At 38.4% G+C, this 107,771-nt stretch overlaps 3 protein-coding genes across 7 annotated transcripts in view; 1 reads left to right on the forward strand and 2 right to left on the reverse strand.

The window, feature by feature from the left end:
• The window catches only part of creb5b (cAMP responsive element binding protein 5b), a 98,342-nt gene extending 89,718 nt beyond the window's left edge, over window positions 1–8,624 (reverse strand). The window contains exon 1 of one of the 3 annotated variants that reach the window (XM_067449072.1): window positions 8,526–8,624. The gene's annotated coding sequence lies outside the window, so the exon portion shown is untranslated. Of the gene's footprint in view, window positions 1–387; window positions 415–1,352; window positions 1,373–8,525 lie in introns of those variants that run through there. The other 2 variants (XM_067449073.1, XM_067449074.1) reach the window with 2 other exon arrangements.
• Window positions 8,625–18,824: 10,200 nt separating this feature from the next.
• On the forward strand, window positions 18,825–59,949 carry jazf1b (JAZF zinc finger 1b). The gene is made up of 5 exons (XM_067449748.1): window positions 18,825–19,159; window positions 42,902–42,974; window positions 51,215–51,411; window positions 52,231–52,400; window positions 57,950–59,949. The coding sequence occupies exons 1-5, from the start codon at window positions 18,838–18,840 to the stop codon at window positions 58,124–58,126; spliced, it is 939 nt and encodes a 312-aa protein (XP_067305849.1). The 5' UTR covers window positions 18,825–18,837; the 3' UTR covers window positions 58,127–59,949.
• A 2,299-nt stretch (window positions 59,950–62,248) lies between these two features.
• On the reverse strand, window positions 62,249–107,522 carry tax1bp1b (Tax1 (human T-cell leukemia virus type I) binding protein 1b). Of its 3 annotated transcripts, none has more exons than XM_067449078.1 (18): window positions 107,369–107,522; window positions 94,259–94,455; window positions 80,495–80,597; window positions 79,824–80,014; window positions 79,561–79,719; window positions 78,689–78,837; window positions 76,412–76,502; window positions 73,344–73,529; window positions 72,120–72,371; window positions 71,496–71,651; window positions 71,324–71,393; window positions 71,111–71,226; window positions 70,902–71,027; window positions 69,170–69,256; window positions 68,321–68,504; window positions 65,928–66,079; window positions 63,423–63,502; window positions 62,249–63,150 (listed from the first exon to the last, which is right to left on the reverse strand). In XM_067449078.1, the coding sequence occupies exons 2-18, from the start codon at window positions 94,433–94,435 to the stop codon at window positions 62,955–62,957; spliced, it is 2,475 nt and encodes an 824-aa protein (XP_067305179.1). In that variant the 5' UTR covers window positions 94,436–94,455; window positions 107,369–107,522; the 3' UTR covers window positions 62,249–62,954. The 3 variants fall into 3 exon arrangements, with proteins under 3 accessions (XP_067305179.1, XP_067305178.1, XP_067305180.1); XM_067449077.1 differs by having other exon boundaries at window positions 71,496–71,654; XM_067449079.1 differs by lacking the exons at window positions 94,259–94,455; window positions 107,369–107,522 and adding an exon at window positions 90,936–90,939 and having other exon boundaries at window positions 71,496–71,654; window positions 80,495–80,599.
• Between the last annotated feature and the right edge of the window lie 249 nt (window positions 107,523–107,771).

Raw genomic sequence — 107,771 nt, forward strand, 5'->3', positions numbered from 1 at the left:
TTTTTTACAGTCTATGGTCAAAAAAATTAATAAATAAATAAATAAAACAGTCTATGGTCGCAAGGCTTGGTTGATTCTACCCAGCGCTTGGTTGTTTCACGTGCTCCCCGCCTTGATTCGTTTAAATTCGCTCCCAAACTGTCATTTTGAAAGGACAATGCAAAAGGCAAAGCCACCAAGGGGGTAATCTAGCGCTCGGAAAGCGTTCCACCCCTAGGGGCTGCCATTGCTAACCAAGCCATCACCTGCTGTTAGCATCCCATTGACTCCCATTCATATTTAAGTCACTTTGACAGTGAATAACTTTACATCTGAGGCGTTTAAAGACTCCATTTGTCCATTGTTTATTTCTAAAGAAACACGACAATGTATAAAAGGCTCCATTACCTTGTATCTTACAGTATCGCCCCGCAGAAGCTGTTTTTGTAAAAATAGGCTAACGATTGCGTCATAACCAACGCGACCCTGTCGCACAGTTGAGAAATTGCCGTATAGACCTGAAGAGACGCTCGCAGGCAATCTTTTACTGTCTATGAGACAGTCGGGGGGACGTGGAGACATGTCCTGAAGACTAGTCTGATAAAGTCAAGGGGGAAGAATGGGGAGAAGCCCATAGTGAGCCAAAAGCAACGGGAGAAAATATTTAAACAACGTGATTCAGCTTTCACTTTCCACAACTACTAGAAGACTCACAGCTGTCAGACAGGAGGCTTACGTCACATCTATGTCGTCAAGCTCAGTCTGAGCCTGCGCAGTTCGCTCAGCCATCAGGAAGTGAGTGCCCCTAGGTTGACTTCATTCTTTCGCCGTTGACGTCAATGGGGTCGCTGTGTCCATTTCTTTTACTGTCTATGAAAGCCACTGGTTGCAGATGTTTTAAGATAAGTTCATATCTTTTCATTAATAATCATTTTAATTAGCATAATTATAGTTTTTTTTTCTTCTTCGCGGCAACAATTATTAAGCTTACATGAAGTTTTGACGACAAAAGTTTTACCTCAGAATTCATGCACGTTACTGACTCGTGTTAGTTTAGGTAGGCATTTGAGACGATAGATTAATAGTTTGTGATTACACGGAACCATGATCCCCTAACGAAAACTAACCATGGTTTTATGTAGGGATGTCACAAGTACCGGTAGGCTACTTAGGGGTAACAAGTTACAAAGTAACGTTACATACTGACATTTTAAAAATGTGACGATAGCCTAACGTTATCTGTGTAGCATCGACTCACAAGTAGACTATATTCGGTCCCGCAGCTGCGTTCAGTCGCGCCACGCAGGGCTCCAGACTGTAGCCGAATATATACCATTGCCTGTGTATATTAAATACTATTTTAATACTCTTACATATTTTGCGTCTCTGTGTGAATGACGGGGGCGCGTGCGTACACACACGCGCGCCAAACGCTCGCTGTCTTTTTAGCCTCTGCCGTGTCACTGAGGACATGAGAATTTACCGTTTCATTTGACACCGACACTCAAGGGTCACGGTAACCCGTCAAAATAAAAGTTTCGATTTAAACGTGAATAAATTGACAGAATATATTAGGTTTGTAGTTGTCATTGTTGCCAATTTTAACACATTTGTGTGTTGTACCATTTGTCAAGCAATAGAAATGATTGTTTTAACAGTCTAAACATGCATTCTTCATTTGTTATTTCATGATTGTTTAGTTCTACAGTAGGCTAATCTAATGCACAGGATACATTTTTTAGAACAACCCAGCAAGAATAACCCAGAATAGCAAATCCATTAATTGGTAAAAATTGACTACATTTTGGGTTTTCTCAACAGCCCAGCCTGCTGGGTTAAAATGCCACTGGGTTAATTTAACCCAGCATGTGTTCTGTCCAATATTTACCCAGCGCTGAGTTGCCAATTGGGTTGTTTTTAACCCAGCCATTTTTAGAGTGTACATATTCAGAAAACATAATTTTTCACATATATTTTACATTATACAAAGCTTCTGCTTCCGAAAAGTGAAAATGCTCTGATTAGTCAAGTGGAGCCGTATGTTGTGATTGGTCAACCACTTCAACCGTATTTTGGAAATGTCACGCCCCTTGCCAGGCCTCAGAAGGTCAGTGGATGCAGATTCTGTGTGGGCCTGATTATAAGATGGCAACAAAAGCTCATGAACATTTTATAATGTGAAATGTTAAAGACTGTGTTGTGAAATTTGGCTGTGTCGTGCATCACAGGTGATCATAAACTTGACCAATGTTTCTAACACCTGTTTTGGGCATTTTACAGCACCCTTATGTAAGTTCTGTGCGAAAGAGTAACAGTATTATGGTCTACAACAGCCTAATGAGACACAGCTGTAATAGTCCATGACAGCCAGAGTCGAGTCCCCTTCATATACAGCAGCAAAACAGACTAGCGACTGTGGCTGCGTATTGACACGCTGCTTAGACAGCTAGACAACAAACACTTTCCAAATGTGTGGAAAATAAACACATTCGGAACTTTGAAAGATGAAAACATGAAGAGAAAAACATGAATTCAAATGCTTCAGGCTTGGATATGCATGAGCCCCGGTGTGTGAACGCTTTCATACACGATTTGCATGTGCATTTTTTTCCCTGTCCGATTGGTCTAGTCCAGCCTTTCTCAAAGTGGGTGCCGCGGCACACTGGGGTGCCCCATGACTGTGTCAGGGGTGCCGCCAAAAAATTACGTTGGCTAAAAATAAATAATAATAATAATCTGAAATTTCATATATAGAATATATTTGAATTTACATAAATACATTCTTCTTCTTTTTAACCCTTTCGCACGTATGATCACACATTCACGCATGTGATTAGAACGGTCAGTGCATCACGTTCATTCAAATGTGCTTTCGCGTTGGCTTGCACTGAGCCAGAGACAGGCGCGCTCAGAGCTGTCATATATCACAACTTTTCAGTGTTTTCAGCCACATAATGTTTATTTTAGGTTTCAAACATATACGTACGTAAAAAACAATACATTTACAGTTTGTAAAATACACAATGATGAAAAATGAAGAGGCAATAATAATCCTTCCCACTATAATTAGTTTTATTCATATCAGATACACATTGTGTAAGTAACTTTAAAGTTTACTCTATTCTTCTACCAGTTCACCTGCCACTTACTTTTATGTATTTTGGGAGAATTCACGTCTTGTAACTTAAATCTAACAGATCCGATTTTCTGAACTGCGCCTGCGGCGGCGCCCATCGTGCATACAGCTCAACTAACGCGATCATTATAAAGTTGTTTAAACGACAAAACACTGCCACTTGCATATATTTGACAATCGGAATATCAGATATTTCAGGCCATATCTAAAAAAATTGTGAATATTTTGAATAAAAAAGGAAAAATGACATAAAAGCAGATCATCATTCATTCTCTGTTGTTGCTGCGGTCACGTGACAAGCAATGACGTTTCACCATGGAAACCATAAAGTGACACATTAATAACGGTCGCTTTGAAAAACAGAATGTTTTAAATTTACGTGTGAAAGGGTTAAACATATTAGCGGATTACACTCTGTTCATTACTGTCTAAATAAACAGTAATGACATTTGCATTTAAATTTGGGTTATGCAGTGTTTTTAAATTATATTTTAAACTGGGGTGCCTTGAAATTGTATGCACTTTTGAAAGGTGCCCTGACTGAAAAAAGTTTGAGAAAGGCTGGTCTAGTCAACTGTTTCCTCCCATGCAGTCAAAACATGCAAATTTGCCGTTATGTTAACCAGACATCTTTTTCCTTACAGTCCGGCCTTGGGACAGAGCACCTCCAGGCGGCTTCTGACACGAGGTCCTCTGGGACACATGGTCTGGACAGGGTGTTTCTGTAAGCGAACTGACATCAAGAACACGTCTGCTAAATGACAAGTCACTAACACACAGCTCTCAGAAAGTTGCGTCTCCAAGTCTATATCGCATTTGTCTTATTCCACTCTCTCTTTTTTCTAAGTCTTGCTTAATTCTTCTCATTGTTAATAGCTATTTGAAAATGGTCATTTTGGCTGTTCAGTGTTCAAACTTGCATGCGCCTCTGTCACAAGATGAGATTGAACAATTTTTCCAGAAGTATTTTTGTTCAAATAAAGGGACAGTTCATCTAAAAATTGGCATCATTTACTCACCCACATGTTGCTGCAAACCTGTTTTAATACTTTCCTTTACAGAACACAAAAGAAGATAAATTTGAAGAATCTTGATAAACAAATTATCTTACCATTGATTGACTTTCATTGTATGGATAAGAAAACACAAGACATTTCCCAAAACATCTTCTTAAAGAGATAGTCCCCCCCCCCCCCCAAAAAAAAAAAAAAAACAATTATGCCATCACTTACTAAACGGGGACAAGCAACTTTCCCAACATTCTTCAAAATATCTTATTTTGTGTTCAACAGAACAAAGAAACTAAAACAGGTTTAGAACAATTTGATGGTGAGTAAATGATGACAGAATTTTCATTTTTGGGTGAACTGTCCCTTTAAGTGTTTGGAACAACATGAGAGTGAGTAAATGATGACAGAATATTCATTTACAGAGAGTACATTTATTTAACATTTCATTTTCCGTAATGCAATATATTTCTGAGTGAAATAGGATATTCAACGAGATATAAATGTTGGATGGGACTTGATTTTATCCATCAGAAATTTATTGAATTATCGCTATTTTATTCTACGCTCAGCTGAAAGGGAAAGAAATTAGATTCAAGGTTTTTAGACCTTTCAAAGTCATGCAAGTTCTAAATAACATGAGATTGAGCAAAATTTTAGCTTAATTTATGTAAACATTAAAGATTTCTTATAATGATCTGTGAAATGCATCATACTGTCACCTGTGAAACAAGATATAACTGATTAAAAAAAACGGAGAAAAAAACATGACTGGCTAATTAAGCAAATGTCACTGACTTCCCACTTAGAACAGATATATTTTCTATAAACTAAAACTAGTTTTATCAGCTTCTGCTTACACTGGAAATTGAACACGTGACCTTTGGGTTGCCAGTGCAATGCTTTAATTTTTGACCTTTTTTTTCTTTGGAATAAGGTGCACAGATGAATCATAATAAATACGGTTATTTTTGATTTCAAGTTGACTTTAACAATTCACCTTCACAGTGAAGAACATGTTGCAGTGTCCTTATCCAGCCTTAAACTTTACAAACTCCTTTCCGTATCAGTTCGAGATTTGAGGATGTATTGTAATTATTGCAAATATGCTGTGCATGTTCTCAAGTGTTACAAGACCTGAGATATGCTGTCTTGTGATATCCTCTGGCCTAATTCCAAAAGCAAAACCAACAGTGCAACACAATCAGACGCCTGCAGCAATATTCCACATTTCCACTGTGTATGTTCTCCAACATGCGAAATCCGCACTACAAAGACTGTCATCAAATCTGTTCATTTAAACATAGGATTATGCACTCCATTCATTATTATGAAAAATATTACCGTATCATTTCCACCCTCCAGCAAGTCTTTTAGCCACCTAAACTGCTCCATATCCCCATGTGACACAAGACCAGGTGTGAGATGTTTGCTCACCGGTGGTCATACACTGCTTGGCTTTTATTTCACCGGTGTTTTCATTTAACACAGGAAATTTCGTTACACTTCAAATTTAGAATGGCCCGATGTGGCAGCCGAGGAGGATTAGGGGGACCGGAGTACGGTTTCACAGGGAAACGGTGAGGAACTCCGCTATACATTAGAATTCAAACAGTATGGTGCACAGGTCGAGGGGAGCAGGAGGGCGGTGAAGGTTACAACAAGCACAAACTTGCACCGCAATTCAAATCCAACCTCCCCCCCGTCCTCCGCAGGCCTTCGGCAGCAAAGGTTCAAGGTAGGATCAGCACAGGGCCCGGGGCAAGGAATAAGAAACATACAGACAATGCAAAGGATGCCATAAACCTCTCATAATGAACAGACGAAGAGGCCTCACAAAGGCAACCTTCAATCACCGTCAGTCATCACATCTTCTCGAACATAAACTCAGATAACTTCAGGCTCACTTTGATTCCAGAGGTACAAATATTTGAAATATGAAAGTTGTATCGGAACGTTGCTGTTGTTTAGTGAACAAAAGTGATGCCATTTGTGATTAAAATGCTGTTATCATATACCACAAAACATATTATCTGCGAAATACAACATACTGTCAGCTGTGAAATGAGACATTTCTAATATTGAAAAAAAGGCTATAACTTATAAACTTTCCTTCCCTCTCCAGTTTACTCAATCTGGCTGATTGAGTGAATTTGAAAAACATTGTTTCATACTATAGCTGACAATATGTTATATTTCGCAGATGTCTTAAATATTTCTTATCAGGCTCTCATAAATTAAGCTATAAATTGAATGTCCAGTAATTAGCTCACTCTGTTATTCTGAACTTTTATGACTTTCTTTCTTCCGTGGAACATAAAAGGAGAAGTGTAGACAGAATGCAAAGACTGACAGTCTCAGCTGTTATTCTATTTTATTTATTTTTAAAATTCTTTCACGCAATAAAAATCCCATTCTCTTTTTGTAGCCTAATCCACGGAAACGATTACAGGTTTGTATCAACATGAAAGTGAGTAAATGATGCAGACTTTACATTTTCAGGTGAACTCCTTTAATCTCCCACCTAGATAATATGATAGAATTAACTTCATATTTAATTGTCCTCCCTGTACGAAGTTGACCTGTAAATAATATACTTTTTACGACAATTGTTTGCTGTACTTTCGTACAAACAAATATGTATTTGTGTTGTAAAGAAAAGAACTCAGACAAGCGTGCCAGTGGATTGAAATCTTTTAAGCATTTTGGCTTTTAGAAGAGAGTTTGCCCCGTCAGCACAAACCGCTGAAGCCCTTCATATCTGGACGGTTAATCAAAGTCTGACTGGCCTGCATTATGACGTCATGCTTTCTTATTACAGTGTTAGAAAATAAAAACGTGTGATTCAGTGCAAAGATTCCTATCGTTCATGTTTAACTCAGCCTTTATGAAAGAACGGACTGGGACACCTCTGACACTCGCGGTAGCTCTTGCCGAAACGGGAAAATACAGAGGTGCAGTAGTTTATAGACGAACGAAGTTCCTCAGTTTCTGCGTGTTGATGAATGAATCAAAACAGGTTCACCGCTACAAACTAATTATCGTGGACGGAGCGCTTCAAAGGAACAATGCAGAACACTTGTGTCAGTGCGAAAGGGACCCAACATATGCGCTGTGGCAAGCCAATTTAACACTTATTGATTTGAACCAACGAACTGATATAATATATAGCCTATACTTACAAGTAATCCAATGGCGACTAGCCTACTTTATAGTCCACTAGTGAATCTTTTTCAGTTATTCACAAGTACATTCATTGATCATTTGAATAACTATTCCATTGTTACTGGGAACAAACTGCATTGTTTTGCCACTGTGTTCTTCTGGATCTGTTTCAAGTATCAACTATTCACTTTAGACTATTATATATTCCAATTGTTGCTGGTTGGCCTATTCTAATTTTACTGTAGACTAAGTACTGTTTCCAGTAACTATAACCTATATTTTTGAATATGGGTAAGTTATTAAGAATCTAACAAATTACTAATAAAGCTACTAAAAAACTAACAAGAGCTACTATTCTTATTCTATTTTATTAGTAGGCTATACTTTATTAGTAGCCTACCAAGTACATATTTATGAAACACTAGGCTACTGATTTTAATAGTTACTAGTAACATTTCTTAATTTACTGTTTATGTTTATTTTACTCATATTTTGCTAATGTATAGTTTGAATGTCCACTAGCCTATATTAAAAAAAACACAAGTCAATAATGAATGTAGCCTATCTGTTAATTACAATGAAAACGGGAACAGATAACTCGAAGTAGCAGTGGATAGTTAGCCTACTGGTGAAATTGAAAAATTATACTAAGCCCGAATATATTCGGCTACTTAGTAAATAGAAACAAGTAGCCTACAGATAACATGAAAACGAGTTAGTAAGAGGAATAAGTGTTAACACGGCTTGCCACACACATGCACATACAAACACATGCACGCACAAGTAAAAACTGTAGAAACGCATCGTGTTTGACAGCTTCATGCGCGCAAACTAACAACTACCGACTCCGCGTAAAGTTTTGCACAATACAACGGCTCAAGTTTGAGAACAGAATCAAAAATAAGCTAGCTGTTTAATGCGACACGATCCCTTAACGCGCAATTTGGCTATTCAAAGCGAAGACAGTGCGCAAAGCTGTTACATGCAAACAATCCCTGGAGATCCGAAAATAATCAAACATGTTCAGTGTGTTTACTTTTCTGCATGAGACGTGAACGACTTCACGCGTCCAGACAGAGTCTGTAAAAGTACTTGAAAGCTGTTAAATGTGAATCCTTAACAACTTGTCACTTCTTCAGGCTCAAGAGAATGACTATTTCAATGGCACCGACTCGGCAAGTGCATGTGAATGCGAAGGAATGGATGTATCGGCATGAAAAACAACTCAAACAACTCACCGCAGAAGTCTGGAGAAGATGCAGCACACTTTCTGAAGGAACCACGTTGGACTGAGGAAAGATTACAATACGATCTATTTAGAGAAGCATTACATCACCCTTTGGTGACGTCACGTGGGATTCCTGAACTTCTAAATCATTGCGGTCCCTCGTAGAGGCGGGGCGAGAGGGACAGGAGGGGCAGGCGGGGCGGGGTCAGGACCAGTGGGTGTGGCGGCCGGACGGCAACACCAAAATCTGTCTGACTTCAAGTTGTTATTGTTGTTCGCAGCAGTGTGAGTTGGAGTCATAAACTGCAGTAAATTAAAAAAGCTTATAATTTGACATTTTGAACACACTTATATTATTACATGTTTAAAAAGATCATTATTTAATAACTTTAATTCTTAATTTTACATAATTGTGCTCATATAAGCATTATAATGCTGAGCTGATGACTTCTCATGCCGCTAATAAATGATTTGATTTACATGCTTTATGGATAGGAGAGAGAGATGACGCGCGCAGTCTGAACATCTTAGCTCAGTTATCCAGGTCTGTTAATTGTGCGCATCTTGCCGGTGACTCCGCTTACTAAATAATGAAAGTGTCATGGGTAAATAAATTATTGGCTGGATTATGTCTGCCTGCAAGTGTTGAATTTAGAAGATGGTGTTACAGAATCAAAGCTCTGACTCCTTTGTCTGCAGATAATTGCCAGGCAGACGAAACGCGATGCAGGTGGCATCAAAGGACAAACAAACTAATACCTTTGTTTATTTCTTTGACAATACTTTCTATTAATTCAATCTATGAGCAGGTGCTAGTACTACAAGACATAGGCCTATGTTTGCTATTAAATAATTCACAAGCTGTGCAGTCAAATGTTGCAAAATAGAATAACATATGTACACTGTAAAAAAATATGATTTATAAAACAAATATGATCTATAAGTTATAACAACATATGTTTTGACATTGCTTTTAAGCAATTTTCAAAATGTTTAGTTATACAAGATTCAACTCTTTTATTTTAACCCAGTTTAATGTGTGATCAGATAGTTTAACTTAAAAATGTGATAAAAATTAATAAACTTCATGTAATTAAAAAAAAAAAGTCATGCGGAATTGTCAAGTTCACAACTAATTTTTTTCAACTGCGCATTCAATTTATTTACTTAATTTTAAGGTAATGGTTTTACTCACTTTTTTAAGTTAAGTCTACTGATCATTTTTTACAAGTTCAAATGACTTAAGCATCCAAGTTGATTGTACTTAAATATTTAATGCTGCAACTTTTTTATAGTGAATAAAAAAAAATAGAATTAAAAGATTTTCAAAGGAAAAAATGTGGAACAAATCAAAGTGGTGCTCCAGTTTCAATATTAATGAAGTGTAAAAAATAAAATAAAATAAAAAATGTGTCTCCAATATTGAACATTTTCTAGTGACTGATCACATCTAAATTTTTCAGTTGGTCGAATTGAAATTATGTGAATTGATGCAAATTTTATTCACAGAAATTCAATTCGGCCACCTGAAAAATTTAGATGTGATCAGTCACTAGAAAATGTTCAATTGGAGACCTGATTTTTTTTTTTTTTTTAACAGTGTGGCTATTCATAACTATTTTAGGTTTTGGCCGAATGGCAAATTTAATGATCTCATTCACATGTTTTCATACAATCTGCTTACTGCAATCTGCTATCGGTTCGGGGTGGGGTTAGAGGAGTTACTTTTTTTTTGATCTGATACAAAATTACCACCTTATAAAATAGGTTAATTCCCATGGCATGACTTTCAGAACTAATGAACCTTGTACAACATCCAAAAAACAGTAATAGAGCTGTTAAAACTGTTCAAGAACTATTAATCCAATATAATGTCATTTTATGAGTATATTTTTACCTGCAAAAGCAAAGAAAATGGTCATGAGGTTCATCCTAGCTGTTAAACTGACACATCAGCCATAATAGGGTAAAAATAAAAAGAGTCGCATGCAGCTGAGAGTAGACAGAGTCACAACCTTTCAAGCTTTAGTGAATGTGCTGGTGGCGGCAGTGTGATTTCTGATACAGAGGGTACACTGGAGGAGTCTGGGATTGCTTGGGCGATTAATGACTGTCTGCTCTTCGGAAAGGAGCTGTTTACAATGAGCCACCCGTGCTAAGAGCTCCGTCACGGGAACAATAACGCTAGCCTCAACTGCCGTCATAACTCAGCCGTTTCCCTTGCCTGTGTCTTTTAACCTGGGCCTTAATCAAAGCTTTATGACAGCTTTTGTTCCTTTATGGTCTATATATTTCTCGCAGCGATCCAGACATCATCCCGTGGGAGATCTGTGCAGTAAGTGGCATAAGTGCACAGTCAGTGATGGGTCACTGACCCCACACTTTAAAGGATTTTATCTCTAATGCATGGCAGGTTAGACTGTCCCCAAACGTCTTGCAGGGCTGAATTCAGGAAGAGGTGAAACAGTGTCATTTATAATGTCAGGTCTAATTGGGTTTGATTTCTTTCTTCTCAAATTAAACACTTGATTTACACTACCGTTCAAAAGTTTGGAATCAGGTTTTTTTTATGTTTTTGAAGGAATATGCTCACTACAGCTGGATGATCAAAAGTAATATTGTCAAATATTATTACAATTTAAATGAACTGTTTTCAGTGCTAAAGACACAGGATCACAGGATTATATTTTTAAATGTATTCATATTGAAATAGTATAATAATATTTTACAATATTAATGTACTTACTGTATTTTTCTTGCACTTTTTTAATACATTTATTCATTTTCCCAAAAGACATTTTAAAAGCGTATAAAGATATCTATCTAAATAAATATATTTTTAGAAAATACTATTTTTTTTTATTATTTCATAGTTTTATTTGAATAGTGATTGTTTATTATATATTGCATTTATTATAGGCCTATGTATTTTTTATTTTACCTTTTTATTTTATTTTGTGAAATCAACCAATAAAAACAGTTTTACACGAGTCTTATCCTTCATGTGTCATATAATCGTATAATGTGCCATAAAAGATTCACATTACCGCAGATTATACTCAATTTACCTGAATGATAACAAATTTGCACGTAAGATGTCCGATCCCAGGAACTGCAATCGGAGAACAAGACAGCTGAAACCTGAATGCAATTTGACATCAGAGCGTTGATTCACATTAGACAGAAGACTTCAGGTTCATTGTCAGCAAACGCATGTGAGAGGTGTGTTTACTAATCAGCTCTTTGACTTAAATTGACCTTGGACTAAACTTCACCTTCGATTCTGAACGCGACCCACAACAGTTGAATTGCATTCATAAGACTGGAATGGTTACAGGGAGAACCTCAATACAGGGCATTCACAGACACGTTACAGGCCTACATACTGTAAAAGCTTCTGTCTATCTTTTATCATTCATATTTATTCATTGCATTCTTTTAAGTGGATCCACATATTTATACAAAGGGTTTTACCTACTCATTAATTATTTGTTTGTTTGTTTATTATTGTATTTTAAATGTAGCCACATATTCATATCAGTCCAATAGAATACAATAATCAACAAAAGTTACATCTCTGGAGAGACGTAAAACAAACAAAACCATTGATCACAGTATGAATGGTCACTGGGATAATGGAAGCCTTGTTGGCCAAGAAATAAAATTGAAAAATAAATGATTTTGTGTATATTTAAGGAGTTTGTTCAGGAATTAGTGAGTCAAAACAAACCTATTCAGATGCAGCTGAGCAGTGTGTGTGTGTGTGTGTGTGTGTGTGTGTGTGTGTGTGTGTGTGTGTGTGTGTGTGTGTGTGTGTGTGTGTGTGTGTGTGTGTGTGTGTGTGTGTGTGTGTGTGTGTGTGTGTGTGTGTGTGTGTGTGTGTGTGTGTGAAATATGAGGACACAAATGTGTATAATGACATGGGTCATGGGTATGACATAAGTATTACAAGGAGAGGGTGAAATATGAGGACATTGGCCATGTCCCCACTTTTCAAAATGCTTATAAATCATACAGGAGGAGGTTTTTATGAAGTAAAAATGCAGAATGTTTCCTGTGATGGGTAGGTTTAGGGCCAGTGGCAGTGTAAGGGGATAGAAAATACGGTTTGTACGGAATGTCACCATATGTCACAAAAACAAACGTGTGTGTGTCTCTGTGTGTGTGTGTGTGTGTGTGTGTGTGTGTGTGTGTGTGTGTGTGTGTGTGTGTGTGTGTGTGTGTGTGTGTGTGTGTGTGTGTGTGTGTGTGTGTGTGTGTGTGTGTGTGTGTGTGTGTGTGTACGAAAGGAAAACACTTTTAGAAAGAAACTGTCATGATGAAATTGTACTACTCATTATAATAAGTCATCTAGATTCTGAATCTTCACAGGGTTTAAAAAATATATTTAAGAATAAGAATTAAGAATTATTATATTATTCTAAATTCTATTCAGATATTGAGACTAATGTTCTCATCTGAATATTGACATAAGTATTGGGATGCATGCCATGAATTTTAATGACATCCCATTGTTAATCCATAGGGTTTAATATGGAATTGGCCCAACCTTTGCAGCTATAACAACTTCAACTCTTCTGGGAAGGCTTTCCACAAGTTAGATTATAGATGATCAAGTTAGAGAATAGATTATTCTGGCCATAACTGTAAAATTAAAACAGCCTCTTTCACTCCAATTTAGGCAAATTTTCAAATGCTGAAACAAACATGTGGATGTTTCTGTAATTGTGTAAAGCACATGCATATTTAATGTGCTTTTGTTAACAACTGGCATTTACATTCTAAAAAAAAAGGAAATAAAGCTGTGCTAAACAAGTGTGAAATGTTTTAATATGTTTAAAGCAGGTTTAAGAGAAGTGTAGAATGCCTATTAGACATGTATAATAAGCCATCAGGTAAAATAAAACCAAAAATCTAAGGACTTGCTTGTGATCTCAAAACCTGGCAACCATTAGACAAATACTGTCCATAGGCCCACTGTACCACACTCAAGCGTTTATAAACCACGCGGTGCATTATATTACCAACAAAAAGTGCACTGGGACCGTTTGAAGTGGAACAATGTAGCCATTACATAATGAACGACAGCATTTCTGAGTAGTTTATACAGTATGACTGCAGTGGTGAGGGCATGATGCCATGTGCGTCTGAGTTTTGCATTTTCCGTTGCCAACGAGGGAAGGCAGTGTTTGTAATAGTTATGTGTCTGAACATTATGTCATTTGCTTCCTTAATGGTCTGGGGTTTACATTTGGTAACAGTAGGAGACCAAATTACACTTAGTGGACCTATGAAATACCAAACTGATTGAACCATATTCAAGGACAGTCTTTACCATATCAGTCATGACAGAATAGCTTCTGTGTGGTCTTGAAACCGATTTAAGACAATATGGTAGAGAGAACCGCTGTAAATCAGAGTGAACAGTCGATCGTAACTCAAACATTTTATGTGTTTTCACTTTCTTTTTTTATTAAATGGTTATTGAACCATTAGGAAAAAATACAGTTTTTAAAAAAGTGAGAATATGAAGCTCACACTCAAGGAAGAAAAAATACAACTTAATTTTAATCAGAGGCCTAAACTGAGTAAAAAAATATGCAATTTGGTGCATTTGCTGATATTTATATGGCCCAAAAGACAAACTTCTGCTTGTAATTAACATTATAGCAGGCTATTTATATAAAATACATACAAATATCAGTCTGCAATTGATATCTCCCAATAATATGCCTTAGTAACATAATATTTAAAAGTTTTATGGTTTTGTTGTCAAAATATATAAAATATATATAATGCAGTGCAATCATTATTGAGAGATAAATAAAGGTTCTGCAAAAGCCTGATGTATCACATTTTACACTCACATTTTTTATATATATATATTATATAAAAAATTTATATATATATATATATATATATATATATATATATATATAATACTAAGATTTATACAATATTATATATATATATATATATATATATATATATATATATATATATATATAATATTGTATAAATCTTAGTAAGAACATACATTTAAATATTATCTTACTAAGCCAGGTTTTTAATTAGGACATAATGTTAGGTCATAATGTTATGCCTGATCAGTGTGTGAGTAATATATATATATTACTCACACACTGATCAGGCATAACATTATGACCTAACATTATGTCCTAATATTGTGTTGGTCCCCCTTTTGCTGTCAAAACAGCCCTGACCCGTGGACTCCACTAGACACCTGAGGGTGTGGTGTGGTATCTGGCACTAAAATGTTAGCAGCAGATCCTTTAAGTCCTGTAAATTGTGAGGTAGGGCCTCCATGGATTGGACTTGTTTGTTCAGCACATCGCACAGATGCTTGATTGAATTTAGATCTGGGGAATTTGGAGGTTAAATCAACACCTCAAACTCGTGTTCCTCAAACCAGCCCTGAACCATTTTTGCCTTGTAGCAGGGCGTATTATCCTGCTGAAAGAGCCGGTTCACCACTGTTCCTTCCTTGGACCACTTTTGATAGATACTGACCACTACAGACCGGGAACACCCCACAAGCTGCAGTTTTGGAGATACTCTGAATCAATCGTCGAGCCATCACAGTATGACCCGTATCAACCTCAAATCCTTACGCTTGCCCATTTTCCCTGCTTTTAACTCATCCACTTTGAGGGCAACATGTTCACTTGCTGCCTAATATGTGAACCAGCGACAGGGTCATGGCCAAGGCTCATTGGTGCACGTGCAGATTATCAAATCAATAAAATGTTACCGCAAAAAGAACCGTGTACTACAACAAGCTCTTTTACTTGCATACTTGCAGATGACAGAGGCCATGTTGTGTACAACAGGTTTTACAGCAATGTTTTTGATCATTTAGAGGGTTTTGAAATGAATGTATGAAATATGATACAGCAGACTTTATAGGGTTAAACTAAAAAAACAACATTATTATTATTAGGCCAATTCTTGTTTAATATTTGCACCATTAGCAATGTTAGGACATCTATTCCGGTGGCACAAAAGATTAAAAAATGGTTTCTGAGATTCAACTTTCACCCAAAAAATGTGTTCTTGAGCAATAGAATCTGAATCTCATCAACAACTGCAAAGTCTGAGGTTGACAACTGGCCATCCAATCAAATTTGACTATTTGCAGAATTGAAAGCAAAATTAAAGGCCGTGAGCTCTGGAAAGCCTCAAAACAGAGCGAGTCAATGATGTAATGCTTTCACAGACATGTCCCGTAGCGAGCTCCAGCGCTGCTGGAAAAAGCAGGCCGATCAGGGTGCACAGCTGCCCGTGCTGCTCTCTGCTGTGGTGAGTAAATGGGGCCCAACCCAACACGGTCCCCATTACACAGTACCGGGCACAACACCAGCACCAACAACTTCTGCCAACAAACGTGAACAGGAAATCATGGAAAAACAGAGGCGGCGAGAGAGCGGGAGAGAGGGATGAAGCACATGGATGTGAACGCGAGTAAGAGGAAAGAAAACAGCCTTAATGTAGTCCACACCAGTGGCTCTCTACTGACGGACAAACGCAGTGATCGAGTCCTCTGTGTGACCACACGGCCTTTCTGCCTCTAGATCAAGAAGTCCATTTATATGTGGCTAAATCTGAGCATGCTGTATGCAAACATCATGCAAACATGCCAAATGTTTGATTATACAAACAACAGCGATGAAACCTTAGGAGCATTATGATAATATGGAGAAGCTCAAAATCATGCAAATATTTATTAAAGAAATATATTATTTATAATATGAAATATATGACCACTTTTTACATTAAATATAAATTACAAAAAAAGTAGTTTTAGAAGCAGTAGCCTATACAACTAGGGCCTACAACCTTTACATAATGTTTTAAGTTTATTTATTTAATTTTACAACAATAACAAAAATGCTATGCTACTAGAATGTTTTGGACATGGTACAGTGTTGCTACAATGTTTATTTTATCTGTAGAAAGGAACATTCCGTTTGTAATTTTACACTGCCATCATGTGGATTTCTACTGTACTGCATTTTGACTTCATATGAACCGTTATTTACAGTTAGCCTACTAATTTATAATGTTGATAAGATAAACATGCAAATTATTGCAAGAGTATGTTAAAATACCTCGATCATCCACAGAGGATAAAGTTTTTATTTTTTAGCAAATTAAAATAGTTTTAAATTAGCCTACATATAGCTAGACCTATTTTTTCTTCAAATACTTTTCAAATATTCTTTCTTCAAAGTGTTGAATACTTTTATTAGAAAAAAATAGAATGTTTATTATAGAAATATATAGGCTTTGAGTGTTTGTGTGTGTGTGGGGGGGGGGGCATGTTTTTAAAATATGAGGACACAAATGTGTATTATGACATGAGTATGACACAGGTTTTACAAGGATAAGGTGAAATATGAGGACATTGGCCATGTCCCCACTTTTCAAAATGCTTATAAATCATACAGGATGAGGTTTTTTTTAGAATGTAAAAATGCAGAATGTTTCCTGTAATGGGTATGTTTAGGGGCAGGGGCAGTTATTGCTGCTGCTGGTTATTTCTGCTGCTGTTATTGCTGCTGCTGCTGCTGTTATTGCTGCTGCTGATTATTGCTGCTGCTGGTTATTGTTGCTGCTGTTATTGCTGCTGCTGGTTATTATTGCTGCTGCTGGTTATTGCTGCTGCTGCTGCTGCTGGTTATTGCTGCTGCTGTTATTGCTGGTGCTGGTTATTGTTGCTGCTGTTATTGCTGCTGCTGGTTATTTCTGCTGCTGTTATTGCTGCTGCTGCTGCTGCTGTTATTGCTGCTGCTGATTATTGCTGCTGCTGGTTATTGCTGCTGTTATTGCTGCTGCTGTTATTGCTGCTGCTGGTTATTGCTGCTGCTGTTATCACTGCTGCTATTGCTGCTGCTGCTGCTGCTGTTATTGCTGCTGCTGATTATTGCTGCTGCTGGTTATTGCTGCTGTTATTGCTGCTGCTGTTATTGCTGCTGCTGGTTATTGCTGCTGCTGTTATCACTGCTGCTATTGCTGCTGCTGCTGCTGCTGTTATTGCTGCTGCTGGTTATTGTTGCTGCTGTTATTGCTGCTGCTATTGCTGCTGCTGCTGCTGTTATTGCTGCTGCTGATTATTGCTGCTGCTGGTTATTGCTGATGCTGTTATTGCTGCTACTGGTTATTGCTGCTGCTGTTATTGCTGCTGCTGGTTATTGTTGCTGCTGTTATTGCTGCTGCTGGTTATTGTTGCTGCTTGCTGCTGCTGGTTATTGCTGCTGCTGTTATTGCTGCTGCTGGTTATTGCTGCTGCTGTTATTGCTGGTGCTGGTTATTGTTGCTGCTTGCTGCTGTTGGTTATTGCTGCTGCTGTTATTGCTGCTGCTGTTATTGCTGGTGCTGGTTATTGTTGCTGCTGTTATTGCTGCTGCTGGTTATTGCTGCTGCTGTTATTGCTGCTGCTGGTTATTGCTGCTGCTGTTATTGCTGGTGCTGGTTATTGTTGCTGCTTGCTGCTGTTGGTTATTGCTGCTGCTGTTATTGCTGCTGCTGTTATTGCTGGTGCTGGTTATTGTTGCTGCTGTTATTGCTGCTGCTGGTTATTGCTGCTGCTGTTATTGCTGCTGCTGCTGTTATTGCTGCTGCTGCTATTGATGCTGCTGCTGTTATTGCTGCTGCTGGTTATTGTTGCTGCTGTTATTGCTGCTGCTGCTTTTATTGCTGCTGCTGGTGGTTATTGTTGCTGCTGGTTATTGTTGCTGCTGTTATTGCCGCTGCTGCTGGTTATTGCTGCTGCTGCTACTGCTGGTTATTTCTGCTGCTGTTATTGCTGCTGCTACTGTTATTGTTGCTGGGGGATATAAAATACGGTTTGTACAGTATAAAAACCATTACGCCTATGGAATGTCCCCACATTAAAAACTGTGTGTATGTGTGTGTGTGTAAAAATGCAGAATGTTTACTGTGATGGGTGGGGTTAGTGTAAGAGGATAGAATATAAAGTTTGTATATGTAGTTTCATGAGGAAAATAGCTTATGATTCATACAGATTGATTTTTTTTTTGTATGAATGCAGAAAGCTTTCTGTGGGTAGGTTTAGGGGATATAAGTTTTGTACAGTATAAAAATCCACATAAGAAAGTCCACATAAAACATGGAAGTGAGTGTATTTATTTATGATGTATTTAGCTGCATCTAGGCCAAATGTGACGGGAGCACATTTCACACAAAAGTTTGACAGCTTAGAAGTCTTTTTATTTTTAAGATTTGAAATAGTGCCCCTAAGAAGAGTCACCAATAAAAACACGCACAGAGTCTTATGGAGCATGACTAGTGTGCAGTATTTCATATCAACAGGTATGACGTGTGTCGGTCGGTCGGCCCTCCTCTCTCTCCTGCTGCGTCGCGCGCTCTCGTCCTGCGCTCGCAGTTACCGCTGCTGCTGCCTGCCTGACGGTGCGTGCGTGCGTGCGAGTGCGTGCGATCCTCTTTCCGCTCGCCCCGTGCTGCTGCTCTTCAATGTAGCAAAGACCATGACAGGCATCGCCGCCGCCTCCTTCTTCTCCAACATTTGCCAGTTCGGGGGCTGCGGACTGCACTTCGAGTCGCTGGCCGAGCTCATCGTGCACATCGAGGATAATCACATCGGTAAGTGCGCTCGCGGAAACAGAATCTGTGCCGCTGCAGCGCGCGCAGCAATGGCCGGCTCGCGCGCACCACAGTCACACTCACTTCCTGCGTCGCAGCGGCGCTGTTGCTAGGTGTGGTGAAGCGATGGGACTTCACTGTTGTTTGCTCGGCTTCGTGACGCTTTTAGGTATCGATAGCGCTAGTTCTGAACTCACTCGGGGCTCGTTAAGCCCCTTCAAAGTGGTACATGAGCTGAACATGTAAACACAAGCGGTAGTATTGCAGTGTGAATGTTATTTTCTGCGCGAGGCCACCATACACGGAGCTGCTGCTGAGATGTATCCATCTCATCCGCTCAGAGCAGCTCATAAACACCAAATGCAAGGATAATGCGGATTAAAGTCACATAGAAGGGATTAAATAGCCTACATGTTAGCTAATACACCATAAGAGCTTCCTTAATATGGCTAAAGGTAACGGGTACGTGTGGATGGTCATGGCCCTTATGCCTTAATGATGTGCAGTGATCTTGATATATCTATTGCATTAATAGTATAAACGACCATATGCACAAACTGCAAAGCAGTTGCATATCATCATCAGATGAATAGTAACTCTTTTAATCATACACAAATGAGTATTTATTATAGTTTTTGTATGGTTTATAACAATGTCCTGTATGAAATATAACACTTTGATGGATTAAATTTTAGTTCTATAAGATCAAGCTCAAATGTCTCGTCAAACCTTCCAGTATCACATATTTCTTAAAAAATAATTAAGTAAAAAATAAAAGTAACTGGTTTTAAGGTTAAAACAAGTCACACTGAAATAATAATAATTAGGAGAAATAAAGTCTGACAAAATGTTTATTGCTGTAGTCTATTTAAAAATGTTTAATTTCTTAGAATTAATTATTTAAAAAAATAGACGATTTAAAAAAGACGATTCAGTGACTCACTGATAAAGATTTTCATTACTGGATAAATGAGCATTTTTGAAGGAATCTCTTGAATGAATGATTTTCACATTTTTTTAACAGTCACGTGTCGCCACCTACTGGTGTAACAATGTAATAGATACAATCTATAGTAGTAATAGTAGTAATCCATAGATACAATCTACTCTTTTGATAGCTACGGTAGACATCAGTGTTTATATCCGAACTAAACTTTTATTCCAGTACTTCTGTGATATGAATATGAATATTTGTAAGACAGAAATAACAATACTTTGTGGTTGAAAAGACTTTTCAACCACACGTTTCAACATTCACGTTTGTGAATCTTTTTCATATATGACAAAGATGCAGCGCCAACGCAGATTTGAATGTTCTGGTGTGATTTTATCAAAAGATTTAATAGACAGGCGAATTGTTGTCCTTTAGGAGTAAGATTGTGTGGCTGTTTGCATTGAGATTAATCGTGCAGCAAGTGCAGCTCTTGGTCATAAGGTTGCCTTGGTGCCTATCAGGGTCTGATTTGTTGTCATTCAGGGGTCGGACTGGAGTCAGGAATCCCTTTGAATCCCAGCCTGCATAACTCTTATCCAGTAGAACAGATGTGTAGCCCTTTTATGGCCTGTATTGCATTGATGAATCACTATAGTGTTATGGTTATCTTAATGCAGAAATAACTGTATAGAGCTATGCTTCTAAATGTGTGATAAAAATAGGTTCTTAAGGTTTTGCACAAAATCGATAGTGCTCGCTGGTTTTCTGGGCTGTTAGATACACAGAAATAGAGTAAAAGTAAACATGAAATGACTGAGGGCCTCTAAGTCAAGTCCGAAAATGTAAACATAGCATGAGATGGAATGCTGGTTTGCTTTGAGCACAGCTGAAAAAGGATATTGCATACCTGTCTGTCATTATCATAATACATGATCTCATGATATCTCTCTCATTTTTTCCGATCTAGTCTATAGTGCTGATGAAGGTCTCAGCCGAGGGGGCTGAATCTGCATTCTGCTAATGTAATTTAACACTGTTGAACTACCTGTCCAGTAGACTCTGGCAAGAGCCTGTATGGAGTGGATTTGTAAGGAGAAACCTGATTTCTAGAGACAAAGCGCCCCCCTCCCCTCCATTTCCCTGCTGACTGACGTTCCCTGTTAGCTCAGCTGGTCTGTGAGAGGGAGATCAGACTGGAGAACTGGTGGAAATCATCAGTCCAGTCAACCGTTATAGCCTGAGGTGCTTTCTGCCATCCATACCCATTCTGCAGCTCAAAGACTCTGCAGTTTGAATGAATTGCGCCATGTGTGCATCACTCTTTGAAGTTTAGTGTGGTGGCTCAAAGAGTTTGTCAAATCAAAATTGACGAAATGATCTAAGATTAATCCATCTGTGCCCTTTAATCAAAATAACTTTCCCTCCATCTCGTAACAACATTTCTTCTCTGATAATGTGTTTACTGACATGAGGGCGGGACAACCGTCAACCCTAATAAGCTAGTGTGTAATAAGACACACACTGTCAACCCTAATAAGTTAGTGTGTAATAAGACACACACTGTCAACCCTAATAAGTTGTCAGAAGTGTGTCGCGTGCACTGTACGCTGACTGTCCCGTACGCTTAAAAAGTGAAGTATATTTTGGCATTAAAGGAGATCTGCTCATTTGATCGCTACCATAGACATCAGTGTTTATATCCAAAAATGACTTCCCCTCCCTCTTGTAACAATATTCTCTGATGATGTGCTTACCATAGACTGTAAAAAAATACTGACATGAGGGGGGTACAACTTGTCACTCATATGACAACACACACTGTAAACCCTAATAAGTTGTCAGAACTCTTAAAAAGTTGAATGAGAATTTTAAGAAGTAAAGAAACTCTAAATGTAAGATTTTAATTTGTTATTTTTAATTTTTCTTATTTGATTACACTTCATTTATACATTTAACTTAAAATGATCAGTTAATCTTGCAAAAAAAATCATTATATAATGTTTAATTTTAGCATTTACTCTCCCTTTCGAGTGCCATGGCCAAAGGATGCTGGGAAATAAAATAAAAAATCCCTGCCCAGTTTCAGTTAAACTTAAGTTTAACAGTTCAGTTTACTTGAAATATGTCAGTGTTGTGAACTCGAAAGAAAAAGAAAGTTCTAAATTCTTAAAACAGTTCATTTAACTGAACTAATTTGTTTGATTAAAGTTTGTCCTACTTAATCCAATGAAGTATTTGAAGCATTAGGGTTTACAGTGCAGGAGTAACAAACCACAACCATACAATCAATTCCCGAACGGACAAAATCAAGTCCCGCCCCGTATTTGTTCTTGTTCGAGAAGCCATTTGCGAATCCATGTACATCACAGCAGAGAAGAAAAGACTTGCAACTTCTGTTCCATGCCAATTTTAAAGTTAGGGAGAAGTATTTGCAGAATTAAGTGATCTAATGGTGCAAAATATATCAGTATTAGCTATAGATAATATATATTAATTGAATGTATAAATATCAGTCCATATTTGTATCTAATTTTCCTTATTTCATATATATTATTATTTATTAATGTTTATTATTTGATACATTTTTATGACTAATTTAATGCATTTTAATTTATTTAGATAAACCTGTGTAGAATTAAAGTAGTATATAATGTTAATGATGGTGCATCCCTAATGTGGTTAATGTTATAAATGATTGTTACATGTGATTTTTGTTCTGATCTAAACTAGGCTTTCCTGTAGTTTGAAGTGTCAGGTGCTAAAGGCTTGTTTTTAAATGAGATATTTTACATGCAAGTAGGTCATAAAGATTGTACAGAAGATATGGTCAGGGAACATTTTGCATACTAAATCCTGCATATTTAATCTTCAAAATCATCTGCAGTTGACCCAGTTCATGGGACGCAGTGAAGTTCACAATTTATATTAGCCTTTTCCTGTACTACGACGAACCTATGTTAAGGTCCACGCAACCTATGTTCAGCCATGCAACATTAATCTGAAGTGGAATAAAAAAGTGCCTGAAGGTTTTATTTAGTGATCAGGGCCATTACTTGGCATAATAGCGGAGTGTCAATGAGCGGCCCAATAACAGTGGTTATAAAATATTCAACCAAAAAATGAAAATGTTATCATCACTTACTCAAATTTTTCCAAACCTGTATGAGTTTCTTTCTTTGTAATCAAACAGTTTACGGTAGCCATTAACTTCCAAAGTAGGGAAAAAATACAATACAACAGGGAAATTTGTTTTACATTATGTAAAGTACATTTAAGCCAATTAATATTTATATACAACATTTTTAAAAATGTTATAAAAAATACTTTGATTAGATATAATTTTCTGTCGAATTTTTAAAATGAATGCACCTGCAAAATAATTGGTGTTGGGTGAAGAAAAGAAAAAAACAGCTGGGTGATGATTGCCAAAGCTTTGCTGTATGATAAAGTGTTCTGTTCACATTTCTAAAATAAAATAGTAAGGCTGATATTTGGAAAATATATGTTTACTTTGTTTTTAAGTCAACTTTCATTCCTAAAACAAATCACAGATGTGCCGAACCTCCACACATAGTTATCATGATAACAACCAACGTGGATGTGCACATGGAGAGATTAATGTATCAGTAAGTATACTGGTATAACACGGTATACACTGGTATAAGGTATAATGTAATAAGTAAGTATTATAGTACTTATTAGTTATAATAGTATCAGCAGTTTTAGACTTTATACTGACACCTATTGGACTGGATGCATTAAATTAGTTTATTAACTGTGCTTTAGCACTGTCTTTTTGGTTATGTTTTGTTTAAGTTCCTTTTCGTCCATGGACATTCTTAGATTCAGTCTCAAAAAATGTCTGGTGGTTTGTTTTGTAATGAGGATGTTCTGTTGAATCGCAAATGCGTACTGTGGCTCCACTTCAGTGTTTTTAAAGGCACAACACAGTGCACCCGGAAGGTATTCACAGCTTCAGAGCTGAAAACTTCCTTGATAATCAAATAAATGCTTTTATTTTCGCCAGGCCCAAATGAGAGATCTCAGAATATGCCATACCTTGACGTCATCGTGTGGTGAAACACCTCCTCAACAGAATAAGATCAATGCCTGATTCTGTAGCCCCTTTCACCGACATGACCATAGTGTTTCTCATAGTCCTACATAGAGCTAAACCGGATCGAACTTCTAAGAAATAAACATGCTGCGCTTCATTTGGATTCCAATATTATGAATGCTCAGATGAACTTTATTTTTAATGAATATCCAGCTCACGTGGGGAAGACTTTGCACGTTTGTTCCTTCATTTCACCACGGATTCGTTTGTAAGCAAGAGACTGGATTTGCAGATAAAACGAGATTAAATGAATGAATGAAGCAAAAATGTTATATGTGATAGTATTCCATTGTTACATATTGTTTGACATCTATTGATTATGTGTATGTGTCTAACTGAACATACCTTAGCATGCTGTCAAAGGCTGGAGAATCCTTTTTTTGTGGTGTTGTTGGTTCAGTGCGATCAGCAGGATCAGACTTGGACATGTATGGGTCAGGGCGCGCAAAGCCCAACATGTTTGTTTGTATGTGTCAGGGTCTAGAAAGAGACTGAAAGATCCAAATGCGATAACTCATTTATTGACAGAACTGCACGAAGTACATAAAGTCCGAAGACCACTGAAACTCAGAACGGGCAGGCAGGATACAGGACAGTCAGGCAGGTCCAGGAAACGGTGAAGGCGGTGAGCTGGTCAGGGGCTCGTGACGCAGGGGAAGCAGTGGGCAGATGTAAAGGGATAAAATGAACCATTTTCGAGAACCGGTCCACGACGGTTAAAACAACCGTCTTGCCCTGTGAGGGCGGGAGGGCGGTGATGAAATCTGGTGCGATGTGGGACCAGGGTCTCGAAGGAACCGACAGCGGTTGGAGTAACCCATCGGGAGGGCGATTAGAGGTCTTACCAATGGCGCAGACTGAACAGGCCAAAACAAATTCCCGGATGGCCACCAGAATCGTTGCTTGACCAAAAATTTAGTTCTATTTACCCCTGGATGGCAAGCTACATTGGAACAATGACCCCATCGTATAACGTCGGACCGAACTCCCTCTGGCACAAATAACCGACTCGGTGGCCCGCCGGGCGGAGGCGTTACCCCTTCTAGGGCCGACTTGACCCTCGACTCGACCTCCCATACGAGTGTGGAGACAACCAGTCTCTCAGGTAAAATACACTCGGGAGTAGACGGGCGTTTGGAGCGGTCAAAAACGCGCGACAAAGCATCGGGTTTGATGTTTTTGGAACCCGGGCGGTACGATAGGGAAAAATTGAAGCGTCCGAAAAAAAGGGCCCACCGAGCCTGCCTAGAGTTGAGTCTTTTAGCAGATCTGATGTACTCAAGATTCTTATGATCGGTCCATACGATAAAAGGTACCCCTGACCCCTCTAACCAGTGATGCCATTCTTCCAATGCAAGTTTGACTGCCAACAATTCTCTGTTACCAATGTCGTAATTGCGTTCGGCTGGGGATAAACGATGAGAAAAAAACGCGCACGGGTGCATCTTGTCATCCGAGGAAGAGCGCTGGGAAAGAACTGCACCTACCCCCGTCTCTGACACGTCAACCTCCACCACGAACTGTCTAGATGGATCAGGGGTCACCAGAATGGGAGCCGAAACAAAGCGGCTCTTAAGTTTGGAAAATGCAGCCTCGGCTGCACCAGACCACCTGAAGACAGTTCTGGAGGAGGTTAACACTGTCAGAGGCGCGGCTAGTTGGCTGAAGTTGCGAATAAAACGCCGATAGAAATTGGCGAATCCCAGAAACCTCTGTAGGGCCTTACGAGAATCTGGACTTGGCCAATCTATCACAGCCCTAACTTTGTCAGGATCCATGCGCATTCCCTCGGATGAGACGATATAACCCAGAAAGGGAACAGACTGTGCATGGAACGCGCATTTCTCCGCCTTGACAAAAAGCCCATTCTCTAGCAACCTCTGAAGCACTAGTCTGACGTGTCAGACATGCTCCTGGAGAGACGAAGAAAAAATCAATATGTCATCCAGGTAGACATACAGAAACTGATCGACGATGTCTCCCAACACGTCATTGACTAGTGCCTGGAAGACTGCGGGGGAGTTGGAAAGCCCGAAGGGCATAACCAAATATTCAAAATGGCCCCTAGGGGTATTAAATGCCGTCTTCCACTCATCCCCCTCTCTTATGCGCACCAAATGATAAGCATTACGTAAGGCCAATTTCGTGAATACGGATGCTCCCTGTAACCTCTCGAAGGCTGAAGACATCAACGGCAAAGGATAAGTATTCTTTACCATGATGTTGTTCAACCCCCGGTAATCAATACAAGGTCGCAGAGAACCATCCTTCTTACTCACGAAAAAGAACCCCGCCCCTGCTGGAGAAGAAGAGGGGCGGATGAACTCGGAAGCTAGAGAATCAGAAATGTATTTCTCGATGGCCTCCCTCTCAGGTAAAGAAAGAGAGTATAACTTGCCTTTGGGCGGAGACTTGCCTGGCAGTAAGTCTATAGCACAGTCATAGGGACGGTGGGGAGGGAGAGAAGCAGCCCGGGACTTACTGAACACCTCCTTCAGGTCGAGGTACTCCGCAGGCACGTTAGATAAATCCGTCGTCTCCTCCTGAAACACAGAACAAGACACAGACGAACGAGCAGAAACAAGACAAGAGGCATGGCACTGATTACTCCAACCAATAACTGAATTGTGTCCCCAGTCAACCCTGGGATTGTGCTTCAGCAACCAGGGATGACCGAGGACAATGGGGATGAGGGGGGAGTCCGTGATGAAAAATCTAATAGTCTCAGTGTGATTGCCCGATATGACCAGAGTGAGGGTGTCAGTGGTGTGTGTGATGGTGGGGAGAGTCTGTCCGTTGAGGGCGTGCACAGCAATGGGGTTGGGGAGGGGGGTGAGGGGGATCTGAAGCTGTGAAGCAAGGTGGCGGTCCAAAAAACTACCCTCTGCCCCGGAGTCCACCAACGCCTGGCAGTGATGAGATCCGTTGGCCCACTGCAACCTACCCGGAAGGAGAGTCGCGGACGAGGATTTCCCCAACGCAGCTCCACCCGACAGTAACCCCCGTTCTACTGTCGGGCTCGCTCTTTTAACGGACACTGGTTGAGGAAATGCCCCGCCGCGCCACAATAAAGACACAAGCCTCCCGTCTTCCGGCGTTCTCTCTCCTCCCGGGAAAGCCGAGCTCTCCCCACCTGCATGGGCTCGTGATCGATGGGTGGGCTGACCGTGTCATTGGCCAGAAACTCCCGGTACTCTGGTAATCTCCTTGTCTGAAAACGTTGGTCACGGTACTCTAGGCGCGAGTCCACTCGCACAGCCAACTCCATGAGTCCGTTAAGATTAGTGGGTAGTTCCAGTGTGAAAATCTCCCGTTGGACACGGTCAGCCAGCCCATGCAGGAAATGATCCCACTGCGCCTCCTCGTTCCATTTGCACTCTGCTGTTAAAGTCTGGAACTCGATGATGTAATCGGAGACGGGTCGATTGCCTTGGCGAAGCTCCGCCAGTCTTTGGGCCGCTTCACGGCCCACTACGGCACGGTCGAAGACCCGTCTCATCTCCTCCGAGAGTGCTTGGAACGAGGAGCAGCACGGATGCTGGTTCTCCCAAACCGCCGTTCCCCACAGCGCAGCACGGCCCGCCAGCAGATTGAGAACCAATGCCACTCTGGAATTCTCCGTGGCGAATGTCATGGGCTGTAATGAGAAAAACAGTGAGCATCTGGTTAAAAAGGATCTACACAGATTAGGCTCGCCTGCGTAGCGTTCCGGCGTGGGGATGCGGGGCTCGTGCTGGCCGCTGATGTTAACTGGGTTCTGGGGAACCGGCGGTGGGGCTGGCGCAGCGGGTTGTCTGAGTTGTTGTAGCTGGGTGGAGAGCCCGGACACCTGCGCCACGAGAGCCTGTACCGCCTGGGTGGTCGCTGTCACCTGTTCATCCTGGCGATCCATCCTCTGGTTACTGTTAGCGAGATACTCCTGCAGTCCTGCAACTCTCGCTGGATCCATATTGTGGTCAGATCGTTCTGTCAGGGTCTAGAAAGAGACTGAAAGATCCAAATGTGATAACTCATTTATTGACAGAACTGCACGAAGTACATAAAGTCCGAAGACCACTGAAACTCAGAACGGGCAGGCAGGATACAGGACAGTCAGGCAGGTCCAGGAAACGGTGAAGGCGGTGAGCTGGTCAGGGGCTCGTGACGCAGGGGAAGCAGTGGGCAGATGTACCGCGGGAATCCTGGAATCCGGAACAGAGGCGATCTCCCGGGAGAAGAACAGCACACACCAGGGACCACAGAAGCCTGCAAACGATCTGACAATGTGTGCAGTCAGTGCCACGTATATAAAGGCAGCGGTGATGAGTGCAGCAGGTGAGAGTGCTCAGGCAATAATCAGAAACCACGCCCCCAACACCACCACACAACACACAGTGAGTGAGACGACGGATTGATGAACCGTGACAGTATGGGTGTGTGTACGGTTTGCGGTTATTGCGGTTGACCTTTAGCCTAGAATTCTAGCCGCACCCTAGCGGCAGCAAATCTAATCTGCCGCGAGTATCGTCTAGCAACTCTCAAAACACGTCTGAGCTGTAAAAACCAAACTCTGGTCAGGCCAATCACATTGTGTATAGAGTCGGTGGGCGGGGCTTAACATAATGACGGCAGAGTTGCGCTTGTGTGCTTCTAGTAAACACAGAAACTGGCGAACGGCAGTCTTTCGTATCAGCTTTGACCGCGACTCTGGAAGACTTGGAGTTAAGCTTTTCTCTGAGAAAAGAACAAAGAACGGCACTGAAGTCATTCTTAAGAAGGGAAGATGTGCACAGAGATTTGCCGACCGTATACGGTGAATGTTTAATCTGTCAACGAGCTCCGCTTCACCTTCGTTGCTGTGGTTGGTGTAGCGCTATCCTATCGCGTGCAGAGGGAGTTTGAAAGACAATCGTTTATCCCGCCCCTCGGATTGAGGCCTGTCAATGGTCAGTTTCCAGACCAAACATCTTGATGTGGGTCTGGCTTGTCAGGCTAGTTGACCTCAGACAACAGTATACATTTTTTTTAAATGTCAGTTTATGACACCTTTAATAAATTTGCATTTAATTTTTTGCTTTTTTTAACACCTTTTATTAAGATTTCAAGCAAACCTCTTTCACATTGTCAATTTGTCATTATGGGGTATTGTTTGTAAAAATTGTTTTAATTGAATCCATTTTGGAACAAGGCTGTAACATAACAAAATGTGCAAAATGTAAAGCGCTGTGAATACTTACTGGATGCACTGTATTTTAAAATGAATTGCATGTCATTTGACAACAGTCATTTAGTCAACCTGTTTTTATGAATTTCCTATTCTAATATCGATCTAGTCACTTATACCAGCCACCAAGCGAACACAGTGCAATATTATAACATAACTTTCAACAAACTCAAAAAAGACATTTTCAAAGTTGGGGGACCAAACTGTAAGCAAAAGCAAGATTGTTAGACTGGGTAAACCCAGCCCGATCTGCCGGTGATTTGATTGTGCCCTGAAGCTCAGGCTGGAAACCTGTACATACATTTATCCTGCTTTTGTTACAGAAATGCGGGGGCCAATCACAAACCGGATTAACCATCTGGCACGCAATTGGTGGGTTTAACACAATGACGGATAGAGAAGTGATGGATCGTTGGTCTGATTGGTTAAAAGACTATCCATTTGTGTACAGAGTCATTTGAATAATGCTCGTTGACCATGCCTCTTGTGCAGTTGGATATACAGAGCAGACTCCCAGACCAATGTTCAATCTTAAGAGATTGAGCTTGGTCGATGATAGCCAGACAATCAAGATTATAAGATCAGATTTCTAGACATCGGACCAGGCACGGTGGCAGGATTCCAGTTTTGGATGGGCCAGACCAATTGTGGGTGGGCCTTAATTTAAAAACGTTATCAAGTCACTGTTTAACCTAATAAAAATGACTGACTGATATACTGTTATATATGGAAGCTATATATGGAAGCTCTATTTTCCACTTTTTATCTCACAATTGCGAGTTAAAAAAGTCACAATTCTGACTTTATGTCACGCAATTGCGAGTTTATATCTCATAATTGTGTCTGTAAAATAAACTGTCTACTTTTATTTGTGGACTCAGGGAACTAATTATTTTGCATGCACTCACTCCAAACGCTGTCTTCATTTAAAAAAAACATTTTTTGTTTTTTAAATGCCATTTTTTTCTTTTCCAAAGCATTTCTAAATTCAGTTATTATGCCAAACAAACGAAATGTCTAGCCAAAATAACGAAAGTGGTATAAAAAACATACAAAAAACATGAGTTACCATGCAAATTCAAATATGTCGCTCTTCTCTATATGCGTCAACCTGGCGCGCGTAAAAGTCGATCATTCTTTACAGATGACGTTTGTTTGGAGAGAAGACGAGACGGAGTTCTTTATTAAGCTCATAAAAGACAATAGAATTACAGTAATACTGGATTCTAAACACAGAAATGCTACATTATCATGAAGACCTTGAAGCAGATCTGACACACACACACACACACACACACACACACACACACACACACACACACACACACACACACACACACACACACACACACACACACACCTCATATCCGTGCTGGTTAAGTAACCTAAGGGGCTTTCCTTGCCATTAATGCTTGGGCATTGGACACGTCTCCTTCCAATAAAAATAATGGCTAGTGCGGTGGATGGGATATACCTGTACAAACCTACCAAGTGCCATCATTTTGGAATGACCTATCGTGAGAGGAAAATAATACGTTTTAGTCGCATAACTGCAGCTATGGAAACACTGTCATTTCGCAATAGTTTTTTATCGACATTTAAGAAATATCGCAAACGTTTTTTGCAAATCTGTAATGGAAACGCAGCTACTGAGGGACATAAGGCGAGACGTAGGCTAAGCATGGTGCTCCTATTTGGTGTTTTAATTCAGTTGACACTGGTAAAGACACGTTCAACTATGAAGTGATTGGCAATGTTATCAGAGTTATCAGGCAGTGTTGTGTCCTGCTGCCCTCCTTTATCTCTTGTTTGCAGCGATGACTTCGATAGGCCTACTGTTCGCGCACGTTTAAGGTACTTAAACAACGACTGCTGCAACATCCTTTACTGGAAATTATTTTCACGTTCACAAATATCCGATCTCGAACCTCACTGTCTGCTGAACTTGCGCAGAAACATCAAAATAGACTCAAACAACTTTTTAAAATTTGTTAAAAACAAAACATTTAGACTACACTGTAAAAAATTATTTAGAAAAAAAGTTACCTGGTTGCCTTAAAATTTTGAGTTCATTGAAATTGAAATTTTGAGTTAATACAAGTTTTGAGTTAATACAAGTTGAGTTAAGATTTTGTAAGCATGTTGGGTAATTGTGTGTGTTTTATTTCTGATGATGCAGTGAAACATGCCAAATAGTGCTATTTTCATGATTTATCAAATTTTTTATGTGGTTCAGATACAAAAATATTTTGAGTTTCTATTTATTAAACAAATTTCCTTCATTGTATCAACTCAAATTTTTAATTTCAATAAACTCAAAATTTTAAGGCAACCAGGTTATTTACTTTTTTAAGTTAAATCAACAAAAAACAACCAAATTTTTTTACAGTGTAGCCTATTACCACAAATTATGAGCTTATTTGCCTTTCTCAACCATTTTTTGACTAAATTAAAATATATTAAAAGTTTGCATTTTTTTTAAAGAAAAGTTTTGGGTGGGCCTGTTGAAAAGTGGGTGGGCATAGGCCCGTCAGGCCCACCCATAATGCCGTGCCTGCATCTGACCACCACTTCAGACTCAATGTCGGACCATCATCACACATTAAACTTGCTTGATCATTAATAGAATAATATTGATTATTATTACAAAGTAAGTGAAATAAGAAGTACCTAATGATCAAAATTTAGGGTTGAGCAAAATGCCTGCAGAATGCCAAATATGACCCCTGTAGACCAGCCTTTAATGTGGGATGTCTCAACTTTCAACCTTGCACAATTCTACTTTGAAACATTTGATTAGGGGTGTGCGATATATTGACAAAAATGATCTCAATATTTTCTAGGATTTTATCAATAACGATTATAAAACTATATTTTGCTGAGTGATTGTGCTGGTACCTTGGCAGGTTCATAGACAGTAAAATAAATGGACATAGACTTCAACGGAGAAAAGTGGATTCAATTAGAAGCACTCACTTACTGATGGCTGAGCGTACTGCGCAGCCTCAGAATGAGCTTGACGACGTAGATGTGACGTGAGCAACCTGTCTGGACAGTTATAAGTCTTCTAGTAGTTCTAGTAGCAAAGTGAAATCTGAATCAATGACTCTTGCAGAGATGAGTCCCGTTGCTTTTGACTCTTTATGGGCTTCTCCCTTGAATTTATCGGACTTTATGCGTGGTTATGGTTATGACGCAATCGTTAGCCCATTTTTACAAAAACGGCTTCTACGAGGAGATAATGTAAGATACAAGGTAATAGAGCCTTTTATACATTGCCGTGTTTCCTTAGAAATACACAATGGACAAATTGAGTCTTTTTATGCCTCAGATATAAAATTATTCTCTGTCAAAATGACACCAAAATGAATGGGAGTCAATGGAATGCTAACAGCAGGTGATGGCTTGGCTACCTCAATGGAAGGTACGCTCTCCGGGTGCTGGATTACACACTTGGGCAGGTTTAGGACTGCTGAGGTCAACTGACTCCCAAAGTATTTGATATTCTTCATAATCTGTGTGGTGGTCATTTCACAGCAGTGACAGAAATTATTGTTTCCAATACGTTTCAATTCATTTTTACCTTTTTATAATGTTATTTTTTAAACCTGTTTGCATGCATCATCTTTTGTGTCCATTTCATGATTTAATCAAATTTTATTATAATAATAAGACACAACAGGGCTTTTACCAATCAAATTAAATAACAAAATTCATCTTTGCAATGGAGAGGAAACATAGCCGCTGCCATCTGAAGTGGCATTGAGATGCATTTAGACTGTTCAATGCAGCTCAGATGTGATAAATGTATAACCTGCAGTTACAAATGCATGAAAAATGTTTTGATGTTTTAAACATAATATGTTTATCTTTAAATGTGAAATTAAAACAGCCAGTTAGTCGGACAGCTGTTTGTAAATCGGCTGTACACTCGTTATTGCGGTGCAACGTGAAACTGAATGACTGCACTCGAACATGTCCACTATGATGTCGGACAACACTACAAATGGCCGTCCCTTCAAACAATGCCCTATTTCAGGGTATAGGGGTCGATTTCGGATTCAGCCCCTGTCGTGGAGACTGAGCAGCCCAACATCTCGATTGAGACAGCGCAGTCTCTCAGGTGTGTGTGCCCGGCCGCCGATCTGTTTGTGACTTGTGTAGGTGAGTTTGTGTGCACATGTATGTTTGAGTGTGTTTTAAGTACAATTACAAAGCAATTCATTGGTTTTGTTTAACTCTGAAACAATTTTCGAGTTGCGTTGTGGTAAAAATAGCTACCGGTAACGCCAGCTGATTGAGGAGTTCAACCATTCTACGTCATCAACCTAGAACGCAAACAAAATGGCGCTGCCCATGGTCCAAATATAAAATCGATTTTTTAAATAACGTAGATCTTTCATGGGTTTTCTACTACATAATTCAGTAAGAGACATCATTTATGTTATATTAAGCCATACAAGTCTCAACACCAGGGGATCCCTTTAAAACAACGTTAGTTACCGAATCGCGCAGGCTACTTCCCCTTATCATTGCTGGTCGATTGCTGTCTTTTCAAAACTGTGGGGGTCATGACTCATCATATTGTGGTGTTCAGGTAGGGTAATGTGGGCAGCCATGCCACCATTTTCAAAAGTGTCCGGTTTGATCCGCTTACACTGAAACCCCGGAGTTTTCAAACTAAAGTGGCGTCTACAGTGCTTTCAAAAGTATCCGTTTCTGTGGAGTAGTGAGGACGACAGGCATAACCATAGCAAAAGTTAAGCTTTTTAAAACGAAAACACAGTAAACAACGCCCATGATTTAACAATCATTCACAGCATCATCAAACTACGCCTTTGTTTTGAATACGCGACCTCTAGCGGCAAACTTACACACTGTGCCTTTAAAAAGTATATTGTTTTTGTTGTTATATCATTTGGTTTGCTTATGTCTGAAAGCAAAATTAAAAGTATATTTACTTTATATAGTGCTATTATTATTAGTAGTAGAAAGTTGTGTTATGTTATCAACGTGGCGGCTTCCATGTTGGGCGACCAGCCTCATGTAGGAAAAATGGATTTTATAGAAAACCAATGTTTTTATGTAAACAAACAAAAATTGTATGATATTTCTCAAAGGTGTTGTTCATTCCTTTATATGTAAAGCTTTTTTTAAGTAGCAAAAATTGCTGTGGGCACCTTTAATTCCCACTGTGGCTGATTTGCATTTTTGTGTTTTCTGTGGTATTGCTGTGGCTGAATGTTTGAGCACAGGCTTGTTTTACAGAGACACACAAAATGGAGGCCTAGTTGCCACAATGGCAACACAAAAGAGCAGCGCTCTAACAAAATAAAGTGACCTAGGAAAACATTGCCGCTCCACTCAACACTCTTAAACCTGTCGTTCTGAAAACTGATAGCCTTAGCCTGCTGGCCTTTGTTTAGCTTATTTTCACTGAAGGATTTATGTGCTAAGTTAAATTACCCTCAGGACCATCATGTTTACATCTAAACTAAATGTGTCAACACACCGTGGTGCCCCATTCTCTGATCGGATGAAATGGAGGTTGATCAACTCCAGGCAGCTGACCTGAGCTGAGCTTGTTTTAATACCTCTTCGGCTCTCTGATCGCACGTCTCGCATGTGTCCGGGGTGTTAGTTGAAGGAGAGTGTGGCTAAAGTGACTTATTGCGCAGTAATGAGGCAATTAGTGTCCCATGAAACCCCTCCCTCACCCACAGTCCTGTTCCTGGCGAGGTGTGAAATCTGGCATGGCACCACGTAGGCCTGGAGCAAGCCTAATTACAAAGTGGGATGGTGGATTTTGGCCTCTCTTCCTTTTCATCTGGGGACCTGCTGCTAAAAACATTCTCTGCTTTAATTAACGCCCGGCTAAACAAAGCTCACATTCTAGCGGGTGAGGTGGGTTCATTGACAGGCGCTCTTGCGTCCATTAGGGGGCGACGGCACGCTATCAGAGGAACTGCATGGAGATTTGCGAGGTCGGGTGGAGAAATGTTGCCGTTAGGCCTCATTGCTTACAGCAAATGAGCTTGTGAAGTTTTAAGGTTGTAATATTTTATCACCTTCGAATTTTCCTCTGTCTTCAAGCGAATTCTAGCTTGTGGTTACCACACTCTCTAGGGTTTGATTGTTATATGTTACGAAGGCAACGATGTAAATACTGGGGCGAAGAGAAGAAGGGGTGTGCCTAAACCTTTTACTGTTCGTACTTGTGCGTGTGTGTGGGTTCTGTAAGCAACGTCTCCTTCAAAAGTTCCCTCCGAGACTCTCGCTGGATGTGACAATTTTTTCGACTTCCAGCTCTTAAAATCGTGAATTTAAAACTGGCAGGCCACGGCCTCTGAGGGTTTCACATTAAAAGTGTTAATATGACGTTGAGATGATTTAGGAAGTTGAAAGGGTAACAGTGCTTAGAATTATTTTGGTTGCGACTGCAGTGTTTAGCTAGCTTAAATCCTCCAGTTGATCGGAGACTATCGTAAAAAAAACAGTTTACACCACATGCTGAAGCTCTTTTTTTAACATACGCTGACCATGACAACGTCTGGCTTTTAAAACTTTATCTTCATCTTGTTGGACAGAGGAACAGTGTTTTTTAGTAGCCCACTATCAGTGAGATACTCTTATTCTCATATATATATATATTTAAGTTTTCAGTTTTGGTTAACTAGTAACCCTGCGGAGGCCTTCTGCTTTCAAGATGTCAGCTCTACAGGAGTGATCTGTAGGCCTCTGAACAATGAGCGTCTCTGAGCTTCACTACACTGAGGGCTCCTGGAATGGCCTACGGAAAAAAAATCTCAACGGAAATAATAAATTTGAGCTGCGGTGACTGGTGTCCCCAGAGCTGCACCTGGTGAACCTAATTACCTCAAACCAACACCCCCCTGTTCCTTCCCAGCCCTCCATCCAAACCCAGCGCAGGCCAGCTAATGACAGGAAGAGCTGATATTACCTGGATTAACCGAGGCAGGGGGCTGCCGCTGATTTAGAACGTGTGTGTCTGTATGTTTTGGATGTGTGTGTGTTGCGATCTTCACACGTACAAGACCACCCATGCACAGGGGAGCAGCTACATTGTATCTTCTGATTGACATCAGGTTACACTGCGGCAACTACTCGTGCGGTTTGGTTCTTGGAGTTTTTCTACTGATGTAATCCACCATGATTTATCCTTCCACAGTTTTTTATAGTAATAATCACCCTCTCTAAGTTACATAGGATGCAACCACTCCGCCTGTTATAAATATTTCACAAAATTGACAACATCATGGTTTCCTATAATACTTTGAGAGAGAAACAAAAAGTAGGTGGAGTTTGTTTCTCCTAATGTGTCTGGTAGAGTAAAAAGAGGATTGTGGGTGGGACAAAAAGTGAGAGTGTAGAGAATACACTAATACCCTCATGCACTATTTCCTAGATTACTCCACTAATGTAATTCACTTGTGAATTACACTTTCACTGCACATATTTTTAAAAATATCACAGGAATCCAGATGCATGATAACAAATGTGATTTGATTTTATACAAGTTTACTAAACGAGAATTTAATATTAAAGGGTTAGTTCACCCAAAAATGAAACTGATGTCATTAATGACTCACCCTAATGTCGTTCCACACCCGTAAGACCTTCGTTCATCATCGGAACACAGTTTAAGATATTTTAGATTTAGTCCGAGAGCATCATGAATCATGAATCGATTCACTTATTCATAACCGTTTGAATCTTTATTTGAGGATTGAAAACAAACAGGGAAGAGAAGACAATGCTGAATAAAGTTGTAGTTTTTATTATTTTTGGACCAAAATGTATTTCCGATGCTTTAAGAGATTCTAATGAACTAACTGATGTCACATATGGACTACTTTGATGATGTTTTTATTCCCTTTCTGGACATGGACAGTATAGTGTGCATACACTTGGATATGCTCTCGGGCTAAATTAAAAATATATCTTAAACTGTGTTCTGTTCTGTGTTTGTTTGAATGAATCGGTTGAATCTCAATGACTCACTCATTAACAGTGACTTGCTGCTGCAATACTGGTTATAATTTTACATTTAAACTTTCTTGTTTTAAATAATTTCAAATATCAGTATACAAAGTTATGTGTTTAAAACATCAAAACATTATTTATGCATAACTGCAGGTCATTTGTCACCTCTAAGCTCATGAAACAGTCTGTGTAACATGCTACTTAATATGCAGCTTCTGTTTCCATTGCGAAGATTAATTTTGTTGATACTTATTTAATTTGATTGGTAACAGCCCTATTTTCTTATTATTATAATTCAATTTGATTCAATTAATGAAATTAACACAAAAGATGGTGCATGCGTGTTAATAGTTTTTAATATATATATATATATATATATATATATATATATATATATATATATATTATAGTTATTATATATATATATATATATATATATATATATATATATATATATATATTATAGTTATTATATATATATATATATATATTAAAAACTATTAACATGCATGCACCATCTTTTATGTTAATTTCATTAATTGAATCAAATTGAATTATAATTATAATACCTTATATATATATATAAAAGGTAAAGATGCTCATAAAAGGAAAAAATACTTTTAAACTTTTTGGAAAATATGATTTCTATCACTTCTGTGAACTGACCACCACACAGAATATGAAGAATATCAAAAACTTTAGGAGTCAGCTGATCACCAGCACCAAGGTACCAGAACAATAATACACTCAGCAAAATATAGTCTAATTTTCATTATCGAGAAAATCCCAGAACATATTGAGATATTATTTTTTTTGTCTATATCGCACACCCTTATTTCAGACAATTTTTTATAGTTGACAAATATTTTTTTTAATGGCCAGTAATTCTATCTAATATTTTTTTATCTTTTATCTAGAGAGCAGGGTGCACAATGGCAGAATTAATACTGATATATAATATATAATGCAGATCAATATATTAAAACTTCATGATGACAAATGAGATGTGTAAAATAAGTATTAAGCAATTGTATATACATGTACTAAAATATATAATTAAAGAGATAGTTCAGAGATAGTATTATTTTCTTTCCTGTTGTTCCAAACGTGTTTGATGTTTTTTAATGCCCAACAATATACTTCAATGGTAGCTAAAATGGTTTAGTTACAATCATTCTTTAAAATATCTTTTTGTTCCATAGTTCCACAGAAGAAAGTAAATCATACATATTTGAACAATATGATGGTGACTAAATGATAAAAGGATTAAAATGTTTGGGTGATCTATTCCTTTAAATTCACTATTGTGAACAGCTGCTTATCTGTGATCAATGTTGACAGTTGATTTTATAATTCATACAATTTGGAACTAAGACTATTTGAGATTATCAGATGATGCAGATAATTGTTAGCCTAATTGGCCAAACCAATTGCCTGTCTGTTGATCTATTCAACCTCTGAAAGTGTTCCTGGTCTTGAGCAGTAGTGAAATAATGTGTATGTGTGTGTGTTTGAGGGAGAGAGAGACCACCATGGTAGACCACCTGTTTGTGGACCACCTCTCCCTGTAATGGGGTCCTGGTAGGCAGCAGCTCTGGGGCCCCTTAGTGACTTCAGGTCCTAAGGAACCTTGGCAATCCTATGCGTGATTTACGGAGTGTGTGTGCGGATTGATCCATGTGTGTGTGACTGTATGCAGCTCTTCTTGTTTCTTCTCTTCTGGGACTTTTTTCCTGCACGGGTCATAGGCACACACACAAAACTTCTTTTTCTTGGCATACGAACAGCGCCGTGCCTAATGATTTGTGTGTGTGTGTGTGTGTGTGTGCATGGCAGAAAGTTGTGGGGTCTTTCTCACAGTAGTTAAATCAATGCTAATGAAACACTTTAGCTGAGGTGCAGGCTGAGCTGAAAGCTTTAAACAATGAACCGACACAGGGCGACACACCTACATCCTACCTGCTCTTCAAGAACTCCGGTGCTCAGATGGCGACCGAAACAACCCCATGCTGGCCCATATAAGGCCATGATCGGTGCTGTACTGTGAAGCATGTGTGTGTCACCAACACAATCTCATGGCAATGCCTAACTATATTAAGCTTTTGTGAATTGGTGGCTAATTTGTATGAATTTGTACATTTTTGTATGATCTACTTACCAGTGATGGTGGAGTTAGGCATGAGCCTTCATGCTTCATTTTTTCCCTAAAAAGAAATCATGTTTTTGTATGTTTTACATTGTATGAATTATTGTTATGAAATGACGACCACCTGATGTGTTTCAGAAATCACATTAGATGGTGACTTTTCCTGATCAGAAAGTCTCCCAATTCTCAATCTCATGAAAAAACAACTATTTTACAAGCTGATGATTTAGTTTAAATTACATTTTTAGAAAAAAACTGCGGCCATAAACAGAGTACAAAAAAATATAAATGGATTTTTATGAATTTGAAAATAAAAAGGCTTCTGAAACAAGAAAAAAATATAGGGTGGAATTTGTTGTTTAATTGGAAATTGATTGGTTCATAGTTGAACCAATCAATGATAGCTGTGGTTTAGCTGTGGTTTGCTATAGAATTCAACTGTTGGTTGGTACTGACAACTCTATTAATTTTCTCCATAAGGAAATTGATTTTGAACAATAACCTGTAAACCTTTAAAGCCCTACTGTTTCTGGAGATTCTTCAATCTTGATGCTTTTCGATCTCACAGCAGCCTTTGATACGGTTGACCACAGTGTTCTTATCTCGCATCTCGAGCACAACGTGGGGATTAAAGGCACTGTATTAAAGTGGTTTAGATCATATTTCTCAGCGAGAGTGTTTAAAGTTGGGTATGGGGGCCAGAGTCGTACCCAGGATTTTCTAAATACCGAGGTCCAAAAATGAATTTTGGAGGGTTTGAAAAAAAAAACATTTCCCTCCTTTACATATGCATTTTAAGACATAAGAAAATCAAAGAATCAGCTAACTGTAGCTTTAAAACTGTCAGTGTGCAGTATACATTATTTTAAGAAGACAACAGATTTTTATAAATGAGAATCTGGTCAAATGGTGCAACAAAATTAGACTCCAAATTAGAAAATAAGAAAATCTGTTTTGTTGTTAAATTGAGCCAAAGACGACATATGTGTGACTCCATATTTGAAAACCTAGCTAAAGTTAATTTTTTAACCAAGGAACCTGGACGTCTGAGGGAGTCGCCTGTGAATTGCATCATTTGTGCGTTACCCTTGGTTTCCGGTTTTATTTGGCAGAAACACTTTACTCTTAGCAGTGTGCAACATGTGTCACAGCAGCCAGTGAGCGAACGCAGAGTAACTTCATAACATAAATTTAAACACTTAAATGTATCTAATATGATAAACGGCGCTGCGTTACCTCATACTCATGACTGAAAAAGTGTGCTTTTATTCGAAAAACTGTGTGCTTGCATAACAATCGCTCCAGTGGCCTTGCTCAGATCCTTCAACATTCGGTCCTGCTCTTCTTCACAGTACAGTAACATTAATTATCACATTCATGAACATGATTTCTGCCTGAGTCCTATCCCGATTCTTTTCCACTGGCTTTGAGGTGAAAACCACACGTCTCAAGTTTCTGAGCTAAAACTTGGTCATCGAACTACGCCTTTGTTTTGAATAGGCGACCTCTAGCAGACAGAAAAATTACATAGTGTAACTTTAAACCAGCCTATTAGCAATGTTTATTTTATTTTATTATTACCAGGGAGATGACAAGGGCAAGTTTTTTGAACATGTGTAGCTGAGCAGCTCAGTTCTGAGCTGAGACTAATTAATGGCACAGAAAATAAACATGTTTGATATATTAATTTATTAATTTTGTTGTTGTTTTTTAGTACATTGGAATCGAAAATGGGAATCGATAAGAATCAGAATCAGTAAGTGAAATCGGAATCCATAAAATTAAACTGATGGACGTCTGACTCCCTCAGACGTCCAGGTTCCAGGCACTGTTGTGCTCTATTGCTGCTGTGATGTCATGTTCATGACATGTTACCCCGCCCTCGCGCCATTTAATACGTCACCAGAGAAGAGATGTCGATGCAAGAGGGAGGCGAAGTTATTTTGAATAAAGATTGCATGTTCGCATAACTGAACTGAAAAGATAAATTGAAGGCGAAAATCTGATCGAAATAACCTTTACCCGCCAATTCTCCAAAACAAAATAGTTTCGAATTGCCATGGTAACAACCAGGTGGCACTGCAGTGTCTGCTTCCCTGCGTAGTGATGAGGTGGCAGAGCCGAGTGTGTGATGCCACGCTGGCCGGAATCGCAGGTCTCGCACGCGGGGGTGCCTCGTGGTTTCGGAGAGCTGAAACAAATATGGTTTGGGTTAAACGGGCCAGAAAGAAATGTGTTTACTCACAGCAGAAGCATAAAAAGAGGCATTGAGACGCATCACGGGGGGTGCCCAGGGGAGGCTCATTAGATGAAACCGTGTTTTCTGCAGTGCTTGTGTTAATGGTGTTGGAGTGCCCTGAGAGACAAGGCATCTGAAAAACATTACCCTGGCAGAGCCGCTGGTATGCGGGCACTGCCGACCACAGAAGGGACAAGTTGCTTGGACGCTAAGCGGATTTTTTCGAGTTTAGAGAAGTTTTAGCTGGCTAATTGTTCTATCTTAAAATAGCATGAGCGAGTGAGCTAACACCTAAAATGTTTAAGAAAGAATTTTAAAATATACGCATTCGCCACAAGGTGGCAGCGTAGTCCAGAGTGATGCAGCAGGGACGCTGCGTGACAGCATTGACCGCATATCATCATTTTTGAAGTCGACTCTTTTATATGCACAACTAAAAACAAGACACAATCTATCTTTGCCATGGCGTGCGGGCATTTGGATCCAGTTGGAGACTGATCTGGGTGGCCCTGGAGTGCAGAAAATGAGCACATCTGGGAGGAATGGCAGGCAGAGAGCTCGTTGAGTGTGGTGTGACACTAACCAAATGGCTGTCTTAAGTTTTACCAAACAGCTATTGGATACGCTCTCCATAGCACAGTCCAGTCTGTCTCTCATGCAGACGCTCTGAGACGTGCTGATTTATTCTGCCGCTAAGTATAGTTTAATGAAAAAAACTTGATTAATGGAGTTAATTGCCATCTGCAAGTGATTGTGGACATGTTGTGTGGCAGAATCTAGTATTGAGTTTGAAAGTCAATGACTTTAACAATAAAGTGAGTAATAGCTTCATTCTGGCAATGAGACGTAAGCTTCCACAAACTCACTGACTCTGATGCCGCAAAATGACTCTGGGGTGACACAGATTCACATTCAAACAGGTAAACAACGCTGCTGTCACCCAAAGAGTTTTATATGCCAGTGTTGTTCAAAATATATTGTCATAGAACTGAAAACCAAAAAGCCTCAAAGTGCTCTTGGTTGTTCTTTTGTGGCGTGTTTGTTTTTATTCATGTCAGTCTAGTGAATTATTCATCTCTTCATCTCTCGTTTCGTTTAGATACAGATCCTCGCGTGTTGGAGAAACAGGAACTGCAGCAGCCCACATACGTCGCCCTCAGCTACATTAACAGGTACAATATATCTATTATTATTATTGACACACACACAAACACACATACACACACACACACACACACACACATATATATATATATATATATATATATATATATATATATATATTAGTGCTGGGCAATGATTAAAATGTTTGATTGTGATTAATCGCATGATTTTTCTGTGATTAATCGCGATTAATCACAGTATGCACAAAATTGTATAATGAATGCAAAAGTGCTGCTAAATGAACAAAAGTGCAATAACATTTGGTTTGCAAACACTTTAAACAAATAAGGTGCTTTTTACAGCAGTTAAAAGTTAGTAACAATTACAATATTTCTTGTAAATATCTACTCAAACATTAATTTAATCAAATTAAATTAAATTGGTTGTATACATATATTGATTCTGTAGTAATATTCTCATCAGTGTTCTATCAGCTTTTACATAGGCCGACTTAAATCTGCATATTTGTGATATTCACTAGCCTGACGTGGTCATACTCAATTCTAGTCAGAATATGAGTCTGAAACTGCTCCATTGGGCTGTAATTATGGGGCGTGTTACAACCGAACCAGGAAAGAAATCAATTGGATAGACCTTCAACTAATCAGAGCAACGAAGCAACGCATTGTCAAATGTCAACAGACAGAGCTCAACTTCACTGTGTTGCCAAGTTCACATTTTTTTTTTTCGCGGTTGTTTTCTATGTCCAAGGGTTGAAGCGACTATTATGTGATATATAGACCCATGAATCCGATTTTTAGCAGGCCACCTTGCCAAAATAACACACATTTTACCCCCCAAATACCATTTTTCCCCCCGGAGAACCCCCCGAGAAGCTATTGTTTAGGGCTAGTAGTTGGCGGATTTTGTTGTAAAAACTTGGCAACCCTGTCTGCACACGCGCTGGAATAAACGATCTTTGCCGGTGTTGTAAAAAAAGAAAAGAATTTATTGATACACAGAGTACTTACCCAACATGATCATCATTTCTGAGAGAAATTGTGAAGGTGAATGCATATACAAACAAGCTCTCCGTTTAGGATTCGAAAAAAATATAATCCAAGCTCTTTGATGACGTGCATGATTACGTTACTGTTGATCATCTGTCCGTCTAAAGCCCGCCCTGATGATTTCATTGGTCCGAACAGTTTCTGTTCGGGGATAATCACTCCTCTATGGAGCAATGCCAGACCGAACTGCCGACCTAAAAATGTTGTGGGCGGGGCTAAGTTCGGCTGGCATCCAGGCTAGATATTCACCCCATTAATTTAATAAAGGCCATTTTTTAAAATCTTATTAAATGTATGCATCATCTTTCATGTTCAATTATTACATTTGATTAATAAATTCAGTTATAATAAAGACAGTATATTCTGTTACCAATCAAATTAAATAATTTAAACTGTAAAAAATACAGATGCAATAAATAATGTTATAAGATTAATGTTCTAAATAAAACATGCAATCATACTTTTAAACATAACCGCCAATAGGGGGCAGCAAGTGATCGTCTTCATAAGTGAGTCATTGAGTCGTTCATTCAAATGATTCATTCAAAACGCTGAATCAATTAGTAACAAAACACCGCGCTGAGTGTTGCTTTCTTTTGGAACTGTTTTCGTCTGTGAAATCATGGGTGAAATGGAACAAAAAAGGTTGTTTGGATCTAAAAATGAAAGTAACTTAATATTAATTAGTAGGGGTGTGCATTGGCACTGCCTTCACGATTCGATTCGATTACGATTCACCAGGTAACGATTCGATTCAATTCGATTCTACGATGCATTGTGATGCATCAAAATTCTACTGCACACAAAGCAAATTTTTCATCAGTCATGAGGCAATACAAGCAGATATTAAACAACAGATTGTATTGACTGCTATGTGTCTCCTGTATCTTTGACATAAAAGTTATTAAATAAAATAAAATTTAATTAAATAAAATGCAATTAACCCTTAAATGCATGACTGTTTCACCAAACATTCTTACATATTCAGGTCGTTAGCGACCCAGATCTATATTTAACATGGATAGACCTCTACCTGTCGTGATAATATATAAAACTCCTGATTTTAGAGTAACAGCTACAGAAGAATAAAATAAAACCTATTTCGCTACCTTTTGGAGCTTGGAAGGATTCAGTTTGAGCAGATGTTTAATACCATCATCATATGACCTCATCATATAACCAGATGACCGTTTACCAGCATCTGCCTCATATTCGCGGTCTCCAGTTGAAACTCATTTTCAACGTCTTCAAAATCAATATTTTGATCACTGACAGCTTCTTGACCACATCCATCATCAAGAGACAGTGACACTAACATATGATTGTGTTTAGTACTTGCTCTCTGAAGTAAATCACTGAGCCATTTCAAGTTTTGCAGATTATAATTATTGTTTCGTTTTCTGTCAGAGGTAACTATGAGTGAAACGTCACTTCATCATTGCGTATCAGACATTGCCACCTTGTGGAATAAAGGTGAATTGCGGCGTTTTTTTGTCATTATAGATTCATTGATTATTGTGCAAAAAAAATATACGTACAATCCTACACACCTCGGGTCGTTAGCGCGTTTTTAATAACCCGTGTATCGCGGTCATCTCCCTCCGCCTCAGCCATCTTCCTTGTCGTTGTTGTTATTCTCTCGGAACCGGAAGTATTTGAAACTTCACAACTTTATCGTCCGCCAGAAAATAAACAGTGACATAATCGATTATGGCACTTTGCCGCATCGATGCTGAATCGTTCATGCCCCGCATCGCGATGCATCGCCGAATCGATTATTGTTGACACCCCTATTAATTAGGCTACTGTTTATTGAACTAGGCTACACCATTCATGCTACACAATTCACGATTGCAGTCGACTTGTGTTATTAACAAAATCATAAATCATAAATATCAACAACTACAAAAAACTCAGTTTTACCCCAGTATGTTTATTCTGTGAGTTTATATGGCTGTTCACTTTTTGATCTCCACGAATGTCTCTCACAAAGAGACAGTGCGCAACTTTGTTACCAGAGGCAGAGATACACTCCATTATCAATCGCTGTTTACATTGAATATAATAATAACAAAAACAAAAATCTGATTAATTCTCGCGTTTCTGGTTATTTTGTCCCAGACAAAGAATGTCAAGCCCTTGACGTACAGACAGCACTGTATTCTCCTGTGACCAATGTTTTGTCTGTATGTGTATTCAGAGGCAGTGAGCAACGGGTTTTCAATATAATAATAAATACGTTAATGCGCGATAAAATAATTGTTGAGCAGTAAAATAATTGTTAAATAATTAATGAATTAACGTGATAATAACGCATTAACTTGCCCAGCCCTAATATATATATATATATATAAAAGTATTTGAAAACCCTGCTATTTTACAAATTCTCCCACTTGGATATCATGGAGGGGTCTGAAATTGTTATTGTAGGTGCATGTTGACTGTGAGAGACATTATTTAAATAAATGTGTAATAATAATTAAAATCACACAAATCACTAAATATGATTTTTTAAAACTATTTATTTGTATGATAAAATAAATCATAAATCTGCAAATAATTATTTGAACACCTGTCTATCAGCTAGAAATATGACCCTCAAAGACCTGTTAATCTGCCTTTAAAATGTCCACCTCCATCCAATTTTTATCCTAAATTAGATGCACCTGTTTGAGGTTGTTAGCTGCATAAAGACACCTGTCCACCCCATACAATCAGTAAATATCCAACTACGGGGAAATTGCCAAGCAGCTTGGTGAAAAAAGGTCCACTGTTGGAGCAATAATTAGAAAATGGAAGAAGCTAAACATGACTGTCAATCTCCCTCGGACTGGGGCTCAATGCAAGATCTCACCTCGTGGGGTCTCACTGATCCTAAGAAAGGTGGGAAATCAGCCCAGAAATACACGGGAGGAGCTGGTCAATGACCTGAAAAGAGCTGGGACCACCATTTCCAAGGTTACTGTTGGTAATACACTAAGATGTCATGGTTTGAAATCATGCATGGCACGGAAGGTTCCCCTGCTTAAACCAGCACATGTCCAGGCCCGCCTTAAGTTTGCCAATGATCATTTGGATGATCCAGAGGAGCCATGGGAGAAAGTCATGTGGTCAGATGAGACCAAATAGAACTTTTTGGTCATAATTCCACTGAATGTGTTTGGAGGAAGAAGAATGATGAGTACCATCCCAAGAGCACCATCCCTACTGTCAATCATGGGGGTGGTAGCATCATGCTTTGGGGGTGTTTTTCTGCACATGGGACAGGGCGACTGCACTGTATTAAGGAGAGGATGACCGGGGCCATGTATTGGGAGATTTTGGGGAACAACCTCCTTCCCTCAGTTAGAGCATTGAAGATGGGTCGAGGCTGGGTCTTCCAACATGACAATGACCCGAAGCACACAGCCAGGATAACCAAGGAGTGGCTCAGTAAGAAGCATATCAAGGTATTGGTGTGGCCTAGCCAGTCTCCAGACCTAAACCCAATAGAGAATCTTTGGAGAGAGCTCAAACTCTGTGTTTCTCAGCGACAGGCCAGAGATCTGACTGATCTAGAGAAGATCTGTGTGGAGGAGTGGGCCAGAATCCCTCCTGCAGTGTGTGCAAACCTGGTGAAAAACTACAAGAGACGTTTGACTTCTGTAACTGCAAACAAAGGCTACTGTACCAAATATTAACATTGATTTTCTCAGGTGTTCAAATACTTATTTGAAGCCGTATCATGCAAATGAATAGTAAAAAAAAAAGTAGATGCACCTACAATGACAATTTCAGACCCCTCCATGATTTCTAAGTGGGAGAACTTGCAAAATATCAGGGTGTTCAAATACTTATTTTTTAAAAATATTACAGTAAAACAAAACAAAAAAAAATAAAATGAAAAAAGACATAGCCCTGAGTGGTTGGTTATACATTATAAATATATATTTTTTATATTATTAATCTGGTAATTTAATAGACTTGGTCAGTAATTTAGGTTGCATTAAGTTTGATACTTGTTTCAAAAGCTTGTTTCAAGTTTCAGCCTTGAAACTGTCAAGCAACACAATAAAAAAGATGATTCTCTTCATGATATATGAGAGCAGTCTAGGATTTTCCTTTTTGGAAATGGGATTCTGTATTTTCTGGAAAATGGCCGTGTGTGGTCAAGTCTCCTCTACTTCCTCTAAGGGATCTGGTCAGTTTATGAAGCTATAATGAACTTCAAACCAGCACCAAAGTTCTCTTCATATACACTCACTTCCACTCGACTCTGTTGAATGTGGTTTGTGTAGGAATACTCAGAGCTCCAGTGTTAAAAACAGCTTTAATAGGCTATATGGTGGTGGAAATTCTTGCGTAACGAAGAGGAGACACTTTTGTCCTTGTATTACTGCTTTATGTGGCTTCTGCTGGTAATCTGTTAATTCCACAACAGCCTTAATAATGTCTGTGAACATTTATGCTTTATTGCAAACATGTACTGACAGTTTTTTTAATGCAACGAAATAACTTGGAGCAAACGTGGGGTTTGGATTTTAGACACCACTGGATCAGCTGAATCACAATATCTAGACTTATATTACAGATGGTTCATCTGCATTGAAGGAAGCTGTAGCAGGTTGGCCCAGTACTGAGAACTAAGAGAAATGTATGTTTATGAAAGACGTTTACAACTGCAAAACACTTCATTTTTATTTGGAAACACATTTTACATGTTACATGTGCTTCTCAGCAGCTTGGTTAACAAACTCCATCTCTGCTTATGCTGAGAGTTCTCCTCTGGTCTACAAACTAACAGTGCATGATTATGATTCAGGTAGCATCACCGGTCAAAAGTCAGATTGGGATTGGAGTGGACATGCACCTACGATGACAATTTCAGACCTATTTATATCAGATATATATATATATATATATATATATATATATATATATATATATATATATATATATATATATATATATATATATATATATTAGGGCCGGGAGTCGATAAAAAAAAAAAAATCTAATTAATTAGAGGCTTTGTAATTAATGAATCGAAATTAATCGCATTTTAATTGCATATAAATATTTGACCTGAGAACAGTGAGAAGTAATTTTTCATATGGATTTTTAGTATACCATTGAATAATAACTGAATACATAAGCTTAATCAACAAAATATTGTTTATTTATTTCAGTTTAGCAGACCAGTGCAATGTTTGCCATTAAGTGTAACAAAAGCATATTTGTGATATTTGAGGCTCGATGTGCTGCGGTGATACGCAAATTCCTTGTTGTATAGCTTGCACACAACCATGCTCTTGTCGACGCTTCCATCCTTTCGTTTTTTAAAACAAAATTTCCCATCCACGGGGTCAAGCAAAGCGGTCTCATCAGCTTCTTCGTTCATGTTCACTATGGTTTGTTGTTGGTAGTTGGTGTTTCAGTATAATCGGTCCATCGAAACTCATTCATTGAAAAACGTTCCGCGGTGCAAAAATAAGTGTGGTTAAAACTTTTTACAGTCTATGGGTTAAAATTATGTTATTTATTTTTTTGCGTTAATTAACGTGTTAAAGTCCCGGCCCTAATATATATATATATATATATATATATATATATATATATATATATATATATATGTATATATGTATATAAGGTAGGGCTGTAACGATATGCGATATGAAATCGAAATCGCAATACGCAGGTCCACGAACCTGTATCGCGATCTGAGAAGGCAGAATCGCGACACACCCCTTCCAACTCCCAGAATTATCCTTCCTGTCCAGGTCCAACTTTTAAGTCAGCAGTATGGCAACATTTCAGCTACCCGGTGGAGAACAAGGATGGCAATCGTGTAGTTGACAAGACCCACACAATTTGCCGTAAATGTTTCAAGAAGCTTCCCCAACCGGCTGGCAACGTGGTGTGAGTGTGGCGTTTCTGTTGCGTGTCATCTGCGGGGCGGCTGCGTGGCGTTATCTCTTTCTTTGCACACCAGAAGCGTGTCTGACGCGGCGCTTCTGTTGGTATTGATGTACAGGAGGCCCTATACTTCATGTTAAATATATATTGCCTATTGGTACCGCAAAGAAAACGTCGGCAGTAGCCTATTGACCATACAGATATATGGTATTGACGGCAAAATAGGCGACAGAATACTGTACAGAATAAAACTGTTTTGTCCCCCCCATATCGAGGTTTGTATCGTACCGTGGGTCAAAAATCGTGATACGAACCGAATCGTGGGTTTGGTGTATCGTTACAGCCCTAATATAAGGGATGCCACAATTCTCAATATAATATTGAACCATTTGGTACGGCATTCACAGTTGAATACGCGCGTGAGTATTGCGTTAATTTTATCATTTGCCTCCATCCCAATATACTGAACAATGCGACATACATTCACATCACACGTTAGTGGTAGAGTTATATTTAATGAACACTATAGTTATTCACAATCACGAAAGTTCATTATATGCATGCGTTTTAAAGTCTTGCTGGTTAAACATTTCATTCACATGCTTATGCGCGGTTTTACCATGTGCTTTTCCGAGCGTGCACTAAACTCCTGTCAAACACATTATTACTGGACTAAGTATTCCTCTTACTGTGTTCATACTGTCAAATACACACAAGGTTAACATGTATAAACACAGTCGGTTATGTCTAAAGTGAAAGTAAAATCGGCATAATGTCTCTATATTAGATGCACGCAGGTCTTAAATTGACAGCATCGCAGCCTAGCGAACACGATGTCCTTAAAGGTACAGTTCACCTCTAAAATTATGTCACTATTTACTCACTCTAATATTGTTCCAAACCTGTATTCTCGATGACAGTTTTTTTTTTTTTTTTTTTTAAAGTAAATTTTAAGTTTAAGTAAGGTTTTTCAATTCTTTTAAGTAAAATAAAGAAAGTATTTGCAAAAGAATAAAATAGCAAAAACTGATGTGATAAGCCATCAGAACCTATATATATATATATATATATATATATATATATATATATATATATATATATATATATATTCTTTTTTATTATCATTATTTTATAGATGTAAGTGGCTTTATAATTATTTGTGTACAGTTTTTATAATATTTTAAAATCTTTATTCAGTAATCACACAGAAAAGTCATGGAAATGAATTGGTTTAAAATGGCAAATGTGCTACAGTTTGTATGGCCGGATTGATTTGTGACTTTTATGTTACACATTTGGGTTAAGTACTTTATTCATCTAATAAAGTTGACTTTTCTCTCTAGGTTTATGACAGATGCAGCACGGCGGGAGCATGAATCTCTGAAGAAGAAAGTTCAGCCAAAGCTATCCCTCTCATTGACGGGCAGCCTTTCGCGCAACAGCATTGCCACGCCCCCCCGCCACAATAGCGGCAACCTCACCCCACCCGTGACCCCGCCCATCACACCCTCGTCCTCATTCAGGAGCAGTACCCCCACAGGTAGTCCCAACAAACAAACGCTCCTGCTTTTTATTCTGGCTATGTGTCCGTACAGGTACTTAGCCACGTTCATCATCTGTAACGGTTTTTATGTGCACTGTTTGTTTTTATGCTTATTATATTTCCTAGAAAGTTGAATTTTGCCTAATAACTGCATTAAACCTCCTGTGCTTTTTTGATGGTCTGTTGTAATAGATAATAAAATAATCACAATCTGAGTCACACGCTGTTTTTTTCATAGCTGCTGTTTCCCATGGCCTTCTCTAGAGCAACATGTGCTCTCTATCCCACAATTAGATGTTTTAGGCATTTTATTTGTGTGGGTTTGGAACACAAACTAAATAGTCTCCAAATTGCTGGTATCATACTATTACTGTGCATTAACCTTCTTAGACCTTCTTATGCCTTCCAGATTCTTTCTCATAAAATGTAAATGCTTTGCTGGCTGGGCACAGTAATCCGATGAGGACTGTGAGAAAGATTACTGAACCAGTTTGCCATCAAAGTCACCATCAAAAAAATTAAATCACGTTTACTGGCACGATGGGGGGACAATCGTGATGAATAAAATCAAGTCCCGTCCTACATTTGTCCTTGTAGAAACCGCCTCACTCAGATATACGTCACAACAGAAAAGAGAAGACAACTTCTGTCTTATGGCAAATTTAAAGCTTTTGTATCTCTGTTGTTGTGGTGGCTGATGGGAAATGCTGTTTTCTTGTGGTGAAGTGGTTAAATATGTGGCCCAATAAGTTTTGAAAGATTGACTGTTCCACAACATGCTCAGTTACTAAATGATTCCTTGCTATGTCCTCTCAGGCAGTGAGTATGATGAGGAGGAAGCAGATTACGAAGAGTCCGACAGTGACGAGTCATGGACCACCGAAAGTGCCATTAGTTCCGAATCCATCCTCAGTTCCATGTGCATGAATGGCGGTGATGAGAAACCTTTCGCATGTCCCGTGCCTGGATGCAAAAAGAGATACAAGGTAAAAGGACTTAAGTTTCACGTGTCTGTAACCCTCTACAATACGAGTAAATCACCTGCGTATGCGACCAAATCATCACTCTGGGCAAAGTTTAGCATAGACATATTAGCATAGAGTTTTGCTCTCTGTCAAGCGATCTGTACCATTTCAGTTCATCTCAATGAATGTGCAGCGTGCCTGTATTTGACATACCGCCATGGCTGGTCACCATGTTGCCCCTCCATCTTGAAAGTACATTAGCCAAAGAGGGACAGACCCGTAAATTCAAGCTTCGCCTTTCGCATTTTAACACTGATGGCACTGTGTGGAATATGAAGAGGTGGATTGCTTGAGACTGCTACCAGTAAATGAAAACCTGAAAGCTTTTTTGAAAGTCTGTTGCTGATGGAGCGAAAAAGAGAATTAGAGAATTGCCTGCAATGCAACAGGCAAATCATCAAGACAAAAGTGAATATTGGAGTGGTCTTTCCAAGATTTAAAGAGCTCATGAGGAGTGACGATTTTAAAAAGGACACTGACGTTGCCTGCTTTCTTCTCGACAGGTAATCGGTCACCGTAGGGGTTAAAACGAAATCAGAATTGAGAGGAACAAAAACTTATATTCATTGGATGGTCATATAGATGGAGGAAAATATCACACAGTGTAGCTTTAAGACACTTTCACACCAAAATTTAAATAATCATCAGCCTGAAGGATATGCAAATTCACGTGCGTACAGTAGAGGGCGCAGCTCAAACAAAGCTTTCAGCTGTGCTGCCATTCTGGAATGAAGAAGATTAGGATGCAGGAGAAGATGCATCCTAATGCGTCTTCACTTTTCACTGAAAAAACAATCTAAAAGTTATTGTTTTGCTTATGGTTTAACTGAATCATCAAAGGTCAGCAGCAAGTACATTGGTTAATAAAGTGAAATTAAATGAATACAAATATTTTAGCATTTCACTGATTTTATTAATTTTGAGGAAGATTCATCTTTTTTTAGTGCTAGTGAGATTAGTAAATGCATGCTCACGTTTAAGGCGGGCGTACACTGTGCGAATTCGGACACTCGGGAGGTCATGAGATATTGCACACTCTACGAGTCCGTTAATTTGATCGCATCCAATCAGCTGGTACACGACACAACTGCACTGCACGGCAAGCCGGCGGCGATCACACAAGCTTTCGCGTTAAACACAGAGACTGGAGCTTTCAATGTTGCTGCTAGCTTCAGATACAAAAAATAAAGAAGAAATATGTGTGCAAATCCTTTGTTGAAAAGCAGAAAACAGTAGCCATTCCTTTAAACCGAAACAACCAGAGGGAGAGAGACGGCGCCGTCGGTGCGCGTGAGAGAGAGTGTGTGTGTGTGTGTGTGTGTGTGTGTGTGTGTGTGTGTGTGTGTGTGTGTGTGTGTGTGTGTGTGTGTGTGTGTGTGTGTGTGTGTGTGTATACGCTGTTTGGTTGCAGCCACTGAGCTATAATCATAGATCAAGCCTATGTGATGTGGTTGTGCATGATTTGGCAATGAAAAAAATAGATCTATTTTTTAAAAACAATAAATAAAACATGGAAAATAGTAATTTTTTACTAATTCTGGCATATTTACATGGTGTATTTTTATACAACAATGTTCATGAATATGCTTGGTCCCTATCAAATAAACTAATAAAATAAAAAATAAATAGGGGACAGCCATATGCTGGTGAAAATCAGGCAGACTCCCCGAATTTTTTAAACATGCTTAAAAATTATCGTAATTTTTACCATAAAAATTACAACCATACGAGCATCCACGATGTCCACGTGATTTCTTCCGAGAGAAAAAAAAATCATCTGCAAGTTCGTACAACAGCAAAAATCGCACCGTGTACGCCCGCCTTTGTTCTAGAACTACAATATCCATCATGTTTACACACAGCGCCCCTGCACTTACAGGAAAAAGTAATTCAGATATTTGGATGTAAATTTAAAAGTAATGCGTTACTTTACCAATTACTTGAAAAAAGTAATCTGATTATGTAGATCAAGTTACTTAATGCGTAACTTCCAACACTGCTGGCGAGTAAACAACTAAAAATGATCCTAGCCAATGGCGATTCTATTGCCAAGGTGTGCGTAGAGTTGGTCTGTTCACTGTATAATTGTGTATGGTCCTCAAGAATAGAGAAATCCTAATAACTTTGAAAACATGCAGGATAAAAATCATTTAAACCAGTGGCTCCCAAACTGGGGGACATGACCCATAAAGTTGACCAATGAACTTATAAAAGGGGGCTCGGCAAGGCTAAGGGATAGTGTACAGTCAAACACCTCAGTGTGATACAAGACCCCACAGCGAAATTATGCGGCTACTTGCAACAAAAACAAGTAATTAAACACAAACTATTACCTCAAGATGACTCGCAGTACCCGCTTGATCGGGCAGTTGTAACGTTTGTCACATAACAGACCACTAGATGGCGCAATAGAAGAATCAGAATTGCGTGTTGCAGGAAGCCATTTAAAAATATAAACTGAATAATGCATGCTTCTGCCCTAAGTCCTTGTGAAAAGACCGCAGGTAAATATAAAACAGACAATGAATCTACTTCAAACATTTCAAAATGTTGCCCCAAAGCGTAAACTGATGGCCCCGTTCTGACATTCTCCAAGCGGTCAAGGAACTTCTTAGCCTAGAAATCTAGACGCACCCTAGCGGCAGCAAATTTAATCTGCAACTCTCAATACCCTTCTGAGCTGGATTCCCCTAACTCTTGCCGGGCCAATCACATAGTGTATAGAGTCGGTGGGCGGGGCCATAATGATGATGGCTGAGTTGCGTTTGCGTGCTTCTAGTAAACACAGAAACTGGCGAACGGCGGTCTTTCGAATCAGCTTTGACCGCGACTCTGGAAGACTTGGAGTTAAGCGTTTCTCTGAGAAAAGAACAAAGAACGGCACTGAAGTCATTCTTAAAAAGGGAAGATGTGTTCTGGGTTTGGCCGACCGGACAAAACGGCGAAAGTTTAATCTGTCAACAAGCTCTGTTTCACCTTTGTTGCTCTGGTTGGTTGTAGCGCTATCCTATCGCGTGCAGAGGGAGTTTGAAAGACAACCGTTTATCCCGCCTCTCGGATTGAGCCCTGTCTATGGTGAGTTTCCAGACCAAACATCTTGATGTGGGTCTGGCTTGTCAGGCTAGGAACTTCTGACACAAAGAAAGGACAAATGGATTTGCAACATTCGTTTTGTCACATCCAGTGTAGACAGCCTCGAGACAAGACAGTGTGACGAGGCATGTGTGTGTGTTTATTTATATATATATATATATATATATATATATATATATATATATATTACCACCATTATTTGGACCTGTTTATTGAGCTTTTCATTCCCTAAAAAGCAAGTTTACAACACACATGTGTATCCATAAACAATACCAATCTAGCACAAATATGATTCGACAGTGGATGCTGGCCACTCATTGTTCAGCCGTCAAAGACTTTATTAACACTCAGCGCTGTAATATGGACAAGACTGGTAGCTTGACGTACATTTTTAAAGACATGCATGCAGTCCACTGCAAGGCCTGTGTGTTTTATGAGGTTTTCCACTGCCATCTGGTTCTGGCTGCTGAGATAAATGATGTGCAGTCTGTGAGAGCTGCATTCAATAAGAGAGAGAGGAAATGGATGATGACAGCCATGAGGGTGTCTCTGCATGTTCAGATGTACTGATAGATGTGGCTTTATTTGGGTTCAGTCTCCACCCCTGATGATTTCACACAACACTGGATGTTTTATTTGTCTGGAATTCTTAAAGAGCATTTTTAGTCATGGCTAATTTTGCTTGATGTTGTATTATTGATCAATTATATGTTATAATGGCAATTATATACATCTATATCAGAATTTAAAATGGGTGATGATCGAATCGGATTGTAACAATCTGTGCTGTAATATTGTAAAATATTTTCTTTCTGTAATAGTTAGATTGTATTGTAATAATTCTGTCTGTCCCTCTCTGGAATTGAGTCTGCCCTGGACCACAAAACTATTCCACTGGCTGAAAAAACTTTTAATGTGTACTCTTTTCCCTTCCTGATTAGAAATCCTACAGAATCATGTCTTTATGTATGACATTTATGACATTTGTATGACATTTAATGTCTGTAAATTGTTACATGTACTAATAATTATAACTGAAGCAATAGATTGTGTGAAACATAGATTTTTATAGCCGACCTAACATGTTGCGAGCTAAACACTCAGCATAATACTGAAGCTTAGCATGATGCTAACCAATTAGCTTGCTAGCTTAGCCTAAACTAAGGTGACCAAACATCCTGTCCTAGCTGTTTATTTTTATTTTTATAAAGTGATGAAAATGTCCTGGTTTTCATTATTTTTTCATTGAGCCATTAAATTGACCAGCACTAGGGCTATCTACAAGTATCTCATTGCCGGGCCGAGTGTCCTGGTTTTCGGTAATCAAAATATGGTCACCCTAGTCTTAACCCTACCCTAATTGTTTATATACATTAAAGTTAAAAATGTGGGGATTTCATTTTTATTTTTTAAGAAGTTCCTTATGCTCACCAATGCTGAATACAGTACAAACAGTAATATTGTGAAATATTGTTAAAATTAGATTTTTATATGAATTAGTGCTGTTAAATCATGAATATTCATATCAAACATAAAAGTTTATTTATGCATATATTTGATGAAGAACACAGAAAAAAATGGATATTGTGAAATTTTTACAATTTAAAATTACTCCAGTCTTCAGTGTCGCCTGATCCTTCAGAAATCATTCTAATATGCTGATCGTTTGTCAATGTTGGTTAAAAAAAACATAATTTGAATTAGAAATATTTTGTAACATTATACATGTCTACTGTCACTTTTGATCAAGAAGTATTAATTTATTTAAACAATCTTACTGACCTAAACTTTTCAATGTTAGTGTACGTATTATAAATATCTGTCTGAACAGTTGTTAATTCATTTAAAGCTACACTGTGTAACTTTTAGTTTATTCTTAGCTAAAAACACTTAGTTCTTTCAAAAATATATGTGCTCATTAATGTATATTTACTTCTTTCAAGTAATAAAGTATTCTCGTAAGTTTATAATATGCCATTGAAAATACATATACGGGTGAGGGGTTTGAATGCTGGTCACCATGTTGCCCCTCCATCTTGAAAGTACGTTAGCCAAAGAGGGACATACCCATAAATTCAAGCTTCACCTTTCGCATTTTAACACTCGATGGCACCGTGCCGAATGTGAAGAGGGGGATTGCCATGTTAATCTTGGACTAAATCGGCCACCGTAGGAGTTAAAACGAAATCGGAATAGAGAGGAACAGAAACTAATATTCACTGGATGGTCATATAGCTTTTCACCGTTAGATGGGGGAAAATATCACACAGTGTAGCTTTAAAATGTTGAATACAGTTTTATGGGTCAATCAAGAATGAATACAAAATGCATGAGTTTCATTTTACTGTAGTCTGTTATCATGAATACCTTGTGTGGACACTAGATGATTCTCTATTATCTGCTTTTCTCTTTTTCAGAATGTGAACGGTATCAAGTACCACGCCAAGAACGGCCACCGCACTCAGATCCGCGTTCGCAAGCCCTTTAAGTGCCGGTGTGGTAAAAGTTACAAAAGCTCTCAGGGGCTTCGACACCACACCATCAACTTCCACCCGCCCGTCTCTGCCGACATCATCCGCAAGATGCAGCAGTAGAGAGTGCCAACATCCCACACACGCCAATACATGCATATACAGAACGGCTCCACATCCATCCGCACCAGCATCCGTGGCTGTCCATTAACTTTGATCCGTCTCGTCCTCAGATTTTTGGAGGACATCCAAAAAATATTTGTCTTGGGGACGTTTCTGTCTGTATTTTACTCTTTTAAGAGTAAGACTCGTTGTCCCTTTTCATTCCACTCCTCATGAGGAGGAAACTTTAACCTTTTTATATTCCTCTTCCTCAAGGAAGACTCCCTGAATCCCTGCGTCATTCCGTACCTCCATGAGGAGGATTTGATTCAACCATCCTTCAAAACACTACACTCTGAATTGCATGCTTTACTTTTGTGCTCATTTTGTATTATTTCTATATCTTATTATTAGACAGTTTTGTATTTTTGCACATTCGCAATTCTTTGTTTTCCTTGTCTTATTTTTTTATGCAAGGTGCTTATTGTAAAAGACTGATGATATGTTTGAAAAGGAGAGGATCGTGACTAGATAACCAGCCTCGCACGAATGGAAGAAGAGGACCCGGCGTGACGTCGGTCACTTCGTGAGAAACCGTAAGATAGGAAAGCCTTGAAAAGTCTGAATGTTTGCAATGTAACAATATCTACCCCCGTATAAGCAACATTCATAGCTACAGATAGTGTAATTATATTCTATAAGCTTTCATAGTCTTCAAGTTTTATTTTGTATATTTTCATCCAAACTTCAGAGATCGAGATCGATTATGGATGTGCAGTTTCTCGGTAGTGCTTTCACCCTTCCTGTTAATCTCAGAAAAGCACCAAATGACTCTCAGGTGACAAACCGCCAGCATTTCACGACCATCCCCCTGCCCGACTCGTCCGTATTTTAGAGTAAGCTGTTACACGCTTCCCGGGTCCGCTGTGGCCGGAGTGTTCTGGAGCGTTCTAGAACTCCACAGTGATCTTCAGGCGATCTGGTGAAGAACATAAAGCACTTTGTAGTGACCAGTTGCCAACCCGTTTAGGGCATTTTGTATCGCCAGCACGTCTGATGTCGCAGAACGTCGTCTGCGAATCAGCGGCGAAGTTCAAAGGACTAATATGGCACTTTGGAGGTTTCTGCTTCTAAGGTTTTTCTTCTTTTTCTTCTAGCTAAGGGAATTCGTTCTTTCGCTATACCTCCGGTGTGCTTGTTAGTTGTGAGATTATTGAAACTGGTTGCCTTGAATTGTGGTACACCACAGCATTCCAGTACAGTATATGTGTAGCCAAGTGATTCAGATCGTCTATTCGCCCTGATTCTGGCTCGACTCTGGAGTCGTCCGTGTGACCTTTCAGTGGGAAGATGTATAGTTACAGCCAACCCAAAGATATTCAAGGGTGGACATACCTTGAAGCAGAAAGGTACTTGATTTGATTAGCTTTTGGACTTGTGGGGGTTATGAATAAAGAGTCGCCTGAGTCTGACCCTCCAGAGACCCTCCAGCCGGATCAGGGCCTGCCAATCCCCCATCATGACATCACTGCATGGACGTTAATGTTGTTGGAATTGCAGTGTCGGTTTAGATGCAACATTGTAACAGTATTACACTGCCAGTATAGAGGGAAGTATTTGATATATTGTGTACTTTTAATGTATTGTCTCAGTGTGAGTGATTTAAATTATATTTTCCTAAGTTTCTGGACAGCAATGTTCCTACATGTAATGAAGTCAGACACCAGTGGTTGTTTTGAAACTGGTGAGATTTTCTGCAACAAAATTTAAAAAGGAAAAAAAAAGCTGCTTCATAAATGTAAACCTGGTTACATTTTAAATATTAAAATGGCCTTTTGATCTGATTCATGAATTTTCTTTATTTATTCCCTTTATGTTTTGTTTAGATATCAGGATTAAAATGTGGATTTAATATTTATTACACACACACACACACACAATTATTAGGCAAGTATTTTGATCATATAATTTTATGCAAATTTTGAAAAAAACTCCAAGCTGTATAAACTTGAATGCTTATTGGATTTAAGGATATCAGGTGATGTGTATTTGTGTAATGAGGGTGTGGCCATATATCAAGGTGTGCATAATCATTAGGCAGCTTCTTTTCCTCACGCAAAATGGGCAAAAAAAGGAAATTTAACAATCAAAAATTGTAAAAAGTATTTCAGAGGGATGCAGCGCTTGCAGCAAATTTATAAGATATTGTGGCGTGATCACAGAACCACCAAATTATTTGTTGCAAATAGTCAACAGGGTCGTAAGAAACGAGAGAAAAAAGAAACGAGAAAAAAAAAAACTAAATGCAAATGACCTGCCATGGATATGAGAAGAATCAAATGTGAAGCTACCAGGAACCCATTATCCTCCAGTGATGTCATATTCAAGATCTGCCATCTACCTGGAGTGCCCAGAAGTACAAGGTGTTCATCGCTCAGAGACATGGACCGGGTAATGAGGGCTGTGTTCGACTCCAGCCAGGTGGAGGTGGGGTACTGGTATTATGAGCTAGTTGGAGCATTTCAGGTAAAAGATACAAATCTAAAGACTAAAAATCAACCCCCAAACTGCCGGTTTTTAGAATAAACTTTCTTCAAGCAATGGTACAGGGGAAAAAAGAAGCAGATCCTTTTTTTTATTTTTTATTTTTTTAAGAAGACTGATTTTTATGCAGGACAATGCTCCATCGCATGCCTCGAAGTGGCTAGCCTGTAAAGGCCTTAAAGATGAAAGAATAATGACATGGCCCCCCTTCCTCACCTGATCTAACCCCTATTGAGAACTTGTGGGCACTTCTTAAACGGGAGATTAACGGTGAAGGAAAACAGTTCACCTCTGAATTGTCTGGAGGCTGTTGCTTCTGAACAAAAAGTTGATTGTCAGCAGATCAAGAAACCAACAGACTCCATGGATGGAAGGCTTATGACTTATTGAAAAGAAAGGTGGCTATATTGGTTACTGATTTTGTCAGAATTGAAAATTTTGAGTTGTTTGTTTTTCAATCTCACTCTAACAGATGCAAATAAACAAGTGCGATGGGAAAAGTTTTGTTTTTCATTTTGTTGCAGCATAATTCTGCAAACTAACAGTTGCCCAATAATTGTTCTCAGACAGATGTTCTGCAAAGAAAGCAAAAACCTCACTTTTACTTCCTTAAATATTAAGGTTTGAGACTTATTAACATTTTGGATTGACCAAAATCACACCCACCTATCTATCTATCTATCTATCTATCTATCTATCTATCTATCTATCTATCTATCTATCTATCTATCTATCTATCTATCTATCTATCTATCTATCTATCTATCTATCTATCTATCTATAGCACAATATATATATATATATATATATATAGATATATCTATATATATATATATATATATCTATATATATATATATATATATATATATATATATATATATATATATATATATATATATTTCAGTGACCTATTTGGGCTCTGTTTGAGATGAGTGCGCACAACGTTAAACACATGCAAAAAGTATACGTTTTCGTGAAGATTCAGCACTGGCCGGATCGGACCAGAGACAGTTCCATCGACTGTCTCGGGTCACTGTCTCGACTGTCTTTCACAAGCTCTGAAAGGTCATTTGAACAATAAAATAAACAATGCACACGGCTATATAGACTGACGTTGTCTGAAAATGTGGGGAGTGTTAAAACAGGTATTGATTTTTAATGCGTTGCATCGATGCATAGACATTAGATTGATGTATCGCTCTATATCAATGTATTGATAAACTCCTAACTTTTAAATGGCTGAATGTATGTAACCCATTTAGTATGAGTATTCAATAATAATAGTTATGCTACTACTGATAATAACATATTTTGGAACAAGTACACATATTGTTCTGGAGGGACAACTTGCAAAAACATAAATTCCCAAAAAGTAGTTGTTTAAATTTTTACCATGTTCCTTTCAAACTTTTATATTTCAATAAGCATTGAAATAATAATAATAATACTGTTTAAAATGTATTATAATTGTATTATTATTAATGCATTTATTATTTAGTACTAATAATACTAATAATACTCAAAATTCAAGTTTTACAATGCAGTTTTGGTAAGCCAAGATAAGTGTTTGAAATATGAACTCACATGGCCAGAAAAAATATTGCTTCAGTAAATCTTTATTAGTATAGATCATGTAAGACACACTCACACAGTAAGAGACCCAATGTATTTAACTAAAGAGAGAAAACAAAAATAAACGAGGTTTGTGATTTCAGTGCACAGGAAATGTGAGCATGCAACTCAATTAAAATAAGTGATTTAAATAGAGAAAAGAAAAGAAACACTAACTCAAATAACTTGATTATCAAGGTTTATCTTTAAAAGCTTATTCTAAAATAATTGTATAATATAGAATCACCCTCTTAGCTGGTCACATATATGCCCTGAAAGAAAAAGCTTTGCTCTGCCTGCACAGAGAATAGTAGGCGATACCTGACTGAAACTATGGAACCTGGGGACGGTTCTCCACAGAATGCTTTAATATGACATTTGCTCAGTTTTCTTAAAGTGTTCTTCATCACCTGCCCTTCTATCTTGATATGAGAAGCGTTAAAGTGAGCTATAATAAACAGTAAGGTCCTATAGACAGAATGAATCGCCAACTAAAATGGACATAAATAAAAAGACCCTAAACCGCCACCCAGTCATTTGGAATTCATTAACAGTATCCGAACCTCACCTCGACTGCGTTTAAATAAAGAATCAGTTCTCTACCGATGAATGCTCGAAGCTAAACATGCTGTTTAAAGTGGCTGTTAACTGCAACACAAATGTGAATGTGGAGGCAAGTATTCCGTTTCTCGACTAGAAGTTGAGCACGTTACTGTCGAAGTGGGTGAGGACGTGCTTCTCGAAGAGCTGCTGGTCGCAGTCGAGAGGGAACTGTTCGCTGCACATGGGGCAGATCTTCCAGTGGCTCTCCACGTGCTCCTCAAACTTCGACTGGTCGTAATGAGGAGGGAAGATCACTTCACACAGCGGACAGCGCTTCTGCTCCCCGCTGCAAGAGAGAGAAATGAAAATCAACTGGGCGAAAGCAGGCTAATAAAATACAAGACAAAAGCTTGAATGACGATAACAAAGAGTGGTGAGATGTGTTTGTTTGTGAATAAGTTGCTGGACCAACAGGAGAGTAAACGGCAGTAAAACAGCATCTGTGTGAAGGCGATGTGGGTGGGCCGTTGAGCTAACACACATATTCACACCACAACTAAAGCTCAACCACATGATAGGTAACAGGCGTGAGGTTTGTGTGTGTGCGCGCGTTCTTACCTTGGTTCAAAGCAGAACGGTATCTGTCCATCATTGAGGAATTCTGCAGGGTCAGTGGCTGTAGGCTGATCATTAGTTTGCTGGGGAGAGAAGAAAAACATTTCCTGTCAGCAAAAGCAGGAACCGTAAAGCAGCTAAAAACCTACCGGTATATTAGACCGTGAATGATCTTGTCGGCCTCTTAACATACACTGCAATTTCCTCCTACGATACTGTATATTAGTTAAACTGGAGTGCGTTTACCAATAGAATCGTTAGCCAAATATGGTCACAAGTTCCAACATTAAAGGCCTTTTGGCATAATGTTGGTAGGATTGTCAAAAGTACTAGTACTTCGATACTGAAATGTAAAGATGTGACGATATCAGGATTTCCCCCTAGCATTTTGAACAGTGTTGAGTGTCTGACTAACTTAAACACCTCTGATTGGCCATTGTGTTCACATGTTCAACAGATAAGTCTGTGATTGACTACAATGATCACCGCTTCAAAACAGCATCAAAGATGCCTATTCAACACGTTTTTGAAGCGTTGATCATTCATAAATAAGTAAGATCACTGAGGAAATGCAAACCGGAAGTAAAAAAACAACAACCCTGCAGCGCTGGAAAAGGGCGGGGCTACATAATGTCTATATGTCGTTGTTGAAAATGAAAGTAAAGGAGTGACCCCCCGTTTGTTCGTTTGAAATGTTATTATGTATTATATATTATACAAGGGATGCCAGGGATTCACGGTTCAATACGCACTTGTGAATTGCGTTTTTTTGGGGGGGGTTTGTATTTAATTAATTAATTTTCTACAAATTCTATCATGTGCCTCCATCCCAATATACTGAACAATGCGACATACATTCACATCACACGTTAGTGGTAGAGTTATATTTAATGAACACTATAGTTATTCACAATCATGAAAGTTCATTATATGCATGCGTTTTAAAGTCTTGCTGGTTAAACATTTCATTTGCATGCTTATGCGCGGTTTTACCATGTGCTTTTCCGAGCGTGCACTAAACTCCTGTCAAAACACATTATTACTGGACTAAGTATTCCTCTTACTGTGTTCATACTGTCAAATACACACAAGGTTAACATGTATAAACACAGTCGGTTATGTCTAAAGTGAAAGTAAAATCGGCATAATGTCTCTATATTAGGTGCACGCAGGTCTTAAATTGACAGCATCGCAGCCTAGCGAACACGCTGTCCTTAAAGGGAAAGTTCACCTCTAAAATTATGTCACTATTTACTCACTCTAATATTGTTCCAAACCTGTATTCATTTCTCGATGACAGTTTTCGTTATTTTGAATGAACTATACCTTTAATGTTAATACAACAACAAAAGACAAAGAGAAAAATCATACACTGCTCTTGACTGAAAAACTAATACAGTAGCTAAGAATCAATGTATATTTTATAGTGAGTCCTTTATAGTGATGTAGTGTTTTATTTTTACATGTAAAAATGCACACAGGAGTATGACGTAAGAGGGATCCTGCAATCAATCAAACAACAAATGAAGTGAAAAGATAAGGATCAAAAACAAGTGAAATGTGCCATAGAAAGACGCTGACTAAATAAACCACTTGCATATGGGAGTAAAGTCTACGCAAATTATATACTGCTTGGGAATTTTTTTTTTTTATTAATGGTCTAGAATTAATTAATTAACACAAGTTATTACTCAACCACCTTCGTGTGACGTCATTAATGACAGTCCTATATTGTTAACACAGTGTGGTTCAGATACCAGAGATGTGACCATGTTACAACAGTTTTGGGAAACAGTCATGACTAGCTCAATTTCTCAAACAATGCATCATTCTATGTGGTTAACCAGTGAGTTGTGTCATTGAGTAGGAAACACCCCTGGGCAGCTCCCAGATAGATGTTGAACATTTTACTCAGGATTTAAGGAATGGAATACATACTGTATACGAGCTTCCATTTATACACACACACACACACAAAACACTTTAGTAGTATGCTACATATGACAATCCCATTTTAATCTGCTTTTGTAAAAAACATTAAAATTGTTCCCTCAGAATTTTTGTATGCAAAGTCAGTTCAGTCAGTCAGTCAGATTTGGGCATTCATCATGTGCACAAAAAAAATCTCCTTTTTCCCCTGTTCTGCAGTAGTAAATATGCATACATTTTGGGGCGAACTATCCATTTAAGTCTAGTTTAGATGAAAAGTGACTTTTACAGCAACTGACTGAAGCTCTTGGTTTGGTATATTCACCATTATCCATGCAAGGCTAATGAGCTTGAGCACTTCCTTAATGGGTCTGCTCTGGGTTACCAGGGCTTTAATAATGCCAGCTTAGCTAAGCCATGCCGGAGGCCAGCGCAGTGGAGAGAGAAGTGCAGATAAAAGAAAGACAGAGATTTGGGAAGAATTTAAACCCATCTGCAGTTCTGACTTGATTAAAACCTTAATCCCACCTCTATATCATTTCTAATGGCTGAAAGTGGAGGCAGCCCTAATGAACTCACAGTGATCTGCGGCTCCTCTGGTTCCTCCAGTCCATCAGGGCGACTGAGGTTTCGGGCGGGCTGTATGCACACCACATTGCTGTCCCAGGATGGAGGCCCAACTGGGGGCAGTCGGGGCATCTGGTCATCAGAGAACTCTCCATCGGCTCCATCTGTCAGGAAAGGAAACGTTTTAATGCCTTAATATCTAGATTTATACCTTGAGAAAACCCCCATAGCTCAAACAAATATGTACAGTGGCCACAAAAGTATTTAAAGCCTTAGGTCAAACATGTTTACTGTCATTACATTAGATACATTTTTTGTGCAAAATAGTACATGGCAATTCTAGTTGTCAGTGTCATAAAAAATGCTAATTATATTAAAAACGGAGTGCAACAGTGCCTTCCTCCATTTCCAGGAATTTCTTCTTCATATATGTGTGTATGTGTGTGTGTGTGTGTGTGTATATTTGTGTGTGTATATATATATGTATGTGTGTGTGTGTGTGTTTCAACAAGGTGCTGAAAGCATTCTTTAGGAATGTTGGCCCATATTGATAGGATAGCATCTTGCAGTTGATGGAGATTTGTGGGATGCACATCCAGGGCACGAAGCTCCCGTTCCACCACATCCCAAAGATGCTCTATTGGGTTGAGATCTGGTGACTGTGGGGGCCATTTTAGTGCAGTGAACTCATTGTCATGTTCAAGAAACCAATTTGAAATGATTCGAGCTTTGTGACATGGTGCATTATCCTGCTGGAAGTAGCCATCAGAGGATAGGTACATGGTGGTCATAAAGGGATGGACATGGTCAGAAACAATGCTCAGGTAGGCTGTGGCATTTAAATGTCCAATTGGCACTAAGGGGCCTAAAGTGTGCCAAGAAAACATCCCCCACACCATTACACCAACACCACCAGCCTGCACAGTGGTAACAAGGCATGATCAATCCATGTTCTCATTCTGTTCATGCCAAATTCTGACTCCATCTGAATGTCTCAACAGGAATTGAGACTGATCAGACCGGGCAATTTTTCCAGTCTTCAACTGTCCAATTTTGGTGACCTCGTGCAAATTGTAGCCTCTTTTTCCTATTTGTAGTGGAGATGAGTGGTACCCGGTGGGGTCTTCTGTTGTAGCCCATCCGCCTGAAGGTTGTGCGTGTTGTGGCTTCACAAATGCTTTGCTGCATACCTCGGTTGTAATGAGTGGTTATTTCAGTCAAAGTTGCTCTTCTATCAGCTTGAATCAGTCGGCCTATTCTCCTCTGACCTCTAACATCAACAAGGCATTTTCGCCCACAGGACTGCCGCATACTGAATTTTTTTCACCTTTTCACACCATTCTTTGTAAACCCTAGAAATGGTTGTGCGTGAAAATCCCTGTAACTGAGCAGATTGAGAAATACTCAGACCGGCCCGTCTGGCACCAACAAGCATGCCACGCTAAAAATCGCTTAAATCACCTTTCTGTCCCATTCTGACATTCAGTTTGGAGTTCAGGAGATTGTCTTGACCAGGACCACAACCCTAGAGGCATTGAAGCAACTGCCATGTGATTGGTTGATTAGATAATTGCATTAATGAGATATTGAACAGGTGTTCCTAATAATCCTTTAGGTGAGTGTATACACACAGACACACGTTTGCAGTTCAGTAATTTGAGAGCTTAGGAAGAGCGACTGTCATTCGCAGTGATTCATGGGAGTGGGCTGAGATTTTTAGGAGTGCTTTTTTCGGCTCACTGATTGGTGTCATATTCTGTACAGAATCATGGATATTGTAGTTTCAGGAAAAGCAAATACCATGGATTAACAACCTCGTAGCTCACAGTAGGTTTGTCTTTAAAGTTATCATTCAAAATCAATTTCCTTATGAAGAAAATTAATAGTTTTTAATTCCAAACCTAAATGTTACACTCTATTAAAAAATTAAGATTAGTGGCAAAACACGTCTTAAGATGCAATCATATTAGTGAAATTTTGTCTACTGACAGTAGTGTAGTGACATAAAGCACAGCAATATTCAAGTCACTTTCAAACTAAGCAGCTTTATATTGCTCAACAATGCTGGTGGTGGTGGTTGAGGAGAGACCCTTGACATGAGTGTAAAGCGCTTTGGGTGTAGAGTAGTACATATGAAAGCACTAAATAAATGCCTCATTCATTCAAATCTGCATGCCAAACTTGAACCCATTGCAAAATCTACGCAGAGAAGTGGTTTGCTCTTTTGCAAAATTCTCAATTGTGTAGGTTCCTATTGACTTTTGCCTGCAAAAAAAAACAAACTGAACAACGGTAAATGCGACCACACCTACATCCTATGGTGCGCTCACTGATGCCTTTTCCTTTGTTTATATATTTTATCCCTTGTTTAACTGAAACACATGATAAGATAATATCATAGATACCTCTGGAATCAGTAGAAGAGTATGGGTTCCCAAACATCAGATCGTTGGGGCGCTGGGGCACCAGCAGGGGAGATGGGTCGTCTTGAGGGTACGGCATTGGGTACTGCAAGAAAACTGACTGCACATCTATATTGCCATCTTTCTTTCCGTGTTCTTCTTCCCTGCTGACACTCCTTTGGAACTCCTGATGGGACACAGGAAACACCATGCTTAAGTTTTGGTTGCTTTAAGAACATTGGCTGAAATCAATAGCTAATTACCTGATCCACACATTCCAACTGAAACTTTAATGCAAATGAAAAGCCAAACTGGGTGAAATTGTCCTGAAAGTGGCAAAACTGAAAGCAAAGTCTAATTTAAGGCCAGGCATGATGTATTGACAATTAAGAGTCAGGTCCCATTTTTCCATCCTCCTCTTCCTTCTTCCCTCTATCTTCGAGTCCAGACAATACATCATTCACCACAGTGAGCAGCAGCAGCAGCGTAGAGCAACTCGCCACCCTCACACAAACAGTTTAATTAGGCCCTTCATTAAAACTCCTCTGCCTGTTCAAAGGAAGGCAGAGCTCTGCCTTTTATTGAAGTCTTCGGCAGGCGCCAATTTCATTTAGTCTGAACCTCAAATTGGGCCATTTTGCTTTTCGAACGTTGAGTTTTGTGCTATACCTCGACTACGTGTCCCACTCTGTGGTCCAGGGTAATTGAATGGAAAATAAGGACTCACTTGCACTGCTGGTCCAATTAGAGAGATATGTTAAACCCAAACCAGATCCTGAGAATAAAACAAGCAAGCAAGCAAACTGCATTTTTAGATTGGCAGAGAGGCCTGCGGAAAATGAAAGCACGCACCCCCTCCAGTTTCTCTTTTTCTTTGGTCAATGCAAAAAGACTGTCCTTCAGCTCCTTGAGTTCTCTGCCCTTCTCTGCCACCTGGCTCTGGAATGAGAAAAAAAGTAATTATTATTAAGATTAATTTGATAAAAACTTAGAATAGACGCGTTTTCGGTTAATATGCAAGAAATAATGTACAGTCAGCCGGTTATTATAAATTCAGACATGGGGGGGGGACTATAAGCATTGAGTGGGTTGCCTCCCCTCCAAGTCCCAATATACAAGTATACAAGTCCCCTCCAATAATCAGATATGGCCAAACTACAGCCAAACTGCTGAAAGATTATGAGGTACGAACCTGGACAATTAATATTTGACAACTGCTACGACAGAAATCTTTTATTATTAAAATCATTAGTAATGCAACTTCTTAAGCTTGTCCTTGCAGAACACTAAAGGGTTTATTTTGCAAAAACAGCCAATAATTTCTGACTGTTCAATAACGGAATTATTTATACATTTTATATTCCTGCCTGACTGGCCAAATAGAATTGTTTGTATTGTACAAGTATTCCAGAGCCATTTAATAACATTTATTCACTAAAAATGTGATAAATAAAAAATTATAATAAAATAAAGGGTCTTGAAAATGCCTTCTGACTGCAACTGATATGCATGTGGAAATTTCACTGATACAAGATGGCTTCTCTACTACTCATTTACATCCGTCTTTGCATGAGTCCATACGAGTCACGCAGAGGAAAATTCAACTTCGCCTGAAATCTACCACTGATCTGCACATGACCTTACTACTTAAACATATCTGAGTCCCTCGCTCCGTCTCCTGCTGCGTAGGGAGGCAGCCAGCAGATGCATTATCCTGTCTTGATCCCAGGACTCCCAACTGTCCTTCCTCCACTGTCTCCATGTCTCATGTAAACAGCAGTAAAAGTCAGTCTCCTCAGTGACACACTCATAAACCAGCACTGTCAGTGTATTTGTGCTAATGCAACGATACCGGGCTTGACTCAGAGCAGCCGTAAACAGTGTGGAGGAGAAACTGTACTAAGGTCGTCCTGGATCTCTTATCAGAACATCTGAAGGTCTGCTTATCTGTGATCACATTTACTCCTGATTTGAGTCATTTGGTTCTAAACTGTACAAAAGGGGGGGAAAAACAGCACAGCTTCCCTTTGTTGAGCTCTTAGATGCTTCATATAGCCGAAAGGAACTACACTGTGAAATTAGGAAAAGTGGAGATAAGGTGGCCTCAACAAGTATGAAAATGCTGGAACCCAACTATTTTCTTAATATTAATTCTTAATTCTGTCATAATCAATGAAAGAATTTTGACTGAAACAGGTGACACATCCTCAGACTATCAACATGAAATAACTATACAGCAGTCAGGTGGTACAAGTCAGAGCTCTATAAATTTAATGTTCATTATTTTCAAGAAAAAAAAAAGTGCTTTGAGATGTGAGGTAGTTTAATGCCATCTCTCGTAGCACTTTGCTGACTTTGCTCTGACTGTGCGTGTTAATGTGTTTTGGAGTAGCCGTGGCTTTGGAGACACTCTTAAGGGAGGGTGGGATCTCATGCTTTAGCCTTCAAAAGCTAGTCTCCAAAACTGTCTACCCTACCTTTAATGTTTTCTATGTTAAAATACAAGTATGTTAATCGCTATGCCCTCTAGTATAATATACAATTCATTTTTAGTTTAAATTCTGGACAAGTAGGTGATGCTGACCTTGTAACGATCCTCCTCAGCAGCCAGCTGCATTCGCAGGCCCTCGTTGGTTTTCATCTGCTCCCTTAACTTCACCTCCATCTTTGTGAGTTCATCGGTTATCATGCTGCACCGCTCTCTCTCCTCCTGTAGGGGAGTACGCTAAGTACTTTAGTATATCAAACAGATCCAGTATGTCAGAGACAGAAGAGAAAAAAAGATGAACTTACACTAAGCATCTGTTTGCATTTCTTGTATCTGTCATTTTTGTCTGGCTCCTTGCTTGCACTTTTCAGCTTGCCCTGAATGATGGCATCTAGCACAGCATCTGAAGTACCTGGGCTTCCTGTTAGAGGTCCAGAGAGCACAACAGCATGTCCATACAATGTCCCCACACCTTAAATCATTGAAGTTGAAGTTTGTATTGCTTAGTATGAATTTACCTGGTGCAGACGCCTCTGGACTGGCAGACAAAGGACCAGCTCCTGCTTCAGACCCTGGACTTCTCTTCACCTGAGCAAAACAAAGGTTGGGCTACTTTAAAACTGCAAAACTCAAAACACAAGACTCTGCAGGTGGTATAGCTATACAACTGCAAAGTGAGGGTTTACTCACTCCTTGCTGTTCAGAAAGCTTGGCCACTTGTTTCTGGAACTTCTGGCATTCCTTATATTTGTCTTTATAGTGTTCAGCAGCCATCTGCAGCCTGAGCCGTAAATCTTCAACTTCTCTCTGCAGTTCGACAACAGCTAACCCTTCTGTCTCCTTAGACTGCTGAGAGATTATTCAGTTACACCATGAAAACCAAAACAGTTCCTAACATTCTTCAGTTAGTTACAAATGGTGAACACAGTATTTAAACTATGGTTAAGAGTAGACTTATTCCCGGGAAAGCTGCAGGCTATCTTGACTAAGGTGTAGTTGACTATAGGTGATTATTTAAAAGGGTCATTGTGGCCTGGTCAATAGGCTTTATGCCGAACATCAATAGGACAAACAGGAAAACAGGTCTCATTGCATCTAGTTGTTGGAGAAAGTGTTAAAAATATAAAACTTTTAGATATCAATCAACGGACAGCAGTTATGCTCATATTAGCTTGTTACTTTGAAGGTATCTTCTCTTTATTCAATAAAGCACATACAAAAGACAGCAATGCGACCTGTTTTACAGAATTCAGAAGTCTGTTCCATTTTACCACAGACATGATAAAACGGTCAAACAGGTGGGCATCTCTTTACCGCCTCCTGCTGGGTTGAGTTTTTCATCTCCTCCAGCTGCTTTTCCAGGCGGCTGCACTCAGCCCGGGCCTCTGTCTGTCCCTTCTTTAATGACTCTGCCTCCAGGCGGATACGGTACAGGTCGGCCATGCTTCGGTCACGGGCATTGGAGGAGTCGCGCAGCTCAGCTTTCAGCATGTTTGCCTGCTGCTGGGTAGCCTGCAACTGCTCCTCTTTCTGCCTGAGCTGCTCCTTAAGAGCCTTACTTTCCCCCTGACAAGAACAAAAATAACACACATGTGAATACAAACACACAAATATGCACACATTTCCGCCCACGTATCCACTGTATCTGCTGCTGATAAAGCTAACAGCAAACAAATACAGCACTAGTCTGTTTTCCGTACCGATGTTTTCTGAATGTTGGCCTTTTTGCCAATTTCATTAATACGTATAAGAAATTATCAAGAGGTGGAAATGGGATCATGGAGCCAAATCTGAACTAAAGTTATTCACATGAGCACAATGGTTCAATGTGTTAACAACTAGCCCACAGGTCCGACCATTTGATGGAGCAATATTCCTACAATATAGAGTGCTTCAGGGATGAGTATTGTTGTAGGCCAACCAGGAAGATTCTTCCACTGGTTTTTGGATTATTGTAGAAAATAAGTCTGTGATTATGAAACGTTTATAATACTTGTCTTGTTCATAAAGATAATCTTCACAAATTTTATGAATTGTAATGTCTAAATACAATTGGTATAAGTAACTAACGTTAGGCTATAAACAAACTACACCATGGAGGCATTCAACGTCACCATCACAGTGTCTGACAGCTCTTTCTATTTTGATTTAAAATCTACAAGTTGGAAAGTTTGTTGAATAGTTGAAGAGTTGAAGAGTTGAATAGAGTGTGTGTATAGTGTGACAAACACAAAGAAGAAAACGGACTAGTGAGTAGATGAGTTTTCCTGTTCACCCATTTGTCCAATTTAGCCACATATTTGCCAGCACTTTGAAAACATATAAAAGCTTAAAAAAATCATGAGTGGAGTACTGATGCATTTTATGTTGTAGAATAAAACATGAAAATTTGCTTGTTTAAAGCACATGTTATTTCAGGCATTTCAGGACAATGGAACCAGAAGGGGAAAAATTGTAACTAATTTCCGGGTTTTAGGATTCATTCCTGTGGCACTCTATATGAAATGTAGGTTAAGCAGAAACTTTTTGTGTGTGTACCGAGGGTGAACTGTTGGCCAGTAACTGGCGGTGCTGTTTTTCTTTCTCTGCCAGGCAGGATTTGACTCTTGTGAGTTCCTCTTTCAGCTGAGCAATGGTGTTCTCCTTATTCACATCCACTGATTTCAGCATCTGCAGCTCAGTGCTTAGCTTAGTGTTCTCAAGCTCCCGGTTCTTCAGGTGAATCTGTGTCAAACACACACAGATACTTCATTCAAGTAGACTGTTTGACTTTCTCTTTGCACATCTGCTGTGCAATAACCTGGGCACATGGCACATAAAACTAGCAGTGTACCAAAGCCAGTCCAGATCCTGGACGAGCCCCCAATTATCCACACAATCTCTACAATGAGGTGTATTTCCGCCTGGTGAGGAAGTATGTGAGCTAGACCTAATTATAATGCAGCAGTCAGAAAGCACCAACTCTGCTCCACCCCCACCCTTCTCTGTGTGTGCCTCAGGCAGCTGCTGTGAAGTGAGGGCCGGCTGTGTTTCCGTGGCTACAGCCCAGCGTTAACGCCCAGTTCCTGTGCCCGCCACAAGAAAGTGGGGATAGAGGGTGAGACAAAGTGAGTGATGGAGAGTGAGAATTACAAAGTGCGAGTCAGAGTAATTAGGGAAAGAATGAGGGCCTGTATTATACTTCTCCATGGATAAAAATGTCAGTTTGTTGGTTTTAGGTAAAATAAATAGATTTTACTTTCACTTGTATTATTTAAAAGTCAAAGTATTTAACCAAAAAATCATGGAGAAGTGGAGATAAACAACTTTCCACATTTATTTGCATTTGAGTATTTAAAAGTTAAACATTTACCACTTTTTTGATTTTATCACGATTTTTCAGATTTTGTGTAAAGCAATTTGCAATTGTGTTTTTCTCTTAAACAATAAATGCAAAAGAATTTGGTTCTGTTTGACATGTTGTTAGCGCTGTAGGACTGACGTGTTATAAGTAAGGAATAATCCATGGCTAGCTTTGTAATAAACAATTTTAATGCACAACAAAGAACCTCCCAAGTGGAGGACGGTAGCCTCTGTGGAGTGCATTTTAAATCGTTAAATGCACAGCTAGCAGTGAATTTTCACTTATGCCATATTCATTTTTTCAGCATTGACAAGTTAAAGCTGTTATTGATGTTTGCAGCACAATATTTGACCGGAAGGGTAAAAATGACCAGTCAGTTACGGCTCGTTAGGTCTAGCAATCTGCCTGCTTTGAATGAGACACAGAGATTAAGTAGTGCATAAGATTACATTTATTTGACTAAATGAATTATAGCATTTATTTGAATTCATTATCGAGAGAGAGAGAGAGAGAGAGAGAGAGAGAGAGAGAGAGAGAGAGAGAGAGAGAGAGAGAGAGAGAGAGAGAGAGAGAGAGAGAGAGAGAGCGTGAGAGAGAGCAAGATGAGAAATGCGTGTGTGAATAAACTGGTCTCAGCCTCTTTTTCAATTAACAATGATGCTGTGAGTTTAATTACTTCAAAACCAGTTCTCTTACCCCCTCGTTACTGAGAAATATAATTTAGCGAATCAGCAGAAAAGCTATTTTGTTAATAGAATGGTGATTGAACTACCTGTGCATTAAATTGCTTTACTGTACACCTTTAGGACAATCAAAAAAACGATATACCATAGGAAATATATACCAATGGAAAATTAAACATTTTATCATTCTTTGATAATTGCCTTAATATTTTAAATAACTAAGAAGATAATGATAAAGCTACATCTTCGTTTCCGAATCTCTTCTTATGGGAGTCAATTATGTATTATTTATTAGGTACGTTATTGTCAGACAGAATGTTGATGCTGCTCAGGCTGCAATTTTCACCCTCTTCTAGGAAAAGGTTGACAGTCAAAACATTCGGTAGAGTGAATTTTCCAGGTAATGCGTATTTTCCATGGACCTCTGCTTCTTGTAAATACTATTGTGTATTGTGCATGTTATTTTTTGACATCTAAGTTGTGATATTCAAATCATGTAGATTTTAAAAAGATGGATCACAAGGTAATTATTTATTTCTTAGCTGGCAAGTATTCAGTGAATTGATTGATGCCCATTTCTAGCCGTAAAATTCCAACGGCTTCAAGATGCTTTTTGCATAGTTATTTTAATTTGTGGCTTAAATTATATGTTACTTAGAGACTGACCTGTTTGACTTGTCAGATAATGTACATTCAGCGGTTGCAAATTTGTTGACTTAAATATCAAGTTAATTTGTTTTTACCAGGAAAGGAGTGGTTTTGATGCACAAAGTTGTTTTTATTGTCTCTTATAACAAAAATATTTGGTTTAAACCCATGAAAATGCATTGATCCTGTTGTAAATAACAGTGAAAAATCACTTTTTAAAACTGTTGTTTTATTGTACCCCTTATCAGATTTTGCCTCCATGAGTACAGTTTCAGTAGTGGTAGTAAACCAACGGTTCAACAATTGCTCATATAACATCAAACCGTGCAAATTATTACTATTGTTATACTTTGTTCTCAAATTGTTCATGTTAACAGTATTAGCATTGCATAAGCAATGTGTTTATTAGTGTTTTATATACCTATTAGATTTCAATTTCTGTACAGTATAATATTTTGCTTTTAACCATGGGTGAATCTCCAGATGTCACTGATGATTGTCTTTTGGATCTTCCTGGATTACAATCTGCCATATATGTTGAATTATTCCAGCTGCTGTAAGGAACATGCGATCCGCTCCTCATGTGCGTTACTACTACTAGCCAAACTCTTTCTTTATGTATACAGAAGTGATGTAATGACGCAAAGACATGCTTGAATTTCCCACGGAAATCCACCAGTACCACTCTAATTATAACACATTATTACAAGCTTACCGTTGTGAATGGGGCTAAGGTAAGCAGATAGTTTTGAATACTGGCTTGTTGTGTACTTGCTCAAATTTATTTTGGATCATTTTTAACCCCCCAAAAAATTACGGACAACTGCAGCTTTAAGTATAGTAATGAAGTGCAATTACTCTTCTTTACACCCCTAGCATTTAAAGCATATACTATTGGGGATGTGAGTGAGGTAGTGAGCAAGTGGCATTACCTTATAGAGCTCCTTCTCATCTTTCTCATTCTTCAGCTGACACTCAAGAGCCTCTTTCTCCTGGGTTAACTTCTTCACTCGATCCCTCAGGCTGTCAAATCAGAGCCATTATCAATCATTCAGCTACACAAGGAGCATATCTAGGATACGTTAAATAAACTCTTTCTTGTTAAAGTTCTCAAAACCAGCAGTAGATCTTCTGTAGATATAAATCGACAGTTGTAAAACAGTTACATGGTTTGTTATAGGGATGTCAAAACTACTGGTACTTCAATACCAAAGTCGATACTAACATTGTAACGATACCGGTTTTTCTACAGTATGGCTAGTAGTTGCTGGTAATGGTTTACTGAGAACTTCACTGAAAAATGTCACATGCCTTTGTTTTGACCAATAGTATATTGTGTTAGCTGTGGTATTAAAATTGGCCACGTACACAGTGCAACTAAATTCGGTTGTCCTGTTCTGTACACACACGGTTCAGTAATTTACAGGAGTGACAACGGCATTCTACAAACAAATTTGAATGTGTTTACAAAAATTCTATGCAGCGTGGACAGAACTGAACTGAACAACTAGTTGTTTATGACGTATTTTAATGTGAATCAGAAATGTTTCTTTCTTCATTATATGCAGTGCAAGAAATCACAGGGAAAGCGGTACGAGCCCGTAATAAAAAAAGCGAACAAGAACATAATAAAAAAACAAAAACAAATGCTTTATACTGAAAATTAGACCAAAATATCACGACCCGCACCTGCTCACTTTTATAACTTTGCTTTATGACCCAAGCTTAAAGGGTTACTTCAGCGATTAGCATATGGCTTTGTATCAGTAGAAACCCTGGAGAATATTCAAATTATTGTGCTTTCCCCCCTCATATCTCCCTGAGACAAGAGATTTATGCATTTTATTTCTGGAAAAATTCCTCCTATGATGCAAAATGACGATTTTTGCATCATAGGAGGAATGTTTGCCCAGAGGCTAAAGACTACAGCCAGCAGAGGGAGCCATTTCCGCATGTTTTGAATCTGCGCATGGGGGATGGGAGATTACACTCAGCTGGCAGGGAGAGCTCAGCTTGCAGACAGGATCATTTAAACGGAGCTATGGTGAGCAATGTAAGTCTTTTAACTTCTCAAATTCATTTCTATGAAAGTTAAGCTTGCAAAGGCATGAACTGAAACGCGTGCCAGACTGAACTCCTGTGTGAATGTATGCCGCGAATGTAGTCGCGATTACCTCAGCTCTCATCACTAGTGCAGTTAGTGCTCAGGGCTGTGACACTCCCGCGGTGACTCACTCATTATATTGAACAGACACGTTCAGTTTTTAATTGTAGTGTCTTCTCTAACTCAGTCACAGTAATGAAGTTGGTGGTGTTGGGAATGGCCTCACAGGGCAGCGAAGCATTCTGGGAATTGTAGTCTTTCATCCCCATGGGACAAAAATACATTTTCTGTCTTTTCTCAGTCTAGAAGACACCAAATTCAAAAATAATTTCACATTTCTACTGCATTGATGACCCAGTTTAAATACCGATTCATCTTCCCAGCGCTGAAGTACCCCTTTAAGCCCCAAATTGCTTTTAATAAGTGGACATGGCAACAATGTGAGCGCACTCTGTGAAGCAGCCTTTGCATTCATAAGCAAAACACAACACCTCAGTCGAATGTGTTTTAGTTACATTCAGCGGCGTAGCACCAACTTTTGGGCCCTGGGTAGAAAGCATCTTGCTGGGCCCCGTACCAAATACCATAGTGATACCAATGGGTGGGGTATTGCATTTTTATCATAAAAAAACTTAAAATGTAAACAAAATAAGAATTTTTTTCATCAATTCTATACAAATGTTGGTGCATGTATTTGTATGTATAGAAAACTGACTTCTAAGGGCCCCCCCTGCCTCAGGTCCTAGGTACACCCTTTACCCCCCTAGTCTGACACCTCTGGTTACAATTGAAGAACGTAAGTCTTTTGTCGCTGAAATATTTATTTGTCAGAATATTAGATACCAAACACACGAGATGCCAGAACGTTGCTATAGTTACCATGGTGTCAATCATTGCAGATTCGTGTACACACAGAGAATGATGATTTAGGGGACTCCTGAAACCTTACAGTGTGTACGTGGCCATTGAGAATCCCACAATTTAACTAGAATTGACGATGGAAATGTTGGTATCATGACAACCCTTTGTTAATATAATCAAAGAGATTATAGTTTTCTCTGATTAGCTGATCATGGCTACTTCAATATAGGTAAAAGAAATGCACCAGTCTAGTTCAGTCTCCTTCATCAGGCCTTTCTGGGTGACTCCGATCAGATCCTCTTCTAACTGCAACAGACGTGCTGTACTCTCCTCCATTCTCCTTTTCACCTCCTCTCTCTCCTCCTGCAAGCTCTGGGCAGACAACTGCAACTCCTGTGAATAGATACAAACACATGAGCCAAATATAGTTATTTTCTTTGTCATATGTATTTTATCTAGCTGCTGCAGAAAGGATGGAAGTTATTGCAGAATAAACTGTTGGCTCATGAGTTATGTTTGTGTGTGGTCTCTGAGAATCTGCAAACATGACTAATGTGAAAGCAGGTCTCCAAATCCCACTTTAGTCTCTTCTGCAGTACCATTTCATGTGCAGAATTTTTAGAATTATTTTAGCAGCACATAAAACAACATATAAAAGTGTGGCCGTAAAATTAACAGCCAGAAATGGGTGTGCATGTTTTCATCTTTAAACCAGCTCTGCCTCAGAGCTGATACATTTATACTTTATGAAAATTGCCACTTAAAAAACAACAAATAGAGCTGATGATTGTCATGTCTGTACAGATGAAACTTATTAATTATATTTTATATATTTTCATGTAAAGAGTCTGAAGATAGGCTTTCACTAGGGGGTGCTGACAGCCTGTGAACTTGAAGAGATGTCAAATGTATATGACGTAATAAAGAAAAATTGCTGACATTTTTTGCACAGTTCATGTCATGTTTGAGAGGGAAACTAAAGAGACTATATAAAAACATACTATTTTTTACCACTTCAATAAAACAGGGGAAAAGTATTTATATTTCCAAAATTAAGCAAGGGCAAAAAACCTTTTCCTCTTTAAATCACAACATTTTGGTTCTCTCTCGTCTCACCTGCACATCTTTCCTGAGCTGAGAGCTGCTCTCTCTCTCCTGCTCATATTCTTTCTGAAGTCTGTTCTTCTCATCAATCAGATCATCTCTCTCTTTCTGAAACAGGTCCAGGTTTTCCAACAGCTCCTTTTTTTCCTGTTGGATTTGTTCCATCTTTTGCTGGAAAAAGAACAAAAAGCGTCAACCCTGGCAAGGGAAACCTGACAAGAAATCTATCATTTTGAATTGAGCAGTTTGAATTAAGAGTAAACAAATCTCCTCACCTCCAGATAACTGGCCTTAGTGGTGACCACGAGAATATCGGATCCTCCTTCATCCTCCACTGTCAGCAGTTCCTCCTCTGTGGGGCTGTTGGCGCGGAACTGAAATGGAGTGCTGGCCCCGCGGATCTCTCCCTTATGTGTCACATAGCAGAACTGGTAGAACTCACCATCGTCATTTGGTACGTAGTAACCTACAAAATACCCCAGAATCAAGCAGAGGTTCAGATAACAACTCTATCGTTAAAGTATGGAAAGCATTTACAACAAACCCGTTTGTCTTTCCCATAGGTATTAAAGCAAATGACTCTAATGAACGATAGCTAAGACTAAGATCATAGCCTGAAGGCCATCATTTACATCATAAATTTATAGTCCCACTGCAGTTTTATGATAGACCATTCCGTTTTTTTTTTTCTTTAGTTGCCGTAAGGAATCCGGACTCATGCCACAAAAACCCTGTAATCCCTCACAAAGATTCCAGTATGTGACCTGAACCACTCCAGTAAAACTGGCCCATCAACACTTCAGCCTTCTAATAGGAGGCCTCAGTGTTTCCTACTTTATTGCATCCGTCACTACCCAGAACGCACCTTTGAGAGGCTGTCTCTCTGGCATGACATTCATAGAAGAAATGGTTGCATAAAACCCCATTTTTGACAATGTTATTTTACCTTGGAAGACCACAGATCTGTTGATTGCGGTTCCCTCGGTGTAGCTGTCTGGAAGAGGTGACCACAGGAAAGTGTAGTAGTCACGAGCGGTGCTCCAGCCAACCTGTCAGAAAGAGCATATTTGTCTTAAAGCTAAATACTTTTTTCTTTCCTAGCGCAGTAAGCTTAACACTGGCTTAACCAATGGCAGGCAGGTGGGACTTTTTTTTTTTATTCTGTTTGGTGATGCCACAGTAATAAGTCAGATACAACTGTGATGCAAATAAATATTTTACGTCTCCACGGTGAACTCATCATTAGGTTACCGTTACCAAAACGTACCGCTAAACTTAACACTTGTGTGTGCGTAACTTTTTTTGCTTGCTTACAAGCAGCCTTAAGCCACCAGGGTGAAAAGTCACCATTTCTGAACGAGTAACTTTTAAATAGCGAAATACTGTTTTACTGATCAAGTAGGGGTAGTGGAGAAAACAAGGTCCAGTGCATGCATGAAAGCTGCTGTGTGTGTGTGTGTTGGAGAGAGAGAAAGAAAGAAAAAGAGCTTTGAAAATTATTTCAGAAATAATGCTGTTTGACATTTTTATCCCATTGTTTGTCTTATTTATATGCTTGGCCAGTGTATTTGATTTTTGTGGCTCTTTTGCTGTGGCAGACTGTAAGCCACTTAGAAATAATTTGGCAAAGTGATGTGGAACTGCCACACTTAGTTGTGTAGTTACTGAAAAGTAGTCATCACCTCTGAACATCTGTCAACCAATTAGAATCAAGCATTCACAGCAATTAGTCTATTATCTATAAATATACAGCTTTGGGAAAAAATTAAGAGACCACTAAACATTGATTTCTCAATGTTAAGTGGTCTCTTAATTTTTTCCAGAGCTGTATATATAAAATATAGAATCTTCATTGTAGGATTCCAGAAATGTTCATGTTAAATCTTAGATAAAAACATTATAAAATGTACAGTAGAAGAAAAAAATGAGAACTGTTTAGTACTTGTACAACTTGGCAAATAAATAAATGAATAGCCACTATCCACAAACACTTAACAGTGAAAACATAATAATAAATAATATTATTATAAAACTAGGGCTGCAACAACTAGTCGATAAAATCGATAATGAAAATCAGACAACAATTCTCATTATGGATTAGTCGGGTCTGATTAGCATGTGCCTCAAACAGACAGAACCCAGTCGAGAGGGAGACAATTAATATTCAGTGCAAAAACAAATATCTGCTGTTAGACGCTAAATTTAGGTTTAAAAGTCAACATTTAATTCAAGTATTTTATGAGAGTAGTAACTGAATAGGGATAACACCGTGTAAGTGAATATAAATGTAAGACATTTCTACAGGATAAAGCAATGACAGTAACAGGTATTGTGTCCATAGTGGATGTGTGTGTATTACGACAGAACATTCCAATAATCTGGTAACACTGAGGTTTTTTTTTTTTTGCGTGTTCTCCCCCCCCCCCCCCCCCATAATTTTAATGTAGGGATTTCCTTTCGCTTAGTAACTTTTTTGCACATAATGTCGCACTAACATACCCTTACGAAAATGAACCATGTTTTTGGTGTATTGATTATCATTCGTATAACCACCAGTTAAAATATGGAATTGAAGCAAAACCATGGTTAATTTGTGGTTACCACTCAATAACTACAATAATACTGTTATTATTACTTTTGTTTATCGTAAAACCATAGTTAATTTATGTAATGGTGGATATATTCAATATGTATGTTTTCATAGCCTTCACCTGGCACATTTTTTTAAAGGACAGCATCGGGCAAAATGTGGAATAGTGCGTTCTGTCAATACATTTAAAAAAATATATATATATAAATCCGATTAATCGAAAAAATAATCAACCAGCTAATTGATTATCAAAATAACCATTAGTTGCAGCCCGGAAAAAAACATTACAATAAATATATATTAAAAAACTATTATCCATATGCCTCTAAAGTCAAAATAAATAAAAGTGCAGAATTTGGCAAATCTGAAGCTATAATGTCATTCATGCGATTTCTCCCACATACATTAATCGGAAGACTATAAATGCTTCATCAGGCTGTCATGGTCTTTGACCATGGCCTGATTCACATCATGATGCAAAATTCTTTGGCACATTGTGCATTTTTCTCATCTCCATGAGGCCTAGTAGAAAGCCTTTGAGATGGGAGCATAAAAACATGGACTCGGCTGCGTTTTACGGGGGCAAGTCAAACTCAGCCTGTCTGCCACGTGTTTCTCGCCAAACCCTCGTGAATATGTTCGGTTGAGGGAGCGCGGCTACAACTCAGCCTTAACAGGAAGAAGAAAATAGGTGAAAATTTTATACATACTTCAGAATGGAAACCAAGATGTAATTATATGAATTTTATGTGTTGTTAACTGATGGTTGATGAGGGGGGAGTACAGAAAATACATCCATAATTTCAGCCCTCTGTCATAAAACTGTCAAACAAAATCAGACTCACATTGGGCTGGCTGTGTTTGTGAGCATGCAAACGCAAAAGCCTAGTACCTGCTATTGGCATCTACGTGGGAACTCTATAGTATCCTGGAAGTAACACACATATTAAAAAAAATGCAAACTCACTACAGCTCAGTCATGTTAAGAAGCTGTGTGGCTTGTTTGCTCAAACCATACAGCTGACCTCTATGTCCACAATAACATTAGTGTTGCAGAAATCCCCTGATTGTACAAGAAAGTTGCCTGAGGTGCTGGAGCTGTAAAGAGCAGGAAGCCATTAAAGGCATGGCCCATACAGAGCGTCATTACTGCCTGGACCATACTCCACTCATTAGAGATGTTTGGAGGGGGAAGGAGTGCGAAAATTAAGCCCCTGTGTGTCTCTCATTTAGGTCTGTGGAATGGTAACCAAATGGAGAAAAGATGGATGAGAATGAGAATGGCATGTGAAACTACACAACAATATTTCCAGAATGAGAGCAGCTCCAGCAGCATGATAATGCAAAAATAATGTACTATGGATAGACGGATACAGTTTACATTGTTACTGCAGTGCAGAGATTCCGAGTTCTACATCAGAACAACGCCTGACCATTGGCTAACTCCTGCGTCAGCATCACATGCATGTGTCGTGGTGCTTACATGAACAGCATCGGCCAATGGCGAGTCGGCGACTGACATAGAACTAGGGAGCGCTTGGCACGTAAACTGTGTAGGAGACCGACACAGGCTATAACAAATTGTTGCATAAAGTCGTTATTTTTGGGGGTTTTTTTGCTCAAAAAAGTATTTCCGTCACTTCATAAAACTAAGGTTGAACCACTGGAGTCATATGGACTATTTTAACTATGTCTTTCCTACCTTTCTGGGCCATGAAAGTGTTAATTAAATAGCTGGAGGGGCTCTCGGACTTCATAAATAATATCTTAATTTGTGTTCCAAAGGTGAACGCAGGCCTTAAGGGTTTGGAACGACATGAAGGCGCGTAATTATCATTTTTGGGTACATACTGACTTCAAAATTTAGGATACGTCACACAAAACTAAACATTTATATCATCGCATTAGATAGCAAATTATCCAACAAGCACACGTTTGAAGTAATGTGTTAAAAAAAGAATATACTTATCACAGTATACGGTACCTATTGCAGGAAAGAAAAAATGAAGTGTGTTATGCATATAATAAATGAATAAAACTCCATAGAGAACAACAGAACATCCCAGTGTCTGTGAGAAAGTACCTAATTCCCTGACTCGTAATGACGCATAGACTTGGCCCATGACTCTGTCTGCGCTGGCTGGATTCGGCATTGGGTACAGCGGGTCTATATATCAGGATGCAGTACAGAGAACAACTACTGCGCTGACAGGATAATTATAAAGCAGTGTTCCTCTTCTCCATGGTGAGTCTGATAGCGTGTTTCGACAATCCAACATGACGCTCACAAGTTTTTCAACTAGACTCTCTCTGTAACCATTCCAACTTCAAGAGAGCCACAGGCAGCATGCCTGCTCAAACAAGAAACAATAGGCAAAAGGCAAATTCAGTGACTCCTTCAGAGCCTTTAAAACATCCCAAAATGTAATCTTATGTTATCACAATGCTATGACTCTGATATAACTGACTAAAATGGGGAAGTAGTTGTCGTTTTCCATTGTTTGAATCAGAATTACACTTAATTAATCCTAATTGAATTAGGATTTTCTGATTTCAAAGAAATGTACCCAGAATTCCATTCAGGTAAGATCAATTAATCTCCTGAACACTAGGTGGCAATGATAGCCTTGCGAGCGACTACCTGCCGCTCCAGGCAAGTGACTCATGGAACAGGTCTTGCAATTTTCTGGTGTTTGGCGCGGCTGCCTTTTGTCTGTCAACACAGACATAGCCATGTTAAGATTTATGATCTCGTGCCCTTCATAGCCAGAGGTTATTCTGTCTCTCTGGGTGCAGACAAATATGCGTCAGTCAGTCAGCTCTGTTTGGAGGAACATGCCTTCCCTTCAGGGTATACGAAGACACTGCTGTCCAATGGCACATCAGACTACATAACAATGAATCAAGTTCCATCATAATTGAGAACACAAGCAAAGATTGCCATTGGGAAGTAAGAACAATTATGTAGAACCGTTGTCCTCAAGGACCAACTGCCATGAATTGCATCAGCATTTGATATATACACTCTAAAAAATGCTGGGTTAAAAACAACCCAAGTTGGGTTGAAAATGCACCGACCCAACAATTGAGTTGTTTTAACCCAATGGTTGAGTTGTTTTAATCCAGTGGTTGAGTTGTTTTAACCCAGTGGTTGGGTTAAATGTTGCTTAAGACAACCCAATAGCTGGGTAAGAACAACTCAACCATTGGGTTAAAACAACCCAATTGTTGGGTCGGTGCATTTTCAACCCAACTTGGGTTGTTTTTAACCCAGCATTTTTTAGAGTGTATAATGTGGCCTTCAAGTGGAGTCAAAAATATATTGGCTTTTCGAGTTTCAAGCATAATAAACATGACAGAATGAGGTTAGTGGATTTCTCCTTCAGAGCCTTTAAAACGCCCCTACATGTAATCTTATGTCATCACATGTGGCATAATAATAACAACGACTGCCCAACTCAAAAGTATAGCTTCCTCAATACACTCTAAACTAAAGCCACGTTCACACAGCAGCAGAATACGGTTGTCAGTCCATAATATAGTTATTCACACATAGTTCAGTTCAGTTATTTACAAGAGGTACAACCATATTCTATAACTAAACTCACACTCATACAGGACTAAAAAAAACAGAAAGGGATGAAATTTTAACAGGAACAAACAAAAACAAAATACATTTTGCGAACAGGAAAGCTTATTTGAAATTACTATTATCCGGTTAATAATGTTATCATCATTCTGTTTAATATTTTAATTTGACAGTCAACCAATCATGAATTCATCATGAGTGAAATGCCTGCGTTCAGGTGTCTAATTATCATAGGTACATTAGCTTTTGGATTTCAGAAGTTTTTCCAATGATATGTCTCCTACCGTTAGCATTATATTTAATTAATACCAGATAATATCCAGCATGGTGTGTGTTTAGAAATCAAGCTAAAACACTACTAAACAGGATACTACTTTTTTTGTTTGTTTTTTTATAATTAAACACCATGTTGTCAAATAAGTATTGTGGCTTTATGTATGCTTAGACATGCATGTGTCATTATATTAATAGCATTTAAAATTTTACCAAAATCAAGCTCAAATTAAGTTACAAGGTTTTTTACCAGTGAATGACAGAGATTTTTGTATTGTCAGTCATTAGAACAGGGCATCACATTTCGTTTTCATCAACTTACATCACTGAAAACACAGGGAAAGACAGCATTAAAGAGCATTTCTTACATAGCACTTGACATGTGCTATTGCTGGCTTATAGAATGAAAGCTAGTTAGTATTCATAAAAATCAGTCAAGTGATCTCAAAAATATACTAAATAAATAAATCAATTGTGATTAGATTAAGGAGGCAGGGTCTCAAGCCCCCTGTGCACACCACTGTTGTTAGGGAGCCATATTAAAATCATTTCGAGACTACTCAATTGGGTTCCTTAAAAACTACTTCATTTTATGATGTTGAAATTATGTGAACAAATTATATTTGTTTAACTTAATTAATTCATGTTGAACCGATGTACATGATTAAATCATGTAATGTCATGTAAATCCAACACACCTTTTTTCAGGTTACAAAAGTTTATAGCATATTTGGCGTTTGGCCAAAATCTTGTCTTATAAAAGGCTGTATTGGCAAATACCAAACAAAGGAACTCTTCTCTGCTCTTCAGATACATAAAAAATAGCCATTACAAACACTGTGGGTTTTTTTAAGTAAAGATACTGCTGTATTTATTCAAAGAACAAGGGGCCAGATTCGCAAGACATTCGTAAAAAATAAAATTATTCTTAACTGCCAATTTCTTCTTATTTTCTAACATTACAACATAACAGTAGCTAGCTAAATATAATATTTATAACTAATAGTAGCCTACCATATGGACGAGTATAAAACCAGCAAAGTTCGCACTAACCGGCAAGACAATAGTGGACGAGAAATTCGTCTTGTATAGATCTAACGGCCGATCCTTGGTACCTGAGCAGCGTTCTTGATAAAAGGCTAGACTCTAATAAATAACAGATTTTACCGACACGGCACATTAAAAACACAACATTTTGTGATTTACTCCCATCAAGCCAGTCACAACGAAAATAGATTGTACACTTTATTATGATATCTACGGTAATCTGCAGGAAGCACAAACAGACAGGCTTTGAGGTGTTTTTCATTCAGCGAGTCTTCAGCAATACCTTTCAATAAAATAACACCAAATAAAACCTTTTTTTTTTTTTTACTTAAGTAAAAAATGAAGATGTTCTTAAGAAAATATTTGAGAACTTCTTAAGAATTTTTTAACAATTGCACTTAGAACATTTTCTTAAGAAAGAAGTTAAGAAAATTCTTAAGATGAAGTTCGTAAGAATGTTCCTAAGTTCTTTATATACCTTTGCACAGCAAACAAGCAAAGACAGTCTCCAAAATGTGTGCAGCACTTCATTCATGATTGAGGTGGGTGAAGCTACAGTTTGAGGATCTACTTGAGGTTTAGTCACAAGAAACATAAAATACTGATTTTGCTTAGAGTGAACTGATTGATTTGTTCCCCTGGTTTTAACAAACGCATGCTCGGAAATCCTTTGCTGTGTGAACGGAACCAGACTTGACAACTAGTTATCTGTCATGCCATATAGTGCAAGAGAGCTACTCTGTGCTGCACAACCCACAGCACTCGGTAGACACACGTTTTTCATGTGTGGTTTCAGTAACTTACAGTGATGGAGATATGAGCTGTTTATCATCTGAAGGTTTTAGACCCAGTTACTATTCTCAACCAGAGCTGCTCCAGTCAGGTGTGTGTTCTACGTGTGACTCAAATGCTCCGCTTTCCTCCCAGATATAAAAGCTACTGTCGGTTAATGACAATTTGAAGGCTGAACTTGTGGCTTGATTGGACTATGACTGAGTCAAATCTGTCAAGTCTTTCCAGTTTTATGGATGTTGCAATATTCTATACAGACAATATTCCATACAGACAATATTCAACACTACTGTAAGCTGCTGTGTGAATGGGACATTGAGATAAGTAAAAACTGACAGTGAAAACATAGCCTAATGCCAAGTTCAGACAGCTCGATTTTCAAAGTCATCATATCACTTGTCTTTTACACTGCACGACTATGTGGGGTAGCATTCAGTTGCTACTGTGTGCATATCCCAAGATGGATCAACGACAGGGGGTTTCACACTGCATTACCTTACAATAGGAAGAATCTCCGACAACTCTGTCTGGTCCGCAAACTACGTTTCACAGCTAAACACACGTGAGAAGTGATAAATAAATAATGCGAGATAGACCGGAGATTTCGAACGAGACTGGAATTGTTATTCAAAACAATAGCTCGCAAAAAGCTTGTGATCCAAATTGTCTGTGTGCTGATTTGCAATGAAAAGGCTGCAAAAAAGATTATGGGGAGGAAATGGTTAGGGAGAAGCGAAGAGCATTTTGAGCAGGATTGTGTGTTGTAGGTAAATAAATAATTTTGCAATGTGCTGATGTTGCGGCTGGTCTAAGCAAATGTTTGTGCTTTGTTTCTTCCTAATGTAATTGTAAAGCTTAGGCTGTGTGTAATACCGATTCTGGTTTTTAACTCCTCGCCAAGCTTCCTGCTGCATTGAATCGGGCTCTCTCATTGGCTGTAATTAATCGACTATGTAATTTTTAGTTAGAACACATTTCACACAGCAGGATTTTGAATCAGGTCAGGTCCAGATATTTGGCATGCCAAATCTCTCACAGGAGTCAGCAACTCATCAGCGATTCTCTCAGATCACGTCTTTGATAATTCACTGAATTAAATAAAGCAACAATTTGCCTCAGATTTCAGGCATTTGTCTGCAATTTCATAAAACCTGTCACAGAGTAAAAACCGGGGCTAAAATCGTGCAGTGTGAACATGGCATTAGCCTCTCAAACACAAATATTTGAAAATCGCCATAAAGTCTGATAGCTTCTTCCAACTAAGAACCCCTAAGAAGGGAATATAGATGTGTGAAGATCAGTGTTGCCACAGTTACTTTGAAAAAGTAATCTGATTACTGATTACTGATTACTCCTTTAAAAAGTAACTTAGTTACTTTACAGATTACTTGATTTTAAAAGTAACTAAGTTAGATTACAAGTTACTTTATTAGTTACATTCAGGAGTTGCCGACAACACCCCTGCCGCCTCAAAATAGAAATGACAACCGTTTTTGGCAACACACTTTATTGCATTTATGCCAGAGCCTGACGGCCCCGACTTTTTTACGCCCCTTTTTTAGGCTTCTCCTTCGTTTTATATTTATTTTAATAATTAAAATGAACAATGAGATGTGCTGGTGGAAACAACATGAGACCATGATAGCTTGCGCCACTGTCGAGAAATGGCTCGCGCAGGGTTAAAGAGTCCGTTTCTTCAGTGCAGCTGCTAGAGTTATGGCCTTTTTACAACCGGTTCCTTCATTCGTTTTCTCTGAGCAGGTATCTATCGGATTGCTAAATGACCAGGAGTAACGTTAGGCCTAAATGCCTTCCGAGAGTCTTTCGAGACGTATTTAATTCTGATCACTCAAACAAACCGATTCAGAAGGTGCATGAAAGCATTTCAAACTAAACCGGACAAATGTAAATATATCTGGTTGTTTAAACCACATGTGTACATTTTACTCCTGGCAAATAATTAAAAAATAAATGTGTGAGAGCGTGTTATGGTGTAGTCAGATAGATATGACGGTGCTACTGCTACATCGCTGCAAATGAGTAAAGCAAGCCAACGCAAATGGCCGTTAATGAAACTTTAAAATAAGTCACACAAAACACAATCATCTTCAATATAAATTAATGAGACTAATGATCTTACCAGTGCTTAGGTCGCTCTCTCTCATATTGCGATCTTTGAATTTGAAATGGGCTGCTGAATAAAATGCTAGAATCTTTTGCTTTGATGTAAACTCCGTTAAATGAGCATAGGCTATACCGCGGGAATTGAAGATCGGATTTATATTAATTTAGCTGAAGTCTAAGGTAGGCTATAAGACAACCTGCATGTCCTTTTTTTTTTTTTAGATTGTGTAGCCCGTTTCGTTGTTTTGAGCGCCGTTGCGAGCAATAGGCTAATCTATCAGCCTGCCTCAGCTCGTCAGAAATGCCTTTGTGGTGGTATAATAACTAGCCTACTTTGTTTTTAATGTCAAAGTGGTTATATTTCGTTTCATTTCTTTATTGAGTTCATTTAGAAAAATGTTTAGAGCAATTTTTGTTTGTTAAATTAAAGTTTTAATTTTTTTATGTGACGACCCAGTGAGTTAACCGCATGAGTCTCTCAAACCAACTCTTGAATTGTCTTGCCTATATAAACTTTAATTTAACAAACAAAAAATTGCTCTGAACATTTTTCTGAATTAGGATAAAAAAGAAACGAAACGAAAAATAACTACTTTGACATTAAAAACAAAACTGAACTATTTTAATGGCTGCAACAATGTAAAAAGTAAAATAAATAAATAAAAAACACGGGCTCCAGCCGGACTCGGGCTGAGAATTTTGATAAGCTGTTGGTTTTTACAAAGGAAAATGACTAAAATAGTAACTCACAGTGACTTGGATAAGTAACTTTAATCTGATTACTGGTTTGGAAATAGTAACGCGTTAGATTACTCGTTACTGGAAAAAAGTAGTCAGATTAGAGTAACGCGTTACTATGTAACGCGTTACTGGCATCACTGGTGAAGATAATATTTTATATCGCTGTAATGCACCACATTAGGTTCTCTGTATAATTTACAGCATTAACTGAAAGAATTTTTTTATTTTAACTGAATATGCCACAAAAAAGAAAAGAAAAAAAGAAAAAAAAAAGAATCAGATTTGAATCCAATCAAATCCAAATTGGAATCAAATCTACAGCTTGTGAATCAGAATTTAATTGAATCAGGAAATATGTATTGATACAGACACAATACATTTGAAATCAGATGTACCCCTTTGTGCTCAAGGAAATCTTGTTTTTATTACTTGAACAAAATGTTTAATATATTTTTAAGATTTAAATGGCATGTACCTGACTAGCCTGGATGCCAGCCGAACTTAGCCCCGCCCACAACATTTTTATGTTGGGCAATTCGGTCTGGCATTGCTCCATAGAGGAGTAATTATCCCCGAACAGAAACTGTTCGGACCAATGAAATCATCAGGGCGGGCTTTAAACGATGCCGGACAGATGATCAACAGTAACGTAATCATGCACGTCATCAAAGGGGCTTGGATTATATTTACTCGAGTCCTAAACGGAGAGCTTGTTTGTATCTGCATTCACCTTCACAATTTCTCTCAAAGATGATGATCATGTTGGGTAAGTACTCTGTGTATCAATAATCAGTGATCAGATCGTTTATTCCAGCGCACGTGCAGACAGGGTTGCCAAGTTTTTACAACAAAATCCGATAACTACTAGCCCTAAACAATAGCTTCTCGGGGGGTTCTCCGGGGGGAAAAATGGTGTTTGGGGGGTAAATTGTGTGTTATTTTGGCAAGGTTGCCTGCTAAAATTCGCACTCATGGGTCTATATATCACATAATAGGCGCTTCAACCCTTGGACATATAAAACAACCTCAAAAAAAAAAAAAAGCGGACTTGGCAACACAGTAAAGTTGAGCTCTTTGAGTATGACCACGTCAGGCTAGTACCTGACTAAACTTTGACAAAAATCCAAAAAAGTTCAAAACATTTGTTCAAATCTGCCCATTTTTCTGTGTGATATATGCATCAGATGGTCTGTAGACATTGTACATTTTAACCCACCTTACAAATAATTAAAAGCTGTACCTGTTTCTCATGGGGTGGGGTGGGGACTATCCCTTTTAATCAAGAACATGGGCCACAATGTGAAAGAGTTGCTGAGAAGCAGAAGCCTTCCTGACAGCCAGCCATAAAACAGCTTCATCAGACTCGCTATATCACACGCAAAGTTCTAAAACACCACTTTGATCTGGTCGGATTCAAACCCAGATATTAAACCCTGACAGTGACCACACTCAACTCCCCGCCCACTAACCTACAGCAGTCAGATGTTCTCTTTTATTTCCTCTCATCGTACAATTCACATCCATGATGTTGTAAATACAGTTTGTTTTATGTTCACTCATCCAGCAGTAGCTGGGGAACTCCAGAAAGCAGAGACGGAGCCAAAACACCCCTCTTATTCTGCCAACCCACATAATTCATTCCCATACACACCGTCATGACCACATTCGCGTTCAACTACACTCCAGCCTGACTCACTACTTTGTGCCAACATAGTGGAATTTTCAAACTACCACTGAGTTGTAATATTTTATATTGTTTTTTTTCTCTGCCAAGCAAACTGCCAAGAACTTTCACAAATACTCAAACCGCATTATGTTATACAAGCGGGTAGTAAATGTTCATGCTCACTTGTTGAAAACCTTGTTAGAAGGGGAAACAGTTGTGACTGAGATTTTCCTGGATATGATTCACAGTTTTTCCCGAATAATGTGAACAAGACATACATACACCATTAGCTCAGGGAGTCGCAACACATTTTCTTCAAGGCTTAAAAAGATTGATTTCCTAATGAGTTCTCAATAAAAAAAATCCTCAAAAAAACTATAGCAGATGAGTAACTTAATGGCCTGTGGGGAAAAGAGAAGTGATATGGCTATATAGCCTACTTTTGAACCTGAATCCAATATGCATCAAACACAGACATTTAGGTTACTCTAGTCTATATATAACATCAGTTACATGTTCTGAAATTATACCTTAAAAAAACGTTTGAAAAAGCAAAATATGGTTCTGAAATTCTTTTACAGCAGGAAACATTTAAGTGACCAGCAGTAAATCCAATATTATGTTAACCACCAGTAATGGCAGCTCCCCAAATGTCATACTGCCAAATATGACGGAAGGGCCTTGTAATTTCCACACTGTGGAAACGGAAGATAGGAAAATAGAATCAAGGCGTTAGAGCTGCAGTAACCCTGCACATGATTCCTATGGTAGGAAACCAACTTGGCTGATTTGAACATTGTCGTGAAATAAGGGACGAAGGTAGATCTGACGTCAAACAAGCAGGGCCAGAAAGCCCAACAGGTTATCATTGGGCTGACTGGAATACTTGAATTCTAATATTTTACTTTAATAAATGTGCTATTATATAAATCAGTAGAAAATAATGAGATAATTGGATTTTAAATATATGTTTTATTAAAACTAACCATCAAAGAAAAATCATAAAAAACCATAAAACTAAAAATCAAAGAAAAAAATAGACTGCAGTTTGCATTTGCCAAAAAAAGGCACCAAAAAAGCATAAAAGTATGCCATGGTTGGAATATAATGTATATATTATATACATACTCAGAGAGACTTGTACATTATTTTCCAAGTCGTCTATGATACATTTGTGTGAGGAACACACGGAAACTGAATGTCATTAACAGAACATTTTGGCTGATGAAATGATAGAATGAACTCTATTCCAATTTCACATTTAGTCTTCCACTAGAAAATATGTAGAAAAACGAAGCACAGAATTGAAGCTTGAATTGAAGCATGAAGAGAGAGAGAGAGAGAGAGAGAGAGAGAGAGAGAGAGAGAGAGAGAGAGAGAGAGAGAGAGAGAGAGAGAGAGAGAGAGAGAGAGAGAGAGAGAGAGAGAGAGAGAGAGAGAGAGAGTGTGTGCACTTGTGTGTACCAAATGTCCTCACAATGTATTATAAACCTGAGATCACCTACATTGTGGGGACCAGCCAGCGTACAATGTCCCCACAATGTAAATGGATTTATAAACATACTACATTATATATTTTTTGAAAATGTAAAATTGCAGAATGTTTCCTGTGATGGGTAGGTTTAGGGGCAGGGGCAGTGTAGAGGGATAGAATGTACAGTTTGTACAGTGTAAAATCCATTACACCAATGGAAAGTCTTCACAATTCACAAAAACGCAACAACACTTGTTTAAAGGTGAAATGCTGATGAAATGAAACAGAAGAAACCAAGTGAAGTTACAATCTCTTATCTATGCTTCTCTTGGTAGATACTTCATATCCAAGAAATGTACAAAACATGGCAGAAAAGCAAGGTAAAAACAGAGGCAAAATGAAAGTGAGTGTCACCTTGAATATGCCGACCCAATCCTTGGGATTTGGTTTAATGAACTGCGTGAGGGTGTAATGGCATTCTAATGCTGCATGAGGGAGGTAACTTTTCCCCACATTCTGGAAGATGACATGGGCAAAATTGGACGTTTCCATGGTGCTGCTTGCTACTGTCCCCTCCAGGAATAAATCCATCTGTCTATCAGCAGCTGTGTCTGTGGGAAGACAGGACCCATTAGAGAAGTGAAACAGAGAAGAGACACCTAATAATATTCTGTGCCATATTTTACAGTAATCTAGGGTGAATGTCTTTATGTAACATTATGATTCAGTCAATGCCAGTAGCAGAACTCACACCTTCTATTTTTGTACTAAATTACATTCTAAACCTTATGATAATTGCCGTACAATTAACATTTTCAAAATCACAAAAGTAATAAACAGTCATCCAGATATTATAAGGACATTTTCCCATCGGTTAATTGACGTGTGACAACACTGGTAATACCAGTATACCCAAATGGGCTTTTAAATCACTAATTCTGTCAAACCGAAAGTAACATGCACATGACCACTCGGGCATTAATAACGAAGCGGAGCAAAGTGAGTGGTTTCAATTAATTCCTATGTAAGTTAAGCTTCCCTATACATGAACTGAAAACGCGCCAGTTCACACACACCGTGAATGACAGTTCGTCCGTAAATGCACGCTGTGTGAAGCCGCGAATGGATGACAGTGCATCCGTAAATGTGCGCTCTCTGTGGCTGCGCACATTTTAGTTTCGGTTTTAGGGGTGGGTTGCTTGAATTGTGGGTTCATTAGCCTATTGTTCTTAATGAAAAACGCAACAACAACAACACAGTACAATGACAAACTCACTGAAATATGTGCTTTTTAAATTTCACTTTGAAACCAAATCTTTCTCAATCATCTTCTCTGACATGATGCTCTCATGATGAATGAAATCTGTCTCTTGCTGCGTTTATGCTGTGACACTCGTTCGGTTAATGCTTTAAAGGAAAACTCCGGCAAATTTTTAAGTTTATCTTGATCGTTATATCTGTACTCACAAAGATATAACGATCAAGATAAACTTATTTTTATTTATTTTAAAGCTTGCACCACGGAGTTATTACGGGTAAAGCCCAGAGCCCCCCCTCAACTAAAACGGCAGCTTTGAGGGCATAACGTAAAGGGTATCTTTGTGCCTCTTAACAGACACAAAATGCAATTAAAATGTCTGTCCAACATGAACAGGTCCCTTACATGACAACGAGATGCGTTTAGCCACTTAGCCATTGTTTAAATTCACCTGTTTTAGGCGGCTAGCTGTGTCTCTCGCTGAAGTCCAGTGGGAACGCTGTTGTAGCCGGAAAAAGGCAGATAGTCCAGTTGGGAAGAGCATCGTGTGTATGAAGAGGCTCTGCTCATCAGCTTGACGGTTCTCAGTATTGAACGTGTCCGAGAGAAACAGTTTTCGATTCTGTCTTGCTGATCCGAGGGCCGCTGCTCGTTCAGTTACTCGCGCATGCTCAGTATCAGCGGCTCGTGAGTTCATCGGTTCTCTCAGCAAAACATGACTCAGTTCAGTGAACGGTTGGAGTTACAAATTATAATTCAAGACATTCGTTTATTTATATTCTGAGGGACTGTCACTCATGTCAGAAAGTGAGTAACTAAAGTAACTTGTGTGATCAGCGCTGATTTGAGACGCGAACCGTTTAGAACGATTCAGTCCGATTTGGTGAACTGGTTCGCCCGGTTCACAAAAAAAAAAAACGGTTAAAAAGAACCGATTAAAAGAACGATTTGTTCGTAAACCGGACATCACTAGAGTGATGATCTGATTGGGCTCACAAGTGAAGAAGAAATTGTTCGCGTTTGTGCCTTTCCGAATTTTATAAATGTGCAGCGAACACTTGACTAACTTACAAAGACACAACACAGCCGGGCCGGTTGAAGAATAATGCCATTCCGTGATTAAAGACGGGTGCAACCACTGTGGAGGTAATGTACACTTTATTTATCCTTCCATTTGGGCACACACGGCTTGAGGAAAGATGTGCAGTAAATTTATCGTGCTTTAAACACATGACGCTCTTCCCAACTGGACTGCCTTTTTTCCGGCTGCCACTGAGTTCCCACGGGACTTCAGCGTGAGACACAGCTAGTCGGCTAAAACAGGTGAATTTAAACAATGGCTAAGTGGCTAAACGCATCTCCTTGTCGTGTGAGGGACCTGTTCATGTTGGACAGACATTTTAATTGCATTTTGTGTCTGTTAAGAGGCACAAAGACACCCTTCACGTTTATGCCCCCAAGCTGCCATTTTAGCTGAGGGGGGCTCTTGGCATTAACTGTAATAACTCCGTGCTGCAAGTACCAATCCGTTTATATATATATAGACTGTACTCAAAGACATAACGATCAAGATAAACTTAAAAATTTGCTGGAGTTGTCCTTTAAGCAAACAGTTCAGTTTTTATGTACTGTCTCTCCTCTAACTGAACTAAATTATTTTATTAATATAAAAAATCTAAATGATGGTGGGGGCGGCGCCACTTTAGTGCAAGTGATGTAGCTGGTGTTGAGTCAAAACACCGGTAACCCCGGCAACCCCGACTATCGTAGCAAGTCTATGATGCACCAATGTATCGGCCAATAAGTTTATTTGCATGCATTTTAATTCCTTGCCAGTTAAAATTTGCATGCTGCTCTTACATAAGCATTTCTGAACATATGCACACTAAAAGGCTGTTGCACAGCTTGTGAGTACTGAACAAAGATCTCTTTTGTATTTTACTGTGCTTAAACTGTTATTAGAGATACTAATATCGGAAATATCACCGATACCACAACAAATTCTGGCTTTTATATCGGCGAGTACTTGAACCCATGTACCGATCCGATACCATTTTCTTAGACAAGACTAGAGAATGATAGCTAGCTTTGCATAACCGCTGCACGGCTCTTCTTCGTTGATCAGAATGTATTGCAAACAAAGAAGTTGTACTGTGTTGCCACAAGCAACCACTGTTTAGAGCAGCGAAGAATAAATGAAAACAAGTACCAGTACTTTGGTACCAAGTGGGTACTGAATTTTTAAAAAGGTGACCAGAATTTCTGTAGGAAGTAACAGACTCCTGTGTATATTCGGAACCTGCAGCTGCGTTCAGTCGCTTCTGTGTTAATCTAAGCCCAGGGCTCCAGACTGGAGCCGAATACATACCAGTGTCTGTAAATATTAAACTGCAAAATACTATTTCAATATTACCCCTGTAAATTCTAGCTGTCTTTGTAGTCTCGGCCGGGTGTCGCTATATTATGATCTATATAAACCTTTACTTCATGAGAATTTACCGTTTCATATCATGAACACAGACACTCAGAGGTCTTCACGGCAACCCGTCAAAATAAAAGTTTGGTTTAACGAAGAAATTTTACAGAATATAGCCTACAGAAGATTTACCCACGTCTCTATGTAATGATAATACGTCTTTACTAACAATAATAATTATGCTTAGATGAGTGCTAATTTTTCACTTGATTTATTTTCTGATTAATATATCACTCTTTATATTCCTAGATTTTATACAGTTATATTGTAAAACTAAAATACCTTTTTCAGTTTGCGGTGTTAGATTTGTGGCTGCATTTGAAGTTTTTTCTCTTAAGAAAAGTAAATAATATTACTGTCAAATGCATGTCAGATAATACAAATACTGTAATAAAAACACTAATTCACTGTATGTATTTGTTCATGTTTTTTTAAGGGATAAGTCTGAAGCACACCATAAAATATTTCTAGAATTTCATACAGGGCTAGCTGTATATATACAGATACACACCCTGGTATCGGGAAGGGAAAAGGGGTATCAGAACATCTCTAACAGTTAAGGTGCGTCAAATACACTGCCCTTGAGATCAACTGCTTTAAAGACGGAGAGTGTTCAAGACGAGTGAAGGTGAGAGAAAATATATCTGTATAGTTTCTAACTCAAACACTGGCAAGGGACAGTTTATTAGCCAATATTTAGTCACCTAGCATGAAAATGTTGTCTTATATGCAAGTGATTTCCTCATATAAGCAGGGTTTGCTTATCAATTCTCAACTAGTTTCATCACCACATTCTAAAAAATTGTCTTTGGAGGGTTGCTCAAAGAGCAAAGTTTGGATTTGATATCTATAAATACAAGCGATTATTGCATAAATCAATAATTTAACATCTAATAGACGCCGAATAGAAAAATGACAGCAACACACCTTTGCATCTGATTTAAAAGTAATTTCTCTATAATTAATGCTTACGGTGTCTTTATATTTCAAAATAAATCAAGTAGGCTTAATAATAGGCTCCATAATGCACAATTACCTAAAATTATATATTTAAAATCTATAAAACTCAAAAAAGGCCTGCGCGGACTTGATGAACATCTGTGTCAGGAAAGTATGAGAATAAGAACACCATGAAGCTGACATTAATATTGCTTGATTTTTAATTGTTTTATAAATATATTTTGCTGTCGAGGAGTAGAAACGTGGTTGTGAAACACTTTACATATAAACTGGACTATGCACTTTCTGTAACATATAACTGTGAACCTTTACCTAAAGAATCCTGCTACACTTTTATTCCTTTACGTAGATTGCACAAAAAAAATGTGATATAAATAAATGCAGATCCCACTGGTTTGATTAAATAATAGATTTTTTTTGCTCAGGTTTTATGCATATGGTGGTGTATTCTTATGACAGTTTTATGACAATTAAATCTTCTTTACAAGAAATAACGCAATATATTGCCTTTCTTACAGCACTGCAATATATTGTATTGTAACCCCTGTATCGAGATAAATATTGTATTAGCAGATACGATGTGCTTTCTACTGTCTCCGTTTCCAGTCAGGAAAATAATCTAAAAGAAAAAAAAAAACCTGTAACGGCTATACGTGAGTTTTGATATTCTAGTGGAAGAGTGACCAGAAGCAGAAGCACAGAGGATAGAGCAAAACAAAACACCGGTCATGAATTATAAGTCTAAAATTTTAATTTTTAAAAAGAAATTTTGGAGGATTATATAAGATATAAGAGAAGAGGAGCTTGAGTTTGTTGATCAGCCCTATTATGCGCTCTGAACCGTGCCAGAGCGCGTTTGAGCCCCAAAGCACGGTTCATTTGACAAGTGTGAGCGCTCCGTGTGAGCGCTCCGTTCCATGCCCTGGTGCGGTTCTATTGGCCGGCTCTGGCCTGCTTTGAAGAGGTGGGCCAGAGCGCACTTCGGATGGGCTCGAGTGCGGTTCTCCTGCAGTGTGGGCACTAACCGCGCCAGAGCACGGAACAGCTATGCACTACTGTTATCATTACGACGGCAAACAATTACTACTTGGTTACACTTTTTAATTATATCAGGTATATTTAGGTTTATAACGGTCCTGGTTTTCAACTTATTGATGAACATGAATTGTAGTTTGCGAGTAAAGCTGCAAATTCCTCCATCAAAGTCAGCTGCCTCAGTAATAATCTTCTGATACGTGCAGTGTAGTCAAGTGAAAACCGCTGCACGGCATAAACTATATAAATCTAAACAAAAAGTTGCATCATGAATGACATAAGCGTGATCAGGCCCAGTACGTTAAATTCAATGTGAGTGCAGGCCAGCAGGGGAGTGGGAAGAATCGCACTCAGGCACGGTACAAGACAACAGTGTGTAGTGTGAGTACACCCCACCTACGTCAGGTCAGAGGTCACTCTTCCGCTAGAACTCGACTTGCATGTGGCCATTACTTGAAGCCAGTTACGATAGTTTATAAATAGAGGTGTAGCGATATACTCGTGTCACGATTCGATATTTATCACGATACTGAACTCACGATACAATATGCATCCTGATATTTTAAGCCAACGTGGAAGACATTGGGTTTTTTATAGGGCTGGGACAACGCGTCGATGTCATCGATGACGTCGACGCAAAAAATACGTAGACGCAAAATATGCGCGTCGATTCGTCAGACTCAAAATAAAGATGGTGGCGCCGGAGAGTAGTAGCAACCATAGATATACATAATAAAGTATATTATGTAATTAAGTATATTATTTATTATGTATATCTATGGTAGCAACACGAGTGGCTCCTCAGACTTTCAGAAGTGCAAGGCTTGCGGGTTGGCGCACGGCGCACACGGAGCAAGCGCTCTTATACACAGGTGCGCATGCACGCGTTTTGTTGTCACTGCTACATAAACAAATTTATGCACACAGGAAGACAGATGTTTAAATTAAGTTACGGTACCGACATCCAGTTATGGTGTCCCGCCTTTTTTTTACTGTCTATTAAAGTCTGCCGCGTTTAAGTTACGGTGTAGCCTGTGTACTGTCATACATGTTTTCATAATGCAGAATATTCACTCAGCGCGCTGTCAGGCAGTTTGGGGCTGCCCGACTGTGTGCACTCGAATGCCGTGACAGCGTGAGCTCACGCATACAATCAGTAGTAACAGTTCGCAATTATATCCATATATCCTACCTTTTCTTGTAAACCCGATAAAATCCATGGCAATGAACGTCATCGGGGATGTTTAATCCACAAGCATTCTGAGAATTATTCCTAATTGTCGTTCACATCAATCTAAAAGTTGTCCTTTTAGGCTATAGGCGATTTTCATTCAAAGATGTAAAAGTAATTAAGCTATGTAGCCTATTGTATCATTTTTTTTTACTAGATAAAAACATTAAAAACATATTGCAATAAATAATTACTCTGTTTAGCCTATGAATGGGCAATCCGATCCAGTCAGCGCTGTCATTAGAGTGTGATAGCCAAACTTAACCCTTGATTAACCAGCGGCACTATTTGCTATTTATCTTATTCCAATCCCATGCATTTTTACATGATTTGTTATTTGTTCTATTTTTTATATCTTTGCATTATATATGCAAATGTCTACTCATTAGAAATAATCTTATCTTGTTCATATAATTCAGTGTCACCTATCAACCTGTAAGTTTTGCTGCACAGCAATGAAGATACTCTTTACAAGACGTATTGTGTCCTTAATAATGGCATCAGAATGCAACCAAATCACATGATGGTAATAAGAAGATGGCTATAATTAATTGTAAATCATCCAAAATAAATGCCATGATCATTAGATTTTATACAGGTGTTACTATATTGATTTTGTAAAAGGTGATCAGCAACCAAATATTGATAATATGGAAGTTACTGCCTTTTGCCTTGGCATGACTCCACATTTTTTGCAGACAATACAAAGGTAGAGTGCAGTAACTTTAAAATAGGGTGTGTGTGTGTGTGTGTGTGTGTGTGTGTGTGTGTGTGTGTGTGTGTGTGTGTGTGTGTGTGTGTGTGTGTGTGTGTGTATTTTGTTATGATTTTATTGAATGCATTGTCTTTTACTTTGGAATTTTAAGAGCAATAAACATGTATTGCAATGTTAAGGAATTAGTTTTTTTCATTCAGATAATTAAATCAACATGTATAAATTGCTATTAGGCAATTAATGGGGAGATAATCGATAATCGAATCGAATCGTAACCGAACCGGACAGGAAAAATTAATCGCTAGATTAATCGATGCACCGAAAAAATAATCGCTAGATTAATCGTTTAAAAAATAATCGTTTATCCCAGCCCTAGTTTTTTAAATACATTTTTTTTAATGTTTTTATTATTATTAAAATAACTGTATTATTATTTGTGTATTATTATTATTAGGACCCACAAAAATTCCCTAATTGCATCATTATACATTATATTCAACATTATATATAGTCGTTTAATGTAATAATGTCATTTTTTCCCTCACGCATTACTCGCTCTTCCAATACAGGCAGCATCTCTCCTGATGCTTATAGCGTCCTGCCTCTCCCGCTAATGTTTGCCAAGCGGCAACCTCCCGCGATCTCTCTTGAAGCCAATATGGAAGTAATGTAAACTGCAATACCTCGACTGACCACTAGGGACAGGCTCCAGAAGGGAACAGAATCTCATTGAGCCCCATGTTAAAATTCCCAACTTTACAGCAGAAAAAAACATGTTTACAGCCTGGTACAAATTGTGTACGACTAATTTTGACCTTCATGACAACTGTGAGGGGTGGAATTTTTTAGAACTCATTCGTGTTTATATAAAGCCTTAAAGTTCTGCATAATTAAGGGTGTGGTAACTTTGGGTGACAGGATAGCCATTTATCCGCCGTCTATAGTCATTGCATCACATAAGCTCCGCCCACATCCCGCCTTTTCGCCCATTTTCTGTTATCCGGGACCGGGAGTGACACACGATGACTCGCTCGCAAGATGGCAATGCCCAGCTCGCCCCTACTTTAGACTTCAGAACGTCTTATCGGAATCCTATGGGTGACGTCACGGACATTACGTCCATATTTTTTTATGTTTGCGCTTTTGAGGAGTGCCGTTCTGGCAGCGCGTGTACTTCAGATGATCATTGCAATCCATCACAGTTCTGCTGCCTATTGCACAAAACTAGGATAAGGTATTAAGCCAGTATATTTTGGTAATCCTGGCTCAACTGGCTCAATTTTTGCACTAATATAGGGTCATTTTTCATTATCGTTATCGTTCTTCACAGCGGTGTAATAAATTTCGCATACAGATGACAAGATCACCAAGATATCCCGGCTTAATCCCTGATCCTAGTTTTGTGCAATTGGCCCCTGATCGCTAGAAAGCTTGTCAAAATAAACACTCAAACTGAGCAAAAAAAACATTAAAATTTGAATTTTTAAAGAGAAATGTAGGAGGATTTCGATATAAGAGAAGTGGAGCTTGAGTTTGTTGATCAGCCCTATTTGTATTAACCACAACCACTACTCTGACCTAAGCGTGCACTTCAGATGATCAATGCAATCCGTCACAGTTCTGATCGCAAGAAAGCTCGTCAAAATGACCACTCAAACTGTAAATGTTTAGCTCACCCACAAATTCTGCATTCTAATTCTCTCATGTCGTTTTTGCGCGTCACGCAATCATTTGAACGTTCGAGTTTACTACAGTATGTGCGTTATTGTTAATCTGTTCATCATATAAAGCAATTGTTCATGGTTTACGATGCCTTAATGACATTTTTTGAATATCTCAATTTTTGTTTGGAAGTTCAATGAAAAACAACATGATTTTGAGTACATGATGACAGATTACATTTGTAAATTTGTGTTTGGGTGAATTATACCTTATAGATAGGCCTACTACAGCAAGTTGAGCCTGGGATAAAACAGCTCTATATCGCAAATCATATCGTTTCCATCACGATACATATCGTCACATTTTGCCACGATAAAGTTTAACGGTATATTGTTACACCCCAATTTATAAAGTTATAAATACGGAAATGTTTCTTACATAAACGAATCACTTCGCTTCAGAAGGCTTTATTAACACACAGGAGCTGTCTGGATTACTTTAAGATGGATGAATGCGCTTTTTGAGCTTCAAAATCTAGGGTACTATTCACCAGGCTTGTGCACAATTCAGAATTGAATTGAGAATGACTCCTAAATTCCTAATCAATTCTTGAATTTGAACTGAATTTGAATTGATGTCAAAAACAGGATGTAGAATTACAATTCAATTTTGAATTAAAGGAAGTAGAACTGAAATTCAAGAAAAATTCATATACATGTCCATCTTGCCATAGCAGCTTCCTCTGCATCTGTTGAGAGAATCTTTAGTTTTGCAGGAAAGATCTTCCGACCAGAACGGTGCAGACTCGATGATAAAACAGTTGAGGAGCGTTGGAGAATTAGATACATCAGTGTTGCTCAGTGAGTTTTGCACTGGAATTAATGATAACTGCATTTAATACAACTTTGTGTTATTTGATTACTTTGAAATTAAAATAACATAGGGGAGAAAAACCTAATTAAACAACATTGAGGGGGTCATTTATTTCAATTGATCATTATCTGTATTTCAGAACTAAATGTATATAGGGTTTAGGAGTGACACTGTAAAAAATAAATCTCGGGTCTTGTAATTTTCACAGGTGATAATTAAAAATAGTGTGTATTATTTCTTTAAAAAAATGTGGTTCAGTGTTGAATAGAAATAAAACTAAGAGATACACTTTCCTAATTTGTTTAAGGAAATTTTGAGGCTTAAATTAGGGAACCGATTAAGCTGATAAAATTAGGAAAATACGGTTCCTTGTTTATTTTAAGAGAATTAGCCCAATTGTGCAGTTTTATTTAGAGACACCATTGTTAGTTCCCAGCAATGTTTTGCATATGGCTGGAAATGGAGATTAATATTGAAATTTTTATGTATTTTAATGTTTAATTCATAAAAGTTTAATGTGTTAAACAACACTTTTGTTTGAGCGAAGGGAAACATCTGTTAATGTATAATGTTCATTTATATTTGATATTTGAAAGAATTTCTGTTATGTTGAAGTTTTGACCGTTACCATTGTGCAGAAGTGTAGAGTTTATGGTTAGGTTGTGATGTGATTGTGAATAAATTATTCTTATTCTTATGAATGCTGCTTTGTTCAATAAGCAATAACTTGTTTTGTACTTGTGCCAGCATCAAACAGATTAATTGAATAACATAACTGAAAGTGAAATATAAACAGGTCATTTCCATTTACTCTAATTATATATATATATATATATATATATATATATATATATATATATATATATATATATATATATATATATATATATATATATATATATATATATATATATATATATATTAGAGTAAATGGAAATGACCTGTTTATATTTCACTTTAGTGGAATGTGCTAAAGTCATTAATGGAATGTGCTTTTTATTTAAGTTGATTTTGAAAAGAAAAGAAAATTATATGTATATATATATATTTTTTTTTTTTCTTCCAAAAATCAACTTAAATAAAAAGCACATTCCACTAATAAGATTGAATTCATCATAAAAACTACTGAAATATCATGTGTAATATTGTTACCATCCTTTTTTTAAAGTAGATACTGTGTAATATTTTTACAGTGATGTGTGTAATAAAATTGTGTTATTCATTTACAAAATGAATGTAATTGTTGTATTACTGAGGTAAAATGTGTAATTTAATAAGTTACTAATCATATTAAAAGGAAATTGCTTTGCATTGATAAAGCAATCCAAACCACATTTATAATGGGTAACTTATAACAGTACGCAATTACATTTCCAAAGTAAACCTTTATAACACTGAATGTTTGTGAGATTTAACACATTCTTTCTGTTGTGTGACTGTGGAATTTCTTTGAATTGTCATGAATTCAATTCTACTTCATGTCATTCCAATTCAAATTCAACTTCCCGTGGGAAGGAGTCAATTCTATTCAAACTCAACTTCCTGTGGGAAGGAGTCAATTTAATTCAAATTCCAATTCATGATGATGGAGGCCAATTCTGAAATTCTGAATTTTGCACAAGCCATGCTATTCACTTATATAAAGCTCAGAAGAACCCGTATATTTTTTAACTCCGAATGTGTTTGGCTAAAAGAAGAAAGTCATATCAGGTTAGGAAGGCATGAGGATGAGTATGGGGTAATTTTCTTTTTTTGGGTGAACTGACCCTTTAAACAAATGAATATAATAATGTATTAATGCAAACTGCATGTATTGTAACCAAGGTAACTGGGTCAAATTATTATACAATTATTACTTACCACATCTATCAAACTAGGAAATGTACCTTTTTTATTGTCTGACTAAAATGTTCGCCATGTCTCACGCATATATGGTGATGACTCAGTAAGGAATGAACAGTCTGCTGATTGAGTTTCTGTGTGGTTGTGAACAGTCAACACTAGACACACTGATAAGACAGAAAGTCGTTTGTTTTGTAATCATGGTAATCCCTAAATAATATTTCAGTGGCAGATTTGTGCGTAGTGGTTTACCTGACTAGTTTTTAGGCATTTGGTGCTTATTATGTGAGGAACACGTGATGAACATAAAACCCTACTTTTCATATACTTCACTAAACTGTCACATAATCTGCTTTTATTTAATCTAAAGAAACGCAACATCCTTTTATGTAGGATAAGAGAGCTGTAACTACAGCAGCAGAGCATAGATTTGCTGATACTAGAGACTCTGTCATGCCTTCAGAAACGGCTGAGCTCTGCTAAAAACAACGCTGTCTATTTTTTCACACGACACACATGCACGCAAAGGAGTGCAAACTTCCGACAATAGCACATATAAAATACTAACATCCTCTCAAATCAAAAATAGTATTGCCTTTATCCGACTAGTGACGTCACACATGACGTGTTTACTAACTTAAAAATGTAACCAAAAAAACCGCTTCGAGTCGTTTACACAATAATTTAGCCCTGTAACAAAATGACATTAATAATTTAGTTAACGTATAACTTCCGTGAAACTAATTTGCCTGGCAATCCAAAGGTCGTCACAACACAGTCACAGATTATTGACACAACACAAACAAAAGTATGACATTAGATAATTTAGCCACAAATCAATAATTTATAAGTTTAAATGACTGTCACAAAACGATATATCTCAATACTTGCGTTTTATGTGTCATTAATGTGTCTCTAATAGGCCTGAGTTACTAGCACGGATACTTACAACTTCATTCCAGTGTTTATCATGTTGTGACAAAAAATAATTTAGTTTAATAAATTATTTATTACACCGCACAGTATACATATTATACAACGTTACATATTTATACCAAATATAGTCTTTACGTCACGTTTTTATATTAGCTAAGCTAGTAGTAGCGATGTAGCCTGCTAGCAGGTTTTAGCGTCTTAGCCGTCTGGCTAAACAATAACAATCCATAATGCCAAGACAATTACATCTTATTAGCTTTTGCCATTTATTCAGTTCAATCATCCCAAACCAACATCTTACTTGCTCGTTATTTCTCTATATAAAAAAGAAGATAAATTGTTATATTAAGTCAAGTCAAAGTGTAACGTTAAGGCCGATAGTTAAAGACTAACCCTTATCATGCTCACGACCAACTGTATTTCACCAAAACAGAGCTCAAAATTATATTACAAGTTAAAAATAAAATCATAATAGATAGGAAAGACTAATACGCATATGACATATAATAGAAGTAAATAAAAAGACGGTACGATACCTCATTTTCTGGCTGAAGTATCACAAAAAATCCCAGCGCTGTGTTTGACGCACTTTCCAGTCTCAGCTCAAGTACATCCCCCTGTCCGTGTCAGTGGTTTCCCGGAACAACACAATAACAACAACAACAGCACACACACACACGCCACACATATCCTAATGTAGTTTACAATCACCATCACCAGGCTATGATGACTAACGACACGTATGATACTTCTATTAGAAAAAAAAATAGAAGGTAAAATTCAAACGATGTTGGTTTATTGTGTATGATAAACGAATCTAGTAATAACAAAATCTACAAAACTATCTTTATTGAGGCTCTTTAGTTATAACTTTCCGCGAGGCTATTTTGTCACTAATAAATTACCATAATATGAAATTGAAACATTGTTTTAGATAGA

Source organism: Pseudorasbora parva, chromosome 7 (assembly GCF_024679245.1).
Source record: "Pseudorasbora parva isolate DD20220531a chromosome 7, ASM2467924v1, whole genome shotgun sequence".
Taxonomy (NCBI): domain Eukaryota; kingdom Metazoa; phylum Chordata; class Actinopteri; order Cypriniformes; family Gobionidae; genus Pseudorasbora; species Pseudorasbora parva.

Bases quoted from the DNA above. Each gene is read 5' to 3' on its own strand.
- jazf1b (XM_067449748.1), top strand. From the start codon at position 18,838: ATGACTAGTGTGCAGTATTTCATATCAACAGGTATGACGTGTGTCGGT. The intron at 19,160-42,901 runs GTAAGTGCGCTC...CGTTTCGTTTAG, and splicing joins CATCGAGGATAATCACATCG to ATACAGATCCTCGCGTGTTG. The intron at 52,401-57,949 runs GTAAAAGGACTT...TCTCTTTTTCAG, and splicing joins GATGCAAAAAGAGATACAAG to AATGTGAACGGTATCAAGTA.
- tax1bp1b (XM_067449077.1), bottom strand. From the start codon at position 94,435: ATGGATTTATTCCTGGAGGGGACAGTAGCAAGCAGCACCATGGAAACG. The intron at 73,530-76,411 runs GTAATGCCACTT...TGTTTGACACAG, and splicing joins ATGAGAAGGAGCTCTATAAG to ATTCACCTGAAGAACCGGGA. The intron at 71,028-71,110 runs GTAAGTTCATCT...ACTCCCCTACAG, and splicing joins AATGCAAACAGATGCTTAGT to GAGGAGAGAGAGCGGTGCAG.